Source organism: Bufo bufo, chromosome 1 (assembly GCF_905171765.1).
Source record: "Bufo bufo chromosome 1, aBufBuf1.1, whole genome shotgun sequence".
Taxonomy (NCBI): domain Eukaryota; kingdom Metazoa; phylum Chordata; class Amphibia; order Anura; family Bufonidae; genus Bufo; species Bufo bufo.
The window spans coordinates 233,336,021-233,480,199 of NC_053389.1; the positions used below are offsets into that span (position 1 = coordinate 233,336,021).

At 44.6% G+C, this 144,179-nt stretch overlaps 1 protein-coding gene across 3 annotated transcripts; it reads right to left on the bottom strand.

The window, feature by feature from the left end:
* Positions 1 to 4,780: 4,780 nt before the first annotated feature.
* On the bottom strand, positions 4,781 to 73,749 carry ADA2 (adenosine deaminase 2). 3 transcript variants are annotated; one of them, XM_040436792.1, is made up of 10 exons: positions 73,657 to 73,749; positions 23,880 to 24,185; positions 18,546 to 18,771; positions 17,456 to 17,666; positions 17,214 to 17,341; positions 14,338 to 14,428; positions 13,984 to 14,092; positions 13,398 to 13,555; positions 13,100 to 13,302; positions 4,781 to 5,596 (listed from the first exon to the last, which is right to left on the bottom strand). In XM_040436792.1, exons 2-10 carry the CDS (start codon positions 24,169 to 24,171, stop codon positions 5,485 to 5,487), a joined length of 1,530 nt encoding a protein of 509 aa, XP_040292726.1. In that variant the 5' UTR covers positions 24,172 to 24,185; positions 73,657 to 73,749; the 3' UTR covers positions 4,781 to 5,484. The 3 variants fall into 3 exon arrangements, with proteins under 3 accessions (XP_040292726.1, XP_040292733.1, XP_040292743.1); XM_040436799.1 differs by lacking the exon at positions 73,657 to 73,749 and adding an exon at positions 25,147 to 25,287; XM_040436809.1 differs by lacking the exon at positions 73,657 to 73,749 and adding an exon at positions 25,142 to 25,278.
* Positions 73,750 to 144,179: the final 70,430 nt, after the last annotated feature.

Here is a 144,179-nt window from a genome sequence, read left to right on the forward strand (position 1 = left end):
TAAAACCAAGGCAAAGTTAGATGAAGTAACTCTGGCATTACGGAAAGCTTATGTAACATTCCTAGCCTCTCCCACAAAGGACAATAAACTAACTTGGGGGGCAGCAAAGAAAGACTTTGAGCTATGGTTCAGAAGATGGGAGGATATGTATAGATCTCAAAAAGAATCTAGGCTGTTTAAGTTTGGAAATAAGTCAGGGAGACTACTAGCGAGGGTGGCCAAAGGTACACGGGGTCCCATCCACCTACCGATATTGAAGATTCTCAAGGACACCTTCAAAAAGATCCTAAACAGGTAGTGGAAATTTTCAGGGAATACTATCAAACCCTATACACTAGAGATCCCGAGGCCCAGCACCCTCCTGCAGTTTTCCTTAATAAGATCTCTCTTCCGAGCATTCACGCAGATCAGTTGGCTGCACTTAATCAAACTATTCCGATTGAGGAAGTGAATTACGATTGAGGAAGTGATGTCAACTATACGAACACTGAAATCAGGGAAGGCACCGGGACCAGATGGTTTCTCGGGGGAATTTTATAAAATCCTTAGAGAAGAAATATCACAGTTACTTGTCGATATCTATAATAGAGTGCTAGGTGGTCACAACCTAACAGAAACGAGTAATATGGCATATATCAAGTTATTGCCCAAACAAGGAAAGGACCCCTTCCAACCTGCTTCTTACCGCCCTATATCCCTTATAAATGTAGATGTAAAATTACTTTCCAAAATAATGGCAGATAGGTTAGCAAATATTATTCCTACGCTGATCGGGGCATCTCAGGTAGGTTTTGTGAAGGGACGTTCAGCTGTGTTCAATATACGCAGAGTTCTGGCTGTATTGGATCATGTCAACAGGAAAGCACCTACTCTGAAGATGTCAGCTTTATTAACAATCGATGCTGAAAAGGCTTTTGATAATGTAAGCTGGAGTTGGTTGGGGACTGTTATGGATAGAATGCGGATTACAGGTGCTTTTAGGACGTATCTTGCTGCTTTGTATAGCTCCCCTAAAGCACAAATTGTGTTGCCAGGGTTCTTGTCCACCTCTTTTTCACTTCTGAAGCGGACGAGACAAGGGTGCCCCTTGTCCCCCTTACTATTTAACATAGCGATTGAACCATTAGCTAGGCTTTTGGAATCAACAAATGTGTTTGAGGGTATTAGAATAGGTAAGCAAGAGGTTAGACTGTCATTGTTTGCGGATGACATCATTTTGTTCTTGCCGGATCCGCAAAGAGACATTAACAAGATTTTTACTACCATGAGGGAATTCGGATCTTTCTCAGGTTTTAAAGTAAACCAGGGTAAATGCGAATTACTGACTGTAGGGGCGGGAAACCATAGGAGAGATGTCACCTTGCGGGATTGCCCGGTAGCTTTGGTTACCTCTCATATCACGTACCTAGGAATAAAAATAGGGCGCACGCCTCATTCTTTGTACATTCTTAATTATTCGCCATTATTTGCTCAAATAAAACAAGACTTGAGGAGATGGCAAAATTTGCCTCTGTCAGTAGTGGGTAAATGTCATTTACTCAAAATGATCAGTTTCCCAAAGCTATTACAGTATATCCTATGCAGACTATGCCAATATTACTTTGTCATGTAGATGTTGTCTCTCTAAACAAGGCCTTTACTAACTTTATATGGTCTGGGAAAAGACCACGTATAGCACTGAGAACATTGTGGGCCCCTATAAATAAAGGAGGGTTAAGACTTCCAGCTGTAAGGAGGTACAACTTAGCATGTCTTTTCAGAAATTGTAGAGATTGGCTAAACTGGACATCACATTATTCTAACTGTAGTTTGGAAAAAGAGTTGGCAGGAGGATGGGATCTTGGCTCTCTGCTTCACTCCAAACTAGGTTCTCTACACCCTGATATAAAAAATTCTGTAGTGATCAGGGATACAATAGTCACCTGGAAGGAGGTACGAAAAATGTTTTGTCTCTCATTTTTGGCTTCTAAACACATGCCTTTATGGAATCACCTGGACTTTAGCTTAGGAAAAACAAGTTGTTCCAGACTTGGAAGTTGCTAGGCATACACAAAATGTCGCACATTATACATGAGGCAGAACCTAGATATTTATCACTGAGGGAACTGCATAATAAATTCAGACTTTCCATGGGTTAGTATCTACAATACTACCAAGTCAAGACTTTCTGTGGGTCTAGATTGAGAGACTTACAGAGAGAATATATTTCTAATCCCTTTGATACTCTATTGAAGCAGAGAGAAAATAAACTGTCACTTTTTGATATATATAAGAGTCTGAGAGAAAGGGACAACAATAACTTGTTCCCTAAAAGATTCCAGGGATGGAAATCGCTTTTGGGATCCAATGAGTGGAATGATAAGATTATGGCAGGATGGGAGAGGGTGAGAAGAGCAGTTCTTTGTGAAAGATGGAGGGAATCTCATTTCAAGTTATTACACAGGGCAATATATGCATTTAACATCCCATCCTAGGCTAACTTATCTGACAGGATATCAGAATGCCCTAAGTGTCATATGTCTAAAGTGGGATTGGATCACTGTATATGGGAATGCCCACAAGTCTGTATATTTTGGAAGGAAACTCTTTCCTAGATAAAGAAAATATGGCAGGTAGACCTACCATTAGAACCCCTGGTAGTATTGTTTCATAGCTTCCCGGATAAAGTGGTGGTACCTAGGTTGGTAGATGGAGCCTTATTGGTGGCGCTCAGATGTTTATTATGCTCGTGGTTACAACCGAATGTTCCTTCAGATCTTATTGATGGATCAATTAGAAACGGAAAAACAAAAATCGTGTAAAACCTCACACTTTTTCAACAAGTGGAAAGTATATATCAGTAAGCAGCTGCTGGAGGCTGAAATTCAGAAACTTATGAAAAACTTCCAATATACAGAATGGTATCTGTGTACTGATTTGAAAGGGAAACTGGGCAATTTGGGAGTAACTTAATCTTCATGGAGGGTATTTTCTTTCGGTTTTACATGTATACTGATATTATCTGGGACATATACACATCCAGATAGCGGTGGGAGGGGGGCATGGTTTATTGTTGAAGGGGGAGTTTCTTATCAATGGAGCACAGATTATGTTACTTTTCAAGTGCAAAAATGTATCAGAAATGTGTAACCATTGTGATTTTTCCTTTTGTACTTATGATGCACCGGGATTGGTGCCCTATTTTGTATGAACCATCCATCTGAAAATAAATAAAATGTTCTTTAATTTTTTTAAATTTTGATTCGATTTCGATACCATAAAAAAGTATTGCGATACTCGATACCACGCGAAAAATATAAAAACACAAAAAAGCCTCGTGCATTACGCATTTTATGGAACGTCCGGCCCATAATAGAACAGTCCTACCCTATTTTTTTGGGGGGGGGACAAGGTGACCAAAAAATGGTAAATTGCGTGTTTTTTAAAAAAAAAAAATTCTGTTACGGCATTCACCGCATAGGAGATATTTTTTGATATTTTAATCATTCTGACTTTTTAGGATGTAGCGATATTTAATATATATATTTTTCATTGTGTTTATTTTTTATATGTAAAATTAGGACAGGGGCGATTAAAATTTTTTTGGGGGGGTGGTTAAACTTTTTTCATTTTTTTTACTTTTTATTACTATTAGCCCTCTTAGGGCTAGAACTCTTGTCTATTCACCCTAATAGAGCTCTGTTAGGGTGAATAGGGCTTTACATTCTCCCTGCTGCCCTGTGCTTTGTGCACACAGCAGCAGGGAGCTTACCATGGCAGCCAGGGCTTCAGCAGCGTCCTGGCTGCCATGGTAACCGATCGGAGCCCCAGCTGGGGCTCCGATCAGAAGTTGCCACTGCACCACCAATGAGGAGGAGGGGGGACCCTGGGGCCACTGCCGCCAATGACTATAATACCTGGGGGGGGGGGGGAGCAGTGCACCACCAATGACTATAATACTGTGGACGGGCAGGGCGGGGACCACAATTAATATAATACTGAGAAGAGGGAGAGTAGGAGGGGAGGGACTGTGGCCACTGCTCCACCAATGAATATAGTTTATGCCTGAATACAAATGTAGGCTGCGGGTGCCGGCCATATCACATACCCGACCTCTTTGACTGTGTGCTGCGATACTTCGGAATTAACCCCTTTATGCCTGAATACAAACGTAGGCTGTGGGTGCCGGCCATATCCCGCACCTGGCCTCTATGACTGCGCGCTGCGATCTGCCGCATCTAACCCCTCAGGGGTAAATTGCGGGGGATCGCAGCGCGCAGTAATAGAGGCCGGGTATGGGATATGGCCAGCACCCGCAGCCTACGTTTGTATTCAGGCATAAACTATATTCCTATGTGGCGCAGTAGCCACAGTCCCTCCCCTCCTACTCCTCTCTGTTCTCATTGGTGGCCAGCGGCAGCGACTCCCTCCTTCTCCTCTGTGCCTGCTCAGGATAACATGGTGCGCGCCGAGAGCGGCACGTGCCATGTTCTCTCAGTGATAGCACTGAGAGCACTGAGTGACAGCAGTGCAGCCTAGTATCGGTAAATAACAAATCCCGGTATCTAAAAGATCTGGATACAAAGGTAGTAGTTTAAAACAGGAGGAAAAGGCACAGTGTGAAGGAGGTCTTAGCAATATTTCGTAGAGCATATTCATTACATGTTTTTGATGTGCTTCTTTCCCTGGGCAGTCAGTTTATTCCATATCTGGTCTTTTTGAGGTTAGTTTGTATTTTTGTTTTTCAGATGATGAAAATGAAGCAGGACTCCGCAGTGAAGACTGAAGCATGGCCACTCTCTTGTGCGTACGATCAGGATCATTTATTAAAACACATTTCAATCCTGTACAAAAGAACATATTCACTCCCAAGTGTCCCTGCTCCAGAACAACTTACAATCTAGTTCCCATAGACACAGACTATGGCTTATTCATCTACCATTATGGACTACGGGAAAAAGAAACACCATGCAAACAGCATCCTTATGGGAGATGAAATACATTGACCGGGAATCAAACTCATGTGAACTGCTTGTAAGGCAGCTATGCCTGCCATAATACCACCAAGTACCTAATGGTGCCTTGCCCAATCTGGATTTACAGGTTCAGCATTGCATGCTACCAGTTCTAACCCTTGTCTCAGGTACCATATTGTTAAGCCAGGCCTGGGGGTGGGGGCAATTTTGTTTTTGCTGCGGGGTCTTCCCTGTCGATGTAATGCGGGCATCTAGTATTACCTTGTAGAATGGCTTCATCTTATGTATCGTCACCACGCTCTTTGCTCTTTCTTCCATCTTTCTGCTCCCACTTTCTGTACACTGTTCTCTCGCTAACATGTCCTCATTCACACACATTCACTCCTTCTGCCATGTTGAGTATTGTGTACAGAATTTTTTTTGTATTTTTTTTTTTTACTCCTTCTCTTGGATAAAAACTTTTCATTGTCCTGCAGATTGACAGTAGTGACGCTGTATTAGAAAATCGCACATTGCAAAACATTGCGTTCTACAGTTGCTCCTCCCAGGTCTTCTTGATTAGATCATCTACAAATTTATCCCACTTCTTTTGCCAGACATCCATCAGTCTGGCCTTCCCCTCTGAAGACAAAGAGCTGAACCTGAAATAGATAGTAGTAGATGTCAGCAGGATGATCTCAGTGATGAGGATGCAAGTACTAAAGAGGGTTCCTGATTGACTGTATCCCCTGGATGGTGGGAACCAGCACAGAGCTTCCCAATTCTACAGGCATCTTAACATTACCAATCAAGGAAGCATCACAACTGCAGGGTGAAAACTGGGTCAAAATTTTGTTTTATCAACTCCTTGAGTACCAGCACTGTACAGGTATGACGGAAGTAGAGGTTTTATATCAGGCGGGTCTCTGTTTCAAACAGCAGAGGCCCGGGTCTAATGTCTGCGACCCAGAGAATGATAGGCAGAGGTCAGTTTTACTGCATAGGGAACACTGTAGAGGCAAAATCTGTAAAACTGTGGTGGAATTGTGTTTTTTTTTCAATTCCACTCCATTTTAAAAAAAATCCCCGCTTTGGGAAATGGGGCTTTGGCACTTGGTCCAAACAGGCTTCAACTTGAAGGGGTTAAACCTTTTAACATATGTCGCCTCTTTCTCTTCTTTCCTCCCGGATATACAAATTAAGATCTTTAAGTCTTACCTGGGAAGTTTTATATTTCCGGGCTAACAGTATTAATGACCTATCCTCAGGATAGGTCATCAATATCAGACTGGTGGGATCCAACAGCTGGCCCCCCCGCTGATCAGATGTTACCAGCAGCCGCTGGCTCCAGAGCTACCACTGAGAACAGAGCTGGGAGAACAGCTCCGTTCAAAGTGTAGTGGCCCTACCAGGTTACTGCAGCTCAGCTCCTATTTCTGTTTTTCCATTACACCCAGCTGCTGCCAAACTCTCCTTTGTCCACAATACAGCAATCTGTATCCGAGGAAGGCCTTGACGGCCAAAATGTTATTATTAGGATTGCCTTATAAAGGATCAAATTAAGCATCATACACCCCTCAACATTGAAATTTCAACACCAGTAAAGAAAAATCATGGAATTATGGAAATCACAGGATTTGAGAGACATGCTAATGATATCCAAATCATAAAAATGGAAACAAACATCTCTATTAATTCAGTATCGAGTATGTGACAAAAGGCACGCATTTACATGCCTTGGCGTGCTATCATTGAGGTTATTAATGGTTGTTTAAGGAATGTTCTGCCACACTGAATACACTTGGGTATGTAGATCATCAAGATCCACTGTTAACAGCTCTCATAAATTCCTGTCCAATTACATCCCTGATTTTCTTGATGGGTGACAAGTCTGGAGAAGCTGCTGGCCATGGTAGCTCGTTTAGGCCACACAGGTTGTTCACAGTAACACCAAATCAATGTAACGCTGAGCTGTTATTGTACCTGAAATGAACACTAGAGGGGTCCGGCTATTGTACGTTATGCCACCTCACATCATAATCCCGGGAGTAGGACCAGTGTGACGTTCCCTTGTGAAGGCCTCTTCATGGCGTTGCCCACGTGTTCTCTAGATCAATCTCTGGATATCATTGTGTCCAAGACTAAAGTGGGACTCATTACTGAGGAGGATAGACCTCCATTGTAGGCCCCATTGCTATCTTGCTGTGCACTATGATAGCTTTGAGAGTGTTGGCATAAGGTAATTGAACACCTGTAGCTAGACGTCTGGGTGGAACCATCTTCTGATGGTTTGTGTAGATACTGCTTGCAGCCTTAGTCTTGGGATCTGATGGCCAATTTCACTTTGTAGTACAGGATGGATCACTACGCTCCATCCTTTTAATAAGATGATCCATCTGAGCAAAGGTTTACCTTTGTGTACCTCTTGCTGTCATTCCAGTTCATCGTTGTTCTCCCAACCACAGGGACACGCAACATTGAACAGTTCTGACATCCCTGCCTAGGAGCATAGTGATCTGCTGGAGTGATAAACCAAGATCTCTGAGTTCAAGGATTCTGTTGTCTCAGTTTGCGACCAGTGGCAATAACTGGCATATGGACAAACAGGAGACATCAATCATCAACATGACGATCTGATTTTTGAAGTTTTATGTGGCTAAAAAAACTTTGCGTTTAATCTGTATTTTATGTCCCTCCCACATGCCACAAATTGGAGCTAGGTGCTTGAAAATTTAAGCACCTGCAGATCTCAGGACATCTGCTTCTTCCTCGATATGCATAACCTTACGGTTGCAATTTCAGTGTTGAGGAGTGTATTCTGACGTGCAGTGCTCTTCTTTATGCATATAACCATTTGTGACCCCTCTGCTGCCGTCAGCCCGACTATATACAGCTGCCCTCAGTAAAGCCATGCCGTTTGATGTCCAACAAGTGTTTAATTATCCTTTTTTCAGGAGTTTCCATTATTTTTACCACTGGTTATCGGCTGTAGTTTGGAACAATATTGGCAACTCTTCAGTCATCAGGAAGAGAATAATAAGAGGTGCAGCAATCACAGATATATTTTTAAATGAGCAAGTTCACCTAACACTGGAAAGAACTCTTAAGGTGCCTTCACGCAGATTTTGTTGTAGCAAATGTCTGCAAATAAAAATCAGTTCCATTAAAGGTGTTATCCAACCCCTATAATGCCCCCCAAATGCCCAGGCCCCTCACCTGGGTCACTTCTGATGCCCGCACAGCCTCCGCTGAATCTCCCCGTCGCACGGATCAAAACATCCTGCAACGGCGGGGAGGAAGATTTGGTATGGGGGGTTAGCCAATAGTAGGCCTCAATGGGATCTAGCCTCCCTATCGTCACCCACGATGCTAGGGAGGCTCGTTCCTGCCGCGGCCTGCTATTGGCTGCACAATCCCCCCCCTCGCCAGATGTTTTGATCCACAGCTAAAATGCAGCATTTTTGCAAAAATATGTCTGAAATCACCCTTATACTTCTTTTCTTTTACCATAATTCTTCTTTAGTAAACTATAAGGCCCCTTTCACACGAGCGAGTATTCCGCGCGGATGCGATGCGTGAGTTGAACGCATTGCACCCGCACTGAATACCGACCCATTCATTTCTATGGGGCTGTGCACACGAGCAGTGATTTTCACGCATCACTTGTGCGTTGCATGAAAATCGCAAGCGCTTTGTGCGTTTTTCACGTAACGCAGGCCCCATAGAAATGAATGGGGTTGCGTGAAAATCGCAAGCATCCGCAAGCAAGTGTGGATGCGGTGCGATTTTCACGCATGGTTGCTAGGAGACGATCGGGATGGAGACCCGATCATTATTATTTTCCCTTATAACATGGTTATAAGGGAAAATAATAGCATTCTGAATACAGAATGCATAGTAAAACAGCGCTGGAGGGGTTAAAAAAATAAAAATAAAATTTAACTCACCTTAGTCCACTTGCTCGCGACCCGGCATCTCCTTCTGTTTCCTTTGTTGAATAGGATGTGTGGTGAGCATTAATTACTGGAGCAGGACCTTTGATGACGTCACTCCGGTCATCACATGGTACGTCACATGATATTTTTAACCCCTCCAGCGCTGTTTTACTATGCATTCTGTATTCAGAATGCTATTATTTTCCCTTATAACCATGTTATAAGGGAAAATAATACAATCTACAGAACACCGATCCCAAGCCCGAACTTCTGTGAAAAAGTTCGGGTTTGGGTACCAAACATGCACGATTTTTCTCACGCACGTGCAAAATGCATTACAATGTTTTGCACTCGCGCGGAAAAATTGCGGGTGTTCCGCAACGCACCCGCACATTTTCCCGCAACACCCGTGTGAAAGAGGCCTAAGGGTTTCCTCTTCTAATTTGAGAGATCATGCTGTGTGCACATCATTTTCCCTATTGGCTTGTCTATTGTATATGTCTATTTTGACCCGGCTTAGGCTACTTTCACAGTTTTGGCTTTCCGTTCGTGAGATCCGTTCAGGGCTCTCACAAGCGGTCCAAAACGGATCAGTTTTGCCCTAATGCATTCTGAATGGAAAAGGATCCGCTCAGAATGCATCAGTTTGCCTCCGTTCTGTCTCCATACTCTGGAGGCATACACCAAAACGCTGCCTGCAGCGTTTTTTTGTCAGCCATGTAGTGCGGAGCAAGAGGGATCAATAGAAAATGGATCTGTCCCACATGGATTTAGAAGACATAATACAACCAGATCCGTTCATGACGGACACATGCGGTTGTATTATTGTAATGGAAGCGCTTTGGCAGATCCATGACGGATCCGCAAAAAACGCTAATGTGAAAGTAGCCTTACAGTACTAGGTAGGGGCTGGGGAGAGCACACAATGTACAAATGTATCTTTTGTCGAGTCATATTACCAGTAGTAGAGCAAATATTAACTTTTGTTCTGCCAGATTCTGCATAAACAGGATTGTGTTACCTATAATTGTTTACTGTTAAAACCAGTTGATGACACAGATCCCTTATTTCTAATTTATTTTTATTTTCTGATGGTAGATTTTTTTATTCTATTTTCTGAATGTGATTATGGGGCAGCCATCTTGCCTGAACTATTGTTAAAGTATAACTGCCATTTAATTTTTTTGTTAAATGTGTAGGGCAAGTAATACTGATTATTTTTCAATATCTTTTTTTTTTGATTTTGCACTTTTTTGTACCAAAACTCCTCCTGAAGTTTTCCCTATTCCACCTTCACAGTGCAGTGAAGACTCTCCTCGCTCACTATTTATGCTCTCCCTCATATGGAGGAGATTTATGAAACTGGTGTAAACTAGAACTGGCTTAGTTGCCCATAGCAAACAATCAGATTCCACCTTTCATTTTTCACAGCTCCTTTGGAAAAATGAAAGGTGGAATCTGATTGGTTGCTATGGGCAAATAAGACAGTTTTAATTTACACCAGTTTGATAAATGACCCCAATAGTATTTTTGGCCAGTTTTAGCCATATACGAGGAAGGCAGGGAGGACTGCAGCTGTGAGCGAGTAGCGTCTTCACTGTTCAGTACTTCTCTGCACTGAACAGTAAAGATGGGTAACTCACTGCTAAAGAACAACTTCTGTGGCAGCTTTCTCATGAAAAAGCTCAAGATCAATAAATAAAGTATATTGCAAAAAAAAATCAGGGCAGATACACTTTAACAGCATTTAGAGATACAGCAGCCACCATGAGCCATAGACACAATAGTCTAGAGAGGAATAAGGCTAGGGCTACATGCCGATTTTAGGTGTGATAGATGTTGTGTGACCTAGGATCTCGGTGTAGCAGTGCAGCCATAGAAAGGAATGACTCGCATGTTTGCCGCCACCCCAGAAAAAAAACAACCCAGTTTTTTTTGCGATTCTGGGGCCACAGTCGCTGAAAAAAAGTAAGTTGCACTGCCACACTATTTATTTTTATGGTTGCACTGCTATACTGTGATACTTGGTCATGAGGCAGATGTCGCGCCCAAGATCGCTGTGTAGCCCCAGCCTTATTGACTTCTATGACAGAGTTTTCTAGGCATGCTCTGTGACTTGTGCAGGGGTCAGGAGGGAGTAGATAAGCTGTGATATCACATATTGTGAATGGTGGATTCTGTGCTATCTATACTGAGGTGGTATTTGTCATTGCAATCCTGTCTGTGATGATAAGGAGATGACTTCTGAAAAGTGATCTATACAGACCAAGAAGTAGAGCCTATTATTAGGTGAAAACCGCAGTATTATAGAATTGTGTAATTATACAGTGAGGAACAGAAGTATTTGAACACCCTGCAATTTTGCAAGTTCTCCCACTTAGAAATTATGGAGGGGTCTGAAATTCACATTGTAGGTGCATTCGCACTCTGAGAGACAGAATAAAAATAAATAAATCAGGAAATCACATTGTATGATTTTTAAAGAATTTATTTGTCTTGCACTGCTGAACATAAGTATTTGAACACCTGGGAAATAGCAAGAATTCTGGCTCTCAAAGACCTGTTACTGTGCCTTTAAAAAGTCCACCTCTACTCCACTCATTAATCTAACTTAGAAGCACCTGTCGGAGCTCTTTAAAGGCACCTATCCACCCCACATTCAGTCAGACGCCAACTACTACCATAGACCAAAGAGCTGTCAAAAGACAACAGTCATAATTGTGGACCTCCACAAGGCTGGAAAGGGCTATGGGGCAATTGCCAAGCAGCTTGGTGAAACTAGATCAACTGTTGGAGCAATTGTTAGAAAACGGAAGAGGCTAAAGACGACAGTCAGTCTCCCTCGGACTGGGACTTCAGGCAAGATCTCACCTCGTGGGGTATCACTGATGATAAGAAAGGTGGGGAATCAGCCCAGAACTACAAGGGAGGAGCTGGTCAATGACATGAAGAGAGCTGGGACCACAGTTTCAAAGGTCACTGTCGGTAGAACACTACACCGTCATGGTTTCAAATCATGCATTGAACGGAAGGTTCCCCTGCTCAAGCCATCACATGTTCAGGCTCGTCTGAAGTTTGCCAATGACCATCTGGATGATCCAGAGGAGGCATGGGAGAAAGTCATGTGGTCATACGAGACCAAAGTAGAACTTTTTGGTCTAAACTTCACTCGTCGTGTTTGGAGGAAAAAGAAGGATGAGTTGCATCCCAAGAACACCATCCCTACTGTGAAGCATGGGGGTACTAACATCATGCTTTGGGGGTGCTTTTCTGCGAAGGGGACAGGACGACTGCACTGTATTAAGGAGAGGATGAATGGGGCCATTCTGAGTAACAACCCCCTTCCCTCAGTCAGAGCATTGAAGATGGGTTGTGGCTGGGTCTTCCAACATGACAATGACCCGAAGCACACAGCCAGGATAACCAAGGAGTGGCTCCGTAAGAAGCATATCAAGGTTCTGGAGAGGCCTAGCCAGTCTCCAGACCTAAATCCAATAGAACATCTTTGGAGGAAGCTGAAACTCTGTGTTGCTCAGCGACAGCCCCGAAACCTGACAGATCTAGAGGAGATCTGTGTGGAGGAGTGGGCCAAAATTCCTGCTGCAGTGTGTGCAAACCTGGTCAAGAACTATAGGAAACGTTTGACCTCTGTAATTGCAAACAAAGGCTTCTGTACCAAATATTAACACTGATTTTCTCATGTTCAAGGTGTTCAAATACTTATGTTCAGCAGTGCAAGACAAATAAATTCTTTAAAAGTCATACAATGTGATTTCCTGAACTTTTTTTAAAATTCTGTCTCAGAGTGGGAATGCACCTACAATGTGAATTTCAGACCCCTCCATGATTTCTAAGTGGGAGAACTTGCAAAATCGCAGGGTGTTCATAAAAACTTGATTTAAACAGTAGGTTATTTTCTAATGACACCTTCACACATGCACTGTGAAGTTAGATCTGCTCTCTGCATTAACCCCTTCTGCTCTGAATGACAATTCTAGCAGTCTCCGTGTTGGATACTACAGCTGTCACTCAGAGAGGGGGTTAAAGGGGGTGTGATTCTCTGCCTCCAGTACACTTGCAACAGAAGAACCTAGCAAAAGAAAAGTTCATATTTAAACTTCTCCTGATGACAAAAGCTCCACAAATTTGTACTGCTCTCCCCAGCCCCTACCTAGTGCAGTCAACAGTTTAGCACAGTCAAATCTGCCGAAAAATATTTACGTCACTTACGTGATTGAATTGACCACCAGCTGTTTGAGAGTCTTCAGATCAGCATTAAGGCCCCCAATTCCCATGAACACCTCATAGAAGTCATATGACAACCCTTTGGCTCCAAAAATGGATGGGTCATCTGAGCTGATAACCAGAGGATGATTGTTGGCCAGTAGAGCAGCTGCTGGGTGATTGCGTAGGTCAGACACTAAGAGCAGGACCTGCAGGTAAGAAGCAAAGGTCAGAAAATGAAGGGGGGGGGGGGGTGATGACCTGCTGGGTCACATACACTCAAGATGGCAGCGCCACAACTGACCTGATTGGAAACTGGACAGATTTCTAAAGGGACATTCATCTTCAGAGACATTTCCCGGGCCACGGGGTGTTTGAGGAGTGCATATCCATGACCAATCCTGGAAGTGTTCAGTAACAGGGCATCCAGCACATTTTCATCTACATCCATACCTTGCCAACCTAAAAATATAAGACACCAAGTAAGACAAATGATAAGATCAAAGAAGGACAGAAAGCTGTACTTTAAATATAACAACTGCACGAAAATGAAAATCTAAAATATTACACCATGTGACGTCCTACAATATTGCCTGCAATAGCAAAGGGACACCACTAGGCGATGGTACAATGTATTTCCATCTCTGTGTAGTAAATTATTTCAGCTCCCAATGTGCCAATATATGTTCCCTATGCACATATTTGGGAGGTACTGTGCTGTGCCTCTTGGTTCATGCCACTCTTCCTTTAATAATCCCCACTCCTTATTGGGACTATAGCATCACTTTTTTAGGCAGCTTTTCCTCTGACAAAATCTGTAAGTTATGAAGGACACTTTTTTGCCTAGGATCGCAGGTGGCTGTCATGATGCCATATCCTCACTTACTTACTAGTCTCTCCAGCATGGAAAAAATATGGCAGGTTAACTCCCATCGTGCTAGGGATGCTGAGGGCTTCTCGCAGTTGGAACAGTGAGTGACCGGCATCCTCTTGACCAACCTTAAAAAGAAAAAGACTTTCACTGATAGCTGTTAGGGCTCAGCGCAGACAAGCCCTTAGTTCTTGGATTTGGATAGGGTACAGTGCAGGGAAGTAAGGTAACAACACAAACCCATCGGGTCAAACACTGCATCCCAAGATGGCCTTTTTTCAAAAAATGCATTGCATATGAATATGCTCCCCTACCCCCTTTTAATACGCATCAACCCCTCTATGATCAACACACTGTTTAAGTCAGTTGTTACCAAGTCAAAGCCAGCCATGGTGTCAGGGAACTGAGACATGAGTTGCATTGCGAAATGAACAGCTTCTTTCACTGCAGAAAGTTCTTCATGCCTGGAGGAGAAGAGAAGGCACAGGATGGGTATTTTTTAAACTTCCATATTGAAAGTTCATTTAAAGGGGACGTTCAGTTGTACAATTTGCATTCCATTAATTCTACCTTTTCTCAATGCAGTGACGTACTTACAAGAATGATGAGAAACTGCCATTTGGCCCATGGTGAGTGGGCACACAGCACCAGGAACATTGTTCTTCTTCCAAATATAAAACAACAACATTTTCCTGCAGCTGCCACTAGGGGGAGGCCAGTGCATAGACATTTTACATGTTCCATTGAGTTCAAGGGTAACTGTATAAATTCCTATGCACTGAGCACCCCCCCTAGTGGTGGATGCAGGCAGCCTTTTTCATAATATACAAACCGGATTCCAAAAAAGTTGGGACACTAAACAAATTGTAAATAAAAACTGAATGCAATGATGTGGAGATGGCAAATGTCAATATTTTATTTGTAATAGAACGTAGATGACAGATCAAACGTTTAATCCGAGTAAATGTATCATTTTAAAGGAAAAATACGTTGATTCCAATTTTCACGGTGTCAACAAATCCCAAAAAAGTTGGGACAAGTAGCAATAAGAGGCTGGAAAAAGTAAATTTGAGCATAACGAAGAGCTGGAAGACCAATTAACACTAATTAGGTCAATTGGCAACATGATTGGGTATAAAAAGAGCTTCTCAGAGTGGCAGTGTCTCTCAGAAGCCAAGATGGGTAGAGGATCACTAATTCCCACAATGTTGCGCAGAAAGATAGTGGAGCAATATCAGAAAGGTGTTACCCAGCGAAAAATTGCAAAGACTTTGCATCTATCATCATCAACTGTGCATAACATCATCCGAAGATTCAGAGAATCTGGAACAATCTCTGTGCGTAAGGGTCAAGGCCGTAAAACCATACTGGATGCCCGTGATCTCCGGGCCCTTAAACGACACTGCACCACAAACAGGAATGCTACTGTAAAGGAAATCACAGAATGGGCTCAGGAATACTTCCAGAAACCATTGTCAGTGAACACAATCCACCGTGCCATCCGCCGTTGCCAGCTGAAACTCTACAGTGCAAAGAAGAAGCCATTTCTAAGCAAGATCCACAAGCTCAGGCGTTTTCACTGGGCCAGGGATCATTTAAAATGGAGTGTGGCAAAATGGAAGACTGTTCTGTGGTCAGACGAGTCACGATTTGAAGTTCTTTTTGGAAATCTGGGACGCCATGTCATCCGGACCAAAGAGGACAAGGACAACCCAAGTTGTTATCAACGCTCAGTTCAGAAGCCTGCATCTCTGATGGTATGGGGTTGCATGAGTGCGTGTGGCATGGGCAGCTTGCATGTCTGGAAAGGCACCATCAATGCAGAAAAATATATTCAGGTTCTAGAACAACATATGCTCCCATCCAGACGTCATCTCTTTCAGGGAAGACCCTGCATTTTTCAACAAGATAATGCCAGACCACATTCTGCATCAATCACAACATCATGGCTGCGTAGGAGAAGGATCCGGGTACTGAAATGGCCAGTCTGCAGTCCAGATCTTTCACCTATAGAGAACATTTTGCGCATCATAAAGAGGAAGGTGCAACAAAGAAGGCCCAAGACGATTGAACAGTTAGAGGCCTGTATTAGACAAGAATGGGAGAGCATTCCTATTTCTAAACTTGAGAAACTGGTCTCCTCGGTCCCCAGACGTCTGTTGAGTGTTGTAAGAAGAAGGGGAGATGCCACACATTGGTGAAAATGGCCTTGTCCCAACTTTTTGGGGATTTGTTGACACCATGAAATTCTGATTCAACATATTTTTCCCTTAAAATTGGACATTTTCTCAGTTTAAACTTTTGTTCCGTGATTTATGTTATATTCTGAATAAAATATTAGAAGTTGGCACCTCCACATCATTGCATTCAGTTTTTATTCACAATTTGTATAGTGTCCCAACTTTTTTGGAATCCGGTTTGTACTATATTGTTACAAACAGCAGGTTTACTCCTGCTGTGTTGTCTTCTCCTATCTATTTGTTTGGAGCAGTTGTTTCATAGCTGATCCATTGCTGTAGGTTAGCTGATCACTGATGCAGGCCAGTCCTCTAATTTGTTTGTGTCCTTGATGAATCTGTTCTGCTTTGATTCCAGTTCAGCTCTACTCAGTTTAGTGTTCCTGTGTCTGGGCTCTAGCGTCCTTCTGTTGCTCCTGTTACGTTAGTATTTCAGATGAGGGTTTTTCTTACGGGATATTTAAGGTCATTGATGTCTCGTTTGACGGTCACTGTTCTGGGATAGATCTAGGGAAAGTTTCAGGGAATGCTAAAGTCAGGGTTTGTTATCCTTGGTTCATCAGTCTGACTGACATCTCCTTCATATGTCCTGACATCTCCTTCATATGTCCTGACATCTCCTTCATATGTCCTGACATCTCCTATCATCTGTTTACCATCATTCGTCTGAGACACCGTCTGTACCCGGGGAAGGCAACTACAATAGGTGAAGTGCACGTATTTACATATATGAAAGGAAGCAGGAGATTTATGAATTTATTTATGCCAGTTGTCTGGTGCATATATGTTTAGAAATTTGGTCTTTGTAAAAAGTGCCATATTTTTAATGCCCTTGTTCCACTTTTTCCAAGACAGAAATAGTATTTTCTATTAAAATATTCCTTCACGAATAAGAGAAAAAATATTGGTAATTCATCAGAAATTTCACTTGGGGGCCCAGATGAGATATTAGACAATACTGCAATACATGGACTCTTTTCAGTTTGATTATTTGGTTAGTTGTGATATTTACCTGTGTACAGTATAAATGATCTTTAATCCTAAGAAATCTGGATGGTCTTCTTTGAACTGATTGGCAATATCTCTGTAAGTAGCCACTAACCAGGCGCGATCATGGGTTGTGCCATCCAGTTCATATACCTAGGGGGAACAGTTGGATGCAATCTATTAGGCATATTTAATTAAGTCCTACAATCACCCAGAGTTTTCTGTAATAGTATTGGATTCATATAGTAAATCCACCACTGAACTCACCGGGGGGAGCATTGCCCTCAGCTCAACGTACTGGATGTTGTCTTGATAAAGCTCATTGAGACCCTCATAGATGTACTGCTTAAAGACAGGGGCATATAGGATGAGGCCGGCACCAGCAATAAAAGCCCCCTCAAACCGTCGCCATATTATGTCTTGGGAAGGGTAGTCCAGCTCTGGGGTATCCGTAAGCAATGTCAGGTTGCGTATCAGACTGAAATAAAACAAAGAAATGTACAGGCACCTGCTGTAGTGATACCGACTGCAGCACCCACCATTCCTTGCCTTTGACCTTCTCCCTCCAAAATAAACAAAAATCCAGAATAAATATAAGTTTTGGAGTCCTCTTCTCTGAAGAGGTTTTCCAGGCTTCCCATATTGATGACCTATCCTCAGGACCCCCACCGATCATTTGTTCCTTGCATCCTCCTGCAACCTTTAAGTGAATAGGAGCTGAGTTGCAGTAACCTGAAACGGCCACTTTAAATGGAGGGTTCAGGAAATGGCGGATTGGTGGGGGTGTTGGAACCCCACCGATCTGATATTAAAGACCTATCCAGAGAATAAGTCATCAATATGGGGGGAAGGGGAGATCTGGGTGACAACCAGTATGGCTACCATTAAAACTCAAATTGGAGTTGTTACCCAGCATTTCTGGCACCAATACATTTCCTGCTTTGATATTGGAGTCTGGGAAGGTTGGGGGACTAATCTGTGGAAGCTGCACTGCATCCATATAGTCACCCAGCCTTTCCAGAAGGAGATAAGAGAAAAGGTTGAATGTAATAGAATTTATATTTTTGACAATTTTTAACTGTAAGGGCTAGTTCACACTTAGTCAGACAGTTACCAGAGGGTTTCTGACAAGGTTTTTGAATTTGAATGCAGCGAGAAGATACCTGCCGAGGTTTTCAGATATGTCCGTTCTTGGCGCAGTTGTTGAAGATAAACCACGGCCACATGAACAGCAATGGGAGGTGGTTTATTGTGTGATTGCCTCAAGTTTTTTTTTTTTGCAAATCTGTGCTGAATTCTGTGGACCAAAGTATCTATGTGAACTATCTCTAACTGTAAATCCTCTTTAAGTACTGACCTTCTGTCGAACTCTGTGACGTCCCCCAGCTTTTTTCTGTATGTCTCTAGAAGAATCCATTCTGAACAACCGCGTGGCAGCATCCCCAAGGAGTCTGGCTTGGAAAATGTGAATCTGACATCCGCAGTGTTTGTAAAGCAGATGTAACAGTCTGGGAGATAGGAGGCGTTTTTCACCAGCCAATCTACACTCAGGATTGCAAAGTCATGTAAATGCAGAGCGCCCCCTGTGGGTGGCAGAGTAAGATTATTAATCATTTGCACCTGTGTATTCTGCATCCAATGTAATGTGCATCTCATTACCAATTTCACAAGCAATATGTAGAAACTATTTAATAACACATCATACTTAAAATTCCTAGATGTTTTCACTTCTCACGGCTGATGTTAAGCTCCTGGCGAAGGTGTTGGCGAACAGGCTGTCCAAGGTGATTCTGACCATAGTACACCCGGATCAGACGGGGTTTATGCCAGGGAAATCGACGGCTATTAATCTTCGTAGGCTGTACACTAGTTTAAACATTCCGGCGGATAACAGTGGAGACAGGGCCTTGCTTGCGCTTGACGCCGCTAAGGGGTTTGACAGTGTGGAATGGAGGTATTTGTGGGGGGTCCTGAGAACTATGGGCTTTGGTGAGCGGTTCATTCAGTGGGTACAGGTCCTGTATTCTAGTCCTAAGGCGAGAATTAGAGCTAATGGAGGGTTGTCAGATTGTTTTCCCCTTGCCAGGGGCTCCAGGCAGGGATGCCCATTGTCGCCCTTATTGTTTGCTCTTGCAATAGAGCCGCCTGCGGCGCATATTCGCTTATCAACAAGTATAGAGGGGTTTAGATACGGCGGGCTGCACAATAAAGTGGCTATGTATGCTGATGATACTCTACTTTTCATGGGCGATACTGGTGCGCCCCTGGATGCGGCCATGGCATTGATTGACAGATTTGGTAGCTTTTCTGGACTTCGGATAAATTGGCAAAAATCCTCTTTGATGCCAATTGATGGGCAGGCCCTGGCAGGCAGACAAGTAGAAAGTTTGGTGCCCGGGGTGGATAAATTTAAATATCTGGGATTGCATATAACACCGAGGCTATCGGATTTTGAAGAACTTAATCTGTCCCCATTGCTGGCTACTTTTAGACTTAAAGTAAGGTCATGGTGTAGACTCTTTCTTTCGGTGGTAGGTAGAGTTAACCTTTTAAAAATGGTTATGATGCCCCAGTTGCTGTATGTACTGAATAATGCTCCCGTATGGATCCCTCTGGATAGATTCAAGAAAATTCACTCTATATTTAGAGATCTTACTTGGAAGTATGGACAGGCTAGGATCAAACTGGAGACATTACAGTATTCTAAGTCGGAAGGGGGCCTAGCTGTCCCTAACGCATGGATTTATTTTTTGGCTTCCCAATGTCAGCATTTTAAGGGATGGATTGATCTACAAGCACCGGACATGACTGGGCAGATATTGCAGCATTGGCCGGGCAGTCGTGACCTCATGGGCATTTTGGAAGGCTCAGGAATGCATGCAGGGAGGGAAAAACTCCCTCTTATTGAACTTATGAAAAAAGTTTGGGCAAAAGTGAAGCAGCTAAGAGGAGTGGGTGGTATTAGTGAACTTTCCCCTATTGGAAAGAACCACTTGTTGCCAGAACTATTTGCCATACCAGGACTTAGGAACTGGGAAACTTATGGAGTGACGAGAATTGGCCAATTAATTAAGGACAAGATATGTAAGTCATTTCAAAACCTGCAGCAGGAATTTAATATCCCTAGGGAGTGGTTCTATAAATATCTTCAAATAAGGCATGCCCTTGAGGTCACGTTGCGGAAAGGATGTGAGATAGCTCAAATGGAGGTGGTCCATAAGCTTGTTCTTCCGACAGGTGGGGGAAAAAGAGGGTTAATATCACAGGTGTACGCTCTTTTACTGGAAAAATTCTTAGAGGGGTATCCGCTTTCAAGAATGAAAAAATGGGAGGCTGACGTGGGAGATATGTCTAAGGATAAGTGGGAAGATATATTGGAAGGAGTCCCCAAGGTGTCCTTGAGCGAACAGGGCAAACTGTCCCAACTATTTATCATACATAGAGTGTACAAAACACTGGTGTTCCTGAAAAAGATAGGAGTGAGAAGTGATGACAAGTGTCCAAAGTGTATGGAAGATGGTGCAGACTTGTTGCATATGCTGTGGTCTTGTCCAGTAGTTGGTAATTATTGGGAGGATGTTAGGAATATGATTAATAGCAAACTGACATTGAAAATTCAAAAAGATTCTAAGGTGTGTATTCTGGGGTATGTGTCTGAGATTGGAGGGACTGAATCGGTTAAGGTAGCTGTGGGGAGATTGCTATATGTGGCCAGGAAACTGATTGCTATGAGGTGGATCCAGGGAAGTCCGCCTACACTGAGTGAGTTTGAACGGAAGGTGCATGACATGCTGATACTTGAAAAAGGGGTGTATGTGAAGAGAGGGTGTCCTCAGAAGTTTGATAAAATGTGGAGTGAATGGTTATCTCATACCCATGTGGTTTTATAGGCTCGTGACGGTCAAGACCAGTTGTTAGGGTAGGGGGGGTTAGGGCAGGGTGAGGGGGGGAGGGATGTTGTGAAGGTTAAGATATTGGTAATTCTATGTCTAAAATATTTGTTTTAGCATGTGTACACGCAATGTATAGGTACGTGATAAAACTGTGTGTTGGTATCTCTATGATTACTGTTGTTCACTGATTCCACACGGTGGATAATGTAAAGAAAGGAAAATACAACGTATTGTTTTATGTTTTACTATGTTTTTATTGTTCAATAAAAACGATTTGATTTAAAAATTCCTAGATGTTGTTAAAGCGTACTTAGGCTTTGTTCACATGTCTGTTATATGATCAGTTATTTCCATCAGTTTTTGTGGCCCAAAACCAGGAGTGGAGGCTACACAGAGATAAGGTATAATGGAAAGATCTGCACCTCTTCTGTGTTTTTGACCTGCACCTGGTTTTGGCTCACAATAACTGATGGAAATAACTGATCAAATAACTGATGTGTAAACAAGGCCTACACTTTCAGAAACCATGCCCTGTTATATGTGTATACATGAGTGGCATCACTATATCTGACTATTACCAGTGGTCCCTCAAGTTATAATGTTAATTGGTTCCAGGAGGTCTATTGTATGTTGAAACCATTGTAACTTGAGTAATTTGTTCCAAAGCCCCAAAATTTCATTCAAGATAAAAGAAAATGAAGATTTAAGACAAATAAGCAGATAACTAATAAGACAGATAAAACAAGTCCTTACATATAACAGGCAGGAATAGCTGCCAACTAGCAACTAATACAACTATTTTACCAGAGAAGTGGTTGGATCTGAGTCTGAGCCATTGTATGGTAAGTCTGGTTTCAACTTACGATGGGTCAGAAAAGACCATTGTATGTTGAAAATATTGTATCCTGCATATTTTGCTCACTAGCTCCCTCCCTCTCTCTCGGGAGCACCAAATACGACATTATAAAACGTTCTGAGTGGTATAGATGTGAATAAAGCACTTACAGACCCCCATTTTCTCTATAGACTTCCATCGGTATATGTAATCTGATCTTTAAGTTAGCTAGCAACCCGTCTTAGCCTCACGAGACATAATTATCACAGAATTCAGAGAGAAAGTTAGAGGGAATTTGTCACCAGGAAATTCATTGTTTAACCAGATGCAATGCCTTGTAGGGCTAGCTCAACTGAATGTAATGTTACCTTCACTTAGCAGTCCGTTACTTAATTGTGGGGAAAAAAAGCATTTTCCAATCAATATGCAAATGAGCACTTAAGTGCACTGAGTGCATTCCCAAAACAGTGTACAGCCTGGTTCCACCTACTTTCTCTGCAAGCCCCTCCCTCTCATAGTCATCTTGCCTGGATCTGTCAATCAAAAAGGAGAGGGAGGAGCTGGCAGAAGGAAAAAAGTGCACAGGGTGGCTTTGGCCCACCCTTGGTGCACTTAACTGCTCATTTTCATATGGATTAAAAGTACTTTTCCCCCCAAATGAAGCAACAAATCACTAAGTAAAATGAATCATTACATTCATCTGAACCAGCCCTACAAGACATTGGGACAGATTTACTAATCCTGTAAATGGCATAAGCTTAGACTTACACCAGATTTATCACAGGGGCACAGGATGGATGATAAATCTGGTGCAGGGATATACACTTTTCTGTGCCTCTTTACCATGTATTGTTTGGCTTACTTTGAGATTTTACTCCAGAATATTGCAATTTTGGAGCAAAATAGTACATCTTAGGCTAGTTTCACACTTGCGGCAGGACGGATCCGACATGCTGTTCACCATGTCGGATCCGTCCTGTGGCTGTTTCGCCGTGCCCCCGCTCCGTCCCCATTGACTATAATGGGGATGGGGGCGGAGCTCCGGCGCAGCACGGCGGTGCACGGAGAAAGCCACCGGACTAAAAAACCTGACATGCAGTAATTTTAGTCCGGCGGCCTTAAGCCGTGCACCGCCGTGCTGCGCCGGAGCTCCGCCCCCATCCCCATTATAGTCAATGGGGACGGAGCGGCGGCCCGGGGGCACGGCGAAACAGCCGCAGGACGGATGGTGAACAGCCTGTCGGATCCGTCCTGCCGCAAGTGTGAAAGTACCCTTAGGCCATGGCTCTTTCCAGTGAAGCCCCGCCCCCTTTCCAAATAAGTCAGATGAAATTGGAGAAGCCAGTCACTTTTTAGACATTTGGTGCAGAAACATTAGTAAATCTAGGTCATTGTGCCTGGTGTAACAGGGAATTTCGTGGTGACAAATTTCCTTTACGGACCCTTCACATGGGCTGACTGGCCAAGCAATTATTGGAAATGAACCATTTGTTGCCGATAATTGCCTGATCATCACAGGAAGTGGTGATGTGTGATAGCTTGCCACATACAGATTAATTGTGTCTGGGCAGCAGATTCCTGGTTACACAAGAGGATCAGATACCCAGAAATTATGATTTTGGGTGCCATATCAGTGATCCTTTCACCCGATAAATGAGTGTTTGCCATTCATCAGATTTACACTCGTCAGTTATGAGAATCGTGCGTCTGTACGGACGTTCACTTCCGATATCATAAAAAGGCCTTTACTTTAGGAAAAGTGGGGGAATAAAAACAGCTGGTGACCAGAGAACAATGCTTTATTTCTCTGATAAGATATATTACAAAGTTTCTTATATTTGGTTTTTACTATTGATTTATGCAAAGTTGTGTGAATGGCAACCACAGCAATTCATGTCCCCCAATAATGTGTAATGAATTTAGTAGATCCTGTGGGACAATACTCACAGAAGTCACTGCTCACCTTTAGGCATCTCTTGAAGTATACTGAACACTTTGCTCTGCTGGATGTGTACCCGGGCCTTGAAGAAGTGCATGCTGGGAGGGAAGATGCCGCTTTTTATGGCTTGACTCACTTCTGCTACCTTAATCTTCATCAGGTTTTTATTGGCCTCCACTTCTCTATCCCCTAAGATGATGTTGCCCCCTGCTCTGAGGGAATTCTCCTGCTCCAGAAGAACGTTCCTGTCCTCCCATACAGGCAAACAGTAGCCAAGACCGACCAAGGAGAGAAGAAGGATCCAAAACTGCGACATCTTTTATCTTATAGCTGGAGAGGAGATGAAATGATGAGTAGTTTTTTTTTTTAATAACTAGAATGTCCACTAATGCACTTCTTTTATTATAAACCACATAAGACACATTTGCATTATCTTGCTAATGGCCGCATATTGCTAGGTCAACCCACAATCCCATGTTTATCCTACTGCCTGGTCGCGCTACAATCCATGTAATTCATTTGTGTATGTGAAGCGTTGCTGGAGGAGTGCTCAGATAATTCGCTGCATTTGCTGTGCGAGTGTATACAAGCTACTGTTACCTAATTATCAGTCATTTCAGGTTGGGGAGAGGTTGACTGAAGGGGTTCTTTTACATAGCCCAATGCAGGGCCATAATGAGCACAGATCGAAGGTCCATCGGACCTTGGTGGGGTGTTTAGATGGTTCAGTGATCACCAAACAAACGTTCCCAATTATCAGTCTTTATGATAGGTGAATGCGAAATATAATTCCTTGTTATCAGGTAATACAGGCTGGTTAGATGTTGAATGTAGGACAGGGATATGTGAAAGTAGCCCTTCAGTCAACTTGTCTCCAGCTTGAAATGACTGATAATAGGGAACAGCAGCGTGCATGCTCTGTAGTAGCAAATACTGTACAGAGAATTATCCGATCACCCCTCCCGCAACACTTCACATGCACAGATGAATTACACGGACCATGGACATACAAATCGCAACATGTTTTAAGGCTTTTCTGTTTTTGACTACTAGAACACATTTTCACAAGTTAAAAAAAACACACACTCTAAACCAAAAAAATCTTTAAACTACCAGGCTTATTATCTATTTATATCTTTGCAACCTTGCCCCTCACTCCTCTGCCCACTTCTCTGATACTTTCGAAGCTGAACAGACTCAAGTAAACATCTGCAAAGAGATAGAGCAGTCACACACAGAGCGAGGATGGCACACAAATCTGTATTACAATGTTATGGGAGTCCTACCTTACCCAGCGCGTCTTCTTGAGTGGGATAGCAGAGTTTATACCAGGGATTTAGGGCCAGACCAGCTGAGTCAGCACATGCCAAGTTTGCACACGAATGGCCGAGTTCTGTGTGTCAATGAAATGAGCCTGAAAGTGCTGCCCATAGTCATACACTGCAGGGAACACTTCCTCTATCTGAGTACAAGGCGGCTACTATACTCTGTCTAATCTCAAATTGAGAAATTAAGAAGGCAGTACGGAAGTGATAACATATTGGCCCAGATTCACTGTTGACTCTGCGTCTTGATTTTCTGACAAGGGGCGTTGTTTAGCTGGAAAGGCGTGCTGTACCAAAATGCAACTTTTTTAGTTAAAACGTGGCAAAAATTTGTGTTGTAAAATCTGAACAAAAGTAACACAACCCAAATTTTAAACTGTTAGACAGTCTGTGGGTACTTCAGATTTATCATACAGCCTGAGTCTGTGATAATTCTAGTGCATTTAAAGACTCCCTTTCAAAGAGGTCTATCCCATCTAACTAATTGTAAATCTGGGCCATTGTATCACATCTTCTCGAGGATCGGTCATAAAACACAATTGATGGCACCTAGAATGGTGAAGGCAACTAGAATATGGCTTCTGCTATAATTTGGTGCATTTTGGGTTTAGACCTATATGTGAGTCAAATGCAACAAAGGTGTGTGGCTTTTTCCTCACGTTTAATGTATATGCATGATGGATGCCTTCAACAGATGCCATATAGTGGCATCCTTCACCTTAGAGTGCAATAATGCAAAAAACTGATCTGTTTATCAAATACTGTATTTTTTGGTCTTCCCTGGTGGTTTAATGAAGCGGAGGGTCCCTTTATCAGACATTACACAACAGTTATAAAAATATGCACAGATAGGTGTATATATATATATATACAGTACAGACCAAAAGTTTGGACACACCTTCGCATTCAAAGAGTTTTCTTTATTTTCATGACTATGAAGGCATCAAAACTATGAATTAACACATGTGGAATTATATACATAACAAACAAGTGTGAAACAACAGAAAATATGTCATATTCTAGGTTCTTCAAAGTAGCCACCTTTTGCTTTGATTACTGCTTTGCACACTCTTGGCATTCTCTTGATGAGCTTCAAGAAGTAGTCACCTGAAATGGTCTTCCAACAGTCTTGAAGGAGTTCCCAGAGATGCTTAGCACTTGTTGGCCCTTTTGCCTTCACTCTGCGGTCCAGCTCACCCCAAACCATCTCGATTGGGTTCAGGTCCGGTGACTCTGGAGGCCAGGTCATCTGGCGCAGCACCCCATCACTCTCCTTCATGGTCAAATAGCCCTTACTTTCAAAGTTTTCCCAATTTTTCGGCTGACTGACTGACCTTCATTTCTTAAAGTAATGATGGCCACTCGTTTTTCTTTACTTAACTGCTTTTTTCTTGCCATAATACAAATTCTAACAGTCTATTCAGTAGGACTATCAGCTGTGTATCCACCTGACTTCTCCTCAACGCAACTGATGGTCCCAACCCCATTTATAAGGCAAGAAATCCCACTTATTAAACCTGACAGGGCACACCTGTGAAGTGAAAACCATTTCAGGGGACTACCTCTTGAAGCTCATCAAGAGAATGCCAAGAGTGTGCAAAGCAGTAATCAAAGCAAAAGGTGGCTACTTTGAAGAACCTAGAATATGACATATTTTCAGTTGTTTCACACTTGTTTGTTATGTATATAATTCCACATGTGTTAATTCATAGTTTTGATGCCTTCAGTGTGAATCTACAATTTTCATAGAAACATAGAAACATAGAAACATAGAAACATAGAATGTGTCGGCAGATAAGAACCATTTGGCCCATCTAGTCTGCCCAATATACTGAATACTATGGATAGCCCCCGGCCCTATCTTATATGAAGGATAGCCTTATGCCTATCCCATGCATGCTTAAACCCCTTCACTGTATTTGCAGCTACCACTTCTGCAGGAAGGCTATTCCATGCATCCACTACTCTCTCAGTAAAGTAATACTTCCTTATATTACTTTTAAACCTTTGCCCCTCTAATTTAAAACTGTGTCCTCTTGTGGTAGTTTTTCTTCTTTTAAATATGCTCTCTTCCTTTACCGAGTTGATTCCCTTTATGTATTTAAAAGTTTCTATCATATCCCCTCTGTCTCTTCTTTCTTCCAAGCTATACATGTTAAGGTCCTTTAATCTTTCCTGGTAAGTTTTATCCTGCAATCCATGTACTAGTTTAGTAGCTCTTCTCTGAACTCTCTCTAGAGTATCTATATCCTTCTGTAGATATGGCCTCCAGTACTGCGCACAATACTCCAAGTGAGGTCTCACCAGTGTTCTGTACAGCGGCATAAGCACTTCACTCTTTCTACTGCTTATACCTCTCCCTATACATCATAGTCATGAAAATAAAGAAAACTCTTTAAATGAGAAGGTGTGTCCAAACTTTTGGTCTGTACTGTATATATATATATATATATATATATATATATATACCTACCTATCTGTGCATATTTATATATATATATATATATATATATAAATTTCCAAAGTAGGGCAGCATTCCTTATATGTAGCAATCCGGGTGCCAGCGTTCAACCCTTGATCCTGGGTACATGCATATACAAGAAATCCACAGCACTCCTCTGTAAATGGTGAAAAAACAAGTGTATTTATTCACACATGTCATAGCAACGTTTCAGTCCCCTCATGGAACCTTTCTCAAGCCAAGTGAATTACAAAGTGCAAGTGCATATATTTATATATCCCATAATTTCCCAATATTTCTAGTGTTTTTTTGTTTTCTATAATATGCATTTTTTTGCAATTTTGGTGATTATTTTTATTTTTTTACTGTGTGGAAAGACTGCATCGCAGGGTAGGGGTCAACATGGGTCATATTGTCACATGATATTTTTAAATACAGCAACTCATCTTTATTATGAAAAACCTTGTGGTTTATTTACCAACAGTAAAGCCCGAGAGGGGTTATATACAGTGATGCCTGAATTGATTGGTCAGGCTCTGTTGGTTCTGATCACTGTGTTGAAAGAAGCACAGCTGATCTGAACAAGAGCGTGATTGAGAAGGGTGTATCGCTATTTGCGATGCGTCCCTTCCTGATCCGGACCTGTATCTGGTGGCTGTACAACTTTAAACTATGTATCTGTAGTGGCCCATTACTTTGCCCTCCAACAAGATGGCGACCGCTGTTGGTGAGCAGATGATGAGTCATTAGAGGTGGAGCATGCGCAGTGAGAGGAGGACAATGCCGAGGTCTTGGCACGGTTTTCATTCAATCCACATATACAGGGAGTGCAGAATTATTAGGCAAGTTGTATTTTTGAGGATTAATTTTATTATTGAACAACAACCATGTTCTCAATGAACCCAAAAAACTCATTAATATCAAAGCTGAATATTTTTGGAAGTAGTTTTTAGTTCGTTTTTAGTTTTAGCTATTTTAGGGGGATATCTGTGTGTGCAGGTGACTATTACTGTGCATAATTATTAGGCAACTTAACAAAAAACAAATATATACCCATTTCAATTATTTATTTTTACCAGTGAAACCAATATAACATCTCAACATTCACAAATATACATTTCTGACTTTCAAAAACAAAACAAAAACAAATCAGTGACCAATATAGCCACCTTTCTTTGCAAGGACACTCAAAAGCCTGCCATCCATGGATTCTGTCAGTGTTTTGATCTGTTCACCATCAACATTGCGTGCAGCAGCAACCACAGCCTCCCAGACACTGTTCAGAGAGGTGTACTGTTTTCCCTCCTTGTAAATCTCACATTTGATGATGGACCACAGGTTCTCAATGGGGTTCAGATCAGGTGAACAAGGAGGCCATGTCATTAGATTTTCTTGCCAGCCACGCTGTGGAGTACTTGGACGCGTGTGATGGAGCATTGTCCTGCATGAAAATCATGTTTTTCTTGAAGGATGCAGACTTCTTCCTGTACCACTGCTTGAAGAAGGTGTCTTCCAGAAACTGGCAGTAGGACTGGGAGTTGAGCTTGACTCCATCCTCAACCCGAAAAGGCCCCACAAGCTCATCTTTGATGATACCAGCCCAAACCAGTACTCCACCTCCACCTTGCTGGCGTCTGAGTCGGACTGGAGCTCTCTGCCCTTTACCAATCCAGCCACGGGCCCATCCATCTGGCCCATCAAGACTCACTCTCATTTCATCAGTCCATAAAACCTTAGAAAAATCAGTCTTGAGATATTTCTTGGCCCAGTCTTGACGTTTCAGCTTGTGTGTCTTGTTCAGTGGTGGTCGTCTTTCAGCCTTTCTTACCTTGGCCATGTCTCTGAGTATTGCACACCTTGTGCTTTTGGGCACTCCAGTAATGTTGCAGCTCTGAAATATGGCCAAACTGGTGGCAAGTGGCATCTTGGCAGCTGCACGCTTGACTTTTCTCAGTTCATGGGCAGTTATTTTGCGCCTTGGTTTTTCCACACGCTTCTTGCGACCCTGTTGACTATTTTGAATGAAACGCTTGATTGTTAGATGATCACGCTTCAGAAGCTTTGCAATTTTAAGAGTGCTGCATCCCTCTGCAAGATATCTCACTATTTTTGACTTTTCTGAGCCTGTCAAGTCCTTCTTTTGACCCATTTTGCCAAAGGAAAGGAAGTTGCCTAATAATTATGCACACCTAATATAGGGTGTTGATGTCATTAGACCACACCCCTTCTCATTACAGAGATGCACATCACCTAATATGCTTAATTGGTAGTAGGCTTTCGAGCCTATACAGCTTGGAGTAAGACAACATGCATAAAGAGGATGATGTGGTCAAAATACTCATTTGCCTAATAATTCTGCACTCCCTGTACTGACATAGTGATTACCTGACAATTTTTATGATCATGCCTCCCCCCCCGGATATACAGGTTTATATATTGATGATATGATCTTAATGGCCAAGCAGCATTTAATATTTTCACATAGGCACTTTTGCACTTTATTGTTTATATACATGAATGCACATATATGAATTGTATTTGAATAGAATCATGTGGACACTGTATATAAATCAAGGATTTTATAACAAGACACGGAGGCTTCATATTGCTTTCTCTTCCTTTACTAAATTCCATAGCAGCAAGAAGAGTAACCATGGTAACAAAAAGAAACACCCCTAAGGGTAACCCCTCCCTCCATCAGTCCATAAGTAGCCCTTCCTCAGGGAACACTTCCTCTTTCTGTGCTGCTCCATAGCAGATAAGTAGTCTGAGATTTGTCATTTTGTGTGTTTTTTTATATAATTCTCTTTTGTACCTATATTGCTTTACAGTATTATATTTCTCTCTGGGGGGCTCTCCCCCTCACCTATTCCGTTGTTTCTACCTCTTATTTTATTCTACATATATTATTTTTATATATTTAGTTCCTGTGGTCGCCGCTTCTGCGTCCCGTTTGGGTGCCTCATTCCTTGTTCACCCTCTGCCTCCTTCTCCCCCCCCCCCATCCGCCACTTCTCACCGATTATTCATCCTCTGGTTCCTGTCCTTTTCTTGGGTGGTCAGCGCCATATTCCTCTCCTAGTCGGCGTCACTCGTCCTTCTTCTTGCGCCCGAACTCTCGCGAGGTACGGAAGTTCGGGCGCCATCTTGCATGTACTCAGTTTAGGTCACGGGCACCATCTTGGTGTCCCCCGCCGCTCTCAGGACGCGCCTCCCTGGGCGGTCCTTTCTGTGGGCGGCATTTTTTTCTCCCCGCTCCTATTGGCTTCTGGGAGAGGAGGGGGGTGTGACCTTTGATTCAGGCGGCCGTTCGCTGTCTTTCCCGGCGCCATTTTGTGACCAGCGTTTCAGGTTAGGTAGGACAGCAGTCTCCCTTATTAGCTTTTTTCTCTGGAGTGACTAACTCCTTATTAGAATGTCTTCTCAGGATTCGGCTACCCCTGCCCCCAGCTCTCTGGTCCCCATACCCCAGGGATCTGCTCCTGGCCTTGGGTCTCTTTCTATCTCCCCTGCTGAAGCCCAAGCTCTGGCCCTACAGCAATCCATATCCCAGGCGATTGCTTCTGCCATGGGATCTATGTCTGCAGTTATCACTCAATCCATATCACAGGCCCTTATCACTATGGCCTCTCACCGCATCCCACCACCTGCAGCTGCTGCCTCCAGAAACCCTGTCACTGATAGCACCGTTCTATCACATGAGAGCGTGCCTAGCACACGCAAACGAGCCTGTCCGCGCCAGGCAGAAAAGTCGCGTCGGTGGAAGTCTGCTCGCACTCAGCACGAGCCTAGTGATCACTCTGAAATTGAGTCTGATGAGGAGGCTTTGAGTTTCCATCCGGATGGTTCGGATTATGATATTGCAGGGGTTATGGTGGATCATGATGTGGACGATTACGTCCCAGTTTCCCGGCCATCTACTAGTGGGGCCTCAGGGGCTGTCACCTCTGGTGACACCCCTCTTACTGACCCAGCTGGGGAGCCCTTGTTTGACCCCGATAGCCTCCACCACCCCAGGTCGGCTGAGTGGGTCCCCGCCTCCCATGTGGCTCATTACTTGGAGGCCAGGATTAGAACTCCGTTATGCAAGGAGACCCGCAACAAGCTAAGGGCGGAATGCCCACGCCCTATTATCCCTAATAAAGTCGGTGAGACTCCTAACGTGGACCCTAAAATGGTCCAATTTCTGGCCAAAACGGGCTTTAACCCTCGCAGGGGCCTTGACTCGGCTCTGCGGGCTTGCCAAGATAAACTTTTGGATATCTTAGGGCCTCTCACAAAAATTTTTGAGTTGGCAGAGTCTGCCAAGGCGGATGGCACTCAGATTGACCCAGATGAGCTCAGGGGCTGGGTGCAATGTGCCATATGTGTTACGGGAAATGTCAACACTTCCCTGGCAATTGAGAGGAGGAAGGCAATCCTCATGAAGATCGAGCCTAAACTAACCAACATGGCTTTGTCTGAATCTGGCAAAGATGCGCAGGGGCTCCTTTTTGGCGACTCCTTTATTAAGGAGTTAGGCAAATTTGTTGGGGCCTTCACGGCTTTGGATAAGGCGCAATCTAGTATGCGCAAAGTCTTTCAGAATAGGGTCTCTACCAGGGCCGGCAGCTCAAGGGGCCGCCTATCCGGCCGTACGCATTTTCAGACCCGTAACACTGGTCGAGGCTCCTTTCATCATCGCCAAACGTTTCAAGATCAACGACAACAACCGCCCTTCTTTCCTTCCAGAGGCACCTTCGGAAGGTCCAGAGGCTTCAGAGGAGCTCCAGGTTCCCAGCGTCCGTTTGGTAAGTCCCCAAGTTTGTCCTCTGTCTTCTTCCCCATGCATAGGGGGCAGGCTCCTACATTTTTTGCATGCCTGGGATCACATCACCTCCGACCCATGGGTACTGTCCACAATCAGGGGCTTTCAGATCGAACTGGTAGACACCCCAATTTGTCTGCCTCCCTTCAGACCGCGAGAGTTCTCTCTAGAGTCTTGCACACTCATAGACACGGAACTCTTGTCCCTTCTGGAAAAAGGTGCTATAGAAAGAGCTCCAAACCCCTACGGGGGAGTGGTCAGCGATATTTTCCTTGTGGAAAAGAAGGGGGGACAGTTTCGCCCGGTTATAAATCTGAAGAATCTGAACATTTATGTGCGATACCGCCATTTCAAAATGGAAGGTATTCATCTGCTCAGGGACCTTCTCCTTCCGGGCGAGTGGATGGTCAAACTCGATTTGAAGGATGCCTATCTCACGGTGCCCATTGCCCATCAATCCAGGGATCTTCTGCGTTTCCTGTGGGGGGATCAGATATGGCGGTTCACGTGCCTCCCGTTTGGCCTGTCATCAGCCCCTTGGTGTTTCACCAAACTCATGAAGCCGGTGGTTTCATGGCTTCGGGGTCAGGGTGTCCGTCTGATAATTTATCTGGACGACATTCTCCTGATTGCCCGGGATCCTCCCACTCTCCTAGCACATCTGCGACTGTCCGTCTCCCTGCTCACCGGTCTGGGATTTGTTATCAATCTCGAAAAATCTTGTCTTCTACTATCCAGATCCATGGAGTTCCTGGGGTTCCGAGTGGACTCTTCCGCCCGCACTCTTTGTCTTCCGATGTCCAAAGTTCGGGCCATCCGCAGGGAGTTACGACACACTCTCCGGTTGCCTCACGTTTCCCTACGTCACTTGGCCCGTGTCTTGGGTCTTCTTTCTTCCTCAATTCAGGCAGTCTTTCCGGCCCCGCTCCATTACCGGGCACTTCAACGGCTCAAGATTGCCCATCTTCAGGCGGGTGCCTCCTACGGGGAGTCGGTGGTCCTGGATCAAGACACCAGGGACGAGCTGACGTGGTGGATTCACAATCTCGACGCGTGGAATGGCAAGGCTATGGTGGGTCCTCAGCCAGACGTGGTGATAGAATCGGACGCCAGCCTGCAGGGGTGGGGTGCTCGCTGCAATGGCGTGTCCACCGGAGGACCTTGGTCCACGTCGGAGTCATCTCTACACATCAACACGTTGGAACTGCTGGCGGGGTCCTTTGCGATTCGGAGCTTCGTCAACGGCAAGGTCAATGCTTGTATACGACTCAGGATGGACAATGTGTCGGCCGTACGTTATGTGAACTCCATGGGCGGCACTTGGTCAGCAATGTTGACTCATCTAGCGAAGGAGTTCTGGTCCTATTGTCTGGACAGGGGAATCACGGTCGTGGCAGAGTATATTCCAAGTCTTCTCAACGTCCATGCAGATTGGAGTTCACGCTACATCTCGGACTTCAGCGACTGGATGTTGGATTCTGCGGTGTTCTCCTCCATCGAATCCCTTTGGGGCCCGTTCTCCTTGGACCTGTTTGCTTCTCATTGGAACGCCCAGCTGCCCAGGTATTACAGTTGGAGGCCGGATCCTCGATCAGAGGCGGTGGACGCATTGCTCCAGGATTGGTCAGGCGCCCTCTTATACGCTTTTCCACCCTTCGCCTTGATACCTCGGGTACTTTCTCAGGTGCGTCGTCAGCAGGCGGAATTAGTCCTAGTGGTCCCGTTTTGGCGTCCGCAGACTTGGTTTCCACAGCTGATGGAGTTGTTGATTGCGGACCCATTTCTTCTTCCGGCCCGGCTGAATCTTCTTCAGGGTCCGCTGGGTCAGCACCATCCCCTTCTGTTGGACAACGCTCTCCGTCTCCTGGCGTGCAGGATCTCAGGGGTCGCTGGGACATCGCTGGAATATCGGAGACGACTAGATTCCTCCTGGAAAGTGCGTGGGCCCCCGGTACCATTCGGGCATATCGGGCAGCCTGGGGAGTTTGGTCTCGTTGGTGCTTGGGACGGAACCTGGATACCGTTACGGCTCCTGTAGAGGATGTTTTGCAGTTTCTATCCTCCCTTTTCGTGGATGGCAAGGCCTATCGTACGATTAATCTGTACAGATCAGCCATTTCTTCCCGTCATCAAGGTTTTTCGGGTCTTCCGGCAGGCCAACATCCTCTGGTTCGCCGGTTGCTCAAGGGTTCTCGTCTCTCTAGGCCTCCTAGACCTCGGTTCTCCTCTTTGTGGGATGTGTCCTTTGTCATTGACTTCTTGTCTCGTTGGCCTTCAAATCCGGATCTTTCCTTACGTCAGCTTTCGGCAAAGCTGGTTACTTTATTCTGCCTCGTGTCATGTAAGCGCGTTTCGGATGTCCGTGCCTTGGACTTTGATGCGGTCTCATTCACTGCCGAGGGGATTTCTTTCAATGTTTCTCGTTGTACCAAGACGAGCATTTCAAGAGTTGCTTACCCGGCCTTTTCTGATTGCCCCGCGGTTTGCCCGGTTTCCTGTTTTAGGGAGTACCTCTCTCGGACGGCGTCCCTTCGATCTAGGGACTCGCCACAACTTTTTGTGTCCTTTCGCAGACCGTTTGCCCCGGGTTACTAGTGTTACCCTTTCTCGCTGGGTCAAGTGGATTCTGTCTCTTGCGGGTGTCGATACTTCCGGCTTTACGGCACATTCGGTTCGTGGGGCTTCCGCTACGTCTATGGCGGTTTCGGGAGCCCGTTTGGAAGATATTTTGAGACTAGCGGACTGGTCCAGGGCCTCTACGTTTAGGGATTTTTATTTTAGGCCTGGTCCTCATGCGTTTTCGTCAGTTATTTCTTAGCTTTGAACTTGCAATATGAAGCCTCCGTGTCTTGTTATAAAATTTAATGATTTTCCTAGTTTATGACGTAAAGTCATGATTTTATTAAAGACACGGAGGCGAGTATTGCCCTCCCTTTCCCTCCCTTTTAGATGGTTTTTACTTTATCTATATATTTGCTATACAATATATGCCATTTGGTATCTGTGATATTGCATTTCGTTATGTTATTTATTTTCTATGTGTTTGCCAGTTTATTTTGGCGGTGGTGCTGTTGATATTTTACAGTATTCTTTACTCTGAGATTACCATGCTGTTTGTTTTCCATTTTCCCTAGGTTGACTCTCCTGATCTGGGCGCATGTCTGTGCTACTCGTTACAGCTCTGGTTCGCAGTTATGGTCGTCTCCCGTTGGAGTGCACCGGTTTGGTAGATCCCAGTGTCTTCTGGATGTTCGTGATGTTACAGTTGGACAAAGAAAGAGGAAGTGTTACCTGAGGAAGGGCTACTTATGGACTGATGGAGGGAGGGGTTACCCTTAAGGGTGTTTCTTTTTGTTACCATGGTTACTCTTCTTGCTGCTATGGAATTTAGTAAAGGAAGAGAAAGCAATACTCGCCTCCGTGTCTTTAATAAAATCATGACTTTACGTCATAAACTAGGAAAATCATTAAATTGTTTATATTGCAAAATTGTTCACTAATTAACTAATTATGGGATATATAAATATATGCACTTGAACTTTGTAATTCACTTGGCTTGAGAAAGGTTCCCTGAGGGGACTGAAATGTCGCTGTGACATGTGTGTATAAATACACTTCTTTATTCACCATTTACAGAGGAGTGCCGTGGATTTCTTGTATGTATTGTGGGGATTTTCTCTGGTAGACAGGACAAGCGGACGCAGTATAGAGGCAAAGACCAGTTTGTAATTAAAAAAACTTCAGTGTTTTATTCACACTTATGGCAACAAAGCAGTACGACAGTCCATTTGCAGTTTTGGTGTTCGTTCACACCTAGACAGTTCATACAGCAACACAGTCACCTGTTATCCTAGGTGTTAATTAACACCCGATCGGCATTACTCAGGACAGAGCAGACCTCCCAAACTCAGGCCTCCATCCTAGCATACAGCTCAGATTCCAATCCAGCGATTGCCAGAGCTCCTCTGTCAGAGAGAGGTAATCACACCCAGCTGACACTGCCGGCTGGGTTTTTTATAGGCCAGTCAAGACCCGGCCTGGAACGTGGGGAGTAGTCACTCACCAAGGACTTTGACTACTCCCGGATCAGCTATACAGCTATACTAAATAGCTAGGTTTCAAACAGCAACTGCTGCTGACATATGAAAACTGGCTCTTACTCCACCGAGGCCAGGAACCTCGGTGACACATACCTTTCATCAACGACGGACCCTTGCGCCTTCCTACATACCTCCCCCCTTTGTTCAACCCTGAGTGGGTGAACACTTGCCAGACAGTGTACCCGGGACAGGGCATCCACGTTTCCCTGCAAGCGGCCTGCCCTGTGTTCCACTGAGAACTTGAAGTTCTGTAATGGCAAGAACCATCTGTTGATCCGAGCATTCCTCTCTTTGGCCTGGCTCATCCACTCGAGAGGAGAGTGGTCAGTCACCAGACGGAACTTTCTCCCCAACAGATAATAGCGGAGAGACTCGAGTGCCCATTTGATGGCCAGGCACTCTCTCTACACTATACTGTACCTAGTCTCGGCTGGAGTGAGTTTGCGGCTCAGGAAAACAACAGGATGTTCCTCCCCATTGATTTTCTGAGACAGTACAGCACTGAGGCCTACTTCGGAGGCATCGGTCTGTACTATAAACTGTCTCTTGAAGTCGGGTGTCACCAAAACCGGTGACCCGCACAGGACCGACTTCAACGTGGAAAAAGCCTCTTCCACCTGGTCATTCCAGCGGACCATCACGGACTTCCGTCTCTTCAAGAGCCCTGTCAACAGAACCGCTAAAGTGGCAAAATGGGAAACGAACCTCATATAATAGCCCACTATTTCCAGGAACGACTTTACTTGCCTAGTGGTGAAAGGTCGGGGCCAATTCAGAATCGCCTCTATTTTATTCACTTGGGGTCTGATAACTCCACGTCCAATGATGTACCCCAGGTATTTAGTCTCCTCTAACCCTATCGCGCATTTTGTTGGGTTAGCGGTAAGTCCAGCCTTCTTAAGGGAGTCCACTATAGCCTGCACTTTGGGTAGATGACTTTCCCAGTCGGTACTGTGGATGACGATATCGTCCAGGTAAGCTGACGCGTACCGACGATGTGGACGAAGTACAATGTCCATGAGTCATTGGAACGTGACGGGGGCACCATGCAGACCAAAAGGTAACACTTTATACTGATACAGCCCCTCAGGGGTGACAAAGGCAGTTTTCTCTTTGGCAGCCTCTGTTAAGGGCACCTGCCAGTAGCCCTTCGTGAGGTCCAAAACAGAAAAATATCGGTCTTGTCCTAACCTCTCGATAAGCTCATCTACCTCGGGCATGGGATACGCATCGAACTTGGAGATTTCGTTTAGTTTGCGAAAATCGTTACAGAACCGTAACATCCCGTCCGGCTTGGGTATTAGGACTATCGGACTGGCACATTCACTTTTGGACTCCTCAATGACGTCTAGTTGCAGCATTAGCTGCACTTCCTCCGCGATGGCTTCTCGCCAAGCCTCAGGTACCCGGTATGGTTTTAACCGGAGTTTTGTCTGAGGCTCAGTGACAATGTCATGCTGGATTATGGAAGTGCGTCCAGGGAGGTCCGAGAACACATCCGTGTTCCGACTAATGAACTCCCTGGCTTCCTGAGCCTGTTTAGAGGAGAGGCTGTCAAATTTTTACTGTGCCAACTGCTTCTCTTGCATCAGACTGAGGGGCCTGAACCTCTTTCTCCTAGAAAACCTGGCCGCGGGCTGTCTTCAGTAGAGGACTCACTTTTTTTCCATGGTTTTAGTAAATTCACATGGTACACCTGCTCTGGCTTTCGCCGCCCCGACTGGTGTACCTTGTAATTTACCTCTCCAACTTTCTTGAGTACCTCGTAGGGACCCTGCCACCTAGCTAGAAACTTACTGTCTACGGTTGGTACCAGAACCAAAACCCGATCACCCGGGTTAAAGTTCCAGAGCCGAGCCTGCCGATTATAGACCCTACTCTGGGCTCGCTGCGCTGCCTCCATATGCTCCCTGACCAGAGGCAACACTGTCTCCATCCGTCCTTGCATCTGGGTGACGTACTCAATAACACTTTTGTGCTTTGTGGGTTGTTGTTTCCATGCTTCTTTGGCTATGTCCAACAGACCGCCAGGGTGTCTGCCATATAGCAGTTCGAAGGGCGAGAACCCAGTAGAGGCCTGGGGCACCTCTTGCACTGCGAACATGAGGTAAGGCAGAAGAAGGTCCCAGTCCCTCCCATCCTTAGACACCACTCTTTTTAACATGTTTTTTAATGTTTGATTAAATCTTTCTACCAGGCCATCCGTTTGCGGATGATACACGGATGTCCGTAGCTGTTTTATGTGGAGCAACTTACAGAGTTCGCTCATTACCTTGGACATAAAAGGAGTCCCTTGGTCGGTCAGAACCTCTTTAGGTAGTCCCACTCGGGAAAACATATCCCTTAACTCCTTGGCTATAAGTTTGGCTGATGTATGTTGCAGTGGCAACGCCTCCGGGTACCGATTGGCATAGTCAAGGACGACCAAGATGTGCTGGTGCCCTCTAGCGGAGTTCGGTATTGGGCCTATGAGATCCATAGTGATTCACTCGAACGAGACCTCGATAATCGGGAGAGGTACCAGGGGACTCCGGAAATGTGGATGAGGGCTATTTATCTGGCAGGTTGGGCAAGATTTACAAAACTCTTCTACCTCTCTGAACACACTTGGCCAGTAAATCCGCTGTAGTATCCGGTCCTGCATTTTCTGCCATCCCAAGTGACCCCCAATAACATGTTGGTGGTCAAGCTCCAATACGAGCTTGCGATACGCCTTGGGCACCACCAGCTGTTCAACATGCTCACCCCGTAGTTGGTTTACCTGATACAGCATTTCCTGGTGAATGACAAAATGGGGAAACATCGACTCGGCCCCAGGTTTTTGTGGTTCACCATCAATTATTACAAAATTCTCCCAGGCCCTGGTTAAGGTTGGGTCCTGGTGTTGTGCAGTTCCGAAATTTTCACCGGAGACATTGAGGTCTGCCAATTCAGGACCCGACGGCGAGTCCTTAGTGTCTCCTACCAACACACTCAGCGGGTTGTCTCCCCCTCTTCCACCGAAGTGGCGATCACCCCTACCGCGGGCCCTTGGGCCTCAGGTTCCCAGGGTTCTGGCCTCCCGCCCGAGCCAGGCCACTCCTACTGGAGTTACCCCTGACTCAGGGGCATCAACAACTCTCACAGCCGGTCACAGGGCCGGAAAGCCCGGAAAGTCTCTGCCTATTATTAGTTAATAAGGTAAAGTGGTGGCAACGGCCACCTCGTGGGTTCACCTGCCGCCTCCCGTGGGTAGAGACACCAGGGCGGAGGGATAGTCCTTTAAATCTCCATGTATGCACACGACCCCGATTTTTCGGCCAGTATACTCGTCGGGCCTAACCAGGGTAGCTCTTACCAGGGACACCAGACTCCCTGAGTCCAACAAAGCCACTGCCAGAGTGTCTCTCACTTCTACCTGGCACAGGTGGTTATTGTCTATAGTCTCTGGGATACCTGATGCACACAGCATCCTGGCGTATAACGAGTTGCGGTATCCATAGTTAGTCTCCATGGGTTCGCCCCGATGGGACAGTCGGCCCTTTCATGGCCAGGCTCCTGACACCGTCAGCATACTATTAGGACAAGCGGACGCAGTATAGAGGCAAAGACCAGTTTGTAATTCAAAAAACTTCAGTGTTTTACCTGTTATCCTAGGTGTTAGTTCACACCCGATCGGCATTACTCAGGACAGAGCAGACCTCCCAAACTCAGTCCTCCAGCCTAGCACACGGCTCAGATTCTAATCCAGCGACTGCCAGAGCTCCTCTGTCAGAGAGAGGTAATCACACCCAGCTGACACTGCCGGCTGGGTTTTTTATAGGCCAGACAAGACCCAGCCTGGAACTCAGGGAGTAGTCACCTACCCAGCACTTTGACTACTCCCAGTAAGAGCTGTACCGGATCAGCTATACTAAATAGCTAGGTGTCAAACTGCTGCTGACACATGAAAACTGGCTCTTACTCCACCGAGGCCAGGAACCTCGGTGACACATACCTTCCATCAACGACAGACCCTTTGACCTTCCTATAATATATACTGTATATAGTGACACAGTGAAGGGAATAGTCTGGGAAAACAGGCATTTTCATAGACCAGTGTACGCTTTTGCGTCCTTTTTCCCAAATTATGTCAAATGTTGGACAAAAATGTGATGTGACTGCACAAAAGACTTGGTCAACAAGGGGGAATGACATGAAATATAAAATGGTGCATAACATCAACAAAGGCTATATTAAAGGGGTTATCCAACCCCTGAAATGCCCCCCTATATGCCCAGGCCCCTCACACACAATATACTTACCTTGCTCCCCAGCATCCGCTTCGTTCCTGGTCCCCGCACAACCTTTAAATAAGTGCTATATAGTCATCGTACATACACATTGGCTAACAGTAGCCAGAAAGTGGCTGACCGCTTAAAATTTGCAGCTAAATATGGTATCTTGCTCCCTGTTATCAGCCATTTCAGACTGGGGAGAGGGTGATTGTAGTGTTCATCAACAGAATGAGTGGCAGGAAGTGCAGAAACTCCCATGCCCTCATAGTCGCATATCTGCCTTGCTGAGAACCTGTAGAACCATTCTAGAAGGATATGCCTCAGTGTTTTACACACATCATGCTGATCTGTGATTATATAAGGGCACATATGAATTTGGTCCTGTTTTCTTTACTACTAAATAAGTTGTTTTTATGGTGTTATTTTTATTGCCTTTTTTTCTCTTCACACAAGTTGGAGTTTAGTTTAAAAAAAAAATAATGACATGTGTTTTTTTGAAAAAAAAAAAAAAAGCACACACGTGGTTTGTGTTTCAAAATTAACATAGACTTTCAACTAACATCCTCGGGTCCTCTATCATAGATTCAGTCAAAAACAACAGAGAGAAAAGCCCTGCATACAGGACTTTTTTCAGCACTAATAAAGCGGACTCACGAACTGACACAGAACGGACCTCATTATAGTCAGTGGTATCTGTTTTGCTTTGTTCTGGTCAGCTATGTGCCGAAACCGTCAATTCCATTATTTTCGTTGTTCTGCTACTATAATGGAGCAGAACAAAGGAAATCAATAGCAGCAGTCTGAAATGACCCTAAAGCACATTTATTTCTGGTTGAATGGTGATGTCACAATCTATGTAGCAGGTCAGTCTATGATTGGATGGTGATATCACAGCAGGATAGTGATGTCACAGTCTAATGTATATGTATAGCAGGTCAGTTTATTAATTGATGATGGTGTCAATAATAGTTTCTCACAGTCTCACCTAGAGTGCCTTAAAAAATTATTCATACCTCTTGAACTATTCCACTTTTTTTTTTACATTACATGTATTTTATTGGGATTTTATGTGATAGACCAACACAAAGTAGCAAGTATATGTGAAGTGAAAAGAAAATGATACATGGTTTTCAAAATTTGTAATAAATAAAAATCTGGAAAGTGTGACATGCATTTGTATCTGTAACAGCGGCTGCTGTGCTCCTCTGTTCCCCTGCTTACCGCCGCGGTCCCGGGCGCCCTGTTCAGCGATGATCTGCTGCCAGTGTTTCCTTTCAGCCCTTGCCACAGCAAGAGGAGGTAGGACACGTGGCACAGTGGGTTCACACCCACTCACAGTACACTGAGGCCATGGACCCCTCTGGTCACCCCAAGCCTGTCGTTCAGGAATTGTTGCATGAAGTGAGGCGTCAGAGCGAACGTCAGGATGTCATGATGCAATTCATGCAAAATGTTGCTGCTCGTCTGGATGCTATCTCTTCTCCAGCTACTGTAGGCTTGCCAGTCGCTGCTACTCCTGCAATTCCCACACCGGTGAATCCGGATTTGTGTGCTGCTGGTGTGCAACTCCCTCTGCCATCACGCTATGGGGGAGATCCTAAAACCTGTCGTGGATTCCTGAACCAGTGTCTGATCCACTTTGAGTTGCATGGGCAGAAGTTTCCCACTGAGCAGTGAAAGGTTGCCTTCATTGTGTCCCTGCTGTCTGACGTGGCCCTTGCTTGGGGAAATCCCATTTGGGAACATGGAGGTCCAGAGACCACTAATCTGCAGTCTTTCCTGGCTACCTTCCAGCTGGTCTTTGAAGATCCCGTCCGCACGTCCTCCGCTGCATCAGTTCTGCTGCGTCTACGACAGGGTTCCTCGTCTGTGGGTCAGTACGCCATCCAGTTTGCGTACCCTGGCTGCCGAACTTGCATGAAACAATATGAGGCTCAACTGTGTGTTCTGGAAGGTCCTTTCTGACCAGATTAAGGATGAATTAGCTGGTCGCGACCGTCCGTCCACTCTGAATGACCTGATCACCTTGGCCACAAGGATAGATATGCGTTTCAGGGAACATTCTAGGGAGGTCGCAGGCATCAAAAGACCACCCCGTTTGGCTCCATCCTTCCAGAGGCCAATTCTTCCTCTAGTGTCCATCCCATCTGAAGAGCCCATGCAAATAGAGCTGTCACGGACGTTATCGTGGCAGGCGCCAGGAGATTAGTAGACTGGCAACACGTGGTTTGATCTGACAGGTTCATGTGGATCAAATCGTGTCTGTGTTGTTTCTGGTAATGGCCACACCCCTTGCCTCAGGTGTAGCTTATGTGGTCATTTAACTATCCCTATTTATTGTGGCTTCTCCCACCATGCTGTGCGGTTTATAGCTTCAGTTGTGTTGTGGATTGCTAGTGTTTGGATCTTGGTGGAGTTCCTGTGCTTCCATAGCCATTTAAAGTTAAGTGTCTCCTTCCCTTGTTGTTTATTGTTGGGGTTTTCTTGTGTTGTTCTTCTCCCTGTCATTTGTGTTTAGGCCTGATGGAGACTCTTGTCCTGACATTTGTACCTGGGTCCTACAGGGTAAGTTAGGACTTAGGTTCCTGTGTATGAGCTCACCTACCTCTGAAGTCAGTCAGGACTTTGATTAGGGTTTCTCTAGGAGGTGACCTGCTCCTTTCCCTAGTTTCCAGGCCTTTTCCCCTCACCCCTTTCCCTCCTACGTTCGGTGTGGATTTCCCTCCGTTTACGCCGCAAAGCAGAGAACCTGTGTCTGTATTGTGGAGGCAAGGCCCACTTTGTGCGTAATTGTTCACAGAAGCTGGGAAATGCCAATGTCTAGGGTCAGTTGGAGAGGTGGTCCTCTCCGAAACTTTCAGTTCCGGTGACTCTCTCTCACAAGGGAGTCACACTGTCTGTGCCTGCATTCTTGGACTCTGGGTCAGCCGGTAACTTCATTCAGCAAGCTCTGGTGCATCAGTCCTGGCTTCCTATCATCCGTCTAGAAAGGCCTCTGTCAGTGGCTTCAGTAAATAGACTGCCACTTCCCAAACCTGTGCTTTCTGTTACTATGCCCCTTAAGTTGCAAATAGGGGTTCTGCATTCAGAGATGATCTCCTTCTATGTGCTGCCAGCGTCCGTGAATCTGGTTATCCTTGGTCTTCCCTGACTGTGTCAGCACACTCCAGTTCTCTACTGGCACTCTGGTCAGATTCTGCGTTGGGGATCATCCTGCCAGTCCACCTGCTTATCAGAGCTCCGACCTGCTTCCTCTCCTACTGTACCTGAAGACCTGCCTGAACTTCCGCAGCAGTATGCCAGTTTTGCGGATGTCTTCAGTAAGAAAGAGGCTGAGACACTGTCTCCTCATCGTTCTTATGATTGTCCGATTGACCTTCTGCCTGGTGCCACTCCTCCTCGTGGTCGAGTCTACCCACTCTCACTTCCTGAGACCCAAGCGATGTCTGATTACATCAAGGAGAATCTCGAGAGGGGGTTTATCCAGAAATCTACTTCACCAGCTGGTGCCGGGTTCTTCTTTTTACTGAAAAAAGATGGACAGACTAGATGGGCCAAATGGACTGAAAAAAGATGGCAGACTAGATGGGCCAAATGTTTCTTATCTGCCGACACATTCTATGTTTCTATGGATCCTTACTGCCCTGTATCGACTATCGAGGTCTGAATAAGGTCACAGTCAAGAATAGATACCCTGTTCCGCTAATCTCCGAGCTCTTTGACAGGATTCATGGAGCTAAGGTCTTCACAAAATTTCGACCTGCGCAGCGCATACAACCTTATCCGCATTCGAAAGGGTGATGAGTGGAAGACTGCTTTCAACACTCGTGATGGACACTACGAGTATCTCGTCATGCCCTTCGGCCTGTGCAATGCTCCCGCAGAATTCCAGGAGTTGGTAAACAATATCTTCTAGGACCTGCATTATGTCTGCGTTATAGTGTACCTGGACGATATACTGATTTATTCTCCAGATTTGACTACTCAGATGTACGTTTGGTTTTACAGAGGTTGAGAGAGAATCGACTTTATGCCAAACTTGAGAAATGCATCTTTGAAAAATCTACCGTACCGTTCCTTAGATACATAATCTCGGATGCCGGGTTGCAGATGGATCCTGAAAAATTGAGTGCAGTAATAGACTGGCCCCGCCCACAGGGTCTTTGTGCTATACAGCGCTTTCTTGGATTTGCTCATTTTTATCGTCAGTTCATCCCAAATTTTTCATCTCTTACATCTCCAATCTCCGCTCTTACTAAGAAATGGGTGAATGCCAGAGTCTGGACTCCGGAGGCGGAGGCCGCCTTCGTCCAATTAAAAAGGTCCTTTGCTTCTGCACCTGTTCTGCATCATCCCGATGTCTCCTGCCAATTCTTTTTAGAAGTGGACGCCTCCTCCATAGGAGCCGGTGCTGTTTTACTACAGAAAAGTTCCAAGGGCAAGATGTTTACATGTGGATTTTTCTCCAAGCTCTTCTCTCCTGCTAAGAGGAATTACTGTATAGGAGACAGAGAGCTTCTGGCCATAAAACTTGCCTTGGAGGAGTGGTGTTATATATTGGAGGGGGCCCAGCATCCAGTGATAATCTTCACCAACCACAAGAACCTTACATATCTGCAGACGGCCCAGCGTCTGAACACTCGCCAAACCAGATGGGCACTCTTCTTCTCCTGTTTTGATTTTGAGCTTCACTTTTGCCCGGCCGAGAAAAACATCAAGGCGGAAACATCAAGGCGGATGCTCTGTCTCGGTCATTTGACTTCTCCAACCAGTAGGAGGAGCCCCAGTACATTGTAGATCCTACTTGCTTGATCACAGTGGCTCCTGTCCTTGTAAAAAACATTCCTCCTGTAAAGACATTCATGCCATCTGCCAAGAGAAAACGTATTCTAGCTTGGGGGCACAACTCCAAACTGGCTGGTCACCCAGGGATCCGCAAGACCACAGAACTTTTGTCTCGCCACTACTGGTGGCCCACACTGTCTAAGGATGTGCGTGATTATGCAACACATTGCCATGGACTTTGTTACAGATCTGCCCTCTTCTGCAGGAGGTACAGCTATCTAGGTGGTCAAGGGCCGGTTCTCCAAGATGGCGCACTTTGTTCCTTTGGCTGGACTGCCTTCGGCTGCTGAACTTGCTAAACTGTTCATGAGACACATATTCCGCTTGCATGGTCTACCTTGGCATATTGTTTCTGATCGCGGAGTCCAGTTTACCTCTAAGCTCTGGAGAGCTCTTTGCCTGCTGCTCGAAATTGAGCTAGACTTCTCTTCCGGTTATCATCCCCAGACCAACGGGCAAGTAGAGCGGGTCAATCAAATATTAGAGAACTATCTCTGGCATTTTGTTTCAGCCCAACATGATAACTGGGTACAATTGCTACCTGAATTCTCCTATAACAACCACTCTAGTAAGTCTACTGGATCCTCTCCATTCTTTGTCATTTATGGACAACACCCTCGTACTCCTCTCCCTGGTTCCTTGAACCCTTTGAAGTATTGAGGATCAATGAAGTGACATATAAGTTACGTCTGCCCCTCTCTTTGCGTATTCCTAATGCCTTCCATGTGTCCTTACTGAAACCAGTAGTTCTGAATCGCTTCTCGACGGCTCCTTCTACTCCAACTCCGGTATCTGAAGATTCTGATGAGATTTTTGAGGTCAAAGACATTCTGAACATCAATAAGCGTGGCATGAAGACCTATTATCTTGTGGACTGGAAAGGGCTTTGGTCCTGAGGAGAGGTCTCAGGAACCAGAAGAGAACATTAATGCTCCGAACTTGATAAAAAGATTTCTGTCTTGTCGTGGACTCAAGAAGAGGGGGCATATGGGGGGGGGTGTACTGTAACAGCGGCTGCTGTGCGTTGCTGTTACCCTGCTTACCGCCATGGTCCCGGGCGCTGAACCCCTAAAAAAATGCAGTGTGACCAATTGTCTTCAGAAGTCATCTACCTAGTAAATAGAGTCCTCATGTGTGATTTATTTTCAGTATCTACAGCTATTCTCAGTAACTACAGCTGTTCTATGAAGGCCTCAGATGTTTGTTAGTGAACATTGGTGATCAAACAGCATCATGAAAACCAAGGAACACACCAGACAGGTCAGGGAAGGAAGTCTGGAAGGACTATTACTATGGGGGGAGTACTATCTGAATGGCACTGTTGTTTCAGCAGTATAGTATTTGGGGGAATTGGGGAGCACAAAGGGCACAGTATTGGGGGGTAGCAGCAGGATGACAATGTTGGGGTACAAGAAGGGAGAGGGTGATAGAAAAGTGAGGAATCTAAGATATCCGTATGTTAAACTCTGCAGAAACGAGACACAGCTGAAAGAAATTATCAAGGCGGTCTGATCTCCGAATGTTAAAGATGAGGAAAGAGAGCATCCACATCAGAGGAGACATTCCTGGATGTAAGAGGTATGTGGCTCTGTATTCTCCTGTATGTTTCGTAGAGATATATGTAATTTCAATCCAAATATCTCTTTAATAATGGGGCTGGGGGAGTTGTTGGACTGAAAAATTTCCACAGCAAGAGCAGCAGAAAGGCTACAATTAGCCCTTCCCTTTAAGCCACTGAGGGCCTCTGTATTATTATCATTGTACTCAGAGCATTATCATTGTACTAGACATTAAGCCCGTTATAATAACGGGCACTAGAACAGTAGTGTATAAACATTAGTAGAAACAGTCTATATTAAATAGTAAGATAATTTAACCACATTGTATTTCTTGTTTTATTTTCTTTTGTCAAAAATATTTTGGAAAGAAGTCAAAAGTAAATTAATAATAAAAATAAAATGGAAACGTATATATCACGATACAGTAAGTATAGTTTGTAACAATCTGCAATATACAATACCTGAATCAGATATTCAGGAAAAAGGTATTTTTTAACCTCTTGAAATTTTTCTATAAAATTTCTTTATGCACAACATTTCTTGTAAATATTCTATCTGAATTTGGCAACAGTTTGCCTTGTTCAGGGCCATCTACAACCTTTACAACCACATCTGAAAAAGTTCTAACTCTAGATAATGCAACATATAACTGACCGTGGCAGAATACTGGTTCTGGCAAGTAAATGCCAACTTTTTCTAAGGTTTGCCCCTGAGCTTTATTAATTGTCATGGCAAAGGCTAATGCAACTGTCGTCTTCTTAAGGTAAATGGCAAATTAGTAGAGGATGGAGCTAAATCAATACATGGAATAAAGACCATGTCCCCTTCCGCTGAACCTGTTATTACTTGAGCAATAATGAGGTTTCTTTTCAAGTCTTTAACAAAGAGGCGGGTTCCATTGCACAATCCTCTTTTAGGGTTTATATTTCTGAGGAGCATAATTATTGCTCCCTTTTTAAGGTTCAGTTTATGCCTCAGCATTCCTGTTGGAGTTAACTCATTAAGAAACTCAATAGGATAGTTCTGCATATCTTCCTCAGTTGAGTCATCAATTGAGTTTGAGCTAAGGAATGTCACAGTATCTCCTTCCAAAATGTTTAGCACCTCTTAATTTATGCTATCAACATCAGAGTTCTTTGGGCAAAGAATATTTTTTTTTGTTATCTTTGAGACATCAGCAACTAAAATTCTTTCTCCAAAAAAGTTGTTGACAATATTTCCTGTACATAAAATCTTTGAAGGGATTTCAATTATGTCTTCAGGCAAACTGTCAATGTGTGGTGTATCACCATTGCCAACTTGGATCAACCAATTGCTGAATTCAGTATCAACTGAATGGATATTGTTTGTAAGGTTAAGTATTTGGAAGTTTTGCCACAGTTTATTATACTTTATACATGCTTCAACAATTTTTGTCCGTTCACCATGAGGAACCACTGGAAGTGTTTGCCGAAAATCTCCACCAAGTAATAAAACTTTTCCTCCAAAGGGTTTATGGTTATCCATTATTTATTTTAGCAGTTTGTCAACCACTGTAAGAGCAATAGATGGGGCCATTGTACACTCATCCCAAATGAGCACTGTAGATGATCTAAAATTTTCAGCATCAGCAGAATTGAGATGCATATTTGATATTGAGTTCTCAACTATCGGGACAGGTAATTTGAACTGAGAGTGGTATGTTCTTCCACCCTCAAGAAGATTGGCTGCTATACCTGTTGAGGCTACAGGGAGTGCAATGTCACCTTCTCCACGAACTGTGCTGAGAAGGGTTTTGTAAAGATACGTTTTACCACTACCTCCTGGACCATCCAAGAAAAAACAACGGTTGCAAAGGTTGTCATTTTTGCTTGCAGACAATATTTTTTCTGAAACTCTTTTTTGTTCTCTGTTTAATGTTTTCTCCATTTCTTCAGCTCTGTATGTTTGTAATTCCTTATCATACATATTCCAAAGTTGATCAGTATTTGGCATTGTGGAAGGCAATCCCAAATCTTCACAGTTTTTGCCATGTAGTACCAGAATGTTGGCTATTTAAGTGCGATCTTACGACAAATTGTACAATCATCATTGTGTTGTTTATGTTTGTGAACTAAATCTTTATGAGATATTGCTCATATTTTAGAAAAAAGTGCATTCATATTTTGTAATGATGCAAAAACTCAGACATATGCAAATAATTCCCTAAGTTGTTTAGGCATTGTAAAGTGGACAGCATCTTCCAGAGTGTTCTCACACACATCGTCATCATTAATAAGTCCTTTTGCTTTTGCAGCCTCTTGGAAAGTGGGATAGACATTACCATGTACTGTCCTCAGATCTTCAAAGGATACTGCACCAGCCACATGCAGCAATAATAGACGCAGACAGTAACGCTCTGCATCTGATATTAAGTTGACAGAATACATTCGTCCAATAATTTTTTCTGCACCACGTTGACGCAATTTCCAACAACAATTTTGAGAGTCAAACACATAATGCAAAGGAATGTCCGAATATAATATATTCTTTGCTTCCTCTTTTGTTGATTCAATTTGAACCAAGTTGCCAATTGAGTATCATGGTTTAAAGCTCTCTGTACCGCTGTGGTAATGTCCTTTGGGTTGAAAAAAACTGATTGTTCTTCAGGCAGATGCACTGCTAATCTATGGATGGTATGGGATTGATAATGCATTTCAAACCCATGCAAACGCCATGCTGCTTCTGGAGCACTGACATACCTAGAATTAATAAAGGTGTTTATTTCATCATGATTCAAAGTACCTTGTTCTTGAATGACAACATTTGCACAATCATGACCTTTGTACACATATTTAAAAGGTATTTGACACTTTTCACTGATGCACAAACTTCCACATTAATGTGGCAATTGTACTTCAACGCTAAGTAAGGATTATATGGTACAACCCAAGAATTATCAATATTCTTTCCGTTAAGAATTATAGTTTGGCCTGTATTTCTTCTCTTGTACTTTGGATAGCCATTGCTATTAGCAATAGTTTTTTGTTGGAATTCCTTCGGAAAATCCTTACAGCATTTGTCATTTGTCATACATGGAGAATTAGGATTGAGTGCTCCGCATGGTCCATGAATCATATGCTTTGTTACAGTTGCATGTAAGCGAGGAGTGATTTCTATGTTAGGGATTTCAGCAGAGACAATTTTATCTATCAGTTCTTAATTTTTTGGTTTACAGCTTTCTTTAAGAATGAGAAGTATGTGAGCATGTGGTAAACCTCTCTTTTGAAATTCTATCACGTAGACCATTGCTTTTGGGACTCCAAAAATATGTTTTTTACTGATGTCATCAATTAGAGTTTTAGGTGAAATACTCTTGCAACTAAATGTGGTTGTCCATCAACAGTTTGTCCATGTTGTAGGTTATGTACAATCTCTTCCCATTTGGGATTGCATTTCATTGTAATAAAAAGATCTGGTTTTCCATATTTTCTGACAATTGCAATAGCATCTTGATAATTTTGTTGCATGTTTCTGGGGCTCCCTGCAAATGAAGAAGGCAAAATATACATTTTTCCAGGACTCAGGCTTGCTTCATTGGCTTCATTAAACAAATGATCCATTAATCCAGAGTATTTTTCAACACGCAATTTAGGCTGATTTTGACGTATATAATTGAGTATGTTGGTTTCTGTTTTTACATATGCATCAACTATATATTGCGGTGTAAGGCGGCCTGCATTTAAAAAGGGATTAAAATCCTCTCTAATGGAAAGACGGTAACCGTAGTATTGCATTTGAGTGACTCTAAGTCTAGGATTGTGTGACTAATTTGGTAAATTTAATAAAGCTTGTGGTCTGTTTTGAAATGGAATGTCAATTCCCCAGCTTTGATCCCCATAGGGGAATAACAATGGATAAACCATGGGTTCCAAATTAGGATCAAGGACACAAATTCTTTGTGTTTTTTATTTTATTTGTATACTCTTCACTTGGTTTGCAGTGTATAAGAAGATCTCTTTCAAGTGGTGGTTCTCCATCATCATTTTGAAAAATAAAAGCAACCTCATTATATTTTGGTGCGTTATAGCGCCTTTGGTCATTTTTGCGATCTTGTACTTTTGTCATGGACACTTCCTTAATAACATTGTCATTTTTGGAGGCATTCTCTTCATATTCTTTTTCAACTTGGTAGAACATTTTGCAGGCCTCGGCAAAAGGATTGAATTGTGCCATAAATGTACTTAATGTTTGCATACGCTCTGTATTTACTCCTGAGTTGGCAGAAATTTGCATTCTTTGTTTCAGAACTTCAGCTTCAGAAGGATCTAAAATGTATAATTGTGCAAACTGTCTGTTTTCACCCTGTTGAGGATGCAGTGTTCCTGCTCTGTGACAAATCGAACCATGGATTCGAAAACAGTATGGCCCATAGCCAGAAGGAGGACTAATATTAGCACCCATAGATGCAAATGCTAGAGCACTATTTATTGACCTTATATTTTGCATGAAATTTTTGCTGTAATGATGCTGACCCATCATGAGCTGCTGTATAAACGGATTTGTTCGAATTGGTTGAAGATTTACTTTTCCTTTTGAGCAACACTGTGTAAATTTTTGATCAGATGGTCTTTCTCCTTCAAAATGTTTTGCTTGACAAAAATTGCATATCTGATTTAAATCTCCACATGTGTGGGGTATAATGTTACCCTCATTTATATTAACTATATCATTTATCATTGCCATTCTTTCTATTGTTGCCCGGGATTCGTTATTTTCCACTCGTTTACTTCGGGCCAGTCTCTGTAATTGTGCTTGCCGCAAACATTGTAATTGTCGTTCTTCTGATGTAAGACTTGCTCTCCTAGCTTTTTCTCTTTCAGCATGTCTCTTACGTTTTTGTCTTTCTCTTATATCATTTATCCTCTCCTGCGTGGCTGTTGATAAATGTGTTGTGTCTGTTTGTAGATCTGTTACCCTGCCTCTTTTTATTGCTTGTTGCTGACGTAGTGTTGCTCTCCTAGCTCTGTGTGCTTTCACATTTTTCTGACGCTCATTTTCCTTTTCTTCAATAGATCTATTTGCTCGTCTTTGTCTTTCTCTTAGAGATTCTTTTTTACGCTGATTTTCCTGTTCTTCTATAGATCTATTTGCTCTTCTGAATCTTTCTATTTTAGCGTTTTTGTGACACTCATTTTCTTTTTCTTAAATTGATCTATTTGCTCGTTTTTTTCTTTGTTTTTCAGCCTTTCTTTTTTTGATTTTTACTTGCTGACTTGACTGTTTCTCCAGGAGAATTTGGTTATGTAGGGTTTCATTGTCTGTGTCTTTTGTTCTACTTGATGTGTCCTTTTTTTGGGGAGGCATGTTGTTAGTAAAAAGCCCAAGTAATATAGGCTTGTACTTTTATAATTTTAGAATATTTTCTCTTACTGTAATACTGACTTATATGTAGCTGTAATATGCGTCACTGGCACTGACTTTTGGCTGAGACAGCAGGCACTGTGACTGGTGGCTGATATGACTGCCACTGACTGGTAGTGCTGAGACCACTTGCACTGTGACTGGTGACTGATACAGCTGTCACTGACTGGTGGTGCTGAGACCACTGGCACTGTGACTGGTGGCTGATACGGCTGGCACTGACTGGTGGTGCTGAGAGCACTGGCACTGTGACTGGTGGCTGATACTGCTGGCACTGATTTCTGGCACTGACTGGTGGTGCTGAGACTGTGGGCACTGTGACTGGTGCCTGAGATGGCTGGCACGGACTGGTGGTGCTGAGACTGCAGCTGATGGCTGAAACAGCTGGCACTTACTGGTGGCTGAGACGACTGGCAGTGCCACGTGGTGCTGAGACTGTTGTCACTGTGACTGGTGGCTGATACGGCTGGCACTGACTGGTGGTGCTGAGACCACTGGCACTGTGACTGGTGGCTGATAGAGCTGGCACTAACTGGTGGTGCTGAAACCACTGTCACTGGTGGCTAATACGCTTGGCACTGACTGGTGGTGCTGAGACTGCTGTCACTGTGACTGGTGGCTGATACGGCTGGCACTGACTGGTGGTGCTGAGACCACTGGCACTGTGACTGGTGGCTGATACAGCTGGCACTGACTGCTAGGACTGACTGGTGGTGCTGAGACTGTGGGCACTGTGACTGGTGCCTGAGATGGCAGGCAAGAACTGCTGGCACTGACTGGTGGTGCTGAGACCACTTGCACTGTGACTGGTGGCCGATACAGCGGGCACTGATTGGTGGTGCTAATACGGCGGGCACTGTGACTGGTGGCTGATAGAGCTGGCACTAACTGGTGGTGCAGAAACCACTGTCACTGTGACTGGTGGCTAATACGCTTGGCACTGACTGTTGATGCTGAGACTGCTGTCACTGTGACTGGTGGGTGATACGGCTGGCACTGACTGCTGGCACTGACTGGTGGTGCTGAGACCACTGGCACTGTGACTGGTGGCTGATACAGCTCGCACTGACTGCTGGCACTGACTGGTGGTGCTGAGACGGCGGGCACTGTGACTTGTGGCTGATAGAGCTGGCACTAACTGGTGGTGCTGAGACCACTGGCACTGTGACTGGTGGCTGATAGGGCTGGCACTGACTGCTGTTTCTGTGACTGGTGGCAATGATTGATGGCTGGCAATTATTGCTGGCACTGATTGGTGGTGCTGGCTAATACTGCTGGCAACAGCTGCAGTGTGTATCTGAGAGCAATTTCTGTCACTGTGCATGTAATGGTGGCGCTTCTTATGCACTCTGCTTCTTATGCACTCTGCTCCAACTGACACCACACACTATAAGAGGCGGTTATTGGCCAGCGGCGCAGTTGTGGGGATGGTGTGATTGGACGGCTCCATACTGTGGGTGGTCCGTACAGCGTGTGGTGCCCGTGTGTTTATTGGCTGGCACAATTGTGGGCGGTCTAGGCGGCGACTTTGATTGGACGGCCGCGCTGCTGTGGGCTGTCCGGGATGCATGTGATGCGCCGTGTTTTTATTGGCCGGCAGCGCGGTGCTTTGGGCGGTCCCTGCTGTGTGTGTGTGGAGTGTGTGCTGATTGGTTTGTGCGCCGCGCATGCGCACTTCACTAAGGCTACTTTCACACTGGCGTTTCAGGGTCCGCCTGTGAGATCCGTTTCAAGGCTCTCACAAGCGGCCCCAAACGGATCAGTTTAGCCCCAATGCATTCTGAATAGATGCGGATACATTCAGAATGCATCAGTTTGGCTCCGTTCCGCCTCCATTCCGCTCTGGAGGCGGACATCAAAACGCTGCTTGCAGCGTTTTGGTGTCCGCCTGGCGGTGCGGAGCCGAACGGATCTGTCCTGACTTACAATGTAAGTCAAGGGGGACGGATCCGTTTACATTGACACAATATTGGTGCAATTGTAAACGGATCCGTCCCCCATTGACTTTCAATGTAAAGTCAGGAGTCCCTATTAATATACCATCGGATCGGAGTTTTCTCCAATCCGATGGTATATTTTAACTTGAAGCGTCCCCATCACCATGGGAACGCCTCTATGTTAGAATATACTATCGGATTTGAGTTAGATCGTGAAAACTCAGATGTGACAGTATATTCTAACACAGAGGCGTTCCCATAGTGATGGGGACGCTTCAAGTTAGAATATACTAAGAACTGTGTACATAACTGCCCCCTGCTGCCTGTCAACACCCGATCTCTTACAGGGGGCTGTGATCCACACAATTAACCCCTCAGGTGCCGCACCTGAGGGGTTAATTGTGCGGATCTCATCCCCCTGATCGGGTGCTGCCAGGCAGCAGGGGCCAGACCCCCCTCTCTCCCCAGTATTAAAAGCATCGGTGGCCAGTGCGCCCCCCCTCCCTCCCTCCCCAGTATTAAAAGCATTGGTGGCCAGTGCAGCCCCTCCCCCTCCCTCCCTCCCCAGTATTAAAAGCATTGGTGGCCAGTGTGGCCCCCCCTCCCTCCCTCCCCAGTATTAAAAGCATTGGTAGAAGTGGCCACAGGCTAACAACCCCCTCCCCCCCATCCGATCGGTTACCATGGCAGCCAGGACGCTACTGCACCAATGATGGGGGGGAGGGGGGTTGTTAGCCTGTGGTCACTGCCACCAATGCTTTTAATACTGGGGAGGGAGGGAGGGAGGGGGGTGGCCGCACTGGCCACCAATGCTTTTAATACTGGGGAAGGAGGGGGGGTCTGGCCCCTGCTACCTGGCAGCACCCGATCAGGGGGCTGAGATCCGCACAATTAACCCCTCAGGTGCGGCACCTGAGGGGTTAATTGTGCGGATCACAGCCCCCTGTAAGAGATCGGGTGCTGCCAGGCAGCAGGGGGCAGTTATGTACACAGTTCTTAGTATATTCTAACTTGAAGCGTCCCCATCACCATGGGAACGCCTCTGTGTTAGAATATACTGTCGGATCAGAGTTTTCACGATTTAACTTAAATCCGATGGTATATTCATGGTGATGGGGACGCTTCAAGTTAAAATATACCATCGGATTGGAGAAAACTCTGATCCGATAGAGTGTGTGCTGATTGGTTTGTGCGCCGCGCATGCGCACTTCACTAATCGGCACACACGCACGGACAACAGCCCTGAGCACGTACACAGGGCTTTTATTAGTATAGATTATCTGTGGTGTTACAAGGGGTGGATTGGCCATAGACCTTACAGGGAAACTTCCTGGTGGACCGATGCCCAGGAGGCCACCTGGGCCTTCCTTATGGCCGGCCAGTGTAAGTTTTTGGAGATGTATTTTGTGCTGCTGGCGGCAGTATTTTGTGATGGACTGTGGACTTTGTTAGGGTTGTATAATGTGCCACTTTATTTGCACATTAAGAAACCCTAATGGAAATTACTCAAGTGACAAGACTCACAAGAGAGCTCTCAGTAGATTGCTAATGTCTTACTGATTAGACACAGGATAGCACACCTTTTATTTGTTCATTCAGCCACTGTACAGCAGGGGAATAGCATTGATTGCCAGCGCCCGGGCCAAGCCATGTATTTGCGAGCGCAAACTACCTGAAGCAGTTGGTCTACAAATGATCTGTAAGGTGGAAAGAGCACATCGCGTAGGCCCTGATTTGAGGTCCGTTGATGAAAAATCTGGTTGCCGGGGTCAGAGACCCAGACAAGTCATCATGAAATTCCTAAACTATGCGAAAAAGGTGGAAATTCTGAAAGCCTACAAAAAAGCGCACACACCAGTGCAAATACGAGGACATTTAGTTCTCCTATTTAACGATTTCTCCGCTGAAGTTCTTAAGAAACGCAGAGCCTTTTTCGTGGATCTGTTCAGAGCTTTTTTACAGGAAGATGAGATTCACATTTCTCTATCCGGCCACGCTGAAAATTTTCCATGAGGACGGTACAATAGACACGTTCCAAACACCTAGAGAAGTGGCAATGGCGTTGAACATAGAGGCAGAGATACAAGTGGGAAGGAGGAAAATATCTCCAACACCAGCTCATTCCCCAGGACCAGATGGAAATCAAGGGGACCCCATCCCGGGATCCAGAGACTCACCAAAAGAACAGCGCAAAAAGGCGAAAAGGGTGACCTGACTTTGCTTCAGAAGGAGCAAGCGATTAACAGCTTCGGGGTCGGGCTATGACTAGCTTGCCGGATCCCCACGGGGGTGGACGAGAGTTGTTACATCCCTGATGGGCTAGGTATTTGTATCCGATTTACTCTACAATGTGATGCCTGGGACACATATCGGGCTAGATTTATTGAATCTTTTCATCGGCTTTATATGATTGATGTTGCAGTATTGTTTTTTTTTCACTTTAGAACTAGGGGTTCTTAATGTTAAGCATAAAATCTCATGGGAGGATAGTAAGAGGAGGAGTCAGTAAGATATTAGGTATGTGTAACACTACTACCATGTCGGGAACAAGTCAAGTTCTGAAGAGTTATGTAAGAGGGTATGAAGTGAATATCTTTTATGTTTTGCTAAACTCTGTTGAAATGTATATGTTAATTGAGTTGGTATATGGGGGGGGGGGAGCGAGTTATATGTGCTGGGAATGGCTGATTGGGTTGGTAGGATGAGTATATGGAACTGAACAATAATCCAGATAATGCTCAGCTAACATGGGATGCAGCGAAGGCGGTGCTTCGGGGCAAATTGATTTCACATATGGCAGGATTAAAGAAAAATGTAGATTACCATATAGATACACACAGTAAGGCACTCCGGAGAGCTTATACAGCTTTCAAAAGTCGCCCTTCTGACGAGTTGGAACAAATCTGGAAAAAAGAGAAAGTTGAATATGAACACTGGTTAAAGAGGAGGGAACAAATGTTCAGATCTCAGGGAGAAGCCCAGTTATCTAGATTTGGGAAGAAAGCCGGCAAGCTTATGGCCAGGTCGGTCAAAGATTATAAACCATCTGTTCCTATTTTAGCCCTGCGAGACGATAGAGGCATACTGAGAACTGATCCCGAGTCCATAAATGAGATACTGAGGGACTTTTATAAAAACCTTTATGAGGTAGGGATGGAGAATGAGGAAACAGGGGAGGAATGGCTTAGAAAAGTCAAAATGCCCCACAATTCGGGTCCATTCACACGTCTGTGTGTGTTTTGCAGATCCACGGATCCGCAAAACACGGACATCGGCGATGTGCATTCCGCATTTTGCGGACCGCGATTCGCCGGCACTTAATAGAAAAGCCTATTCTTGTCCGCAATTGCGGCGAAGAATAGGACATGTTCTATTTTTTTTCGGGAAAGGAATTGCGGACCCGGAAGTGCGGATCCGCAATTCCGGATCCGTGCAGCACATTGTGCTGCTCCATAGAAATGAATGGGTCCGCAATTCCTTTGCGGAACGAAATTGCGGACGTGTGAATGGACCCTTACTCTGATGATCTAAATGCGCTAAATGCTCATATTTCACCCTCAGAGGTGTCAGGGGTAATCTCTACTATGTCACTGAGGAAGGCTCCAGGACCTGACGGGTATTCGGGGGAGTTTTTATAAAATTCTTAGCGATAGAATTGCGCCATTATTAACAACGATCTATAATGGGTACTTGGGAGTTAACTTCATACCCTCGGAAACAAATGTTGCCCATATTAAGTTATTACCGAAGCCTGGGGGAGACCCACTATTGGCCTCTTCGTATAGGCCCATTTCACTCATCAATGTGGACATCAAAATCATCTAAGAAATTATGGTAATGCGACTACGGATGAAGAAATTCGAACATTGATGGATACGTTTAGGTGCACGGCTTGGTTCTTAACAGAACAAATAAAAGGAACTTTAGGGAAATTAGATCAGAGGGAGATGGTCTAAGGAAGCAGATGATTGGGTTTAAATAGACTGATAATAATGATATTCAAGACGGACAAGACAGGAAGTAAAAGGATGTGTTAGGGTACGTGATTGTGGGGAAAGGGGTATTTGTTTATAAAATGTGGTAAAGAATCATATAAGGCTACTAGGGTGATTTACAAGCACTGATGTAATTTGTACTGACTGAATGTATTTCACATTGTAATTGCTGTAATGACCTTTTATATATCGGAAAAACGAATAAAGAAATGTTTATAAAAAAAAAAGAATGCTATTATTTTCCCTTATAACCATGTTATAAGGGAAAATAATAAAATTTACACAACACCAATCCCATACCCGAACTTCTGTGAAGAAGTCCGGGTTCGGGTACCAAACATGCAGATTTTTCTCACACGTGTGTAAAACACATTAAAACGCTTTGCACTCGCCGGGAAAAATCGCGCATTTTCCTGCAAAGCACCCAAATCTCTTCCCACATGTCACCCGCAATGGCTGTGTTCCCCTTTAAAATGTTTTAACCCTTTAATTTTGCATACATAAATAGCTGTGATTTCAGCCAGAGAAAAATTACATTATATTAAATCGTAAGGATTTAAGTGGAAGAACCATTAATTACCCGCGGCTTAAGCTTTGTCCTCAGTTCTGTTTTGATAGAGTGCAATGCAAACTCTGCATGACCCCGGCAAATAAATCACTACAGCCACTACTAGAGGTACTCATGATGGAGTCTGCAGAGGACCCGTTATCGACAGGCCTTACAGTCTTTATCTTATACAGAAACATCATGTCATATACTACAGTCCCATCCAGAGCTGGATTCACATCTTATAATTTGAGAACTACCAGCTCTGTGCCGACTGAGGCACCCCTTATAGTTTTACCAGATCCCCTATGTATTCTGGCAACAGAGCTGTGCCAATTTAGTGTAGGGACCAACTTGAAAGAGGTCACCATTAAGTTGGCACGTAGGCTTATTCATTTTGATCAAAATATATACTAAGAACCTTATGTTTATGCATTTTGCTTAGCAGCCAGAGATCAACTTTTACATGTGTACCAACAATCTGAGATTATGTTCCACATCCGTTAAAATTTGCGCCAGTTTTGTTGATAAAAAAAGTGATATTGAATCAACTTGTTTTGTAAGTGTGTACTAATGTATATCTGACAATCTCGCTCCCAGTCCCATTGCCTACTGGTTAATGGAAATTTCTCTGAGGACTTCTATTGAAATCAGTCATCAGCACAGACTCTAGGCATTTATATAGAAATGGTTAAAGGAGTTATCCCATGAATAATGTAAAAAATGAAAATCAGACATCATTTAGTACATGATAATCTTTTTAACAAAGCTAGAACCAGCCCTGTACTTCAGATGAGTTTAGAGCTCTCAACATTCATTGCTCCAATTGCTCTCCTGGATTGTCTTCAGGCTAGATTCTCTTCTGCAGCAGCCCATTCCCTGTAATCGTCACAGCTTCCAACAGAAGATACTGCTGGTGGCAGCTGAAGGATGGAACTGAGCATGTTCGTCCACCTCTGCAATGTTACTGAGGTGGACAGAGAAATAAGGAAAATAAAAACAGCAGGTGGCGCTACACAGACAAAATGTATTCAATAACTCAGTGGATATACAAAATATTTAATTACAACCGATTACAAAAGTATTCAGATCCAGATGCTGACTTTAAAAATGTAGAATAATTTTTGTCGGATATCCCCTTTGAAGCTCAGCGCTTTTAAACAGGAAGTAAAACCCTAATGTCTGCTTAAGAACCGAAAACAACTGACAGAAATGAGGAACTTTGCATGTGTTAAATGAATCCAACAACTAAGTCATGGAGAGAAAACAAGAGCTATTTAACCCTTTTCCTACCTGAAGTCTGTGCAATATGTCATTACCTATGTATAAAGTTGATTGAAATTGACATGGTCAAGAGATAATAGTACAATACTACGGATATACTTCAGCCACATCTAGAGCTGTACTTGCAATCATGTTGTCAAAATAAGCTGGGAGTTGATATTGTAAGCACCGTCTGAATATCATTTATATAAAGTAAAGAGTAATTTCATAATATATTGTATCTTTCTAATGGTTGTAGGTTATTTTTCTGTAGCCTGCAGCCACCACTAAGAGCTTGGGAGCTCACTGTATATATATATATATATATACACAGAACAGACCAAAAGTTTGGACACACCTTCTCATTCAAAGAGTTCTTTATTTTCATGACTATGAAGGCATCAAAACTATGAATTAACACATGTGGAATTATATACATAACAAACAAGTGTGAAACAACTGAAAATATGTCATATTCTAGGTTCTTCAAAGTAGCCACCTTTTGCTTTGATTACTGCTTTGCACACTCTTGGCATTCTCTTGATGAGCTTCAAGAGGTAGTCCCCTGAAATGGTCTTCCAACAGTCTTGAAGGAGTTCCCAGAGATGCTTAGCACTTGTTGGCCCTTTTGCCTTCACTCTGCGGTCCAGCTCACCCCAAACCATCTCGATTGGGTTCAGGTCCGGTGACTGTGAAGGCCAGGTCATCTGGCGCAGCACCCCATCACTCTCCTTCATGGTCAAATAGCCCTTACTTTCAAAGTTTTCCCAATTTTTCGGCTGACTGACCTTCATTTCTTAAAGTAATGATGGCCACTCGTTTTTCTTTACTTAGCTGCTTTTTTCTTGCCATAATACAAATCTTAACAGTCTATTCAGTAGGACTATCAGCTGTGTATCCACCTGACTTCTCCTCAACGCCACTGATGGTCCCAACCCCATTTATAAGGCAAGAAATCCCACTTATTAAACCTGATAGGGCACACCTGTGAAGTGAAAACCATTTCAGGGGACTACCTCTTGAAGCTCATCAAGAGAATGCCAAGAGTGTGCAAAGCAGTAATCCAAGCAAAAGGTGGCTACTTTGAAGAACCTAGAATATGACATATTTTCAGTTGTTTCACACTTGTTTGTTATGTATATAATTCCACATGTGTTAATTCATAGTTTTGATGCCTTCAGTGTGAATGTACAATTTTCATAGTCATGAAAATAAAGAAAACTCTTTGAATGAGAAGGTGTGTCCAAACTTTTGGTCTGTACTGTATATATATTGTGAGAAGGCACAAGGTGCCATAATAGATGATAGATACGTGTCACCGAGGTGCCTGGCCTCAGTGAAATGAACCGGTAATGTTTTGTCAGTAACCCTAGGTTACTGACAGTTGCTAGAAGTAGTTTAGTTGCTAGCTGCAGCTGATCCGGGCCGGGTTTCATTGGAGTAGTCAAAGAGCAGGGTGGGATGACTACTCCCACGTATCCAGGCCAGGTGTTGGAAGCCAGGAATCCCAGGAGAGCTGGTTCCTAGTCTGGAAGTGTAACAGACTGGGAGTAAAGCTGTGTGGTGTGTTGCTGTGGATAAGCCTGCCATTGCCTACTCTTTTCCCCCCTCTCCAGCGGGTGGTGGAACTCTGGAACTACAGAGGACTGTGAGTTGTACCATTTCATATGGACTGTGTTTCTCTGTGTTTACCTGCTGAAGTAAGTGAGCATTGGTTAAGTCTGTGTTGAACAAAATAAAAGACTATTGTTTAAAGAGGACCTTTCACTAGTTTAAAAACTAAAAACTAACTATATCAGTGGGCAGAGCGGCGCCCAGGGGTCCCCCTGCACTTACTAGTATGTCTGGGCGCCGCTCCGTTCGCCCGGTATAGGCTCCGGTGTGTGCAGCTCCCTCTGTTGTACGGGGCAGAGTTTTTGTATTAGGGTTGTCCCTTGCTGCAGCGCTGGCCAATCGTAGCGCACAGCTCATAGCCTGGGAGTCCCAGGCTATGAGCCTATACCGGGCGAACAGAGCGGCGCCCAGACATACTAGTAAGTGCAGGGGGACCCCTGGGCGCCGCTCTGCCCACTGATATAGTTAGTTTTTAGTTTTTAAACTAGTGAAAGGTCCTCTTTAAATGACACCTGAAGTCAATGTTTGAGCTGATCCCCACAATATATATATATATATATATATATATATATATAGTGGGGATTCGCTCTGGTAGTTGGGATAAGTGGGTGCAGTACAGAGGCAAAGTACAAGTTTGTAATTCAAATGTCCGTGTTTATTCACACATAAGGTCAAACAAAAACACTCTTTGCAAGGTTGTTGTTTGTTCACACCGAGTAGAAAGTACGTGCATTAAAAAAAAGGTCACCTTCTCAGCGGTTCTGCCACCAGCAGTCCAAATGCAGGCTTTAGGTGGCCTGCACTCCAGACACACAGGTCTCAGCTCAGCCCAGCACAGAGCTCAGTTCCCACACCAGCGATTGCCAGAGCTCCTCTGTCACAGAGAGGTAATCACTTCGAGCTGAAACTGCCGGCTGTGTTTTTTATAGGCTAGTCAAGACCTGGCCTGGAACGTGGGGAGTAGTCACCCACCCAGCACTTTGACTACTCCCAGTAAGAGTCGCCCCGGATCAGCTATACAGCCATACTAAAATAGTAAAGTGTCAATCAGCATTAGCTGCCGCTGACACCTGAAATACCTACAATATATATATTTATATATTTATCAATAAGCTTCATCTACTGGCGGCTGCGGCAGACAGAATGTTATAATGTAATTCCATGCCTGCAGGGAATTTGTATACTTGTATAAAAAAAACACAGCTTCATGATATAATGATATATTATGGAATTAATCAGTGCAGAATTATGGACGAAAAAAGATCTCGTGTTAAAACATAACATCACGTGATATTTACCAGTTCATTGTGTGGGGATCCGCTCTGGTAGGCAGTGGTAGCGAGTGCAGTATAGAGGCAACACTTGCCTTGTTTATTCACACGGTGCATACAAGTGAAAGGCGGTGCAGTTCATAGGGAGGGTGGTCACACACAACAGCAAAATAATAGCTCAAATCACAGCAAGTCCCTGAATGGGCCCCAAACCTGCTGCAGGCTACTTGAGGCCTGTTTCCATCACATAAAGCGAAATCTATTTAAAGCCAGGAGTAATGTCACCTTTTTCTCCTTGGTGAAGTAAGTCCCTGAGTCCGGCTTCTAGCCACGGAACATGGATCCCTCCTGGCTTAAGCTGCGGGTTCCTGCACAGTCCTTTACAGGCCTCAGCACACAGCCCAGCTCACCTCCCCCTCTCACTCTCACAGCCAGAGAACAAAAACCTCCACATTGCACATCACACCCTTGTTGCTGGTCGGGTTTTAACCCTTCCCTGCAAAACCTGGCCTGGACCGTGGGGAGACAGGCACCCACCCGCATCTCTGCCTGCTCCCAGTAAGAGCCGGCCCGGATCCGCTGTGTTAACAGCATAACCCCTGCAAAATGCACTTTTCCGGCTCTTACTCCACCGGGGCCAAGACCCCCGGTGGCACGTACCTCCTGTCTACCACCACCCCAGGTACCCTCCTACACATTCCCCCCCTTTGTTCAACCCTGAAGGGTTGCACACCCTGTTCAATCCTGAGAGGTTGGACACATGTACAACAGTGTACCCGGGACAGGGCATCGGCATTCCCCTGTAAGCGGCCTGCCCTGTGTTCGACACTGAACTTAAAATTCTGGAGGGACAAGAACCATCTGGTGACCCGGGCACTCTCCTCCTTGGCCTGGCTCATCCACTGGAGATGGGAATGATCGGTCACCAGACAGAACCTTCTCCCTAACAGATAGTACCTAAGGGACTCGAGGGCCCACTTAATGGCTAGGCATTCTCTCTCTACCACGCTGTACCTGGTTTCTGCTGGGGTGAGTTTGCGACTCAGGAAGGCAATAGGGTGTTCCTCCCCACTGATTTCCTGAGAGAGTACTGCCCCTAGGCCTACTCCAGAGGAGTCCATCTGAACGACAAATTCCCGTGTAAAGTCGGGTGTCACCAAAACCGGGGACCCACACAGAGCTGACTTCAAACGGGAGAACGCCTCTTCCGCCTGCTCATCCCAGCGGACCATCACCGGCTACTGTGGCAAAGTTGGGGATAAAGCGCATGTAATATCCTATCATCCCTAGGAAAGAACGTACTTGCTTGGTGGTAAGAGGTCTGGGCCAGCTCTTGATCGCCTCAACCATGTCTACCTGGGGTTTGACAACTCCCCGCACAATCACGTATCCCAGGTACCGGACTTCCTTGAACCCGATCGAACACTTTTTTGGGTTGGCCGTCAGTCCGGCTTTTCTAAGTGAATTGACTACAGCCTGTACCTTGGGCAGGTGACCAGTCCTGGCTAAACACGATGATGTCGTCCAGATATGCCGAAGCATATGGACGATGGGGCCGTAGGATGACGTCCATCAATCGCTGGAAGGTGGCTGGAGCGCCATGTAGGCCAAAGGGCAAAACTTGGTACTGAAATAACCCCTCGGGGGTGACAAAGGCAGTCTTCTCCTTTGTCGCCTCCGTGAGAGGCACCTGCCAATATCCTTTTGTGAGGTCGAGGACAGAGAAATAGTGAGCTTTCCCTAGCCGCTCTATGAGCTCGTCTACCCGGGGCATGGGGTAAGCATTGAATTTCGACACTTCGTCGAGCTTTCTAAAGTCATTGCAGAAGCGCAGAGTACCGTCAGGTTTTGGGATGAGGACTATGGGGCTGGCCCACTCGCTCCTGGACTCCTCAATGACCCCTAACCTCAACATGGACCTTACTTCTTCTGAAATGGCTTGTCGCCGGGCCTCCGGTACACGATACGGCTTTAACCGTATCCTGACGTGGGGCTCGGTGACGATGTCATGTCGGACTACCGAAGTTCGACCAGGAAGCTCAGAGAACACGTCCCTATTTCGACTCACCAACTCTTTGGCTTCCTGAGCTTGTTTGGTCGACAGAACACCCGCTATCTTTACCGCGGAGGTGCCCTCTGGGACCTCGGGTGGGGCCGGGATCTTCCCCGCAGACAAGACAGTGTTTGGGCCGCCCCCAACGAGACACTCCTTATCTCCCCACGATTTCAGTAAATTTACATGATATACCTGTTCTGGCTTCCGCTGACCTGGCTGGGATATCCTGTAATTCACTGACCCTACCTTCTCTTTCACCTCGTAGGGACCTTGCCACAGTGTCAAAAACTTACTGTCAATGGTGGGGACTAGCACCAGTACCCGGTCACCCGGGTTAAATGTCCGGACCTGGGCACTCCGGTTGTATACCCGACTCTGTGCCAGTTGGGCGGCCTCCATGTGTTCCCGGACGATTGGTAGGACTGTCTCTATACGGTCCTGCATCTTTTCTATATGCTCTATAATACTCTTGTGTGGGGTGGGCTGTTGCTCCCACGCCTCTTTAGTGATGTCTAGCAACCCTCTTGGACGTCGACCGTATAATAGCTCGAAGGGCCAGAATCCCGTAGATGCCTGGGGCACTTTATCGCACTGTGAACAATACGTACGGCAGCAACAGGTCCCAATCCTTTCCGTCTTTGGCTACGGTTCTTTTGAGCATAGTTTTTAAGGTTTTGTTAAAGCACTCCACCAGTCCGTCGGTTTAAGGATGGTATATGGACATGTGTAACCGTTTAACCCCTAAAAGCTTGCAGAGTTCCCTCGTCACCTAAGACATGAAGGGGGTCCCCTGGTTAGTCAGCATCTCTTTCGGAATCCCCACCCTTGCGAACATACCCATGAGTTCTTTAGCTATGAGCTTAGCCGAAGTATGACGTAGTGGGATCGCTTCAGGATATCTGGTGGCATAGTCTAGGACCTCCAAGATATGCTGGAGCCCTCTGGCCGACTTTTTTATGGGGCCTACCAGATCCATCCCTATTCTTTCAAAGGGGACCTCGATGATAGGCATGGGTACTAGGGGACTTCGATAGTGGGGCTGGGGGCTCGTCATCTGACACACTGGACAGGATTTGCAAAACCTTTTGACCTCCTCATAAACCCCGGGCCAATAGAACCTTTGCAGAATCCGCTCTTGTTTTTTTTTTACGCCCAAATGTTCTCCCAGCACGTGGGAGTGGGCCAAGTCTAGTACCATACGGCGGTATGGCTGGGGTACCACCAGCTGCTCCACTACCTCCTGCTGCACCTTGTCCACCCTGTACAGCAGGTCCTGGTTAAATGCCAGATGGGGAAACACTGAGTCGTCCCCGGGGTGCTGAGCCACCCCATTTACCACTGTCACCCCTTCCCTCGCCCACAATAATGTCGGATCCTGGAGCTGGGTGGTCCCGAACGTGTCACGGGATACCTCCAGGTCTGGGATGGACGGGGTTTCCACAGATTCGCCTGCCAACACCCCTAGCGGAAACCTATCGGGATGACACTCTACAGGTGATGTGGTGACCCCTACGGCTGGTATCCCCGCATCGGGATCTTCGGGCACTGGGCCCGATCGTCGTCCGTCCCTAAGGGAAGGCATATCGCTTTTCCATAGAGTCCAGAACAAAGGAAAATCCCTTCCCAGTATGGCGGCATAAGGGATTTTGCGTCCCACTCTGACGACATGCTGCACCTCTCGGCCCAACATGGACATGGTAACCCTGGCAGTGGGGTACTCCCGGCGGTCCCCATGGATACAGACAATGGACAGGGTTTGCTTCTCTGGGAGTGTCTCAGACACTAAGGACTCATGCACGAGGGTCACCAGGCTCCCACAGTCCAGCAAAGCATTAATCGGATGCCCATCGACCAAGACTTGGCACAGGGGCAGCATATCGGCAGCCGGCCGGGGATCCGCGGTACATACAGGCCAGGCAAAGAAAGAGGACCGGCGAGCGAACCCGCAGTCCATGGGTTCAGGTGTTTGAGGACAGTTTGCTGCCCTATGTCCCAGGCCGTGGCGGTGCCAACATTGAATCCCCGTGGTCCCTCCCTGGTCTCTCTTCCCCGGAGCAGGACTAGCCTCCCCCCCCCCTCTTTGTGGTTGGGTCCCTTTTTCCGGATCCCTAGCCTGAGAGGGAGCCTGACGGGTTTCCCATGCCTGCGTTGAGTCCCGCACCAAGTCCTGGGTCTCCACATACCTCTCAACTAGGCTTAATAACTGATCCAGGTTGCCGGGGTCTCCCTGACCAACCCAGCGCTGTATGGCCCTTGGCAGTGTCCGCACGAAACGGTCCACGACCACTCGCTTGACCATTTGGGAGGGGCTCCAAGTTTCCAGCTGGAGCCACTTCCTCACCAGATGTACCAGGTCATATGCCTGAGACCGGACGGGTGTGGACTCAGAAAAGGCCCACCGATGTACGCTCTGCGCCCGCACATAGGTAGTAACCCCCCAAGCGCGCCATCACCTCAGCCTTCAGCTTCCCATAGTCCTGGGCGTCCTCCCTGCTGAGGTCGAAGTACGCTTTTTGGGCGTCTCCGACTAGGAATGGCGCCACCACTTCAGCCCACTGTACCGACGGTAAGTTCTCCTGTTCCGCGGTCCTCTCGAACACCATCAGGAAGGCCTCTACATCGTCCTCCGGAGCCATTTTCCTTAATGCTGAACGGACTTTATCCCTGGGAGCCGACGGCGATGGAATCACTGCCGGTGGGGTCTCTCGCTGGGACGCATGCAGAGCCTCTTGCATAAGCGCCATTTTTTGTACCAGCAAACTGTTTGTTGCTGTTGTGCATTGCTCAGCACCAACTGCTTAACCAGCTCCTTCATTTTGTCCGGGACGACCAAGCTTGCTGGTTGAATGTATGACATGCAGCCGTGCACCACCCGGATAAATATTCTTGGCCAGCCTTACTGCAGTATGCCCGCTGAAAGCCACCAATTGTGGGGATCCGCCCTGGTAGGCAGTGGTAGCGAGTGCAGTATAGAGGCAACACAGACCGGTCTTGGTGTAAAACACGATGCTTTGTTTATTCACACGGTGCATACAAGTGAAAGGCGGTGCAGTTCATAGGGAGGGTGGTCACACACAACAGCAAAATAATAGCTCAAGCACAGCAAGTCCCTGAATGGGCCCCAAACCTGCCGCAGGCTACTTGAGGCCTGTTTCCGTCACATAAAGCAAAATCTATTTAAAGCCAGGAGTAATGTCACCTTTTTCTCCTTGGTTAAGTAAGTCCTTGGGTCCGGGCTTCTAGCCACGGAACACGGATCCCTCCTGGCTTCAGCTGCGGGTTCCCGCACAGTCCTTTACAGGCCTCAGCACACAGCCCAGCTCACCTCCACCTCTCACAGCCAGAGAACAAAAACCTCCACATTGCACACCACACCCTTGTTGCTGGTCGGGTTTTAACCCTTCCCTGCAAACCCTGGCCTGGATCTTGGGAAGACAGGCCCCCACCCGCATCTCTGCATGCTCCCAGTAAGAGCCGGCCCGGATCCACTGTGTTTAACAGCATAACCGCTGCAAAATGCACTTTGCCGGCTCTTACTCCACCAGGGCCAGGACCCCCGTGGCACGTACCTCCCATCTACCACCACCCCAGGTACTCTCCTACAATTGTCATCAGCTCTGTTAATGCCAGTGTTGTTAATGTCAGGTCTTTATTGGACAGTATTGTAAGGTGTATTTACCAGATCACATTTCACCTATACATAGAGCTTGACCACCCGAGAAGTGGCACTGTGCAAGGCCAATGTATACAGAATGAGAGAAGATACTGGGAATTACACCCAGTATAGAGGAAATGAGAAGTTGTACTGTGCAGTGTCTATATATACAGCATAAGAGCAGATACTGAGAATTTCACCCAGTATACAGGACAAGGGAAGTGGTATTGTGTAGTGTCCATATATACAGAATAAGAGCAGATACTAAGATTTACACCCAGTATACAGGACAAGAGAAGTGGTACTGTGCAGTGTCCATGTATACAGAATGAGAGCAGATACTGAGAATTACTACCAGTGTACAGGACAAGAGAAGTGGTACTGTGCAGTGTCCATATATACAGAATGAGAGCAGATACTGAGAATTACTACCAGTGTACAGGACAAGAGAAGTGGTACTGTGCAGTGTCCATATATATACAATATGAGCAGTTGCTGAGAATTACAACCAACCTACAGAACAAGATAAGTGGTACTGTGCAGTGTCCATATATAGAAACATAGAATGTGTTGGCAGATAAGAACCATTTGGCCCATCTAGTCTGCCCAATATACAGAATACTATGAATAGCTATTGGCCCTATCTTATATGAAGGATGGCCTTATGCCTATCCCATGCATGCTTAAACTCCTTCACTGTATTTGCAGCTACCACTTCTGCAGGAAGGCTATTCCATGCATCCACTACTCTCTCAGTAAAGTAATACTTTTTGATATTCCTTTTAAACCTTTGCCCCTCTTATACAGAATAAGAGCAGCTATTGAGAATTACACCCACTATACAGGACAGCAGAAGTGGTACTGTGCAGTGTCCATATATACAGAATAAGAGCAGATACTGAGAATTACACCCAGTATACAGGACAGGAGAAGTGGTACTGTGCAGTGTCCATATATACAGAATAAGAGCAGATACTGAGAATTACATCCAGTATACAGGACAAGAGAAGTGGTACTGTGCAGTGTCCATATATACAGAATAAGAGCAGATACTGAGAATTACACCCAGTATACAGGACAAGAGAAGTGGTACTGTGCAGCAGGGGCGTAGCTAGAAATGACTGGGCCCCATAGCAAAAAAAAATCCCAGATCTCCCACCCCCACATACCTATTGGACCTCCCACCCCTTCCAGAGCTCCCACCCAAACACCCCTCCAGGACCTCCCACCCCAACATCCCCCTAAGTGTCGTCCACAGATCCCCCCTTCAGTGTCGTCCACAGATCCCCCCTTCAGTGTCGTCCACAGATCCCCCCCTTCAGTGTCGTCCACAGATCCCCCCCCTTCAGTGTCGTCCACAGATCCCCCCCTTCAGTGTCGTCCACAGATCCCCCCCTTCAGTGTCCTCCACAGATCCCCCCCTTCAGTGTCCTCCACAGATCCCCCCTTCAGTGTCCTCCACAGATATCCCCCCCAACCAGAGCTGCTTCCTAGCTAATTTATTCACTGCACTTGCCTCTGTGAAATTGAAGCACCGTAATCTCGCACAGGCGCACTGGCAGAGGCCAGGAAGACAGTGCATGCGCACTTCGATGCCTCTGCCAGTGCGCCTGTGCGAGATTACGGCGCTTCTCTTCAATTTCACAGAGGCAAGTGCAGTGAATAAATTAGCTAGGAGGCGGCGCTGGGCAGTGAGATTGCAGGCACAGGCAGCATCGCTTTGCTGCCTGTGCCGTTCGCAGCGCGCCCTGCGCTGATAAAGTTCGGTCACTGCGCAGGCCGCATGACACGGCTTCGTGGGCCGCATTTGGCCCGCGGGCCGTAGGTTGGGCATCACTGTACTATACTGTATATGTGTGATGTAACTCTGTTGAGTTCTAATGTTGGCTGAAGGATCATTCAGCCAACAGTTATCTCTGCCTATCCTCCCATACATATGCATTGTTAGCTTGGCCAAGAATGCATAAGTAGCAAATGAGGAGAGGGGAGAACAAAACGATTGGACAGTTGAAATCCAATGTTCCCGATCCTTATTTCTCCCAACATCAGTCATTAGGGGAAAGTCAAGAGGCTGCATACATATTAGATGGTTGGCCTAACGCATGGAAATTGGCAGGTTCAGCTGATAAAAGATTTAATGTGATGGCCACATTCAAAGGCTAATGTGAATACAGCCTTACATCACTGGTTTATCATTTATGATACATATGGAAATCACAATATAAGCACAATCTTTAGATCCGCTTTAAAAATGACATTAGGGGATTGCATAACCAATAAAACCCTAATATAAGATTAGTGGTAATATAAGAAGTGGAAACTGATTGTAACGGTGAGGCATTTTCAGCATCTGATTTGTGACCTGGAAGTCGTCGGTAAAATACTGGCTTCACTTAAAGCAGTATGTATTCGATAAAGGTCCTGTGCCTGCATGGTATTTATTGATGGAACCTAGGCTGCGTACACCAGATATGTGATTTATCTGCCTCAAGGTGGCAGAACAGACATGGAAATGAGCAGATATGCATCGCATTGTAACATTTCACTCTTTGTAGGAACCATCAGAGCAGGGTACAAGGATGAAGTGATACAGCTACTGTATTCTGTCAGTGGAATATATACAGAGGGAAATCCGCTTGCTGATTTTATGTACATTAGTGCAGTATATGACATTCTCTCATTTTGCAAATCTGATTGTTAGGATGACTTCCATGTTACCAGCGTGTGGGAATCCACAGTCCCACTAATGCAGATCTGCTTCATGAACAATATTATAGGTATCGTTGACTGTTAATTTGGGCATAAGACATGGATACCAGGCTCTCATAGATAGAGTTCCCTTTATAGTCAGAATACTTACTACTAAGGACACCATAGTGTAGTGACAGTACATGCTGATCTCTGTGGTCTGTCCCTTATGTGGATTTGTATATTGGTTTTTAACTTACATGTACATGTTATACTCTGCAGCTCCGCTCACAGAGTGGCCAACCCACAGGTACGCCCCCGTTCTGGCCCCCTCTCCACCGCCTACCTCATCTTCTGCTCGTGCGGCAGTGCGCCCCGGGCCCGCCTGCTCCAGTCCACTCCTGACCTGACTACTCCTTCCTTGGCTTCCCCCCAGCCAGGCCCGAGCCGCGGACCGCCCAAGCCCCGCCCACTACACTGGGAGGGCTGTCGGGCCTGTCTGCCTGTCTGTGTTAATAAAAAAAAATTAAAATGAATGCGGTCCGGACGGGCCCCCAGTGGCGTAGGGCCCCATAGCCACTGCTATGGTTGCTATGGCGATCCCTACGCCACTGCTGTGCAGTGTCCATATATACAGAATAAGAGCAGATGCTGAGAATTACACCCAGTATACAGGACAGGAGAAGTGGTACTGTGCAGTGTCCATATATACAGAATAAGAGCAGACACTGATATTTACACCCAGTATACAGGACAGGAGAAGTGGTACTGTGCAGTGTCCATATATACAGAATAAGAGCAGATATTGAGAATTACACCCAGTATACAGGACAGAAGTGGTACTGTGCAGTGTCCATATATACAGAATAAGAGCAGATACTGAGAATTACATCCAGTATACTGAACCAGAGAAGTGGTACTGTGCAGTGTCCATATATACAGAATAAGAGCAGATACTGAGAATTACACCCAGTATACAGGACAAGAGAAGTGGTACTGTGCAGTGTCCATATATACAGAATAAGAGCAGATACAGAGAATTACACCCAGCATACAGGACAAGAGAAGTGGTACTGTGCAGTATCCATATATACAGAATAGGGGCATATACTGAGAATTACACCAAGTATACAGGACATGAGAAGTGGTACTGTGCAGTGTCCATATAAACAGAATAAGAGCAGACATTGAAAATTACACCCAGTATACAGTACAAGAGAAGTGATACTGTGCAGTGTCCATATATACAGAATAAGAGCTGATACTGAGAGTTACACCCAGTATGCAGGACAGGAGAAGTGGTACTGTGCAGTGTCCATATATACAGAATAAGAGCAGATACTGAGAATTACACCCAGTATACAGGACAAGAGAAGTGGTACTGTGCAGTGTCCATATATACAGAATAAGAGCAGATACTGAGAATTACACCTAGTATACAGGGCAGGAGAAGTGGTACTGTGCATTGTCCATGTATACAGAATAAGAGCAGATACTGAGAATTACACCTAGTATACAGGACAGGAGAAGTGGTACTGTGCAGTGTCCATATATACAGAATAAGAGCAGATACTGAGAATTACACCCAGTATACAGGACAAGAGAAGTGGTACTGTGCAGTGTCCATTTATACAGAATAAGAGCAGATACTGAGAATTACATCCAGAATACAGGACAAGAGAAGTGGTACTGTGCAGTGTCCATATATACAGAATAAGAGCAGATACTGAGAATTACACCCAGTATACAGGACAAGAGAAGGGGTACTGTGCAGTGTCCATATATACAGAATAAGAGCAGATACTGAGAATTACACCCATTATACAGGACAAGAGAAGTGGTACTGTGCAGTGTCCATATATACAGAATAAGAGCAGATACTTAGAATTACACCCAGTATACAGGACAAGAGAAGTGGCACTGTGCAGCTTCTATACAAGAAAATATATAGAGAGTTATACCCATGATTCAAAAGAGGGGACATGATGTACAGTTTAATATATAGAGGTAGGGAGACGCATACAAGGAGCAATGACAGACCTGAGTTGTTCCTGGTGCCTGATCCTTCCTGACCTCTCTGGATAAAGTTCAGACTCTCAGCACAATCGCAACACAACATCCGTTGCCCTCCCCCATAACTAGCGTCACAGCTTCTGCCAGACCTACAAATTGCTTTCAGCCCTGGCCCTGCCTACAGGCTTTCCCACACTGCTATCCTTGCAGTGCAGGAGATAGATGATAGTCAATAACAGTGCACAGCCAAAAGAAGTGCAATGAAAGCACTGGTATCTGTGTTATATACCGTAGGGGAAGCTTTGAATTCCTGGACAGTATACCTAATGTGGAAAGAATATTCAGTTTTCATACTGGCATGTAAAGCTTCATTATATTGGTGGTCATACAGTATATCGGAGGTATTGGTACATCTTCTTTATTTTAGAATCAATTTGTCACTTTGAGTTGTCAAGAGGAGCAAGCTACAAGCTTTTTTACAGTCGAGGATATTTAGTGTAAAACTGGCCCCTGTGAAAAAAAATTATAACCAATATTCTACCACCCTCTATGTACAAGAATATAGCTACTATAATACTGTCCCTTATGTGTAAGAAAATATCTCCTATAATACTGCTTCCTATGTACAAGAATGTAACTAGATTTATATATCAGAATATAACTGCTATAGCTCTACTTCATATGGAAAGAATATAACTAATATAAAAGTGTTTCTATGTACAGTGGCATGAAAAAGTTTGGGCACCTCTGGTCAAAATGAATGTTACTGGAAACAGTTAAAAAGTTGAAGTTGATATGATCTCCCAATGGCATAAAATTAAAGATGAAACATTTTTCAGCATTTTAAGTAACATTATTTTGGTTTTGTACAATTTTAGAATGAAAAAAGGAAAGGAGCACGTTGCTAAAGTATGGGAACCCAAGGAGATTTGAGCGCTCAGATAACTTTGACAGAGGTCTCAGACCTTAAATAGCCTGTTCGGGTTCAAAGAGTACAACTGATGACCTATCCGCTGTGCTTGGTATTGCACTCAGCCCCATTCACTTCTGTTGGGCTGAGCTGCACTTAGGCCATGTGACGATGAATATGTCAGCAATGGCCTAGGAAAAGCTGAAGGGTGTGGTGACTTCTCAAACAGCTGATCGGCGGGGGTCCCGGGTGTCATACTCCCAATGATCAGATACTGATGACCTGATGTTCCGGACGTAAAGTGACACAGTGGTCATATTCACACCGTCGCTGAACGAAGGACCTCCCCTGCAATGGTAGCAGTAACAGGACTGAGATGTCTCCAAAACCAGAGGCCGAGCCAAGACCAGAGGTCAGGTGGCGGTGCCAAAAATTCAGCTTGCCAATAAGTAGCTCAGGCAGCACAACATGCCCCTGCTTATTGGCCACCTGTGCCTGACAAACACAGACAGGAGCCATTAGGAAGCCAGCATCAGTGGCACACAGAAGAGTTATCAGGAGGAGGGCTCGCACATGACCCCCAGTGGCGGGATTTACTTCTAATGAGAAGGAGTGTATCTTTGGACTGACAAAAGCAGAATGGTTGTTTCATTGAACTGCCTGCTATCTAGGCCGTTGTGACCTAGCTGTTAGTAAGTGTTGGGAGCAGTGGTTACGTGAGGGCTAGTGCACACATCAAACAGGCTCCAGACAGACCACCAGTAGAGAGGATTGTTTGATCCGCAGTCAAGAACAAGCAGCTCCCATAGTTTCGTTGTCCACCATCCAGACACAGTTGACACCTTCATTTACACACCTCTTCTCCATCCAGACCATTTCCAGATGCCTTGCAGAAGGAAATTTGTTGTCACAGTACCCATTAAGTGCCCTGCCATTGACAGCCAGCCACTGTCGCCTTTGTTTGCAGTGGTGTCCTGAACCACAAACCTGAACTGTTACAGATTGGAACAATATTGTTCTTAGCGATGAATCCAGGTTCTGTTTGGGATCCCATGATGGATAGGTTCAAGAATGGAGGGCTCGTGGTGAGCACTTCATTCCTGCCTTTTCTTTTCGGAGCGACACACTGCCCCAACTGCTGGTGTGATGATCTTGGGAGCCATAACTTACAAGACCTCTAGTAGTGATACGAGAGACACTAACAGCTCACAAATATGTGCAGGACATCCTACGACAATAGGTGCTGCCTCTCATGGCAGGGCTTCCAACTGGATAATGCTTGCCCAAACACAGTAAGGTTTTCCCAGGAATGTCCCATCAAAATGCAACACTTCCTTGGCCTGCCCAATCACCAGATTTATCGCCAATCGGGCATTACTAACTGGGATGCCAGCTTCAGCAACTTACGAGTGTGTGGGATCTACAGGCCCAGTTCCAACATACGGTATGTGGACAAATGTGCCGCATGCTTCCATGCCCAACCATATCTCATCTTGTATCCAGGCTAGAGGCATCCCAGCAGGGTACTAGAACCTCCTTTTAGTTTTACAGTTTTTTCCAAATAAACATCCTTTCACTGTAATATTGTAATCACTTACATATATCACTACATTCACCCATAGAACATTTAATTTGGTTCCTTCTTAGTGTGTTATTTGTATTTTTATTATCGCTGGTGACGCTAGGGAGGCTCGTTCCCATCACCGGATGTTTTCATCCGTGCACAGGGAGAAGCTGCAGCGGCGGTGTGGGGACCAGGAGTGGCGCTGGGAACGGGGAGCCAGGTGAGTATATTCATTGTGGGGGGCCCGGCATATGGGGGAGCATTTTATAGCCTTGGATAACACCTTTAATATAAAATTGGCCAATGCAAGAGTATAACTACTATAATACTGCCCCCTATGTACAAAAATCTACGTACCATAAAAATGCCCCCTGTGCACAAGAATATAGTTAATATAAAATTGTCCCATGTAAGAGTATAACCACTATAATACTGCCCCCTATGTACAGAAATCTACCTACTATAATACTGGCCCCTATGTACAAGAATATAACTAATATAATACTGTCCCCATGTATGAGAATATAAATACTATAATAATATCATCTATGTACAAGTATATAACTAATAATGCCTCTTCCTATTGTCTTACATTTAGACAGCAGGAAGCTGTCTTACACTTAAGCCAGGCGTAGAAAATAATGAATCAGTTGAGCCTACTGTCCCATCCCCTTCCCTGCCCACCCAATGCCAACTTTTTTATACCTGACATGAGCGGGGAAGAAGTTGAAGATTCTGCCGCAACATGGTGTTCAACAGAATCAGTGCCAGATATACAGCACAAAAGTGGCGTATATCTTCGTAAAAATGACCCCCTAAAAGTCTCTCACATTAGTTCATGTTAATTGTCATGAAGCGTTGTTGGGTGGTTTTGGACCTGTTTTGCTGCATCTGGGCCAGGATGGCTTGACATCATTAACGGAACAATGAATTCTGATTTATATCAGAAAATTCTAAAGGAAAATGTCAATAAATCTGTTTATGAGCTGAATCTCAAGAGAAACTGGCAAGACAATGACCCTAAGCACACAAGTTGTTCTACCAAAGAATGGTTAAAGAAGAATAAAGTTAAAGGGATTATCCAAGGGGCAATAGCAGGCCACGACGGGGACGAGCCTCCCTAGCATCACAGGTGACGCTGTGGCCGTGTGGGGAGCAGGAGCTCTGCGGGTGCCGGAAAGCGGGGTAAGTACAGTCTATATGAGGGGCCCAGGCATGGGGGGGGGGGAGGGGATGTTTTACACCTTGGATAACCCCTTTGACATTTTGGAATGAAAGTCAAAGTCCTGACCTTAGTCCTAAAGAAATGCTGTAGAAAGACCTGAAGCGAGCAACTCATGGGAGGAAACCTACAAACATAACAGGGTTGAAGCTATTTTGTACAGAGGACTGATGTGTAGGACTAATCAACAATTACTGGAAATGTTTAGTTGCACATGGGACCACACCATATACTGAGAGCAAAGCTTCACATACTTTTGACACTCACAGACATGATACTGGATCATTTTCCTCAATAAATAAACGGCCAGGTTTAATATTCTTGGCTCATTTGTGTGATTTTTATGCACTCATTGAGGAGTTATTGGAATCAAATGAAACTTTTTTTATTTTACATTCTATAGATTTTTTATTGGAATTTTCAATAAACATACCGGTCACAAACTCAGACATAAGGAGCAAAGAAAGTAAGTTCCATACAAATAACTAAACAATTATCTAAAAACCATTCCAAACAAGTAGGCATGTGATATAACATTGCAGCTTGGTCTCCTATAAAGGAGATCCACAAGTCACATCTGATAAGACTTTACGGCGGTAGAGTAGATATACGAAAGTGAGGAAAAAAGGAATTTTGAAAAAGGTTTGATACCGTGTTAGCCAGTAGTGAAAAGTCTTAATGCTCTCCAAAAGAGAAACAATATAAAAATATTGTAATATGATACCTTTTAATGGCTAACTAAAATACATGATGTTATAACGCAAGCTTTCGAGACACTCAAGTCCCTTCTTCAGACCAGCAAGGCCTTAAAGGACTTTTAAAACACAGAGTCTGGGAGTGGGAAGGCATGTGAACTTGAGAGCCATGGCAGTCACTGATTGTAAGACTGGATTCTGGATTGCAATGTAGGAGTATAAATCAATTCATGTTGCAGATTGCAATGTAGGAGTATAAATCAATTCATGTTGCAGAGACATGTAAAGATAGGATTTGAGACTTGGTGACGTTTAATTTATAGTAAGAAACGCTAGATAATTTCTGTAAAACATCCCATAAAGTTGTAAGGGAGTGTTCAGGATTAGTGATAGATAGGATCACATCATCTGCATAAAGCGTTATTGCGGTATGCCAGACCAACAGGGGAATTACATGTGAGGTCACGGTGTGAGCAATAGGTGAGCCGAGGTAAATACAGTTCTGATTACTCACGGTTATGTCGTCCCTGGGCAGGCCTGCACAAGTGATGAGGAGAACGGCACAGGAATTCTCTGGGGCACACTCTGGTGTAAGGGACACAGGCCAGATGGTGGTTCGTGGTGCCCTTGGTGGTCTGTATTAATGTGCCTATGGCAAGGTCCCTTGTAGTCGTGACGTTAGTACCTTTTGTGGTGGTACATCCATTTACTGTAGTGTTAACTGAGGAACTGGAGACTGAGACAAGGATAGTGCAATCCAGCTTCCAACTTTTACTGAACGTTGCTCCTGGTAACATTACATCCAAGGAATAAACAGTCTCTAGTACATCCAGATATGAAATACAGTCTCTCATGCATACAGGCATAGGGTGATGTAAGTCCTCAGATAAAACAGGCTCTTAGTCTTTATATTTATATGTGAAAGCTACTGCTTCAGACCAGGCTTTTGAAGTATTAAATTCTTAGGCTGGTATTAACTCTCGTCTGATTCTAACCTGAATTGAAGGTGGTTTTCAGAATCCTTGAACCTCTATTTCCAGTGCTTTTCTGACAGTTGGCCTAACTGTCTTCAGGATTAAAACTGGAGGTGTGGATGCCGGAAGCTGTGTCCTACACCTGGTTGCAAAGGTGCCTGGGAAGCCTTTAAGTACGGCCGTTTGCTATCCTTCGACTTTAAGAAAATATAATAATCCCCTTGAGTACTTGCAGTTGCAGCTTGTCACTGGTCACCCTGGAGGAGTGAGCTATAGAAGTGGACTTCTCACCTCTTGGTGGAATCTTGTAGGCTTTAACCCTGGATTGTGAAGCCAACAGGGAGAGAGCAGAGAGGCAGGAGGCCTCCCTCCAGCAGGCAGCGCACATCATGGCTGCTCACTGACTAAACTTCAGGGAAAGACTGCCTAACTTGGGCCTGAGCTAAGCTATATATACACTGTAACACTGCCCCATCTAGTGGAGAAACTAGTGTAGTGCACCCTAACTAGGCCTGTGTAAAGGATCTTACATGTAAAAATCACATAATGACATGGGAGAATATGACATGAGATGAAGTATAGCATACGGGCATAATATATGACAATAAAACATAATAAAATAAGTTTGCGGTGCCCACGGCCACGTAGTGGGACACTGCATTATTATGTGGGATTGTGAGCCCGTCTGAATTCCCAAAATGTTTGTTTTGCTGCATATGGATTCAGCCAGGGGATCCATAATCAATGCAAAAACCAGCGGGGACAGGGAGGACCCCTGCCTCGTACCATTGGAGATGTGGAATGTTCTTGTCAGAGAATCCAAATTTGCAGAGGACTTTCTCCAGATAGCCCCAATGCACATCAAAAGCTTTCTCAGGGACAGAAAGAATGTGGGGGTCCTGGAGATCTCCGCTAGATGTAAGAGGTTGAGTATACGTCTCATTCCGTCTGTCTACTGTCTACCAACCACAAAACCCATTTGGTCGATGGCCACTAGGTTGGAAAGCACTTTATTTAACCAGGAAGCCAGGATTTTAGAGAATAGCTTGATATCTGTGTTCAACAGGGATATGGGTCTGAAACTGGCTGCTCTATCCGCGGTTTAGGGAGGGTTACTACTGTAGCTCCTAGTATATCAGGGGGATGAGGCCTGTAATAAGAAAACCCCTCATATAGGCCTTATGCGTACCCCACAGGGTGGAAATAGAAATCTTAGGTGTGTCATTGAACTCAAAAAAGTCTCTTAGGGTTGACTGGAAATGGTCAACTCTATCTTTATGTTTCAGAAGATAAGCATTTAATTTCCATTAGGGAGGGGGAAGATTAGGTACATCAGTATTAACAACTAGACTAAAATGCGCATGGTCTGACCAGGTCGCTCTCCCAATATTAGATTGTGTAACCTTATATAATAAGTCGTGGGATATTAGGAAATAGTCAATCCTAGATTGGGAAAGATGTGATTGAGAAAGAAACGTGTAATCACGTTCTCCACCATGCTGGTACCGCCAGATGTCATGGTAAGGGGTTTCTTTTAATAGGGATTGTCTCTGGATCTGCTGATGATCCTGTTGCAATCTAAAGCCACATTAATGGCGATATTAAAATCCCCACCTATGATAACCGATCCAGTGGGCACAGATTGCAGTTTCTTAAAGAAGTGTCTAAGGAATGAGATCTGGTGGATATTGAGAGAATATACAGTAGCAATGGTGAATGGGACATTACAGACAGGTCACTATAACATACCATCCTTTAGTATGCACAGAAACAGAAGACAGAGTAAGCGCTCGTTTAATTACTAGGGTAAACCCTCGCTTTCTTCATATGGCTAGCGGCTGAATAAAAAATGTAGGGAAACTGAGTGTGAAGATCTATGAGTATCCTTAGAAAGCAGGTGTGTTTTTAGGGCCATGAAGATATCATAATTGGATCTTGAGTCATCTAACCATAATTGCCTCCTTTTTATTAGTGCATTGTAATCATTATGAGCAAAAATCTTTTTTTCAATTGGACTTTATTAAAAATATGGAACCCTTTTCTCTGTACATAGCTGAGATGCTCTACTAGCAGAATCAGAATTTTCTCTCTGCTTTGTCAAACAGGTAGCTGAGGGGCTCCTTATCTCCTCTGTCTGACCTTATAAACACACATCTAAGCTCAATCCTCATCTTACTGATAAGAATGTGGCTTAAATAAGCGTTTATGACCTCTTAGTAATTTTGACATAAAGGTTATTAGATGACCAGTGAAAGTGAAAATAGGATGCACACAGCTAGAAAAAGTTAACCCTTTGTAACAAAATGGCTCAATAAGACAGACTGAAAAATGGCTCAATAAGACCAACTGAAAAAAAAGATTTTTAGCCCCAAATGAGTAAAATGCAATCATAAGAAAATTGTCCCCAAAGGTGTACATAGCCTTTAAACCCAGTGGCGTACATAGAGAAGTAAGGGCCCCGTAGCAAGGATCAAACCAGGCCCCCCACACAGGACAAAACGGTTTCCGCCTAAACCCCTTTCAATGATCCTTGGGCCATTTTTCCATTGCCTCATTTGCTAAAAGTTGTTACTTTAGAGGGTACAGTCCTTACCAAGTTTTCATCTCCAGTAGAAGAGGAGATAATCCCCTCTTGCTCTGGGCACCATAGCAGTCGTATGATCTGCTGCTATGGTAGTTATGCCCTGTTTAAACCCCATATTAATAGAAACTGTCAAGACCCATATTCTATCTCCGAGCAGTCCAGACAATGGGACTCATATAAAGGCCAATATGTAGTCCATCACATGCCTGTAACCAGAAAAAGGAAGGAAAAACATAACAAAACCAAACAATTTTCCAAATAGTTCATGTGGACGATGAAATAAACAGGGGTACTTAACCAAATAAGTATAAGGTTGCATGAGACTGAGTCATGCCATTACCTCACAGTACCAGAGACATAATAGGACCGTGAACCAATTCAGGTAGAAGTCCAGTCAAGGGCGATTCTATCTTGTTTACGCTGGGTTCTACTTGATGGGAAGCATCTCTTAGTAGCAGGCATCGAGATTTCAACATCTGCATTGCCACTTAGGGGGAAATTGCAGACATGCAAGGAGCCATTTGCTTCTCACGTAGGATCTTGGTCACAGTGGCAAATTCCCTTCTTTTGGCTGGAGTCACTGCTAAAAGATCTGGGAATACCGCTATACCTTTGAATTTCTCAGAAGGCTGAGTATATTGCTTCAAGGCCTCCAGGAAGGCCTCTTTAACCTGAAAAAATTTAATCCTCGCAAGATCATCTAACCTCATTGGCTTTGGGATTCGATGGATCCGATCAATGGTCATATCTAACTCAGAGATATCTGGAATGGTGGCTTTTAGCAAGTCCTTGAATAGATGTTGAAGCTCATCAGCACTCATTGAGTCAGGCACACCTCTCAGATGAAAATTGTTACTCCGACAGCAGTCTTCCATATCATGTACCTCTGCAGCCATTTTGCTTACCCACTCTTCTAAGGCTTCATTGACGTCTATGAGCGTGTTGTAGGAGGCAGTGATTTCCACCATTTTGTCTTCTAGATGGGAAGTGCGCTTCCCAATTTGTGAAAGTTTGTGTTGAATTTCTCTCACCATGCTATACATGTCATCTTTTAGGGAAGTACGTAGAGAGTCTAGCATACTTCTCAAAGTTTCTTCTGTTAACGGGCGAAGAGAAAGATGTAGATGGTCAGCCAGTGGCTCTTTACCACCTGTGAAGGAGGGTGAGGCAGAGCTGGCTGGTGATGGAGTCTGTAAAGGCTATATAACTGAAAGAATGCTCTACTACCGTGCTGGGCTTCCTCCAGCCTGGATACAAGATGATATATGGTTGGGCATGGAAGCAGGCTTCTCCATATGCTCAGTGCATCCAGCGCCAGTTGTCTTATATTTAGACCATTTTCTATGCCTAAACAGGATGAATGAGACTGGCCTGCGTGCCTGTCCCCTTTCCCGCCCACGCCACACCCACAATTTTAGACCTGACGTGAGCAGAGAGGTCGCAAATAGCAGTACAGCTAACCGTTGCACTGCCATCTGCACCTGGCGTATTTCAGAATAGTAAATGATCCCCATAATAACTATATTACTGCCTCCTATGTACAAGAAAATTACCGTAATACTCTTATGTGCATGAATATAATTAATATAATGCTAGTCCTATGTACAAGCATAAAAGTACTATAATACTGCTCCTATATATAAGAATATAATATTATACTACCATCTGTGTGCAAGAATGTAACTACTATAATACTGCCCCCTATGTACAAGAATATAACTACTATAATACTGCCCCCTATGTACAAGAATATAACTACTATAATACTGCCTCCTATGTACAAGATTATAACTACTATAATACTGACTCCTATGTGCAAGAATATACCGTATTTTTCGCTTTATAAGACACACTTTTTTTACCAAAAAAGAGGGGGGAAATGGCCGTGCGTCTTATAAAGCAAATACTAGTGAGCGCTTCCAACTGGAACTGGAAGTGATGTCATGCGTTCCACCGTGGAACGCACGCCATCTCCACATCCATCATACATCTATGGATAACACCCTAGGGATCAGGCAGGTGTTTTTATTTCTCCTAATTAGTTGTGTATATAAGGTTAGGGAGTACAATGCACCTTTATCCCCTGAGGAAGCGACGGCGAAACGCACATCGGGATCAGGACTACACTGGTCGGTATTATATTGATGCATTATTCTTGATTGTACTGTTAACTTGTATGCACTTAGCTCTTAACTTGGCTGTTATTTTATGGATATGTATTATGGATCTATGCTGACCTGTAAAAGGGATTGGTATTATAATGTGAAAGACTTACTTATTCTAAGGCTTTGTTCCTTCATCAATTTTGGTGGAGTGAAAGGTATCCATATGACTAGTGGTTCAGTCATTCAGGATCTGCTCCATTCACATTAGCACTTAAGGTGTAGACCAATTTCTTTTTTCCTGTGTACATTTGCTGCCAAGATGCTATTTTAAACACTGTTGTATGTGTTATGCAATAAACTAATTATTATATATTTTGCTCTTATTTTGTTCTTATTTGGTGTTGTGAAGAATATAACTATTACAATACTGCCCCCTATGTTCAAGAATATAACTTCTATAATGCTGCCTCCTATGTACAAGAATATAACTGCTATAATACTGCCTCCTGAAAACATGGCGGTTACACTTTAAGGCTAAAATTAGTTATTTCACTAAAGGGTTAAAAATTCAATTATGTCCTCTAATGGCAATGATATTAACTTCAGACACATATTACAAATCTACAATAAAAAAGTAAAATTTTCAGGAGGATATTTTCAATTTTAATGTGAACAATGGGATGTCTGTAATCATACGAATGTTGTATTAGTATAGACTGTGCGGGTAACACTAGCCTCCAGGAATAATTCAGCAATTATTTGAATAATTTTTTGAAGTCTTGTTCTGTGGCAGAAGCATAAATTATGCTGTATTATGCTGTATACTGTTGTAGTTTTGACATTTAGTCACAAGGGGGCAGCAGTGCACTACAGTTAAGTTGACAGTGTGGCACATTTATAAAAAAGAATCTTAGTGTGACGTTCTCTCAATGAAGATGTTTTGCAGGTTGTGCACCATATTTACTGTATATAAAATTTCGAGACCATTTGTGAACCCATTTGGAGGCAAGCTTCATAAAACTATATAATAATGTTTGCAATTTAAAACTGTAATATTTAGTTGCAATATTTGTTCTTGTGAAGTCAGTGGCCTTTGTTAGAGTACAAAATTGTATCCAACCTACACAACCCTTTGTGAGCTGAACAGCCTCAACTTTACAGTTAAAGCAAACCCTTTGGTATGGGATTTCAGCCTCTGGAAGTTTCAATATGAGAGCAGAGATCTTAAAAATGATGAACTTTTTTTATTAGGCAATTCATTTTTTATAAGCCTTACATCTTAATTTCTCTATAATAACGGATGCATTATAATGCCACCTCTTTCTGAGATGCCTTTCCGTATACAAACAGGGGGGGGGGAGACAATGTGATGAAAGGGTTAATGTGACTGTTAGAACTTGGCTACATTGTTTCCTGAGTAAAGTGGGTCAGTGTCACAAAGTAACAGATATAGCAGCTGCCTCCCCTGACACTGTGCAGCTGGCATCACCCAGAGCTGGTAACAATGAGGAGACCTCAGGGTGTTGGCGGCCTGCAGCTGCCTGGGTATTCACTAGAGGTCACTCTACCCAACCGGCACATTGTGGTCATGCTGCGACCAATCCGCATCAGGAACAGCAGATAAAAGGCAAGACTGTTACTAGTGAAACTGTGCAACAGTCCAGTGCGGATCACAGCTAGTGCTCTGTTTCTACGTACTTCATCAAGTATAGGCTCAGGGCTGGGGAGAATTTTTTATTTTTTTTTAACAGGATCCCTACCGGGGCAATGTAACATAACACCCCCTTTCCCATAACGTCACCGCTGTGCCAAGCGCTGAAATATGGTACTAAGAATACAATTTAATATAACTACCATACATTCAGTTCATTAAGGCCTCATGCACACAACTGTGTGACGGCCTTGCCTGTGCTGTGGACTGCAAATTGCGGTCCGCAATGTACGGACACCGAGCGTGTAGCTTCCGTCTACGGATGCTAACCCATTTATTTTTTGTGGTGTAGAGACACAGACAGAAAGCCCACAGAAGCCACCAGGTATATGTCCTTCTCCCACAATTTTTTTTTTATATACATATGTTATCAAAGTATACCGTGACTAAATATTACAATACAGTGATTATACAGAGTGGCCCACGAAAAAGAGCCCATCTCCAATATCTCTAAATCGCCTAATAGTTAAGTTACAACTAGACTCCATCCTGTCAAATAGGACTGAAAAAGCCCTACGCTGGACCAAAGCTAAGTACTATAAATGGGCCAACAAACCTGATAAATTATTGGCTAGAAAGCTTAAATCCCAACAACGCATTAACCAAGTCCTGCGGATTCAAACAAAAGAAGGCCAAGTCACGAGTAACCCTAACCATATATATAAGACCTTTCATGATTTTTATCAAGCCCTATATAAACACCGAAAACCTCAAATGCCTGCACTAACTGAAGCCTTCCTTTCCAAAGCCAACCTCTCTAAACTTACCTCTGACACTCCCCTACAGCTTAATGGGGAGGTATCAGTTGAAGAAGTTGAGATGACCCTTAAAAATATGAAATTAGGAAAGGCCCCTGGTCCAGATGGTCTGACTGCCCTTTATTTTAAGAAATTCTCCCCAATCCTCATTCCGCACATTAGAACCTACTGCAATCATCTCCTCCAGGGCAATGCAATGCCGGATGAATTCCTGGACGCTCTTATAACAGTTATCCCCAAGCCTAACAGGAATCCTCTTTCCCCAGCCAATTATAGACCGATCTCTTTATTAAACCTTGACGCAAAGATCTTCACATCAATCCTAGCCCAAAGATTAAACCATTTACTTCCACTCCTGATCCACCCCGATCAAGTTGGATTTATCCCTCAAAGAGAAGCTCCTGATAACGTCCGCTAAATTCTTAGGGTACTTTCACACTTGCGTTTTTCTTTTCCGGCATAGAGTTCCGTCACAGGGGCTCTATACCGGAAAAGAACTGATCAGGCATATCCCCATGCATTCTGAATGGAGAGTAATCCGTTCAGTTTGCATCAGGATGTCTTCAGTTCAGTCGTTTTGACTGATCAGGCAAAAGAGAAAACCGCAGCATGCTACGGTTTTATCTCCGGCTAAAAAAACTGAAGACTTGCCTGAATGCCGCATCCGTCATTTTTTCCCATAGGAATATATTAGTGCCGGATCCGGCATTCAGAATAACGGAATGCCGGATCCGTCCTTCCGGTATGCGCATGCGCAGACTGAAAAAAAGGTGAAAAAATAGATGCCGGATCCGTTTTTGCCGGATGACACCGGAAAGACGGATCCGGCATTTCAATGCATTTTTTCGACTGATCAGGCATTTTTAAGACTGATGATCCTGATCAGTCTTACTAATGCCATCAGTTAGCATACATTTTGCCTGATCCGGCAGGCAGTTCCGGCGACGGAACTGCTTGCCGGATCTCTCTGCCGCAAGTTGGAAAGTAGCCTTAATGTAATCTCATGGTCACATCAGCATCAACATCCCCTAACTTTACTTTCATTGGACCTAGAAAAAGCCTTTGATTGTCTCTCTTGTGAAAATATGTTATCAGTCCTTAGAATTATGGGTTTTTATCGCCCCTTTGTCCAGGCTTTGGCGACTCTTTACTCACATCCCACAGCTTTTCTAAAATTATCCTCTACTTCCCCTTCTCCTATTAATATTGGAAGAGGCACAAGACAGGGATGTCCCTTATCCCCAGCCCTCTTTGCCTTGGCAATTGAGCCGTTAGCTGCCCTTGTACGACAAAATCCTAATATCACTGGCATTACAATTGGGGCTCAGGAACTAAAAGTGAATTTATTTGCAGATGACCTGCTCCTTACAATCACCAACCCAGTTGTCTCCCTTCCCAACATCAATGTCCTCCTACAAGAGTTCTCTAGGGCTTCTGGATTACAAATTAACTCTTCTAAATCTGAGGTCCTCCATTGTAACACCCCTCCCAATACGGTCGCCCTGATAGAAAGGGAATTTGGTTTTCGCACCTGCCCTAGCAAGCTGTCCTATCTTGGAATATTCATTACTTCACAACTGTCCAATACGTACAAAGTAAACTACACTCCCCTCTTCAGTGAGATTAGGTATGACTTGGCTAAATGGGACTCGCCTTTATTATCTTGGCTAGGTAAAATCCATACCATTAAGATGGTAATATTGCCACGTTTATTGTTCTATTTAGAACCTTACCCATCCCGGATCCCCTAGCGGATCTACACCGACTACATAGAGACCTCTCCTCTTTCATCTAGGCGCGTCGACGACCGAGGATTAAAGGGCTTCTGTCACCCCCAAAACCCTTTTTTTTTTTTAGCTTGTTAAAATCCTTTTATAACGACTATTCCCTAAAAAACAATCTTTTAAAATATGCAAATCAGTTAACTACCAGCAAGTAGGGCGTCTACTTGCTGGTAGCCGCTGCAAAAAACCGCCCCCTCATCTTGTTGATTGACAGGGCCAGGGAGCGCTCTCCTCCTCCGGCTGGCCCTGTCATCATTTCAAATCCCGCGCCTGTCTTCATTTGGCGCAGGCGTTCTGAGAGAAGGAGGCTCGCCTCCTCAGCACTCCCTCAGTGCGCCTGCGCCGATGACGTCTTCTCTTTCGGTGAGGAGAGCGCTCCCTGGCCCTGTCAATCAACAGGGGGCGGTTTTTTGCGGCGGCTACCAGCAAGTAGACGCCCTACTTGCTGGTAGTGAACTGATTTGCATATTTTAAAAGATTGTTTTTTAAGCAAAAGAAGCCACAGCCAAAGGTAAGAGCCCTATGTAGGGAATAGTCGTTCTAAAAAATTTTTAACAAGCCCAAAAAAAAAAGAAGGGTTTTGGGGGTGACAGAAGCCCTTTTCAAGCCCTCATGTTTCTTCATAAACGAATAGGAGGCCTTTCAGTCCCTAACTTCAAATGCCTTGCACAGCTTTTTTTGGTCCATGGTCGTCGGCGCCCCCCGATATGGGTTGCCTTGGAGACATACATGATTACCTACAGGCTCTTTAAAGGATACGGCTGATATATTAAGAGCCATGTACAGTCTCAAATGGGAATCAAATTATAAATGGATTGCGGCTGATGTAATAGCATTGTATCCCTCTATTCCTCATAGAGTCGCTATGTTAGGACTCAGTTCTGGGTCTATAGACTATGCATGTGAAGTTGCGGACTTTTTATTAACACATAACTATTTTATGTTCGATGGTGCCCATTATCTACAAATACGTGGGGTGTCAATGGGGGCGAAATTTTCGCCCTCATTGGCAAATCTAACTATGGCATACTTGGAAGACAAATTTGTTTACAGTGCGAACAACCCGTTTCTGTCTGAATTGGTCTGGTACGGCAGATACATCGATGACCTGCTCATGATTTGGGCGGGCGATGTGTCTGCCGTCCCGGACCTTCAGGCTTATTTGAATGCGAATGATTATAATTTGCGCTTCACGTGCGTGGCGAGTGAATCCAGTATTGACTTCTTGGACCTGACACTCCATGGCTGCCCAAAAGAGACTGTTCATACTCGAACATATAGGAAAAAAGTGGCGGGTAATTCAATTCTGAATGCCAGAAGCCATCATCCTCTGCACACCATAAAAGCGATCCCGGTAGTAGAATACATTCGGACTGCGAGAAATTGCAGTTTACCAATGTACTTGGAAGAGGAATTTAGTTTAGTGGATAAGAGGTTAAAAGCAAGAAACTATCCTGATTGGATGTTGTTGAGGGGCAGGAAAATTGCGTTGCAAAAAAACAGATTTGACATGCTTTTTGCTTCTGAAAAGGAGGGGAGAAAATCCAGAAATCCAGGAAGGAGGGTGATGGGACATGGGGACAGAGAGCAGGATAAAGTTCCGATTTTATCCATCAAATACAGCAAGGAATTTAATAAAATCTGTTCTGTGGTCAAGGCATGCTTGCCGATACTATATGATGATGACATCTTATATAATGCATTAAAATCTGGCTGCAGAATAGTTCCCAGGAGGGCGGCCACGTTGTCCTGCTCTCTGTCTCTGTCTCTATTCACCTCCAATAGTCGGAATTTGAATAAAAAACAGAACTGGCTCAGCTATAAGGGGTTCACTAGGTGTGGGGGCCATCCATGCAAAACCTGTAACTATGTGACTCCCTTACAATCTTTTGAAAATTCTGACCACTCCTGTAGTTTTCCAATCAAAAGTTATATCAATTGTAACACTACAGGGGTGGTTTATATTATCTGTTGCACTGAATGTGACTGGCTGTATGTCGGGAGTACAATGCGAAAATTCAGAAATCGGCTATTAGAGCATTTGAATTACATTAATAATACAAACGCATTGAATATCTCCAATGCAGCAAGACACTTCGTGCAGATGCATGCCCGCAGAGTTAAAAGCTTTAATGCTTTTGCAATTGAGAAGGTAATTGCACCCACAAGAGGTGGAGACCATTGGAAAAAACTTCTAGAGTCCCGGTCGGCTTGAACTTAAAAAGGGAGCTAATGTACATCTACCAGTAAAATTGCAACAGGGAGGTCAAGTTTATATATTTCTATTTATTTTTATTTTTATATATACTTTCCTCCTGGAGGCAAAAAACAGATCCCGTATGTTGAGAATTTTTGGCATGAATAAGGTCATTTTAGTAATGTTACCATACGTTTTTATATGTAGTACATCATTCACATTGTGCGGTTTTTCTTTCTTCCATTCTCAAGCCAAGTATAATTAGGCATACCACATACGGGGTTAATGGACTTGAGAATTCCAGCACAATGTGAAGGACATCTACTCTTTGATTAGCAGTCTAGATGATGGGTGTTCACTGCAGTGAAACAACCAATGAAAAGGTTGCTCTCCTCCCCAGAAACCTGGAGAGGTGGGCTCAAAATCCATTAAAATTTTTGTGTTTCACTGTGCTGTATTATTACGACTAAGGGTCCAGTACCCGAAACGCGTCAACTTGTCTTGTGTACCAAGTGGCTGTCTGCTGTAAATGAATGACAAATAAATAAAGAAGAAGTTTTAAAGAGGACCTCTATTTGAATCCAGAACCATTTCTTTTCCAAGTTTCATACATGATTACCCCATCTTCCTGGCCTGCATTATTTTGGGATACAAATTCTCTCCCTACTGACCTTAAATCTAAGGCCCTACTACCTTTCTACGCTATCCAACTATGGCGGTCAGTCCGTTTTAAGGCTGGTCTCCAATCCAAGCCTGCTCCCCTCACTCCTCTATTGACTAACCCAGCCTTCCCACCTGGGATGGACTTGAGTGGTTTCTCATGGTGGTCCGCCAACCGCTTGACAAGACTGCATGATTTCCTTATTGCTGGTAAATTACCATCTGCAGATCAGTTAAAGGGAACCTGTCATGTGGATATTTGATTATAATCTAACTAATTATATACAATCATTAACTACTAAAAAGTACCTTAGATGTATTCACTTACTGGTGTGACAGATGGTTACCTCATAATATACACACAAAGATGCCACATGCCACATGCTAATGAGCTGATTTGAGTCCAGCGTGATGTCAGTGAGTCCAGCGTTTATTTAATTCAGAGATATAGCCACTCCCCTGCCCACCTGCTGCTGATTCATATGGAAAATAACTGTCAATCAGCAGCAGGTAGGCGGGGAGAGTCAGGAGCTCATGAATATTCAGGACTCATCATTATGAGCTGGAGCTTTTCAATGCAAGATGTTGGCAGATTGACTGGGTCACTTAAAGAAAGTGACCCAGCATTTTGCTAAGACTATCAGTCACTTATTTATGTTGCCCTTAGTTAGAACACCATAAAACTGGTGACAGGTTCCCTTTAAGGACTAAACATCTGAAAGCTATAGACTGATCCAGATTTTGTCCTTTTGGCAGTCCATTGTGGGGACTCTCTCATCCATCTCCTGCTCTCCTTTAGAACTTTTTATCTTACATTCTTTTAGAAGGTTAGGACTGGTATCTCTCCTCTATTGTTGGTTAAACACTCCATCCAGTGACAACAAGCTGCCCTATATGTCAAAGTGGGAGGAGGACATCCATTGCTCAATGTACATAGCTAAATGGCATATGTGCTGTGAAACTATCACAAGGGGCAGCTGGCAAGTATCCCTGGTGGAAACTTCTCTTAAGGTCCTCCACAGGGCCTATTTAGTACCCGAAAGGTTACATCGTATAGATCCATCGGTTTCACCCCTTTGCTTCCGAGGCTGCAACGCTACTGGATCAATGTACCATATATGGTGGGCATGCACTGTAGCAAGCTCTTTTTGGTCAAGAGTTTGCGCAGTCCTGTCGGATGTTTTGGGCACCAACTTTCCTAAGATCCCATCGGTATGTCTCCTTGGAGATATGCCTGTAAGCTTAAAATACGCCCCATTTAAGTTGGCCCAACACTTCCTGCTTGCGGCGCGTATACACATAGCGGCCAAATGGCGATCGAACGCCTTTTGTCTTGCCGAGGTTGTGCAACGAATGGATAGAATGGCCATATATGAAAAGATTACATCCACTATGGGGAATACGATGGAATCATACTTGAAACTGGCAGCCGTGGCTGGCCTCCTCCCCCACTTCTCATAGGATACCCTACTTGTCATTGTAACTTTGGTTACAGGTTATTGACTGCCCCTAATGTATGCTCCGAGATGCTTGGGTTACACTCTGTCCGCAACATCTGCCCCCTCCATGTGTCTTAGAATTCCTTAACCTTGCATTCACAAGGATACCATGTTTTTGTTACCTGATATATGTGAATCTATAGATTTTTTGTTATTTTATTATTTTCTCCCGTTCACCTATCCCATGTTGCGGTTTGCTCTCCCGTATGGCAACGCAACTAAACGGAACTGAATGTATTTTGGAGCATTCCGTTCTGTTCAGTTTTGTCCCCATTGACAATTAATCGGGACAAAACTGAAGCGTTTTTTTTCCAGTATTGATCCCCTATGACTGATCTCAATACCAGAAAACTAAAACGCTAGTGTGAAAGTAGCCTAGATTAGGTGAAAAAACATTTTACATTTTTAAGAAACAAAATACATATCTCCCCTCCCCCATCCTAGATGTCTGGTAAGCTCCACCATAAAAAAAAAAAAAGATTTTTCAGGATATAATAACCCTGCAAGTTGAGGAATCATTTAGATGCTTCCCCATGTATAGTTTACCCAGAGTGCCCTTCAACGCTTCTGTAGCATACCATTCTGTATATTAAAAAGCTTGCATAAGGGACATAAGGTCAACTTGTGGTATATGTTTGGAAATAAACATCCTCCATCGATGAAAGAAACCAGTGTTTTCTTAAATCTTTTTGTGTTTCTGTGTCTAACTTATCCATATACATATAATGTGTCATCTGAGATATAACTTCGGATATCATTGGAAGAGTTGTGTCACGGATCAGTGGGTGTGAACCCACTGTGCCACTGACTGGCTATACTCTGGAGGGGCATGTCTAAGCAACTATCTGGTTTTCACTAGAGCCTCAGATGGTGAGGATAGACTTGAGCCGTCAGGGTAGTTGCCAGGGGCTACTCCAGGGCAATCCCAGAGTCAGTGGCAGCTGGTCCAGACAGACCAGGAGATACCTGGGTAGATACTAGAAGTATACGCGTAGTCAGGCAGGCGGGGTCATTACCAGGAGCAACAGTGCAGTACCGAAGGATGAGGCAGAGACGTAGTCAGACAGGCAAAAGGTCAGGGCAGGTGGCACAGGTCAGGCAATTCGGGTCGGCAACAGGAGAGACAAGGCAAGTAGGCAGGGATCAGACGATAAGCAGAGTCCAAGAACGAAGTATAAATCAGGAGCACATAAGAGTATTAGGAACCAGCAAACTCAAGGACCTTGACACTGAGGCATCTGGGAAGAGGGCTTAGCCACTTAAATACCTGCAGGAGAGCAAGTGTTGGTCAGCGAGGTCACCTGACCTAATTCACACAGCCCAGGGAGTGATGAGCTGCACCCTTAGAGCAGTGTAACACGAAACCAGCCGAACTCATGCTGCGTCCAGGGCTGAGTGGAAGCTGGGGAGCGGAATCCTCAAAAGCAATACCACCTACAGAAACAGAGCCCAGGACCGCAGCAATGAAATGGGAAGCACCGACCACAGGTCACCGCTGAGCTCAGCGATAAGCAGGGGAACAGCGGCGCACAGCAGCCGCTGTTACAAGTTGGCTGCAACCAATGTTGTAAGAGACCCCTCATGGCCACCAACAAGGCCGCATCCATTATCAGAGGGGGTTTATGTTCCTCAGCAAAGATATTGAAGAGCATCATCTCCTGAGATAAAGATATCTCTTATCCCCATGTATCAGAAATCCAATCCACCACTTCTCTCCAAACTGCCTTTGTTTGAGGGCATTGCCAAATGCAATGGACCAGATCTGCCTCTGTGAGCCCACATTTTGAGCATGCCTCTAGATGGTCAGGGTTCTTAGAATTGTGGGGAATGTTAAAGGCGTTTATTGCTGAATGTATTAAATCAAAAAAGTATGTACTCCTCCCTGTCGCCATCTCTCAAGCAATTTATTCTGCACCCCCTGGGGAAACTCTGGATGTTTCCAGAGGTTCATCACTCTAGAACAGGGGTGCACAACCTTTTTTGGTCTGGGGGCCGCATTGTTACATCACTCTATTTCAAGGGTCCGAAAAAAAAATAAAAAAAAATAATCAGTGCTTATCATTGCTTCCTCATTCAGTTCTTTTGATTATCGGTAGCACATTCCTGATTACACAGAGAGATGTGCTGACGATTATCGTACATCTTTCATGCTGATAAAATATGCAAATCAGCCGACAAACGAGTGATTCCTTGTTATTTGACAGATCAGCGGCACTATTATACTGGCCAGATATTAGGAATGAGCGCTCCTATGAACACTTGTTCCCAGTAATTATCCTGAATATCGTGCAGTGCATAGGAACTTTCCCAATAAAAAAATATTTTTAACACGAGCCTGCAGCATGGGCCTAAAAACAGAAGATTCATATTTTCCTGCTCCCGATGTCTCCATCTTCTGGTTCCGACGCTGTTTACATCCGGCTGGCTATTGGCATAGTCACATGTACCTCTCCAGCTAATGACTGGCTTCAGTGGTGATGTGGCCACAAGCAGCATTTCACAGTTGAAGCCAGTCATTTGGTGGAGAGGTGCTCTGGGACCCGAAGATGGAGACAGCGAGAACAGCACAGATCAGGAAAGCAGGAATCTTCTGTGTCAGGGACCATGCTGCAGGAACTTGTTAAAAATCATTTTTACTGGGATACCACTTTGAGTGGCGGCATTTCCTTCCTGCCTCCTATTCACTAATAAGCGCTTTCCTTCACTGCAGAGGATGGGGCTCACTAGTTCTTACTGCCTCCTGCACCACCAGATATACTGTAGGTGTCCTGCAATAACCAGTAAGCACTTTCCATGAGGGCTCACGCACACGGCCATTGTTTTGGCCCGCATCTGAGCCTCCGCATTTTTTTGCAGCTCGGGTGCGGACCCATTCACTTCAATGGGGCCGCAAAAGATGCGGACAGCACTCGGTGTGCTGTCCGCATCCATTACTTTGTTCCGCAAAATGCTGAACACACATGGCAGGTATCCATGTTTTGCGGACCGCAAAACACAGCACGGTCGTGTGTATGGGGCCCTACTAGTGGGGAACGCACTTATTGGTTAACCCTTTAATGACCAGACCTGAAAAGGCCTTAATGGCCAGTCACCGTTTTGTGATTTAGCGCACTTGGTTCAAACACTTGTAACTTTTTTATTTGTTGGACTACCAAAATAAATGTTGCAGCTTTTTATTACATGACACAGGGATTTTTAATATATATTTTGTAGTTTTATTAGGGGGAAACCGTACAAATTTTTTTGTTTTAAATGTCATTTTTATTCAAACTAAAGCTCATTATTTAAATATGCTAATTATTATAATTAGTTCCCTATATATGTTGGATCGTTTTATTATATAATATGTACAGTTTCACATGAATGGGGTGATAATTGTAATGGTTTTGGTTAGTGTGGGCTTTTTACTTTTATGTATTTTATTATTTTTAATTTTTTTTTACTTATTTTTCTTTAAATATATTTCTGCTACAAAAAGACCTTTGGGGGACACTAACTTTTTTTATTTATTATTTATAATTTTTTTAAATCACTTTATTATTTATTTTTAAAATATATTTTTGCCCATGTCCCCCAAGAGGTCATAAAAAGACCGTTGTGGGACAGTGAACAATTTTATTTAGCACTTTTTCATTTTTATTGTTTTCTTTTACTTGTATTTTATTTATTTATTTGCTAAAATTTTCTTTTCTTTTAATATATTTTTGCAGCACTGTATGTCCCCCAAGAGGTCTTTAAAGACCTCTGGGAGACAGGGGGACACTGTCTTTTTTATTATTATTTTGCACTTTTTTTTTCTTTTCTTTTTTTTTTTATTGTGTTTTAAAGAAAAATAAAAAATTAAATTTTAAATTTTCATCTTTTTATATATATTTGCCACATAATTTGTCTCCAAAAGAACCATAAAAGACCTTTGGGGACACAGACTTTTTTTTAGCACTATTTCCACTGTAACTGGAGCATCCAAAGGAGCCCCAGTTACAGGGAAAACCAGCCTGCTGAGGGGGGCTTTGTACAGGGCAGGGCTGATCAGGCTCTGCGCTCCTCTGTCTCTGACACCCAGCAATCACGTGATTGCCAGGTCTAAACTGCTCAGCACGCCGTTCACCTAAGGAGAAGGCAGAAGGGCTGATAAACCTCTTCTGCCTTCTCTGACAGCTGGGGACCGTCCTGCTCCTGCTACAGTGCAGGAGCAGGAGCTGTAATCCTGCATTTGTGCGGCGCTCTGGGCAGAAACACAGCTGATCGCATGATCAGCTGTGTTTCTGCCCAGCTGGACGAGGGCCACAAAACCTGGCTCTGAGGGCTGCTTGCAGGCCGTGGGTTGTGGACCCCTGCTCTAGAAGCTAGGAAAGGCAACCCAGCTCTTTTACATACTTCACTTCAAGCTATCATGGTATCTCTTATAATTATTGAGAAGTGTAATGGCATGGCGGATCTCTGTGTGTGTGTAACAGATTTACCAATGGCCATGGGGATGCCAACTGTTGTTCCAATAGATAATTAGAGTGTGCTGGGGAGAAAGATGGCTAGAAGGTTGGAGGAGTGTTTAAACTAGGGACGGGGGGGGAGGGAAATTACATTATAGGAGGGGAAGATAGGGCAGATAGAGACCAGGGGCAAGGTAGTGGGACTGGGGGAGGAATGGAAGGAGGGACTAGAACAGTTCAGAAAGAAAGGTGTAGGGTAAAAAATATACATAAACCTCTCAAATGTATGTATACTAATGCCAGAAGCCTGACTAATAAAACTGGTGAACTAGAATTAGTGATGTGTGAGGAGGACTATGACATAGTGGGAATAACGGAAACATGGCAGAATGATAGCTATGACTAGGCAGTTAATGTACAAGGTTACAGTCTATTTAGAAAGGATCGTCAAAACCGGGGGGGGGGGTATGCCTTTATGCAAAGTCCTGTCTAAAGCCCACACTCTGGGAATATATAAGTGAGGGACATGAACATCTGGAGTCACTGTGGGTAGAGATACATGGAGCTAAAAACAATAATAAATTACTAATAGGAGTTTACTATAAACCACCTAATATACCAGAGTCCACAGAAAATCTACTACTAAACGAGATAGACAAGGCGGCAAATCATAATGAGGTGGTTATTATGGGGGACTTCAACTACCCAGATATAGACTGGGAAACTGAAACTTGTATATCTCATAAAGGAAACAGGTTCTTGGCAATAACCAAAGACAATTACCTTTCCCAACTGGTTCAGGACCCGACTAGAGGGACGGCCATACTGGACTTAGTATTACCAATAGGCCTGACAGAACAACAGACATGCAGTTTGGGGGACACCTGGGAAATAGTGACCATAAAGTAATAACCTTCCAATTATCATTCAAAAGAGCGTTTCTACACTGAGGAACAAAAATACCAAACTTAAAAAAAGCTAAATTTAACCAACTAAGAGAGGCCACAGGCCTAACTAACTGTAACAAAGTCCTCAAAAATAAAAATACAGCCACAAAATGGGATATCTTTAAAAGCATCCTAAAATCTCATTGTGAGAGGTACATACCGTATGGGAATAAAAGGTTAAGGAACAAAAAAAAAAAAAACAATGTGGATAAATAGAACTGTAAAGAAAGCAATAAATGACAAAAAGAAAGCATATAAATCACTAACACAGGAGGGTAACGAGGAAGCACTGAAAAACTATAAGGAAAAAGATGGAACATGTAAAAAACAAATAAAAGCGGCCAAACTAGAGACCGAGAGATTAATTGCCAAAGAGAGTAAAACTAACCCTAAAATGTTCTTCAATTATATAAATGTTAAAAAGTATAAATCTGAAGGTGTCGGCCATTTAAAGAGTAATGAGGGGGGAGTCGCAGAGAGCGACGAGGAGAAAGCAAAGCTGTTAAATATTTTTTTCTCCAATGTATTCACTGAGGAAAATAAACTGTCAGATGAAATGCTGAATGTTGAAATAAATTCCCCATTAAAAGTGCCCTGTCTGACCCAGGAAGAAGTACAACAGCGACTTAAAAAGATTAAAATAGACAAATCGCCAGGACCGGATGGCATACACCCCCGTATCCTAAGGGAATTAAGTAATGTCATAGCCAGACCCTTATTCCTGATATTTGCAGACTCTATACTGACAGGGAATGTCCCACAGGATTGGCGCATGGCAAATGTGGTGCCAATATTCAAAAAGGGTCCAAAAACAGTGCCTGGAAACTAAAGGCCGGTAAGTTTAACATCTGTTGTGGTTAAACTGTTTGAAGGTTTTCTAAGAGATGCTATCTTAGAGCATCTCAATGGAAATAAGCAAATAACGCCATATCAGCATGGCTTCATGAGGGATCGGTCATGCAAAACTAATTTATTCAGTTTCTATGAGGAGTTAAGTTCTAGACTAGAGTGATAGAAAACAGAGGGTGGTTATTAACAGTACACACTCAGATTGGGTCACTGTCACTAGTGGGGTACCTCAGGGGTCAGTATTGGGCCCTATTCTCTTCAATATATTTATTAATGATCTTGTAGAAGGCTTGCATAGTAAAATATCCATTTTCGCAGATGACACTAAACTGTAATTAACACTGAAGAGGACAGTATACTACTACAGAGGGATCTGGATAGATTGGAGGCTTGGGCAGATAAGTGGCAGATGAGGTTTAACACTGACAAATGTAAAGTTATGCACATGGGAAGGAATAATGCAAGTCATACTAAATGGTAAAACACTCGGTAACACTGACATGGAAAAGGATCTAGGAATTTTAATAAACAGAAAACTAAGCTGCAAAAACCAGTGTCAGGCAGCTGCTGCTAAGGCCAATAAGATAATGGGTTGCATCAAAAGGGGCATAGATGCCCGTGATAAGAACATAGTCCTACCACTTTACAAATCGCTAGTCAGACCACACATGGAGTACTGTGTACAGTTCTGGGCTCCTGTGAACAAGGCAGACATAGCAGAGCTGGAGAGGGTCCAGAGGAGGGCAACTAAAGTAATAACTGGAATGGGGCACCTTACAGTACCCTGAAAGATTATCAAAATTAGGGTTATTCACTTTAGAAAAAAGACGACTGAGGGGAGATCTAATTACTATGTATAAATATATCAGGGGTCAGTACAGAGATCTATCCCATCATCTATTTATCCCCAGGACTGTGACAAGGGGACATCATCTGCATCTGGAGGAAAGAAGGTTTGTACACAAACATAGAAGAGGATTCTTGAAGGTGAGAGCAGTTAGACTATGGAACTCTCTGCCTGAGGAGGTGGTGATGGTGAATACAATAAAGTAATTTAAAAGGGGCCTGGATGTATTTCTGGAGTGTAATAATATTACAGGTTATAGTTACTAGAGAGGGGTCGTTGATCCAGGGAGTTATTCTGATTGCCTGATTAGAGTCGGGAAGGAATTTTTTTCCCCTAAAGTGGGGAAAATTGGCTTCTACCTCACACTTTTTTTTTGCCTTCTTCTGGATCAACTTGCAGGATGACAGGCTGAACTGGATGGACAAATGTATTTTTTCGGCCTTATGTACTATGTTACTATATTAATAGTGGATATGATGTATCCAATATAAGCAGTGTCTGTATAAACAGGTTATTTTGTATAGTCTAAGATTTGGCACATTTAGTCCCCCTTTGCTTCTAGACAACATACGTTTAGTCAAGGCTATATGTGGTCTTTTTCCTGACCACAAAGAGACATTAAAAGCTGACTGAAGTGCCTTAATGTCCGAGGACAAAGTAGGTTCAGAAAACATACCATCTTAAGTAGATGACATCTTCCCATAAGGGACAGCGGGAGATTCTGCCATCTCTTTAGATCTTCAGCTATAGTTTTAAACAGTGGTACACAGGGGCGGATTGGCCATAGACCTTACAGGAAATTTTCTGGTGGTCCGATGTCCAGGGGGCCCCCTGTGCATTCCTCTCTGCCGCCCAGTGGAATTTTTTGGGGATGTATTTTGTGCTGCTGAGGCAGTATTTTGTGATGGACTGGTATTTGGCTCTGTTGGGGTGGTATAATGAGCCACAATATGGTATTGCTGGCTCTGCCTTTCATCAATTTGGGCCCGACTACAAAACGGGGCCACTTTTTAGCATTTTTTTCCAGGGCCACTTTAACTTCCCAGTCCGCCCCTGGTAGTACATAGTTCAAGGAGTATAGGGAGCTGGGTGTTTTACTTATCTTCATGCCCAGATAGTCTGCTATTGGTATTTGACTACATGAGGGGGGGGGCAACCGCAACCCTGAAGATGATGTGCCCAGACGTACTAACTCAGACTTATCTGTACTGACTTTAAAACCTGAAGCTGTTCCAAAGAGTCGGAAAAACTCAAGGACTTTCACAAGGTCTTCACTTGGTTCGGCAGTAAAAACAAAACATTTTCTGCAAAAAGCGATGTACGAATGCCTCTGAAGATCTCTCCCTCCTCCAATATACGTGCCAAGGGCTCCAAAGCTAGATTAAATAGCAAGCAAGATAAAGGGCAGCCTTAACGTGTGCCTTTTTGTGAAGGAAATAGATTGGAGAGGAACCCGGAGATGGACACCCTCGCTTTAGGGGCTGTATAGAGAATGGATATGAATGTCCTAAAGGGGCCGGTGAAGTTCATCTTATCTAATACTCCCCCTAACGAGTCCTATCTAACGTTTTTGAATGCCTTCTCTGCAACTATCGCCAAAAGAGAGGTGACTCTGTCTAGGACCGCAAGCACTTTTCTAATGTTTGTAACTGTAGATCTATTTCTGATAAAGCCCGACTGGGATGGTGTGACGAGCCCTGGTATGAAAAAGGATAATCTATCTGCCATAATCTTGGCCACCAGCCTCAGGTCAACGTTGATTAATGATATCGGACAGTAGGAGGATGCTTGTAACGGATCCTTGGTTTAGAGATTAATTTTATATAGGCCATGTTATCTGTATCAGAGAGAGCATTACCTGCTAGGAACCCATTAAAGAGATTGGAGACAGGCAATTTAATCTCTTCCCCAAGAGCCTTATAAAATTCCCCGTGTATCCGTCTGGATCAGGGACCTAGTGTAGGTGTAATTTCTTTATAGCCTCAATCAGCTCCTCTTCTGTGACCGGAGCATTTAAAGCCTCAAGTTGATCCTGTGAGAGAAGGAAGAGACACACTATTTAAACACTATTTAAAATGAAGTCTGCCACAGGATCAGTTGGACCTGGGCCCTTGTATAAAGATTCATAGTAGTCCCCTAATATAGAGATAACCTTATTTGGAGCTCTGTGTACCACTCCTTATTTGTCTGCCAGACCCAAGATATGTTGTTGGTGTCTCGAGTTCCTGATCAAGGCAGAGAGTAGACAACCAGATTTATTTCCATATTGGTAAAACAGAGCTTCTTTATGGGACCTGTCAAACATCATCTTCCGTTCATACCTAAATTCATACATCCGTCTTGCTGTCTGCAATTGTTGGTTAGTCTGATCAGTGGGTGTGACCTGATAATTCTTTATGTTATATGTAAGGCTTTACTAGCCTCCTGTAATTGCTGTGACACCCGCTTCTTGAGACCCCTGTGTATATGCTATAATTCGCCCTGTAAAAAACAGCCTTTCCCGTATCCCAACAAACAGAAGATTTGTCTAGGTATTCAGTAATCAGTATTGTCTCCCCTAAATTCCAAATACCATCCCTTCAGGAGATCTCAGAATTTATCATCCTTGGTCAAGAATGAGGGAAAGTGCCAAATTAAGTCACTGCCCTTCAGATGTTGATCCAAGAGAGTAATGGATATTGGGGAGTGGTCAGACAATATCATGTCATATATAAGCAATTCAGGTATGTAGGAAAGATGAAACAAAAAAGTTATCTATTCTGGACCAAGATCTGTGAGTTGGGGAATAAAAGGTAAATTCCCTACTGTCAGAGTTAGCTACTCTCCATATACAGTGGCAAGAAAAAGTATGTGAACCCTTTGGAATATTAACGATTTCTGCACAAATTGGTCATAAAATGTGATCTGATCTTCATCTAAGTCACAACAATAGACAATCACAGTCTGCTTAAACTAATAACACACAAAGAATTAAATGTTACCATGTTTTTATTGAACACACCATGTAAACATTCACAGTGCAGGTGGAAAAAGTATGTGAACCCCTAGACTAATGACATCTCCAAGAGCTAATTGGAGTGAGGTGTCAGCCAACTGGAGTCCAATCAATGAGATGAGATTGGAGGTGTTGGTTACAGCTGCCCTGCCCTATAAAAAACACACACCAGTTCTGGGTTTTCTTTTCACAAGAAGCATTGCCTGATGTGAATGATGCCTCGCACAAAAGAGCTCTCAGAAGACCTACGATTAAGAATTGTTGACTTGCATAAAGCTGGAAAGGGTTATAAAAGTATCTCCAAAAGCCTTGCTGTTCATCAGTCCACGGTAAGACAAATTGTCTATAAATGGAGAAAGTTCAGCACTGCTGCTACTCTCCCTAGGAGTGGCCGTCCTGTAAAGATGACTGCAAGAGCACCGCGCAGACTGCTCAATGAGGTGAAGAAGAATCCTAGAGTGCCAGCTAAAGACTTACAAATGTCTCTGGCATATGCTAACATCCCTGTTAGCGAATCTACGATACGTAAAACACTAAACAAGAATGGATTTCATGGGAGGATACCACAGAGGAAGCCACTGTTGTCCAAAAAAAACATTGCTGCAAGTTTACAGTTTGCACAAGAGCACCTGGATGTTCCACAGCAGTACTGGCAAAATATTCTGTGGACAGATGAAACCAAAGTTGAGTTGTTTGGAAGAAACAGACAACACTATGTAGAAAAAGAGGCACAGCACACCAACATCAAAACCTCATCCCAACTATGAAGTATGGTGGTGGGGGTATCATGGTTTGGGGCTGCTTTGCTGTGTCAGGGCCTGGACAGATTGCTATCATCGAAGGCAAAATGAATTCCCAAGTTTATCAAAACATTTTGCAGGAGAACTTAAGGCCATCTGTCCACCAGCTGAAGCTCAACAGAAGATGGGTGTTGCAACAGGACAATGACCCAAAGCATAGAAGTAAATCAACAACAGAATGGCTTAAACAGAAGAAAATATGCCTTCTGGAGTGGCCCAGTCAAGGTCCTGAACTCAACCCGATTGAGATGCTGTGGCATGACCTCAAGAAAGCGATTCACACCAGACATCCCAAGAATATTGCTGAACTGAAACAGTTCTGTAAAGAGGAATGGTCAAAAATTACTTCTGACCGTTGTGCACGTCTGATCTGCAACTACAGGAAGCGTTTGGTTGAAGTTATTGCTGCTAAAGGAGGTTCAACCAGTTATTAAATCCAAGGGTTCACATACTTTTTTCCACCTGCACTATGAATGTTTACATGGTGTGTTCAATAAAAACATGGTAACATTTAATTCTTTGTGTGTTATTAGTTTAAGCAGACTGTGATTGTCTATTGTTGTGACTTAGATGAAGATCAGATCACATTTTATGACCAATTTGTGCAGAAATCCATATCATTCCAAAGGGTTCACATACTTTTTCTTGCAACTGTATCTATCAGGGCTGTGTCTTTAACCTATTCCAGACACATGACGTACTGGTACGGCATGATGTCCCGGTACTTAAGGACACATGACGTACTGGTACGTCATGTGTAGATCCGATCACTGCCGCCCGGCGGGCGGTGATCGGAACACGGTGCCTGCTCAAATCATTGAGCAGGCACCCGGGGACAATGCGCCTGTGACCTGTGACCCATGTCGGTGATCGCCGCAAACCGCAGGTCAATTCAGACCTGCGGTTTGCGGCTTTTACAGGTTGCGGCGGGCGGCGGTGTCATCGGGTCCCCGTGGGGCTGTAGGGGGAACGCGATGGTATGGAAGGCAGCTCGATGCCTTCCTGAGGCATCGGCGCTGCCTTCCTGTGACGAGCCTTTGAGATCCAGCCCCCTGGATCTCACAGGCCGGAAGCTGTATGAGTAATACACACTGTATTACTCATACAGCTAATGCATTCCAATACAGAAGTATTGGAATGCATTGTAAAGGGGATTAGACCCCCAAAAGTTGAAGTCCCAAAGTGGGACAAAAAATAAAAGTTGAAAAAATAAAGTTTCACCCCAAAAAATGAAAAGTTTTTGAAGTAAAAATAAACAAAAATGTCATTTTCCCCAAATAAAGAAAAAAAAAAATTTCAAAAAATTAAAAAAAAAAAAAAAAGTTTACATATTAGGTATCGCTGCGTCCGTATCAACCGGCTCTATAAACATATCACATGACCTAACCCCTCAGTTGAACACCGTAAAAAATAAAAACTGTGCTAAATAAACCATTTTTTTGTCACCTTACATCACAAAAAGTACAACAGCAAGCGATCAAAAAGGCATATGCCAACCGAAATAGTACCAATCTAACCGTCACCTCATCCCGCAAAAAATGAGCCCCTACCTAAGACAATCGCCCAAAAAATAAAAAAAACTATGGCTCAGAATATGGAGACACTAAAACAATATTTCCTTTGTTTTAAAAAAGCTGTTATTGTGTAAAACTTAAGTAAATTAAACTAAAAAATTAGGTATCACCGCTTCCATAATAATCTGCTCTATAAAAATATCACATGACCTAACCCCTCAGGTGAACACCGTATAAAAAAAAAAAAACGGTGTAAAAGCCATTTTTTGTCACCTTACATCACAAAAAGTGTAATAGCAAGCGATCAAAAAGTCATACACACCCCAAAATAGTGCCAATCAAACAGTCATCTCATCCCACAAAAATCATACCATACCCAAGATAATCGCCCAAAAACTGAAAAAACTATGGCTCTCAGACTATGGAGACATTAAAACATGTTTTTTTGTTTTTTTTTTAATGAAGTCATTGTGTAAAACTTACATAAATAAAAAAATAGTATACATATTAGGTATCGCCACGTCCGTGACAACCTGGTCTATAAAAATACCACATGATCTAACCTGTCAGATGAATGTTGTAAATAACAAAAAATAAAAACGGTGCCAAAACAGCTATTTCTTGTTACCTTGCCTCACAAAAAGTGTAATATAGAGCAACCAAAAATCATATGTACCCTAAACTAGTACCAACAAAACTGCAACCCTATCCAGTTTCTAAAATGGGGTCACTTTTTTTGGAGTTTCTACTCTAGGGGTGCATCAGGGGGGCTTCAAATGGGACATGGTGTCAAAAAAACAGTCCAGCAAAATCTGCCTTTCAAAAACCGTATGGTATTCCTTTCCTTCTGTGCCCTGCCGTGTGCCCGTACAGCAGTTTACAACCACATATGGGGTGTTTCTGTAAACGACAGAATCAGGGCCATAAATATTGAGTTTTGTTTGGCTGTTAACCCTTGCTTTGTAACTGGAAAAAAAATTATTAAAATGGAAAATCTGCCAAAAAAGTGAAATTTTGAAATTGTAACTCTATTTTCCATTAATTCTTGTGGAACAAAGTGATATAAAATACATAATCAAGTCTAAAAAATGATACAGAAGATACAGAACATGTAATCAAATCAGTGACATAACAACCTATTATGCATCTCGTGAAACCATGATTATTAATCTTCAAAAATCACATACTTCATTGTATATTCGCATAAAGTGCCATGTGCATTAATCAAAGTGATCACCTGTGTGTGTTTAAATAAACGGTCAATCGGCCGCATAAATTATGTAAGAAGCAACTTACACAGCAGTGTACTTGGATGCCGCCCATCTCAGCGTCCCCGGTCTGTCAGTGCGCATGCCCGCGTATATATATATATATATTACCATAATTTATCAATATATAACCTACAAGTGGCATCCCCCAGACATCCATTGCAACCCAAACAACCCCTCTTCCCCCGCCAAAAAAAAAAAAAACTTCACAAAATGAATAAACATCAAGAAAAGGACAGAGAGCTATTTTCAACCCCTGTAACCACTCCCTATGGCCCTTGCAGACTTCACTTTTTTCCCACAGGCGAAAAAACAGACATCATTTTTATATAAATATAGCCCTCACCCACCAACTCAGCTACTATATGTTGAATGAGCATTAAGTAACATTTATACTTATATGGCTTAGCCAGGCAATCAACTTGTCAAGGGTCCCACTGAGAGACCTAAAACATCAGTATGAGGCCCCCCACATCTAAGTCCAGTGCAAACAAAGTTTATCCCCCAGAACTCAACGTTACTGCTGTAGTCAAACTACTTCAGCGCCTCCCTCTCAGTTTAACTCAAGACAACACAAAGTACCCCATCATGAAGGCCGGGAATGCATCTTTGCTTGCCACTGTTTAAGTGGGTTTTCATGGCTTCCTCAGACCCTGTGGTTCCACCGTGGTGGAGAAGACTAACAGTTGGTCTGGTCTCGGGCCTTTTGTGATGCATCCTTCAAACGGCCATCACCCAGTGCTGCAGATGCCTCCTCTGGATTGGTGTAGGTGGCAGCAAACATGGCAGAGCTGTACTTAGATAGAATGGAACTTACCATTCCATTCTAATCCCCCTCTGGAGAGGAGTGGGCTAGTCCTACTTCCTGCAGGAAGGGTGGGGGCCAGTTAGAGTCAGTCTAGCTTACCCCAGCTAGGGGAAGGGTGTGCAGGAGAACGTCTCTGCTGGATGTGCCCACGCCAGCCAGAGCACCTTAAGCTCTGCTGGCCATGGAGGCCAAAGTTTTAGGCCTCAGGAGCCAGGATGAAAGTTCCCTGGCATAATCTAGAGACAGACTACAGAGAGAAAGTGCAGCATACAGAAGAAGCTAAGTTATACAGCCAGCCTGTCAGTACAACAGAGTCAGAGAGAAACCGATATAGCAGAGTGAAGTTTGCCTGCCAGTTTCATGCTAAAGCCTGCTGGAGCCAAGACAAAGTCTGTAAACCGTTTTGCAGAACGTTTATGCAAAGTAAAGCTGCCATTAAACTTCATCTGAAGGTCTGGACTCAAGTTATTCTTTTATCCCTCAATTATTCCCCCTATTTATTGCTTCGGAGCCAAAGCCTGGGGTCTAGCCGTATCCAGGCAGGAGCACCGTGACACATGTAAAGAGACATTTTAGGCCGCACTATACCACTCGGAATTCCTACACCTGGGACGCTTTATATAGAGGGCCCTGTGGGGAAGGCAGCCAATTGCAGAGGCTTTGGCTCCGAAGCAATAAATAATGCTTTCTGCCACCTGCTGGTGAACCAGGCATATTACATGAACATAACAGTTGCAAACAGATTAGGAATGCACATTGTGGAGGACCTGGAATAAATACATAAGATGACATTCAGGTTAGACCAATAAAGACAGTAGCAAGGTGCAGAAGTGGTAACTTACTTAAAACCAAACTGTCCTCGGCTTGTGCTTAGGATGTGCTCTAAGGGTACCCAAGGAGGGTTAAAGTGCTGCATGAGACTTTATACTATCATGACATACATATACTAACATAGAGACGGCTACCACTAGGTTCCTGCCCATATGAGTAGGGTGTCTATTCACAATTTGACCTCTTGGTATAACCAGTAAACCAAAAAAGATACTGCACTAAGCGCTCAAATACTCCACACAGAACTGGGCCAGAGTCGTATATGGAGCGTGGGGGTGTGATGTACTGTAATCCCTCCACGATACTATGAGACGCCCGCAAATAGAAGGGTGACTTCATCCTGCATTCCCTTCCAAGCACTAAGGCCTTATAATGTTTTACGCTTCGTCACCTTGATGACTGAAAAGGTAGCTAAACATACATATCCATAAGGCTGAGCACTAAGCCTTAGGAGACACCAAAGTAGGAGGAAGAGCCGGTTCTCTCCCAGAACTCCCACGAAGGTTAATCCCTCTACACACATTTTTAGCAGCGGGGTTACCCTTGACATTGTTAGACCTGCTTGTGACTCTACATTGACGTCCTCAGAGGTAGTCCATATGAGCTATGAAGTAAGGTGCTAGCTATCTGGCTAACTATATTAAGTCCAGAATCCATTTGTAGTGCTAGGATCACAGTGTTGTACCTGTAAAAGAGTACATGCAATAGGCTAAATACTTGAACTTTGCTGAAACGGTAAAACATTAATGCAAAAATAGTGCAAATATATAATGCAATAACATAGTGCAATCAAATTCAGATTGAAGTCTTTTCCTTTAATGCTGGTGGATCAAGTGCACCAAACTGGAACAAATAGTGCCAAAGTCATTTGTAATCCACATGAGGTAGCAATGTCATCATTTGTAATCCACATGGGTATAATATAAAATAGCAACAATGGTAATGAAAAACCTTTGAGCAAAAGGGGGTTCTCACTTAACCTGAGAAGGGGGAAAAAAGGAATTGGCGCAGACATGCGCAACTTGGGAGTGTTTCTGCAGATGGGGGGAGTCCTTACAAGCTCATCCATCCAGATGAGGGCCAAGCAAGGGCAACAAACAACAAAATAACCAACAAGTCCTCACCCTTCAAAAAAACATCCATGATGTGGCTCCCATTAGTCCATGATTTTTTCCCCCTTCAGAATGCAATAAAGGGCCTCCTTATAGGAGGTATCGAAAATCCTCCTCACTGCTGGAGCTGCTGAATGACATTAGAGGGCGCTCCTGCCTCTTGTAGGCCAAACTCGCTGCCATAGTGGTGCTCCGCTGACCTCTAGCGGAGGACTTCTGTAGTGACCGGGTGGTCACGCTGGCTATGGCGGCAGCCACATTTTCCTTTGAAGTGCCAGAACCTCCTGCCGGGGCAGGGGAGCTCGGGATCTCCAGCTGTAGGGGCTGTGGCCAAGGAATCTCCAACAGTGGTGATGGAGCCCGGGAACCTCCTGCTGCAGCAGACGGAATTTTCCAGGGCAGCTGGTAGTTAACCACCGTCAGATTATAGGAGAAGGCGGCGGTTGACAAGAATCCCAGCTGGAAAGTTGGAGGCGGGTGTAGACACGGGATCAGAATGTCCGGCTGGGGCTGTGCCTTTTCTTGGAAGCAGAGGACTCTCTCTGCGGTCTCTTGGAGGCAGCGCATGCGGCCTGCGGCGGCTGGATCCTCCTGCCAGCAATCAGCTACTGGCAACTGGACAAGGGGTTTGGACAGAAGGGTGACCCCGGTGGCAAATGGTCCCTTTAAGGAGTTCATGGGGGTATATTCCATGTGATCCCCTGCGTATAAGCTATGATGGGCCTGGGGCAGGTAGAGGTATTTCACCGACCTGCGTCCCACGAAGAGTTCTTCGCCGCTCTCATCACCCACCAGGAAACCAGAGTGGCGTTCCACGGAGAACCACAAGACGGTCCCTCGGCGCCGCTCCAGCCTCAGATCCCCCGGCCGTGGGTGGTCCAGGGTCCAGTCCTCAATGCTTTTTTTGTAGTCCTCTGTTGTCTGGCCGTGGGCTGTAACTTCCGGCGGGACCATCGGGTTCAACTGGGAGAACGAACCGCTCTTCCTGGGCGGTGGAGTGGACACTCAAACCGCCTCCACCGTGCCAGCTGGCAGTACTTGCAACAGCAAGTTTGTCTCTGGGGCAACTTGTACTTCGGGGTTTCTGCCCTAGACCATTTCACCCCAGTTGGGCTGCAGAGGTCGTGCCATTTTGTCTTCCTCTGTCTCTCCGGCACACACTGGTAAAAGGGGCGTACTCTTGGAGGTGGATTCTTCACTTCCTGCACTTGCATTGGGCGGTTCCCGGTGGTGAGGGCTGCCGCTTCCCGCTGTTGGGATGGGCGGTTCCCTGTTTTACCACTCTTGTGGTACAAGAAGAACATATGCCATCACTGGCAAAGATGGCGGATTAACTCCTTGGTAGCCGACGTGCACTTTCCTGCGCCTGTCGCTCCGCAATAAACGTAGTAAAGTCATTTTTAGGAGGTTCTCTGACAATTCTGTAGACCTTGTAGTATAAAGACACAAAGGTAAATCCTGTTCGTCATGCCAAAAATGCAACAGGCGCCTCCCCCCAGGGCCCTCTTATAACGCATCCCAGGTGTAGGAAATGCAGAGTGGTGTAATGGTGCGGCCAAATGTCTCTTTATGTGTGTCACGGTGCTCCTACCTGGATATGGCTGGACCCCAGGCTTTGGCTCCGAAGCAATAAATAAAGGGAATAATTGAGGGATAAAAGAATAACTTGAGTCCAGACCTTGAGATGAAGTTCAATGGCAGCTTTACTTTGCAGAAACGTTCTTCAAAACGGTTTACAGGCTTTGTCTTGGTTCCAGCAGGCTTTAGCATGAAACCGGCAGGCAAACTCCACTCTGCTACATCTGTTTCTCTCTGACTCTGCTGTACTGACAGGCTGGCTGTATAACTCAGCTTCTTCTGCTGCACTTCACTTTGTAGTCTGACTCTAGGTTATGCCAGAGAACTTTCATCCTGGCTCCTGAGGCTTTAAGCTTTGGCCTCCATGGCCAGCAGAGTTTAAGGTGCTCTGGCTGTCGTGGGCACGTCCAGCAGAGACGTGCCCCTGCACTCACCTAGCAGGGAGCAGGGGCGGACGGGCAATAGGAGATTATGGGGCCCCTGTGTCCCCACCCACACTTAAACCACACATACACACAGACCCACTCACATATCGTGCCGCCCAGATCTCAAAATTAATCCAGATTAGCCCCCCAAATTCATACAGACCCCAAATCAGTCCCAACTCCATTTAGACCCCAGAACAACCCCCAAATTCATACAGATCAGCCCACAAATTTATACAGGCCTCAAATGTATTCAGACCCCTGTGGCCCCCCATAACCTCCACCTCACTCCTTAGTACACTAAATGCAGCCCTCAGACTAGAACAAAAAATATATACAGTGTATACTCCCCTCTCTGCTCCTCCTCCAGGCGCCATCGCTATTTAACACTATGTCCTGACATCAAACAGTGCCAGGTCATAGCGCAGGAGTAGTGCCGCCACAGTATCTCCCCTCATACCCTGAGCACCCCCAATCCTCCACAGTATCTCCCCTCATACACTGAGCATCCCCCAGCATCTCCCCTCATAAACTGAGCAACCCCTGCATCTCCTCTCATATGCTGAGCACCCCCCCAGCATCTCCACTCATATACTGAGCACCCCCCCAGCATCTCCCCTCATATACTGAGCACCCCCCAGCATCTCCCCTCATAAACTGAGCACCCCCCGCATCTCCTCTTATATACTGAGCACCCCCCCAGCATCTCCCCTCATGTACTGAGCACCCCCCCAGCATCTCCCCTCATCTACTGAGCACCCCCTCAGCATCTCCCCTCATCTACTGAGCAACCCCCCCAGCATCTCCCCTCATATACTGAGGACCCCCCCCAGCATCTCCCCTCATATACTGAGGACCCCCCCCAGCATCTCCCCTAATCTACTGAGCACCCCCCCAGCATCTCCCCTCATGTACTGAGCACCCCCCAGCATCTCCCCTCATGTACTGAGCACCCCCTAGCATCTCCCCTCATGTACTGAGCATCCCCCCGCCCCAGCATCTCCCCTCATACACTGAGCACCCCCCCCCCCCCAGCATCTCCCCTCATGCACAGGCTCCAGCACATGTACATTATGGTTTGTACTCACTGTGAAGAAAGTTCCTCACAGGTCAGAGCTGCCTGACTCCTCCCCAGATAAGCTCCTCCTCCTCCCTTATGCCGCTCCACACAGTCCTCAGTGCCTTGTCCTCTCCTCACACAGGCCCCACCTCCTTGCCCGACGTGCACCCACAGGCCCCGCCTCCTCCCTCACAAACTGCACAGGCTCCTCCCTCACACACTGTGCAGCCAGCCAGTATCGCAGGGGCAACACGTGAGGGTCACGGTGGACCGATAAGGGGTGCTTAGGGTGCTTGTTGCGGCTGAGTCCCTTGATGGTATTTGTCGTGACGCCAGTACCGTTAATGGTGGTACAACCAATAGTAGTAATAATGAGGTAGACAGTGGTAAGATACAACTCACAACTTTTACTGATGTTGGTTCCAGTTGCAGTAGGTACATCAATCAAAATGCAGTCTTTTGTTAGTAGTAGAGTTAATCTGTGAATCCACTGTTCATAGGCTTTCTTGGGCTCTGATTCAGGCTGTGGTTATGGAGTACCTTACTTCAGTTGGTATGCTCAGTACTATACCTTGTCTTTTCCCTCCAAGCTGAACATTGGGACAGGTAGCTAGTCTGTTTCCCAGAATTATGGTGTGGCTGCCAGAAGCTATAAGTCCTCCACCATGCGCAAAGGTGTCTGTGGCCCTAAATAACGGCTATTATCACCGATGAATCTTTCTGATGCTTGGGTCTGTTCCAGGGAGGCAAACTCTCTCCTGGTCAGGGATATAAGTATATAGTCCGGCCACAGAAGGAAAACGCTCTTCTGCGCCTCACACCCTGGTACTACCACATAGCAAAGTTGGCTCCACTCACTAATCTGTGGTGTGAAGTCTTCACTCTGCATAATCTCTCCCACTACTCTCTCACTAGGCCTGACCTAGGAATTTATACGACCTAAGTGCTATCCTCATCTAGTGGTGGGATGTATAAATTACACCAGACCAGCCTATGAACAGAGATACAACAGGTGTTGTAGTACAAAATAACATGCAGTATGATAATGCAATTTTAAGCTATTTTGCAGTTTCCACATATCCTGAGTGGGACGCTGCATACCCCCATGGTAAATTATGAGTCGCCCTCGACGTTGGTAATATCTGAAGCTGTGGATCTCTAAGCCGATTCCTGAAATACACCACTAAATGTACACATATGGATATAGACATTGGAATATATTATCATGACTCTTTGATAACCTCCTGTAAATAAAGGGTTATGCACAAAAATACATTCTAGGCAAATATATAAGATATCACATACACATTTTATTTCTTTATGGTAGATGTGTTACGGCCAAAAATGGTGATTAAAGAACGATCTCACATAATGGCAGTAAAGTCCATGATATGGTTCAAAAGACAGAGTCCATACCTAAAATGGGATATAAAACATGTATAAAACTTTTTAAAGTGCAAAAATCTTGTTATAAAAAGGATGAGCACAGAAAAGTCTTTCTGGGTAGTATACTTTAAACGTTACGTTAACAAAGTCCCTTGATAACCTGAAAATGGGGTAAAAAGGGGTTAAACAGGATAAAACACACAAATGAAGTGCAAAACTTTCTGGATTCAGGTGGAGTCCTGGATGGAGTCCTTGCAAATAGAACATAGAGAGGGGCTCAAAATAAAAACAATAAGAGAAGTCCTCTCAAACAAATGGCAGCTCCTGCTCCATATAAGTGATTGGTGAACGGCCTACTTAATTGTAGGGATCGGAACATGATGACACATCCGTAGGAATTGGGCTTCCAGAATCCCATGAATCAGGGAAAGATCCTTCTGGCTGTCCCTCCATTTTCCGCTGTTTAGGTGTGGATGGCAAATTCAGTTCCTTTGTCACCTTTTCAAAGACAGAGGTTTGCTCTTTTTTTATGTTGCAAATCAGCCCAACTGCAGGGTCAATCCTGGTTACAGGGTTTAATTCCTCAGGTGGATCTTTCAGTACTGAAGAATCTGCTGCTTTCTCATCATAAGTCGGGATAGTGAATCCCTGGTGTTGCTGTACAGCTAATTGCTGAAATAACATTGCACAGTCCTCCACAGCTGTACTAAGGCTTTGTAGCTCGGGCCTTCTTCTTCTAACCCGTTCCCTCTGGGGTTTAGGCTTACTATCAGGGTCTCTGGTAACAATGGCGGGTTGCCAGAGAATATTGGTTCCTGCAAAACCAGTGGCGTATTGGTTCTGAGTACTTGGTGGCACATACTTTGCAGCAGGCCGCACGGGGGTGGTAGAAGGTTCCTGCTCTAGATCCTCCTCAGACTCAGAGTCTTTATTAAGCTCCTGGATCTCTGTGGATTGTCCTGGCCGACGTACTGCAGTGGCATAAGGTCCACGTGTACCCTCTGCAGGGGTGAACTCGACCACCTCATTGACATATAGGCTATGTAGCCAAAGGGGAAGCTCCTTTCTTTTCACCGACCGGCGATTGACATAGTAATCACAATTGGTCTCCATATCGCAGATGAATCCAAATCCCCGTTGTTTACAAAAGTCCAGCACTTGGCCCAGTTTCCGTACTGGTACCGGGAAATCTTTTACCGGTGCCTCCAGTAATTTACGGGTTAGACCCTCATTATACTTCTTGCAAGCGTGTGTGCGCGGGAGTCGAGCGGACTTAATCTCCGCGGACAACTTAGCCCAAAGTGCTGTCTGTTCCGTGGTGGGCCACGCTATGGCAGGGGCATCAGCAACCAGACCGGACCTTTCTGCAAATTTTGGAAGCTGGTGTCGCGGCATCGCGACTGCATGCTGACCTGCACTGCCATCCGCAGATTCAGTGTTGCAGTCCTCACTAAGTTTCCTCCAGTGGCGGGCCCACAAGTCTTGTACACAAACCTGCAGTTCTGGAGTTATATGTGTAGGGGTCCAAGTTGGAGTGGCGACAGGGTCCTGTCCGGATTCAATCTCTGGTGCAGAGCTCTCTTGCTTTTCTGCCATGCTGCTTCGGCAATACACTCCTCTCTCCATGCAGCAATCAGCGTCTCTCTTTCTAACGTGCGCACGCACGTCACGCTCTTCCTGAGTGTTAGGCCTGCCTCCCAGGTCTGTCTGAGTGACAGGAGTGGCACAACCATTATCCACCATACTAGGGGCAGTCTCAGTGAATTGGGTGTCCGGAACAACAACGGTCAGTACTCCAATTGGGTTGGATGGTGTAGGGGCACACAATAATGGAGCAGTCTTTTGTGCTTTAAGATATTCATAGATGGATATGTCTTTGTCACAACATCCAATAGGTGGGCACATCGATAGTCCACACATGGTTCCACCCATTCCACTCTGCGGCAGGACTTTTCATAGGACAGAGGAGGCGGCGCTGCGTTTGCATACAGGGTTCAGCCTCTCAGAAACAACACAGTAAAGGTAGGATGGGCTTGACCAGACAGTTTGCATAAGTGGGCGGCACTACGTTTTCCCGCTCTTCAGGGGGTGTCACTAACTTATCCACAGTGATGGTGCAGTGTTTTTTTCAAACAAGAAGGCCTCCGGCGGCCATCTTAAGTGCATAGAAACAGTCTATTCAATGACAGCAAGCTGTTTTAGTAACACACAAATCTCACTTTTAACACTGCGATTTTTATGCTGGGGACTAGTATAGCACTTCCATGCAATTTCCAATCAGTTTAAACAGTTCTGTAGCCCAATACAGTGCACAATAAGCAAAAGTCTCTCAATCAAGTAAAGGGGCTTATTCACATACGACAGTCTTTCAAATATGGCGCAAGGGTTAATATCCTGTTCGTGACGCCAATAAAAGATATTCAGCCAGCCAGTATCGCAGGGGCAACACGTGAGGTGCACAGTGGACCGATGAGGGGCCAAATAATAACACATAGTTCATCAGTTTACTCACGGTTAGCAGAAAGCCTCCCTGGGCTGGCAGCACAGTGTTGAGGTGGACAGCACGAAATCCTCCGGGGCACGCTCTGTGGTAGGGAAGCATCAGCCAAGACGGTGGTTGAGGTGCCCTTGATGTTAGGGGTGCTTAGGGTGCTTTTTGCGGCTGAGTCCCTTGATGGTATTTGTCGTGACGCCAGTACAGTTAATGGTGGTACAACCAATAGTAGTAATAATGAGGTAGACAGTGGTAAGCTACAACTCACATCTTTTACTGATGTTGGTTCCAGTTGCAGTAGGTACATCAATCAAAAGGCAGTCTTTTGTTGTCTTTTGACCCCCAGACGAAGGCACGCCGAAACGCGCGTTGGGGTAGTGCCATCCTGGGTAATTCAGCACACGGTCCTGGTTTCAGGTGAGCCATTGCTCTCGCTATCACCTCCACGGCATTTTGACTCCAGTGTCTTACCACACCTGGTCTCTATCTCTTGGTCTGTTGTTTATTTTACCGCATTTGCCAAACATACCTTGTTTACTGCCGTGTGGGTTTGTTTGCTGACCATTGACTCACCTGTGTACTTTAGCTTCTACACTGCTTGTGATTAAGAGGCTGGCCATTGTGCCTACTATTTTCCATTGATCCATACATATATGTTACACTACTGACCTGTGTGCTATCCCAGGGTGGTGCTCTTTCTCTGCCTCCATTCACTTTGTAATAGGCATTATAGCTATTGGCTTCCTTATTTATGTACTTTTTAATCATGTTCAAATAATATATATTTTTACTTTTTGGTACTATGAGCTCCATTTTCTCTTGTTTTTGCAGTCTTTTGTTAGTAGTAGAATTAATATGTGAATCCACTGTTTATAGGCTTTCTTGGGCTCTGATTCAGGCTGTGGTTATGGAGTACCTTACTTCAGTTGGTATGTTCAGTCCTATACCTTGTCTTTTCCCTCCAAGCTGAACATTGGGACAGGTAGCTAGTCTGTTTCCCAGAATTATGGTGTGGCTGCCAGAAACTATAAGTCCTCCACCATGCGCAAAGGTGTCTGTGGCCCTAAATAACGGCTATTATCACCGATGAATCTTTCTGATGCTTGGGTCTGTTCCAGGGAGGCAAACTCTCTCCTACTGGTCAGGGATACAAGTATATAGTCCGGCCACAGAAGGAAAACGCTCTTCTGCGCCTCACACCCTGGTACTACCACATAGCGAAGTTGGCTCCACTCACTAATCTGTAGTGTGAAGTCTTCACTCTGCATAATCTCTCCCACTACTCTCTCACTAGGCCTGACCTAGGTATTTATACGACCTAAGTGCTATCCCCATCTAGTGGTGGGATGTATAAATTACACCAGACCAGCCTATGAACAGGGATATAAGAGGTGTTGTAGTACAAAATAACATGCAGTATGATAATGCAATTGGAGATTTTCCTAGCTATTGTAACGGAAAATATAGATTTTATTGAAGACAGGAGGCGAGAATTGTGCATTAACTTTCTTTACTACTCCCATTAGCAGCAAGAATAACTATTACAACAGGTGAAAATAATTTTTTCAAGACAGGTATTAGATATGTAAATGAGGTAGTCCAGGTAGCCAATCAGAGATCTCCCTAGTGTATAAAAGGTGTTGTTGATGTAGGTTCTGCCTCTTTCTTGATGATGACTCGCGATGAAGTAACTTGAAATTAAACGGATCTTGACCATAAAGGAATATAAAGTAGATCTAGATGAGACAAATCCGGAGTAACAGGAACATTGGAGGATGGATGGAGGATTGAAGAATTGAAGATATTCTAGTATGCTATGGAGATAGAAAATATATTTAAAAAACAATTAGGGTTGGGTTAAAATGGGGGGGGACAATGCTCGCCTCCTGTCTTCAATAAAATCTATATTTTCCGTTACAATAGCTAGGAAAATCTCCAATTTTATTGCAACAGGAGGCTCCCATTGTGCAAGTTTAAAGCTAACTTTATGCTAGATGATATAACCATAATTAAATGATAGACATGGATACATGAGTGTCAGGTTTGAAATAAAATGTTTTAAAAGTGGATTCTGAAGACCAGTCCGCTGCCTTCAAAATCTCAGAGAGAGAAGCTCCTTTTTGGAATGCTTTAGTAGAAACTGCCCCTCGGATAGAGTGTGGGCCAAATATTGTCGTATTAATCCCTGCCATTTGCATGGTAAGTTTAATCCATCTTGCTAATGTAGGGGAGGATACTGGAAGATGCGGTTTACGAAAAGAAATAAGAAGTTGCGAAGATTGAGGAGAGCGTAAAGATTGGGTCATGGATTCGTATGTTTTTAAACAACGGACAATGCATAATTTATCGTTAGAAGGGAAAGCCGGGTAGAAAACCATGTGTAAGTTGGTTTTGGTTCTTCTGGTTATTTGGAAGGTTACTCCGTTAGGGGTGAAGGATCTGTGGGAAATGTCTAAGGCTCTAACATCTGACACTCTTTTTATGGAGATGAGGCATAAGAGGGTCGTGATTTTAAAAGAGTAATTTTAGTGAAAGATGATCATTGTCTTCCCAGTTAGAAAAAAGGTTTAGAAGGGAGGTAACGTCCCAAGTGGAATGGTACCTAGGTTTTGGGGGGTTTCTAAAACGAATGCCTTTCATGAGTCTACAAATCATTGGATGTTTACCGACTGGAATGGAGTTAATAGGGGCATGTTCTGATGATATTGCGGAACGATAAAGGTTTATGGTCCTATAAGCTTTTCCCATATTGAATGATTCAGAAAGAAAATTTAATATGTGGGTAACAGGTGCTTGAATGGGATCCAAGTCTCGTTGAGTGCACCAATGAAGCCAAATTTTCCAGGCTGATCTATAAGCCTTCTTGGTTCCCGGGGCCCATGCATCAGAGAGGATGTCGATAGTAGATTGTGAAAGTCCGAGATCGATTGCTGGTTGCCTGAAATCAACCAAGCTATCAGTGTTAGGTGTCCCGAAAGGATCAGAGGGTGTAGGTGTCCTGAAGGGTCTCGGAGGAGATCTTGGGGAGAAGGGAGAATTCTCGGTATATCTATCGTCAGACTGAGTAGTGTGGGAAACCATGTTTGAGACGGCCACCATGGGGTGATTATCACTAGTGTGGAATTTTGTGCGATTGTCTGAAGTAGAACCCTGGGGATTAGTGCAAATGGGGGAAAGGCGTAGAGACGTTCCTGTGGCCATATTTGGCGGAGAGCATCTATGGCTAAGGCTTCTGGATCCGGACGCCAGCTGAAGAAGGTGGGAAGTTGGGTGTTCAGACGTGATGCAAATAGATCTGAGGAAGGGGCCCCATAATTTGTTGATCTGTTGAAAAATGAGCGGGTGTAATTGCCAGTCGCTGGAATCCGAAAGGTATCGGGAATTCCAATCGGCAACTGTGTTTATCAAACCTGGAAGGTATTCTGCTTTTAAGGTGATATCCCTGTCTAGACAGAAGTGCCAAAATTCTTTGGCAATGTCTGTTAGAATCTTGGAGGTGGTGCCCCCGAAACGGTTGATGTATTGAACTGCTGCAATATTGTCCATACGTAGGAGGATGCAGCAGTGTGATTTGTCTTTTGCGAAACTTTTCATGGCGAAAAAGGCGGCTAGTAATTCCAGACAATTGATGTGTAGTTGAGATTCTGAGTCTGACCATTTTCCTCCTGTGGAGTAAGGGCCACAACGAGCACCCCATCCCGATAGGCTGGCATCTGATTCTAGTATCAGATCTGGAAGGGAGTTGAATATCATTTTCCCATTCCAGATCTGAATGTGTTGAAGCCACCAAAGAAGTTCTTCTTTGGCTTCCAGGGATAATGGGACTTTGTTTGAATATTGTAATCCCTCTCGTAAGTGTTGCGTTTTTAGACGTTGAAGAGCTCTGTAATGTAATGGGGCGGGGAAGATTGCTTGTATGGAGGCCGATAAGAGGCCCACAATCCGTGCAATGGTCCTCAGTGAGACTAGATGTTTGTTTAGTACTGAACGGATTTCTCTTCGAATCAATGTGAGTTTTTTGGAAGGAAGACTCAAAAGAGCAGAGTCTGTATTGATGTTGAAGCCTAGAAATTCTAGCTCTTTGGAAGGGGATAGGATAGATTTTTTTGTAATTGATTAGAAAACCAAGATTGGTTAGAAGAGAAATGGTCCATTGTGAATGCGTACGGATTAGTGAGAGTGTTTGTGCCATAATTAGGATGTCGTCCAAATATATGATTAGACGTACACCTCGGGATCTTAGGGATGATATCACTGGTTTCATTAATTTGGTGAAACACCAAGGGGCTGATGAAAGGCCAAACGGAAGACAAGTGAACTGCCATTTCTGATTGTTCCAGAAAAATTGTAGAAACGGTTGATGGGAAGGATGTATGGGTACAGTGAGATAAGCGTCTTTTAAATCTATTTTTATTAGCCAATCTTGAGGGAGTAAGAGATCCCTGAGAAGGTGAATTCCCTCCATTTTGAAATGATGGTATGTCACAAAATTGTTGAGGGTTTTCAAATTTATGACCGGTCTGTGACCTCCATCTTTCTTTTTTACTAGAAAGATGTTGCTGATGAAACCTGGGGATAGGGGTGGTACCTGAATAATAGCTTTCTTTTGGAAAATATCTAGTATCTCTGACTCTATGAGGTCTTGATCTAAGTTCGAGAAATGTATTGGTTGAGGGATGTGATTCTGTGATGGGAGGGATTGGAAATCTATCAGATATCCTGAGATGGTGTTCAGGATCCATAAATCTGAGGTTAGAGAGGACCATATTTGGAAAAAATGTTTCAGTCTTCCCCCTAGAGGAAAGTGGGAATAGTTTGGGATAGAAAAGCTTACCTGATGAGGGTCTGGATCTAGGGAAACCTCGCTGGCCTCGGGTTCCATGGGCGTCCTCTGGTAGGGAAAAATGGTGTGGTGGACGGTGTAAAAGTGGCAGTTCTGTCTGAGTGGAAGGGAGCCTGTTGAGTTTGTCTGAACTGTGAAGTTCGGCTGGGAAAGCGGCCCCTGCCTTTCCCAGCCCTGCCAAAAATTTTGGGCTGACCTACTTTTTTCAAAGAGGTTTTGGCTTTTTCAAGGGAGGAGAATACTCCCACGAATTTCCCTATCTCTTTAATGAGGGAATCCCCAAAAAGGAGACCATCGGCAGACTCATCAGGGTCAGAATTGGCCAAATGGGTGAGCTGAGGGTCTAGTTTCATCAATATATTTCGTTTTCTTTCCGCACTCAGGGCGGAGTTGATGTTTCCGAAGAAACAGATGGCCCTTTGGGCCCAGCCACGTAGAACTGATGTGTCTACTGGTTCGCCTGTAATAACGGCTTGCTCTGATAGGTCTAATATTTTAGTGAGGAGTCCTAATAAATCTAAAAGTTTGTCCTGACAAAGTTTAAAAGATCTGTCCAGACCTCTTTTGGGATTTTTTCCCCGTTTTATTTAAATATTTAAAAATGATGGGGTCTAACTCTGGAGTCAGGGATTTTTTATGTGGCAAAGTAGGTCTAGGACATTCAGCTTTTAGTTTATTTCTGGAGGATCTATCCAAGGATTTGTTAACCCAAAGCGTCAAAAATTTTGAAATTTGAGGTTGGGGAACCCATTCTCCAGATCTCGGGTGTTTTATCTGATCAGGGTTGAAAAAGGGGATACCCTGACTGTCTAGGACCAGAGATTCTGGGATCTGGCTGGTTGAAGAGGATTCCTCAATATCCTCAGGATAGTCATCCTCATAGAAAAATGGCAATTCGTCCCTCAACAATGAGTCAGAATCATCTGATGATGATGAGGGAGATATTTCTTTGTAAGAGATAAACTTAGCCCTCTTACTGGCTGTCATATCCCGGCTATTGATATTCTCCTCCCGGGTGGAGGGTCTTTTGTGGGGATTTTCGCCACCGTTATCATTACCGCAAGGTTTATGCGGACATTCCTTGGGATTTTGACCCTTTCCCGTGATGTGGGATTTTGGGTCGTCTGTAAATCTTCTCTTTTTTGTTGATTTGCCTGATTTTTTAAAACCTTTGGCAAGTTCTGTAACTGAATCTTCCGCTGAGAGGAAGTTGTCAGTTGGAGTAGAAGGGTAATTTAGAGGTCTTTGGTTTACTATCAAGGAAAGGGATTTGGAAATGGAATCCTGAATGGATACCATGGCTGACTGTACTGCAACTGATACAGATTTGGAAACGGATTGATCAACCATTTGTTGAATGGAATCCGAAATTAATACCTCATAGCCAATGGGTATGGGTTGAGTGGATTGGGGGTTAGGTTGTTCTTCACAGGGATTCATATTGCTAAATAAGAATGAGAATAGAAAAGAGAAAATGGGAAAAAAAATTAAATGAATGTTTTATTTATATATATATATATATATATATATATATATATATATATATATATATATATATATACACACACTGCTCAAAAAAATAAAGGGAACACTTAAACAACACAATGTAACTCCAAGTCAATCACACTTCTGTGAAATCAAACTGTCCACTTAGGAAGCAACACTGAGTGACAATCAATTTCACATGCTGTTGTGAAAATGGGATAGACAACAGGTGGAAATTATAGGCAATTAGCAAGACACCCCCAATAAAGAAGTGGTTCTGCAGGTGGTGATCACAGACCACTTCTCAGTTCCTATGCTTCCTGGCTGATGTTTTGGTCACTTTTGAATGCTGGCGGTGCATTCACTCTAGTGGTAGCATGAGACGGAGTCTACAACCCACACAAGTGGCTCAGGTAGTGCAGCTTATCCCGGATGGCACATCAATGCGAGCTGTGGCAAGAAGGTTTGCTGTGTCTGTCAGCGTAGTGTCCAGAGCATGGAGGTGCTACCAGGAGACAGGCCAGTACATCAGGAGACGTGGAGGAGGCCGTAGGAGGGCAACAACCCAGCAGCAGGACTGCTACCTCCGCCTTTGTGCAAGGAGGAACAGGAGGAGCACTGCCAGAGCCCTGCAAAATGACCTCAGCAGGCCACAAATGTGCATGTGTCTGCTCAAACAGTCAGAAACAGACTCCATGAGGGTGATATGAGGGCCCGACGTCCACAGGTGGGGGTTGTGCTTACAGCCCAACACCGTGCAGGACGTTTGGCATTTGCCAGAGAACACCAAGATTGGCAAATTCGCCACTGGCGCCCTGTGTTCTTCACAGATGAAAGCAGGTTCACACTGAGCACATGTGACAGACGTGACAGTCTGTAGACGCCGTGGAGAACGTTCTGCTGCCTGCAACATCCTCCAGCATGACCGGTTTGGCATTGGGTCAGTAATGATGTGGGGTGGCATTTCTTTGGAGGGCCGCACAGCCCTCCATGTGCTCGCCAGAGGTAGCCTGACTGCCATTAGGTACCGAGATGAGATCCTCAGACCCCTTGTGAGACCGTATGCTGGTGCGGTTGGCCCTGGGTTCCTCCTAATGCAAGACAATGCTAGACCTCATGTGGCTGGAGTGTGTCAGCAGTTCCTGCAAGACGAAGGCATTGATGCTATGGACTGGCCCGCCCGTTCCCCAGACCTGAATCCAATTGAGCACATCTGGGACATCATGTTTCGCTCTATCCACCAACGTCACGTTGCACCACAGACTGTCCAGGAGTTGGCAGATGCTTTAGTCCAGGTCTGGGAGGAGATCCCTCAGGAGACCGTCTGCCACCTCATTAGGAGCATGCACAGGCGTTGTAGGGAGGTCATACAGGCACGTGGAGGCCACACACACTACTGAGCCTCATTTTGACTTGTTTTAAGGACATTACATCAAAGTTGGATCAGCCTGTAGTGTGTTTTTCCACTTTAATTTTGAGTGTGACTCCAAATCCAGACCTCCATGGGTTGAAAAATTTGATTTCCATTTTTAATTTTTGTGTGATTTTGTTGTCAGCACATTCAACTATGTAAAGAACAAAGTATTTCAGAAGAATATTTAAATAATTCAGATCTAGGATGTGTTATTTTTGTGTTCCCTTTATTTTTTTGAGCAGTGTATATATGTAAGAAAAAGACCGGCACTCGCTGTTGATAATTCTTTCTTTGTATTTATTCAGTCACATGTACAGGCAATAAGTGACGCGTGCGTTTCGGTGCTGCCGCACCTTCCTCAGACTTATCATCATACAAAGAACATTTCATGTTTAAATAGAGCGCCCAAACACAGAGAAATGACATCACACAGAAAACCACACCCACCAATCAGTGTTAAAACGAAAACATATGAGTTCCTTTAAATTCACTTTAGTTTGTTCCTTACTTCTTTCTTCCTTCATTATGTTCGCTGTAAATAATATATAGAAAAAAATCCATTTATTTTCTTACAAAGGATATTTTTGTCAAAAATTTTTTATTTTCATTATTTTGTTTTTTATTTATTTTTATTTTTTGTTTTAAAGTTTTTTATTTGTTTTTAATTGCACTATTGCAATACTCAAAAATATAACATTATAGAAAAATTATTATCCTGATAAAAATATTATTATACCAAGGTGATCTATCAGAGGAAGCTTTGTACACCCTAGAGGTGGGAATAAATGTGCCCCCGTGCCTAAGGCTGAAGATTCCCTAAAATCCCTAAGATGGTGACAGGGGGAAAGAGACAGCTTGCTTCCTCAGACCTGGAGGAGGCAGGCATCTCTCTAACAGCCTAGACAGAACACACACAAGAAAACAAAACCAACTTATCTTGTCACAGAGCAGATACAGCAAATCCTTCTTTCCTTCCTTCCTTCCACTGAACAAGATAGAAGCTATAACCCGCACAGGACACTGGGAGGGGGCGTAATTTAAACTCATACAAACGACCCCACCCAGTGCACCTGAAGGGAGGCAGATACAGATCAACTTCAAAACAAAAACAAAAAAACTACACACGTGCTGCTAACCTGGCAGACCACCGCACATAACCTGAGCAGGGCATGACAGTACCCCCCCTTCTACGGGTGACCTCCGGACACCCCAGCCCAACTTTATCCGGGTGGGATCTGTGAAAAGCCGCACTAACATCCACAGCCGGAACCCACATCCTCTCCTCAGGGCCGTATCCCCTCCAGTGTACCAGGTACTGAAGGGAACCACCGAAGAACCAGTGAGTCGAGAACCCTAGAGATCTCGAACTCTAAATTTCCATCAACCAGAACAGGGGGAGGAGGCAATGGCGATGGTTCCACCGGTTTCACATATTTCTTAAGTAAAGACCTGTGGAACACATCGTGGATCCTCCAGATCTGCGGAAGATCCAGACGAAACGCTACTGGATTGATCACCGCAGATATTTTGTAAGGTCCAATAAATCTTGGACCCAGTTTCCAAGATGGTACTTTCAGTTTAATATTTTTAGTAGATTACCACACCAGATCACCCACACACAGGTCCGGACCAGTCATACGTCTCTTGTCAGCCATTCGCTTGTACCTCTCACCAATCCTCTCCAAATTCACTTGAATCTTCCGCCAGATAGAGGACAAGGCAGAAGAAAATCTATCCTCCTCTGGCATCCCAGAGGAACTAGTCTCAGAAAAGGTACCAAACTGAGGATGAAAACCGTATGGGCCAAAAAATGGCGACTTACCCGTGGACTCCTGCCTACGATTATTCAAAGCAAACTCTGCTAGTGATAAGAATGAAGACCAGTCCTCCTGGTTTTCAGCCACAAAGCACCTCAAGTAGGTCTCCAGATTTTGATTAGTACGCTCTGTCTGTCCATTCGACTGCGGCTGAAAAGCCGAAGAGAACGAAAGTTGGATACCAAGACGAGAGCAGAACGCCCTCCAAAATCTGGAAACAAACTGCGTGCCCCTATCAGAAACCACATCCGAGGGAATGCCATGTAATTTCACGATGTTATCCACAAAAACCTGAGCAAGAGTCTTAGCATTGGGCAGACTAGCTAACGATACAAAGTGAGCCATTTTACTGAAACGGTCAACAACCACCAAAATCACAGTTTTCCCAGAGGAACTCGGCAGATCAGTAATAAAGTCCTTAGACAAGTGCGTCCAAGGACGAGATGGAATAGACAAAGGAAGAAGTTAACCAGAAGGTCGAGTGTGAGCAACCTTTGCCCGTGCACAGGTCTCACAAGCTGCTACGTAATCCTCAACACCCTTACGTAAATCGGGCCACCAGAACCTCTGGGAAATCAGATCAAAGGTAGACTTGCCACCAGGATGTCCCGCAAGGACAGTATTGTGATGTTCCTTAAATACCTTGTATCGCAATCCAGCAGGAACAAACAACCTACCTGGGGGACAAGAATCCGGAGCCTCCTCCTGGGCTCCCAATACCTCCATCTCCAACTCGGGGTACAGAGCGGAAACAACCACCCCATCAGCCAAAATCGGAGCAGGATCCTCTGAATCACCTCCCCCAGGAAAACTACGAGACAATGCATCCGCCTTGACGTTTTTAACCCCCGGGCGAAAAGTAACCACAAAGTTGAACCTAGTAAAGAACAGTGACCATCTAGCCTGTCTAGGATTCAGACGCTTGGCAGTTTGCAGGTAAGCCAAGTTCTTATGATCAGTATATACCGTAACGGGATGAGACGCCCCCTCCAACCAGTGACGCCATTCCTCAAAGGCCAATTTGATGGCCAGCATTTCCCTATCTCCTACATCATAATTCCTCTCCGCGACCGAGAGCTTCTTGGAAAAAAAAAGCACACGGACGCCACTTGCCAGGAGATGAACCCTGCGACAACACTGCTCCGACCCCAACCTCTGATGCATCCACCTCCACCACGAATGGCTGAGACACATCGGGCTGCATCAGAATGGGAGCAGACGCAAAACATTCCTTAATAGCCGAAAAGGCCTGCAATGCCTCATCCGACCAGACAGAGAAGTCGACGCCTTTCTTAGTCATATCGGTCAGGGGTCTTACAATGGTAGAGTAGTTCAAGATACATTTTCTATAATAATTGGTAAACCCAAAAAAACGCATCAAAGCTTTCTGATTCTCCGGTCGGTCCCATTCCAGAACCGCCCGGACCTTTTCGGGGTCCATACAAAAACCAGAGTCAGAAAGCAGGTAACCCAGAAACAGAAGCTCCTGAACAGTAAACACACGTTTCTCCAATTTAGCATACAATTTATTCTCCCGAAGGATCGACAAAACCTGTCTCACGTGATCCTGATGGGTCTTCAGATCATGAGAGTAAATTAGAATGTCATCCAAGTAAATTACAACGAACCTTCCCACAAAATGATGGAAAATGTCATTGACAAATCGCTGAAACACTGCTGGCGCGCTAGTTAACCCAAAAGGCATAACCAGATTCTCAAAATGACCCTCGTGTGTGTTGAAGGCCGTTTTCCACTCATCCCCCTCCTTGATTCTGATCAGATTGTAGGCCCCTCTTAAATCTAACTTGGCGAACACCTTGGCTCCAACAATTTGATCAAAAAGGTCAGAGATCAAGGGAAGGGGATACGGATCACGGACCGTAATGCGGTTCAATTCCCGGAAATCCAAACAGGGTCTAAGCGATCAATCCTTTTTCTTAACAAAGAATAACCCAACTGCGACCGGAGATTTAGATGGTCTAATATGACCCTTTGCCAAACTCTCGGCAATATACTTCCGCATGACCTCTCTTTCGGGTTGAGAAAGATTGTATAGCCGAAACTTTGGCAACTTAGCCCCTGGGATGAGATTAACCGGGCAATCATATTCACGATGAGGAGGCAATTCCTGAGCCCCACCTTCCGAAAATACATCCGCAAAATCTGAGAGATACTGGGGTAAAACCATAGTAGACACCCCAGAGATAGAGGTACTAAGACAATTGTCCGAACAAAATTCACTCCAACCAATGATCTGCCTTGCCTGCCAATCTATAGTAGGGTTATGTTTTATCAACCACGATAACCCTAAGACCATAGGAGTGGGCAATCCTTCATGACAAAACAAGAGATGATCTCAACATGTGAATCACCCACCCTTAACTGAATACCATGAGCAATATGAGTGAGACTCCTTTGAGAAAGGGGGGAAGAATCGATTGCGAACACCAGAATCTCTCTTTCTAAGGTGCAAGTACTTAGGCCCAGATTTTGAAGAAAAAGATAATCAATAAGGTTTACCCCAGCACCAAAATAGCTGGCAGGAGAAAACAAGTATTGCAGGGAGATTGCATACTTGCTTGCTCCGGCAGCCCATTCACACTACCAAGAGTCAAGGATGTTTTCTTTTTTCTCTTTATGTAAACCTTTTTGTGGTTCTTTATCATCAACACGCGATTTAACAAAAGGACAAGCATAAACAAAATGACCACTTTCTCCACAGTAATAACATAGCTTATGCAACCTCCTAAAGTTCCTATTACCAGAACGGAACAACACCTGACCCAGCTGCATGGGTTCCTCCCCTACCCCAGAATTACATGTCATAATACTCTGGGGAACTGGTGGGACAAAACCACTCACAGAAGGGATCCCTCGCGTGGAGGGGACCTTACACCTCTCTCTAATGCGTCTATCTAATCGTACTGCCAAAGACATAGCATTCTCCAATGTATCCGGATACTCATGAAAAGCGAGGGCATCTTTTAATCTCTCAGACAACCCCTGACAAAACTGACTACGAAGCGCGGGGTCATTCCACCCAGACTCCGTAGCCCATCTCCTAAACTCAACACAATACACCTCTGCAGAATGTTCTCCTTGTAATTAAGTACGCAACTTAAATTCTACAATCGAGACCCGATCTGGGTCATCATAGATTAATCCCAAGGCTTTAAAAAATTCATCCACCGATTGGAGGGCCAGAGAACCGGTTGGCAGAGAAAAGGCCCAGGACTGCGCGTCCCCTTTAAGCAGGGAAATGATTATCCCTACTCTCTGACTCATCGCCAGATGAAGACGACCGCAGCTGAAAATACAACTTGCATGACTCTCTAAAGCGGATAAAATCATCCACACCCCCAGAAAACCGATCAGGGAGAGCAACCTTAGGTTCAAGGCTGGACTGACTCCCACCAGCGGAGCCATGAAGCAGAAAATTCTGACAAAGTGAAACTGCATTGCGGAGGTCAGCTACCTCCCAAGTTAACTCCTGCATGCGATCAACTAACGAATCAATTGACTCCATCTCAAAGCTGCTGAGAAATGGCAGTCTAGGTTTTGGCAGGTTATAATGTCACGCTGGACAGGATATAAGATACAACAGAAATCCACAAACAAGTGTCTAGGCCAGAAGCTGGGGATAAAGGTCACCTCCTAACAAATCCCTACCAGCTCTCCTTAGACTTCTGTGCCCACGTTCAGACCCTAGAGGTGGGAATAAATGTGCCCCCGTGCCTAAGGCTGAAGATTCCCTAAAATCCCTAAGATGGTGACAGGGGGAAAGAGACAGCTTGCTTTCTCAGACCTGGAGGAGGCAGGCATCTCTCTAACAGCCTAGACAGAACACACACAAGAAAACAAAACCAACTTATCTTGTCACAGAGCAGATACAGCAAATCCTTCTTTCCTTCCTTCCACTGAGCAAGATAGAAGCTATAACCCGCACAGGACACTGGGAAGGGGCGTAATTTAAACTCATACAAACGACCCCACCCAGTGCACCTGAAGGGAGGCGGATACAGCTCAACTCCAAAACAAAAACAAAAAACTACACACGTGCTGCTAACCTGGCAGACCTCCGCACATAACCTGAGCAGGGCATGACACTGCCCTTATACTGTATATATGGACACTGCACAGTACCACTTCTCTTGCCTGTATACTGGGTGTAATTGTCAGTATCTGCTCTGCTCTCTGGACTCTTTTAATTTGTAAATAAATAAATAACAAAAGGCCATAACAATATCTATACACAGAAACGAAACACATTACTAAACCCATCCCGACCAGTCCACCACCCCACTAGAACCTACAATACTATTCACGCTTAAAACACTTTTGTAACCCCATACTATACATATTTATATATTTGCATCTTACACTTATATACATAAAATCACTAAAAAAATATATACACAATATACACAAACTATATGCAAACTATATACAAACTATATACAACTTATAGATCTAAATCTAACTAACCCACCACCAGTCCACACCAAATACGCAAACTGATAACCCCCAAAGTTCCAAGGGGATAAACCCCAAGCTTTGAGAAGTCCTAGCCCTTCCCCAGTCGGACTGGGGTCAGTCAGTTTGCAAAGAAAATATTTATTTTATTTTATATTTATATATGTATATAATATATAATAGAAAAGAAAAATATATACACTCCCTCCCAGACCCCCTCCCAACCTAACTAAACCCCACTATAAACTTAACAATACTAATATAATAATATAATATTAACATAATACTAACATAATACAAAACATACCTATATAATACAATATAGTACAATATTAATACAATATAAATACAATATAGATACCATAAACCAATACTATTACACCTAAACCAGCTATGGTTCGGAACCCGTAAGCCTTTACATACTTACATTACCACAAAACAAAACAAAAACCTATGAGTGTGCTATATCAGCCCACCACTAGAGATGTCGCGAACATAAAATTTCTGCAAATGTTCGCGAATGGGCGAGCCGCCATAGACTTCAATAGGCAGGCGAATTTTAAAACCCACAGGGACTCTTTCTGGCCACAATAGTGATGGAAAAGTTGTTTCAAGAGGACTAACACCTGGACTGTGGCATGCCGGAGGGGGATCCATGGCAAAACTCCCATGGAAAATTACGTAGTTGACGCAGAGTGTGGTAAATTGAATTCGCAATGCGATTAATATAACCTGCATTCATTCTGAAGCTGCAGTGTCACAAATTTGACTAAGTTGTAATCGCAATGCGATTAATACAGGTTATATTAATCGTATTGCGAATTCAACTTAGAGCTGGGTTCCTAATGGTTGTATTGCTAGAATATAACGAAGATTGAGAATATAGTGCTATATTCGTTATATTCGTCAATTCTAGCAATACAACCAACCATTAGGAACTCAGATCTAAGTTGTAATCGCAATGCAATTAATACAGGTTATATTAATCGCATTGCGAATTCAACTTAGAGCTGGGTTCCTAATGGTTGTATCGCTAGGATATAACGAAGATTGAGAATATAGTGCTATATTCGTCAATTCTAGCAATACAACCATTAGGAACTCAGATCTAAGTTGTAATCGCAATGCGATTAATACAGGTTATATTAATCGCAATGCGATTACAACTTAGATCTGAGTTCCTAATGGTGGTATTGCTAGAATTGACGAATATAATGAATATAGCACTATATACTCAATCTTCGTTATATCCTAGCAATACAACCATTAGGAACCCAGCTCTAAGTTGAATTCGCAATGCGATTAATATAACCTGTATTAATCGCATTGCAATTACAACTTAGATCTGAGTTCCTAATGGTTGGTTGTATTGCTAGAATTGACGAATATAACGAATATAGCACTATATTCTCAATCTTCGTTATATTCTAGCAATACAACCATTAGGAACCCAGCTCTAAGTTGAATTCGCAATACGATTAATATAACCTGTATTAATCGCATTGCGATTACAGCTTAGTCAAATTTGTGACACTGCAGCTTCAGAATGAATCTAAGATGGATGCTGTCCTTGCTTTTTGATAGGAGGTGGGAGGGTCTGGGAGGGAGGGTATGCTGATTGGCTGGAATGTGTCTGCTGACTGTGAGGTACAGGGTCAAAGTTTGCTCAATGATGATGTATAGGGTGCGGACCGAACATCGCATATGTTCGCCCGCCGCGGCGAACGCGAACAAGCTATGTTCGCCGGCGAATAGTTCGGACATCTCTACCCACCACCAGAAAAAGAGTACTACTCAGCTAAGAAACCCCAAAACATAAGCCCCTCCACAGACGAGAGGCCTTGGGGTCCCCCCACCTGTCGTACTCAAGAGATCGTACCTTCACCAGGTCACCCATGATGTTCCTATATACAGTCTCCACCGGGAGGATTTTGCGACTCTTTGTTGAAACTAAACACCATGCACACCAGATGTGGTGCCTAACCACTGCACTAACTACGAATAAAGTGCGACGGTCCCTCCCACCAAAGTCTTTGAAAGCCCCATAGGCCCACTCCGCATAGGACAGGGCGGCCAGCCTAGGCCAACCAATGGAAGCCCCCACCCTTTTGTATACCTCTATGTTAAAGAGACAATGATGTAAAAAGTGGTCCATGGTTTCCAGCAGGTTACCACACTCCTCCCAGGGACAACCCCTTTCCTCAGAGTTTCTACACTTCACATTGTCCCTTACATATAGCTTACCGTGGAAGCAGTGCCAAGTCACATCCCAAACTTTCTTAGGGATCCTTTCTGAATTCAACAAAGACAGCCCACCCTCCATATCCTGACTTGGGCAGTCCTTCAAGACATGGTCTCCACCTCACCCTTCTCCAGACCCCACCGTCTCAGGATTCTCAGAACCGGGGCAACATAAGCCGGAAGATATCCATGCGAGGCACATACAGTCAGGTCCATAAATATTGGGACATCTACACAATTCTAACATTTTTGGCTCTATGCACCACCACAATGCATTTGAAATTAAATGAACAAGATGTGCTTTAACTGCAGACTGTCAGCTTTAATTTGAGGGCATTTACATCCAAATCAGGTGAACGATGTAGGAATTACAACAGTTTGCATACGTGCCTCCCACTTGTTAAGGAACCAAAAGTAAGGACAATTAGCTTTTCAGCTGTTCCAGTTATTCCCTCATTATCCAATTTACAATGAGCAGATAAAAGGTCCAGAGTTAATTTCAGGTGTGCTATTTGCATTTGGAATCTGTTGCTGTCAACTCTCAAGATGAGAACCAAAGAGCTGTCACTATCAGTGAAGCAAGCCATCATTAGGCTGAAAAAACAAAACAAACCCATTAGAGAGATAGCAAAAACATTAGGCGTGGCCATGGCTATGTTTAGTTATACGTACATCCAGGAATGCCAAAGTTTTATGGTCAATCTCAGATGTAAATTTCAGCCCTATCTCGTTGATGTTCAAAATATCGAGTAAATATTGCGATTCCAATGCAATTCTTCTTACTGGCTTCTAGTTGCAGAGTCTCTACTTATAGTCAATACAAGATAATAATATTCCGATACCCGAGCGTCTATGTGAAGAGGGAGGATCAGTGGTAGGCTATGCGTGTCATGAACAACCAATGGCACGCATTTGCGTTCCACAGATAGGAAACCATGATTATGTGACGACTAGGGCTCCCGATCATGTGACCGGACATGACGCAGAGCATCGGAGATACAGAGGATAGCGAGGCCGGCTAACAGGTGTGTTATACCCCGTGAGGGACAGCGCTCATGCACCAATAAAAATACCGGCACACCAACACACCCACCGAGAGGGGGCGTTACTATACAGATGGCACCAAAAGGCTTGCTATTTAAACTCTGCCAGAAGGCAGTAGAGGTTGCGTATCATCAGCCTCTGTTACCGCCAGAACGTGTAGCCACCATCCTTCGGCTACGGAATATCAACAAAGTCCCCTGACGAACCAAGCTTTTGTACTTGGGGAAACGCGTCGGGACATTTCTATTTGGACTTTCTATTATCGGAATTCACCATCCACAGGACAATCCATCTTGTCCTATATACTAGCAGCCTACCTGAGAAAGCATTAGGGTCATGTAGGGGTAAGTAAAGGGTTAGTCATCACATATCCTTCAGGATATTGAACCCTCCACACGTACATACATCATCAAAACGTAAGTGTTGAGTCTCTGCTTTCTATTATATCAATTGAACATCTTTCACCCTTATGTTCAGGATAGGTCTGCCTGTAATCTAATCTGGCACATAAATCAATATCATAGAAATAATTGGAATGATGCTCTTTTATTATTATTAATTAAAAGTTATTTTTTAATAGGTAGCTATATAATTCTGTGATATTATTTGATGATAGCATACCACTACAATATATGACACTCTGTGATTGTGCCAATGGAACTGGTTCTCTTGTATTTATAGCAGCAGGATGAATTCTGAAGTGTTTCGGGCAATATTACCTGCTCATATTCAGCCAAATTCTTCAGAACTCATTGGAAGGCGCTTCACAGTGCAGATGGACAATGACCCAAAGCATACTGCAAAAGCAACCAAAGGGAAAGAAGTGGAATGTTATGCAATGGCCAAGTCAATCACCGGACCTGAATCTGATTGAGCATGCATTTCACTTGCTGAAGACAAAACTGAAGGGAAAATGCCCCAAGAACAAGCAGGAACTGAAGACAGTTGCAGTAGAGGCCTGGCAGAGTATCACCAGGGATGAAACCCAGCGTCTGGTGATGTCTATGCGTTCCAGACTTCAGGCTGTAATTGACTGCAAAGGATTTGCAACAAAGTATTAAAAAGTGAAAGTTTGATTTATGATTATTATTATTATTATGTCCCATTACTTTTGGTCCCTTAACAAGTGGGAGGCACATATGCAAACTGTTGTAATTCCTCCACCGTTCACCTGATTTGGATGTAAATACCCTCAAATTAAAGCTGACAGTCTGCAGTTATAGCACATCTTGTTCGTTTTATTTCAAATCCATTGTGGTTGTGTATAGAGCCATAAATGTTAGAATTGTGTCGATGTCCCAATATTTATGGACCTGACTGTAGGTCTTTCACTCGCCCTCCTGTCTCCCATTCCTGGAAGAAGGGCCGAAACCATTCCCTACAGGAAATTGCCCACAAAGGAGACCTCTCTTTCCATAGGTTTGCAATATTAATTTTCAAAAAGGTATTTGTTAGGAATACCACCGGGTTGACCATATCCAACCAGCCTATTCTCCTTGTGCGGTAAGTAACCTCTCTCCTGATTAGGTTCAGCCTGTTTCCCCACAACATCTGGAAAAAGAGTCTGTAGATCGTAGCCCAGAGAGACCCTGGCAAAACACAAACACTGCTTAGATACAGAAGCACAGCAATCAGGTAGGCTTTGCACAGGGGGACCCTTTCCCTGAGGGATAAAGACCATCCCTTCCAATGGGCCACCTTTTGGGCAACATCTTTTAGTCTACTCTCCCCCTTTTGCTGATGATAATCTCCATCCTGGCCAAAATTGATGCCTAAGATCTTTACAGACTTCTGAGGTTCTGGAAGAGTGCCCTGGAGATCGAAGACAGGATCTCCTTCCCCGAGCCAGAGAGTCTCACATTTGTCCCAGTTGATCTGAGACCCAGAAACCTCTGAATAGCGGTCCACCTCCGACATCACCCAGCTCACCTCCTCTTCCGAAGAGGCAAGAATGGAGACATGAGTGTATGCCACCACCTTCAGAGATGGCCCCCGCACCGACAGTTCCATCCCCACCCCCACCAATGGTCCACGATCTACCCTTTTAATGAAGGGATCAATCGCAAACACATACAGCAAAGGGCTTAAAGGACATCCCTAGCGGACACCAGAAGCCACCTCAAAAGGTCGACCCAACCAAACATTAATCAACGGGAAACTCTCCGCCCCTTTGTACAAAGTTTTTAACCAGTCTACAAACCTCCCGGGTAGACCATACCACAAGAGAACGGACCATAGGTACTCATAGTTTACCCAGTCAAAAGCCTTCGCCTGGTCCAAAGATAACAGAAACCCTTTCCAAAGGCCCGCCCTGCCCCGCTCCACGGCTTCTCAGACACTGAGAACGGCGCTAAAAGCACTCCGACCGGGAAGAGAGCAGTGCTGAGCCTCAGAAAGAAGTCTCAGTGTAAACTTCACCAATCTGCAGAAAAGTATTTTTGCCAGAATCTTCCTATCCACATTGAGAAGCGATATGGGTCTCCAGTTCTCAATGCGGGAAGGATCTTTACCCTTTGACAGAATAATCAGGGCTGATGTCACGGATGTAGTAGGGGAGAACACCAAAAGACAACAAGAAGGAAGGGAAAAGACACTAGGCCTCACCGCTAGGGAAGGAAAAGGGTCACCACCTATAAAACCCTGCTCCTGGCCCTAACTCCTATCCGTATGGGCACCTCCTGATGGTAGAGATGCCCATACACAGGAACCTAGAATACCCTGGTGGCCCTCGGATGCCCTAATGGTAATGACAGGGCAGAGACAACCTGCTCCTTTCCTGGTGAAGGAACCAGCGTCTCGCTGAGGCCTAGCAAACAACAAAGGTGGGGGTAATAGAAAATACATCAAGCGGAACACTTAACTTCTGAGGCTGATGGATGATGGATGAACAGGACTTCAACTAGAACCACACTCCAGCTCTTCCAAAAACCAAATGAAGCTATCCAGAGCAAGGAGTGATGGGTAAAGTAAGACTAAATAGGGGGAGGTAAAGGTCACATGATCCACACCTGAACAGGAGGTGTGGACATACAAGCAACACACAGACAAAGTGAAACCCTAACCAAAAGAGGCTGTCAGATCACTAATGTGCAGATAATCTTTCAGACCTTCTAAAACCTGTCACCGGTGTGACAGTACCCCCCCCCCCCCCCTTCTATGGGTGACCTCTGGGCACCCAGGACCGACCTTATCAGGATGAGCTCTGTGGAATGCTCTCACCAGACGACTAGCATTAACATCGGTCGCTGGAACCCACATCCTCTCCTCTGGTCTGTACCCTCTCCAATGAACGAGATACTGGAGGGATCTCCGGAGAACTCAGGAGTCCACAATCCTGCTGGAGCGGGAGGCAAGCAGGACGGCTCAACAGGTTCAACACATTTCTTTAACAACGATTTATGAAAAACTTTATGGATTTTCAGTGCCTGAGGAAGTTCAAGACGGAAGGCTACAGGGTTAACAATGGCAGTGATCTTATATGGACCAATAAATCTTGGTCCCAACTTCCAAGAAGGTACCTTAAGTTTAATGTTTCTTGTAGACAGCCACCCAGAATCACCCACTCTCAGGTCCGGACCACTCATACTTTTCCTGTTAGCCGCATGCTTATACCTGTTGCCCATCTTTTCCAGGTTATTTTGGATATTCTGCCAAATAGAAGACAAAGAAGAGGAAAATCGTTCCTCCTCAGGAATGCCAGAATTATGAGCACCAGAAAATGTACCAAACTGTGGATGGAACCCATATGCCCCCAAAAACGGCGACTTATCAGTGGATTCCTGTCCACGGTTATTTACAGCAAACTCAGCTAACGACAAAAAAGACCACTCTTCCTGATTCTCTGAAACAAAACATCTCAAGTAAGTCTCCAGATTCTGATTAGTGCGCTCCGTCTGTCCGTTCGACTGAGGATGAAAAGCCAAAGAGAAGGACAATTGTACACCCAAATGAGTACAGAACGCTCTCCAGAATCTGGAAGCAAACTGAGTCCCTCTATCAGACACCACATCAGAGGGAATGCCATGTAGTTTCACTATGTTGTCGACAAACACCTGCGCAAGAGTTTTAGCATTGGGTAGACTAGGTAATGCAATAAAGTGTGCCATTTTACTAAAACGATCGACAAGCACCAGAATCACGGTCTTTCCCGAAGAATTCGGTAAATCCGTGATAAAATCCATGGACAAATGGGTCCAAGGTCTGGACGGGATGGGCAATGGAAGCAGAGATCCGGAAGGCCGAGTATGTGTCACCTTAGCACGTGCACAGGTACCACAGGATGACACATAGTCCTCAATACACTTACGCAACCCCGGCCACCAGAATCTGCGAGAGAGGAGATCGACATTCGATCTACTCCCAGGGTGCCCAGCAAGCACCGTATAGTGATGTTCCTCGAACACCTTGTGACGTAATTCGGAGGGAACGAACAACTTCCCCTGAGGACAAGAGTCTGGAGCATCCTCCTGTGCCTCCAACACCCTGGCCTCGAGATCAGGATAAAGAGCGGATATAACCACCCCTTCAGATAAAATGGGACTAGGGTCATTAGACTCACCCCCCCAGGAAAGCTACGTGACAAAGCATCCGCCTTGATGTTCTTAACCCCAGGGCAGTAAGTGACGATGAAGTTAAATCTGGTGAAAAACAATGACCATCTGGCCTGCCTTGGGTTCAGTCGCTTAGCCGACACCAAGTAGGCCAGATTATTGTGATCCGTAATTACCGTAATAGGATGAATTGCTCCTTCCAACCAATGCCGCCATTTCTCGAACGCCAACTTAATGGCCAGCAATTCCCTATTCCCCACATCATAATTCTTTTCAGCAGTCAAGAGTTTTTTTGAGAAAAATGCACATGGGCACCATTTACTGGGTGAAGGACCCTGCGACAATATTGCTCCTACCCCTACCTCAGACGTGTCAACCTCAACAATAAATGGCTGAGACACGTCCGGTTGCACCAGAATAGGAGCCGAAGCAAAACATTCTTTCACAGCAGAACAGGCCTGTAATGCCGCATCAGACCAGATAGAAATATCAGCACCCTTCCTAGTCATGTCTGTTAAAGGTTTAACCACCGATGAATAGTTCTAAATAAATTTACGGTAGTAGTTGGTAAACCCCTAAAACCTCATAAGTGCTTTCAGATCTCCGGGTTGATCCCAGTCCAACACGGCATGGACCTTCTCGGGATCCATACGAAAACCTGAGGATGAGAGCAAGTAACCCAGAAATTGCACTTCCTATACAGCAAATACACACTTTTCCATCTTAGCATACAACTTATTCTCTCTTAGGATCTGTAACACCTGTCTCACATGATCCTGATGAGTCTCCATATTAGGCGAATAAATTAGTATGTCATCAAGGTATACAATGACAAACCTCCCTACCAGATGATGAAAGATGTCATTGACAAAGTGTTGAAAAATCACAGGAGCATTGGTTAACCCAAAGGGCATGACCAGGTTTTCAAAATGACCCTCAGGGGTATTAAATGCGGTCTTCCACTCATCCCCCTCCTTGATCCTCACCAGATTATATACCTCCCTCAGATCCAATTTAGAGAACACCTTGGCACCGACAATCTGACTAAACAAATCCGGAATCAAAGTAAGGGGGTAAGGATCACGGACGGTAATACGATTGAGCTCACGGAAGTCCAGACATGGTCTCAGGGTACCATCCTTTTTCTTTACAAAAAAAAAAATCCAGCAGCCACTGGGGACTTGGATGGTCTAATATGTCCCTTTGCCAAACTCTCGGTGATATACTCTCGCATAGCCTTTCTTTCGGGTTCCAAAAGATTATACAACCGAGATTTGGGCAATTTAGCTCCGGGAATAAGATTGACGGGACAGTCATACTCCCGGTGCGGAGGCAACTCCTGATTACCACTCTCTGAAAACACATCAGAAAATTCAGAAATGAACAAGGGTACAGTTTTAGTGGTAACCATAGAGAGTTGTCCAGGCAAAAATCACTCCAATCGAGAATCTGTCTCGCTTGCCAATCAATGTTAGGGTTATGTTTGCTTAACCATGGTAAGCCCAACACCAACGGAGCAGGCAGACCCTCCAACACATAACAGGAGATAGATTCCTGATGCAAATCACCCACTCTTAAATGAATGTCATTCACTACCTGCGACAGGCATTTTTGGGCGAGAGGTGCTGAGTCAATTGCAAAGACAGAAATACTATTCTCTAATGCATTAGTAGTCAACCCGAGAATGCGTACAAACTGTCCATCAATCAAGTTAACTCCTGCCCCACTGTCAATAAATGCTTCGATTTTCACAGTTTTGGACTACAGCGCCACCTCGGCAGACAGGAGAAAACGGGTACTACCAGTAAAAGACAAAAGTAGGTTTTCTTGCTGCTCCCCACCCACACTACCAATAGTAATTTGGGGATTAAACTTTTTTTTCTTTTTGTTTACACCTTGATGCTGCAAGTACGGACAAATATTCACAAAATGTCCCTTCTTGCCACAACAAAAGCAGACTCCTTTCACAGGACCCAAGCTTTTGCCAGTAGTTCCAGGAGTAGCTCTTCTTAACTGCATAGGCTCATCACAAGGCACAACCACCCTTGTCTCTCCACCATAAGTGTCAAAGGAAGCAGTACCCTTATTGGACAGTACGTCCTGAAGGTGAGGACCCCTAGATCTCTCCCTCAGGCGTCTATCAAGACGTACAGCAAGGGACATAGCTGCTTCCAATGACTCAGGATTTTCATGAAAAGCCAATGCGTCGTGCAGTCTCTCAGAGAGACCCTGGCAGAATTGGCTACGGAGAGAAGAATCGTTCCACTCTGTATCTGTAGCCCATCTCCTAAATTCAGAGCAATAGGTCGCCGCAGAACGTTCTCCCTGCCGCAAACCCCGTAACTTGGTCTCGGCCTGAGAGATCCGATCCGGGTCATCATAGATAAGACCCAAGGCTCTAAAGAATTCATCTACCGACCGGAGGGACAGTGATCCGGTCGGCAGAGAAAAAGCCCAAGATTGGGCGTCCTCTTTAAGCAATTAAATGATCATACCCACACGTTGACAATTATCACCAGAAGAGTATGGACGCAGCCTAAAGTATAATTTACATGACTCCCTGAACCGGATGAAATTGTCACTACCCCCAGAAAACCTGTCCGGGAGAGCTACCTTCGGTTCAGGGCAGGCCTGGAACCCACCACCGGAACCAGCAGCCTGTGGACTCTGAATCTGCAAAACCATTGCACGGAGGTCTGCTACCTCCAAAGTCAGATTCTGCAGCTGTTCGACCAGTGCAGTCATAGCATCCATAGCTGCACAGATCAGAACAAAAAATGGCGGTATGGGCTCTGGATAATGTCACAGATGTAGTAGGGGAGAACACCAAAAGACAACAAAATGGAAGGGCAAAGACACTAGGCCTCACCGCTTGGGAAGGAAAAGGGTCACCACCTATAAAACCCTGCTCCTGGCCCTAACTCCTATCCATATGGGCACCTCTCGATGGTAGAGATGCCCATACACAGGAACCTAGAAAACCCTGGTGGCCCTCGGATGCCCTAATGGTAATGACAGGGCAGAGACAACCCGCTCCTTCCCTGGTGAAGGAACCAGCGTCTCGCTGAGGCCTAGTAAACAAAGGTGGGGGGTAATAGAAAATACAACAAGCGGAACACTTAACTTCTGAGGCTGATGGATGATGGATAACCAGGACTTCAACTAGAACCACACTCCAGCTCTTCCAAAAACCAAATGAAGCTATCCAGAGCAAGGAGTGATGGGTAAAGTCAGACTAAATAGGGGGAGGTAAAGGTCACATGATCCACACCTGAGCAGGAGGTGTGGACATACAAGCAACACACCGACAAAGTTAAACCAAAACCAAAAGAGGCTGTCAGATCACTAATGTGCAGATAATCTTTCAGACCTTCTAAAACCTGTCACCGGTGTGACAGCTGACTTACCCATTGACTGTGGCAGAGTGCCCGAGGAAAGACACTAGTTAAACACCTAGGTCAAGAGAGGAACTAATTGTTCCTTGAAAGCCTTGTACCACTCGATGTTAAGCCATCCGGACCTGGCGATTTCTTGGTCCTAAGCCCATCAATGGCCAGTCCCACTTCCTTTTGCCTAATAGGTTCTGCCAAAACATCAAGAGAGGGGTCTATTCTTGCCTTGGGAATAGCTTCAGCCAAGAAAGCTGAAAAACTGTCTCGATCCAGCTCTTTCCAACCCAAGAGGTGAGAGTAGAAAGACCTGACGACCTCCAGGATCCCTGATTTGGACCTATTTAGGGAACCAGTACTGTCGACCAGGCCTACCACGAATTTACTTTTTACTGCCATCTTACAGTGTCCAAAGGTGAGCGGTACTTCCCGAAATCCCTTTCAGCAACCAAAGAGGCGTATCTATTGTACTGACACCTCTTGAGCAAGGATTTCACACAAGAGATATCCTCACGGCTACCCCCCGTCAAAACCAGTATTTCAAGTTTCTTCCTCAGTTCCTGGTACAGACAGTATCTGTCCCAGCTCCTAAGGTTAGAAAGCTCACGGAAAAACCTTGCCATCCTTTTTTTGAATATCTCCCACCACTCCGACTTACTGTTGCAGAGGTCCACCAAAGGTTCCTGGCTCTGAAGGAAATCCTCAAAGGACTGTCTTATTGTCACTTCTTCCAGGAAAGACGAATTCAGCTTCCACATTCCTCTGCCCATACAGGGAGTCTCTGCAACTTTCAAAGAGAAAATAATCAAACAGTGGTCGGAGAATTCCACTTCCACGGCTTTTAAAGCCGAGAAAACAGCCTCCTCCTTTAAATAAAACCTATCTATTCTAGACCTACGATTTCCCTGATGAAAGGTGAAATCCACGTGGTCTGGCTTATGCCGTAAATAGGCATCCACCAGACGAGTGTCCTCAACTATCCTAGACAACACAATGTTATAAGCATCTAGCCCACCTTTGGAGCCTCCCCTATCACAGGCCCTCGTCACATTGTTGAAGTCCCCTCCAAAGATCACTTGCCGTCTGGTAAAAAGAAAAGGCTTAATCCTCATGAGGAGACACTTGCAGTCCCACTTACTCTGTGGGTCGTAGATGTTTATTAATATCAATTCTTGTTTCCCCATGAGGACATCTAAAATCAGGCACTTTCCCATTTCTAACTCAATTATCCTCCTGCATTCCACTCTATTGGCGGTCTTAAAAAGTACCACCACCCTGCTATGTGGTTCGGCCGCAAGAGACCAGAAAGACAGACCTAGCCGCCATTCTCGCTTGGCTTTTGCCAGCAGAGTCGTACTTGTTAACCAGGTCTCTTGCAAAAACAAAATATCAGCTTCAATACGGCTGAAAAAAATCAAAGGCCAGGAAACGAGCTGCGTCTGACTTAATACTGGCAACGTTAATGCTTGCCAGTGTCAACGGGGTGAGTTCCGCCATCATTGATGATCGAGTTAGATAGTCTTCTTTTCCCCACCCAACCACCATCAGCATTTGCCTCTGAACCTTCACACTCCTGTCTATTCAAACATACAGAGACATCCATACCATCCTTTTTGCCCAAGGTTCCAGGCTTGACCCCCCCCCCCTCCAGAAGGTAATTTACCCCCCGAAGGACAGGGCCCGGCAGCCTGCGAGGAAGCCCCCGCACCCTCTGGCACCATACCCTCCTCCCCCCCAGCTGAAGCAGTTGGGGGATCCTCATCAAGGGCCTGGTACCAATTAGAGACTTTCACCAGTGGGGACCCAGTTGATCCTTCCTTAGGCCTCTGGTCGAGGATGAGTGGGACAGATGGGTCCCACTCCAGAGAGGGCTTACGACCCTCTCCTTTCTTCTGCTTCTTACTCCGCTTGTTCCTCCTACCCTCCAACCATGCTCTGCCACCCTCGTCCAGGCTTTCGCCGTACGAGGAGACAGGGTTGGCGGATGGGTTAGCCTCCACAGGTTGGGCCTCTGGTTCCCCATTGTCGCTGTACCCCGGGTCACTACAACCGGGATCCTCAGCCAGACCAGCCAAAAGACCAGCTGAAGGGTCTGCTGTCACCTGTTCCCTATCCTTGCGGCGTTGTTCTTGCTGCCTGATCCTGGATGGCCTTTGCTTCTTCGAATCCTGTCTGCTTCCTCCAGCGCTAGTAGTTCCAGCGCTCGTCCCCTCACCAACTGATTCAGTCCCGGCAGCAGGCTCCTCCCCAACCACAGACCCAGCCTCTTGGCTAGTGCCTGCCTGATCTTGAGCCCGGTCCTGAACCCTGTTGGTGAAGGCAAGTGGACAGTGACTAAACGGGTGACCTAGGTCCCCACAGAGGTTGCACCGAATCCGCCTACAAGATGCGGCATGATGACCAGTGTCCCCACACTTTGCGCACATGCGTACATCACATTGTGCGCTGAAGTGGGTGGGACTGCCGCACTTGTGACAGACCTTTGGCTGGCCTCTATAGAACACCATAATCCTAGCCCTTCCTATGAAAGCAGAGAAGGGAATATGAGTAACAGAATTGCCCCGATCAAAAAGCTCAACGCTGAAAGTCCTGGCACCCGACCAGATGCCATGCTCATCGAGCACCTTGGCGGGGAACTGCCCAACCCTACCATATCGACTAAGCCAAGTCATGATGTCCACACTAGACAGTGATTCATTACAGGTCAAAACGGTCACTGTCTTCAGTTGATTGGCGGGTGATGGCCTCGACTGCAAAACCCCGCCACTTCGGGGTGTTCTTCATTAGCTCATATTTAGACCAGAAGAGCTCCAAACCCTCCGGCCTAACAAAGCTGACGTCGAACATAGCGGTGCCGTAGGGATGTATGAGCGGAAAGATATAATTTGCGACAACCTTTATTTTTCCAACTGTATTACCTTTGACTCCCCCTGGACTGGTCGGGTTTCCTAAAGAGACCGCAGTATTGCTGGGGGCAGGCCGTGTGGAGCCCCCCGCAAAACCCGCAGGGGACTCCCCATCTCCCGCACCCTCCACTGCCTCCGTGACCCGCACAGTCCTGGGATGCTCAACCACAGTGTTCTCCCCAGGTTCCAATGTCTTTACACCTTCCACTGATTTTAATGGTCTTTTCACAATTTTGACACTTTTATCAGTGTCTAATGTTTTCTTTTCCTCTTTCTCAGCACCACCACCTTGAACCTTGTCCGCAATCATCGCATCCTTGTCCGCCCTCCTCACCTCCTTGTCTGCCACACTGTTTGGCATTTTACCCCCTGCGCTTCTTG

Excerpts from the sequence above, each read along its gene's own strand:
- ADA2 (XM_040436792.1), bottom strand. The coding sequence starts at position 24,171 with ATGTCGCAGTTTTGGATCCTTCTTCTCTCCTTGGTCGGTCTTGGCTAC. Across the intron at positions 18,772-23,879 it reads ACTTCAAGAGATGCCTAAAG|GGGGCGCTCTGCATTTACAT; the intron begins GTGAGCAGTGAC and ends TGCCACCCACAG. Across the intron at positions 17,342-17,455 it reads TGAGGGCAATGCTCCCCCCG|GTATATGAACTGGATGGCAC; the intron begins GTGAGTTCAGTG and ends TGTTCCCCCTAG.